This window comes from Cannabis sativa, chromosome 6, assembly GCF_029168945.1.
Source record: "Cannabis sativa cultivar Pink pepper isolate KNU-18-1 chromosome 6, ASM2916894v1, whole genome shotgun sequence".
In the NCBI taxonomy this organism is placed as follows: Eukaryota; Viridiplantae; Streptophyta; class Magnoliopsida; order Rosales; family Cannabaceae; genus Cannabis; species Cannabis sativa.
The window spans coordinates 44151113-44295291 of NC_083606.1; the positions used below are offsets into that span (position 1 = coordinate 44151113).

Consider the following 144179-nt stretch of genomic DNA (forward strand, 5'->3'; position numbering starts at 1 on the left):
AAGAGATGTCCGCTCATCCTGAAGGTTGTTCACTTCAGTAGACAAAGTCTCGATGATCTCCTCAAGCTGGTCAGAAACCTCGATGTCCTTAGTCAGCTCATCTATTTTATTCTGGCTGGTAGAAAGCTTCTTGTTGGCTTCACCCAGCTCTGTTCGAACAGCTCCAAGTTTCGCCCTGGCGTCTTTCGCGTCCTTCTTGGCGAAGTCCACCTCCGCCTGTTGGGTTTTATGCCCTAAATAAAACTCATTTCAATATAATCAGATTTACTTATTAATATAGATCAGAAATAACATTTAATGTTGCATGGTTCACATGATTTATTTCATGATTATATGTACATAATGTATAGATTCATCTGAAACCCTTTTCACATACTTGATCCTGTTTATTGTGTCGTCAACACATTGGAAAGTAAACATGACTATGTGAATAAAGTTTCCTAGATTTATCAGACATAGGGTTTTACTGATATGATAATCTACAAGAGAGTTTACTTGCATTTGGAGAAGTACTATGTTCTTTCCAGAGCATTGGTTAAAGTAAAGCTCAGGTTGGATGCATGGAGTATGCATCGGAAGGGACCGATATTGAACTTTGACTTAGATTTATTAAACTTACCGTAATATCTATTCAAGTCAATATCGCCTAATTGATCCTAGATCAAATGTTCTTAATCCTGTTATGATTAGGCTCAATCTCGAGAGGCTATTCGTGTTCTTTGATTTGTTAGTTAAGCCTACTTTTAGGTCAGGGTGATACGTACATTTTGGGAACACGGTAGTGCAATTGAGTGGGAGCGCTATCATAAACATGGAATCTATAGCTTCTATCTGGCGAATAGTAAGCAAAGGATGATCTCCTTCGAGCTTGACCAAACGAACATAAATGGTGGAGTACTCATTTCACATAAGCTGAAATATCATTTATACGGGGTCAAGTGTTTTAAGGAATAAATACATTGTAGGGTGTAACGGTAATCTAATCCCTTTACAGTGTAGATCATTCATATAGAGGATCATTGATCAAATTAGGATTATAACAATGGATAACTAATGATGTGTCTATATGGTGGAACATATAGAGCATTCTATATACTGAGAGTGCAATTCTAAGTTCTATGCGTGGATTCAACGAAGAATTAATAAGTTAGTGAATTTTAGTGCTAAATTCTTGATCTACTTATTGGAAGCTCGATTATATAGACCCATGGTCCCCCCACTAGTTGAGATAATATTGCTTGTAAGACTCATGTAATTGGTTTTGATTAATCAATTATAATTCACGAATTAGACTATGTCTATTCGTGAATTTTTCACTAAGTAAGGGCGAAATTGTAAAGAAAGAGTTTATAGGGGCATATTTGTTAATTATGATACTTTGTATGGTTCAATTAATAAATATGATAAACGACAATATTATTTAATAATTATTTATAATTATTAAATAGTTAGAATTGGCATTTAAATGGTTGAATTAGGAAATTGGCATTTTTGAGAAAATCAGATACAAAAGGTGTTAAAATTGCAAAATTGCAAAACCCAAGGCACAATCCACTAATGCTTGGCCGGCCACCTATTGTAGTATTTTAAATTGATTTTTTCATTATTTTAATGCTATATAATTCAAATCTAACCCTAGTGGAATGCTATAAATAGATAGTGAAGGCTTCAGGAAAATTACACTTTTCTTCAGACTTTCTGAATCAGAAAAATTGAGCCTTCTCTCTCCCTATCTTTAGCTGACCACTCTCTTTCTTCTTCTTCAATATTTCGAAATCCTTAGTGATTAGAGTAGTGCCCACACACATCAAGCAATACCTCAATCATAGTGAGGAAGATCGTGAAGAAAGTTCATCAGCAAAGGAGATTCAGCATCAAGGATTCAGAGAAAGAGATCCAGGTTCAGATATTGATAATGCTCTACTACAGAAAGGAATCAAGGGCTAGATATCTGAACGGAAGGAGTCATATTATTCCGCTGCACCCAATGTAAGGTTTCTTTAACTTTATATGTGTTTATTTCATCGTTTTAGAAAGTTCATATTTAGGATGTTAATAAACATACTTGTGAGTAGATCTAAGATCTTGGTAAAATAAATTCCAACACCACCCTCATGGTGTTGGACAGAGCCGTGTTCTTGGAAGCAACGGATTTAGCCCGAGAGTATGTATAAGCCAACTTCAGACCGGCCTGCACAGAAAAAAAACATTAATATTTGAGCCAAGTAAAGAAGCTTAAAGAAAAATGTCAAGGGAGACTTACCCTTGTGAATTCCTTCAAGACTCCGCCCACCAGCAGCTCCAGAGAAGAGTCATTGTCAGCTCCAACCAGTTGCTCACTAACCTCAAGAACCAGTCGGTTCATATAGTTGGTGAGCATCTCCTTGCCCTTTTTGGCCTCTCGAAGCACCGGCAGAGGTGGAGTAGGATCCTGCACCTGTTCAGATCCGCTCCTGACCAGCTCAGACCCACCCTTCGGTGGTTCGACCTGTCTGAGCTTCCTCCCCGAAGCTCCTTGGACTTATCAACTTTTGGGGTAGAGGGGTTAGCATTTATCAGCTCCACGGAAAGATTAATGACCTCTCTAGTAGGCATCTTTTCCTTAGAAGAGGACCCCTCGCCGCCTTTAGACTTCTTAGCTGGAGGAGAGCGCTAGAGCTTCCGCCCATTCTCTTCTTCAGAGCGTCAATCATCTTCTGAGACATGTCTGCACAGAACAAAAACAACATGATTAGAGAAAACAGACATCAGAAGCATAAAGCATTACAGTCAAGAAGCTCGAAAAACAAGATGAAGTAGTATGCAAGGTGACTGCTCGGACGCGTCTCGAAAGTCCATCATCACATGACATCGCTCTTATTTTAGACATAACGACTTTCCCTTTTCTGAACACTGGAGGGGACGGCCGAGCAAGTGAGGTGGGCTCCCTAATTCAGATCGCATGTTCAATAGGCCTGGGTCGGGCTGGAGTTTTCTTCCTCTTAAGCGGAGTCACTTGCTCTTCCTCAGCCTCATCTTCAGGATTCAAGGGCTCCTGAGCATATTGCTTGGCCCTTGCACCTCCCTTCAACTTAGCCTCACGCTTCAGTTGAATCAGCTCATTCTCCTTATGAGCTCGTTCGGTCCGTCCAGCGCTAGATTTCCTCTTCTTCCCCGTCACAAACTTAGGAGTGAAGTCCTTAGAATGAAACTCGTACTTCACAAAGTTATCCTCGGAGGTCAACTGGATAATATTCCGGTCTTCTCCCGGTAGCCGAGCAAGCTTTTGAGCTCTATCCCTAAGAGCAAGAGTGAGGGGAGGGCGGTGATATATGGGAATCTGTAGGAACCTAGTACGAATATGTTGGGTTTTATGCCCTAAATAAAACTCATTTCAATATAATCAGATTTACTTATTAATATAGATCAGAAATAACATTTAATGTTGCATGGTTCACATGATTTATTTCATGATTATATGTACATAATGTATAAATTCATCTGAAACCCTTTTCACATACTTGATCCTGTTTATTGTGCTGTCAACACATTGGAAAGTAAACATGACTATGTGAATAAAGTTTCCTAGATTTATCAGACATAGGGTTTTACTGATATGATAATCTACAACAGAGTTTACTTGCATTTGGAGAAATGTTATGTTCTTTCCAGAGCATTGGTTAAAGTAAAGCTCAGGTTGGATGCATGGAGTATGCATCGAAAGGGACCGATATTGAACTTTGACTTAGATTTATTAAATTTACCGTAATATCTATTCAAGTCAATATCGCCTAGTTGATCCTAGATCAAATGTTCTTAATCCTGTTATGATTAGGCTCAATCTTGAAAGGCTATTCATGTTCTTTGATTTGTTAGTTAAGCCTACTTTTAGGTCAGGGTGATACGTACATTTTGGGAACACGGTAGTGCAATTGAGTGGGAGCGCTAGCGTAAACATGGAATCTATAGCTTCTATCTGGCGAATAGTAAGCAAAGGATGATCTCCTTCGAGCTTGACCAAACGAACATAAATGGTGGAGTACGCATTTCACATAAGCTGAAATATCATTTATACGGGGTAAAGTGTTTTAAGGAATAAATACATTCTAGGGTGTAACGGTAATTTAATACCTTTACAATGTAGATCATTCATATAGAGGATAATTGATCAAATTAGGATTATAACAATGGATAACTAATGATGTGTCTATATGGTGGAACATATAGAGCATTCTATATAACTGAGAGTGCAATTCTAAGTTCTATGCGTGGATTCAACGAAGAATTAATAAGTTAGTGAATTTTAGTGCTAAATTCTTGATCTACTTATTGGAAGCTCAGTTATATAGACCCATGATCCCCGCACTAGTTGAGATAATATTTCTTGTAAGACTCATGTAATTGGTTCTGATTAATCAATTATAATTCTCAAATTAGACTATGTCTATTTGTGAATTTTTCACTAAGTATGGGCGAAATTGTAAAGAAAGACTTTTTAGGGGCATATTTGTTAGTTATGATACTTTGTATTGTTCAATTAATAAATATGATAAATGACAATATTATTTAATAATTATTTATAGTTATTAAATAGTTAGAATTGGCATTTAAATGGTTGAATTTGAAAATTGGCATTTTTGAGAAAATCAGATGCAGAAAAGATAAAACTGCAAAATTGCAAAAAGTAAGGCCCAAATCCACTTGTATAGGGCTGGCCACTTTTGTAGGAAATTTAACTTGATATTTTCATTATTTTAATGCCAAATAATTCAAACCTTACCCTAGTGGAATGCTATAAATAGATAGTGAAGGCTTCAGGAAAATTACACTTAAATTTTCTACTTTTTCATTCAGAAAAAAACTGAGCTTTCTCTCTCCCTATCTTTGGCCGAACCCACTCTCTCTCTCTTCCTCATTGAGATTTTGAAATTCTTAGTGTAAGAGTAGTGCCCACACACAACAAGTGATACCTCAATCATAGTGAGGAAGATCGTGAAGAAAGACATTCAGTAGAAGGAGTTTCAGCATCAAAGATTCAGAGAAAGAGATCGAGGTTCAGATATTGATAATGCTCTGCTACAGAAAGGAATCAAGGGCTAGATATCTGAACGGAAGGAGTCATTATATTCCGCTGCACCCAATGTAAGGTTTCTTAAACTTTATATGTGTTTATTTCATCGTTTTAGAAAGTTCATATTTAGGGTGTTAATAAACATACTTGTGAGTAGATCTAAGATCCTGGTAAAATAATTTCTAACAACTGGCCTCAGAGCCAGGTTAATTGATTTACTTGCAAGAAATTTGGACTTTAAAACGATTGTTTGTTTGTTTTTGGATGGTATCATGTTGTATTGAGTGTTATTTGATGATTGATTGACGTTTGTAAATTTTCGTGAAAAATAATTGCGATTCTGTTTTTGGAATTATTTTTATTGGATAGTATGGAAAAAATTATGCAAGTTACTTTTTTACAGAACTCAATTTCGATTTAATTTGAATTAGTTATGATTTTTTGAAGATTCGAAAAAATCGGAGCTGTGCTGAAATTTTCCTGCGATCGCGAAAACTGTCCGTAAAGCTCACAATTTTTTTCGTTTTTCTTCGTTTTTTCATGCTTTTTCATGGAATTAACTTCCGTTTTTTTGTGTAGTTCTGTATTTATACTATTACTATTCCTAATTCAATTCTAATTATCATTTTGAATTAATTTAATATTTTTTAAATTTAATTCAAGATATTAGTGTAATTTGAATTTGAAAATAGTTAGTATCTATCTTTTTGCTTAAAAATCTATCTTATTTTAAAATTTAATTATATCTTATCTTATTTTTAAATTTAAGGTCAGATTTAAAATATTTTAAATTAATTTTTTTTAAATAAATTGACCTTATTTAAATTTAAAATAAGATAACTATAACCATGTAATTTTAAACAGATATAAGATATTTTCCTAACTTTTAAATTTTTTTATTTTATTTATTTAAATTACATTTAAAATGTGAAAAAGATATTCATTTATCATTTTTTATTTTTTATTTAATTTTTATTTATAAAATAACATTTAATTTTTAAAAGTAGTTAGCAAATTTTCAAATGATATTTAGGTCTGTTGAAACCTAATTTTTCAAAATTGTAGGTTTAATTTTAAATTTAAATTTTAATTTGATTTCGAAATTTTTTTTTATTTCAAATTTTTTTAAAATTTTCGATTTTTTTTAAAATTAATTATTTAATTTCGAAATTAATTATTTAATTTAAAATTAAATAAATCATACATCCAACTATCCAGCTAACCTTGTTGCAGGAGTATGTGTTTTAGCTTGTTTGTAAGTTTTCAAAACCTATTATTACTTGATTGCAAATAGCCATGGTTACTTTTTGCCAGATCTAATGATCTGATGGCTCCCTTGGTCAAGTAAATAATTTGTAATAGGTATATTTACAATCTTCTTTCATCTGTGTATGACCTAGCAACATGATAGGACCCATCCAAAGTGTGCCTGTGTGAGCCTATGTGTTTAATTTCATTATAGATGCATATAGGTTCATGTTGCTAAATAAAATGTCATAGTTCTTGATAGATTTTATTTAGGCCCATTAAGTTTTTTGGGCTTATTCCATTAATAACAGTTGTTCATTTTAAGGTTAAATTCCTCTCTTTTGGGCCTTGTGTGAGAGTTGGGAGCCATAGTAGTGGGTACGACATACTTAACCCAGCACCCCCTCACATGAACCACCCCAATTGTGAAGGCCCATTTGCCTGATTTCAATAACTGTACTAGGTTAATTAAACTAGTTTAACCTAATAAAATTGATTAGCAACATAATTAATTTCATTTATTTTGAAATTAATTTAAGAAAATTATAGTTTAAAGAATTTTTTATTCTAAGCTAAACTATATGTATTTTCTTGTATTTAATTAAATATAGAATTATAACCATCTAGATTCTTTCTGAAGCTTAATTTAAATTTTTCATTAAATATTCCTATTTAAGTTGATATTTAGTTATCTACAACTAACCAACTTAAATCTGAATATCTTTTGGATTTAAAATTTCAAAATTAAGTTGAGGAACTTTAGGGATTGGTTATTAAGATTCTTTAGATATTTTTTTTAAGTTAATATCTTTTCGAATATTAACTTAAAATAGAATATTTTAGATATTTTTTAAGTGAATATCTTTTCGAATATTAACTTAAAATGGAATATTTTAAATTAAGTGGTTACAACTTAATTTTTGATATTTAATTAAATTTAAATTTGAAAATATTTAAGTTCTAGATTTTTTCTAATACAACTTAAATTAGATATTTTTTCAAATTTTGTGGAAAAGATACTTAGTCAAATGAGTTATTTTCTAGATAATTATTTCTAGACTACTTATTATTTCTAATATTAAATAGGAAAATGTTATACATTGTGAAATTAATTATTTAAATAATTAATTTTGGTACAATTTATTTTAAGAATATTTTTCCTAGTATTAAACTAGAGATTAATAATTAAGCCTTCTCTACACTTAATTATTTATTTCTTGAATTTAATACATTTAATTAATTTGAAAATTAAATATCTAAGTTGATTTTCATCATGATACTTAAATATTTCTTTTTCATGACACTTAATTAAATAGAAAATTATTTTATTTGAAATTTATTTTTTCAACTAAATTTAAACAATTTTCAAAAAAAATTTCTTTATTTTATTAATCAAATTTCAAAATTGCATTTCTTAAATGCTGGAATTTCGAATTTTATTTGAAAAATAGATTAAAGTTGTAAATTATTTATTTTAATTTTGGACCAACTTAAATCAATGATTTTTTCATTTAATGATTAATTAAAATAAATGAAGTAAAATATATTTTTCTTTATTTTATTAATCAATTTTCGAAATTACATTTCTTAAATGCTGGAATTTCGAATTTTATCTTGAAAAATAGATTAAGTTGTAAATTAATTATTTATTTTAATTAATTCTTGGATCAACTTAAATCAATGATTTTTTCATTTATTGATTAATTTAAAATAAATTGAATTTAAGTATATTATTAGAAATTGAATTAATTAGTCAAAGGAAAATCTAGATAGATGATATTTTTGCTTGAAGTATTTTTCTAGTGTATTTAATTAAATAGAAAATTAAAATTTAAGTTGATTTTCATCATCATACTAAAATATTTGAAATTTTTCTTATATCTTTAATTAAATAGGAAAATTATATTTTTTGTTGTAAATTAATTTTATTAATTAATTTTGGGCCAACATTAAATTAGAATAATTTTTCCAGGATTAATTTTTTATTTTAACATGCATTTTCGAAAATTGTATCCTTGAATACTTTAATTTTTCAAAATGCAATATATATTTATAGAAAATTAAATTTGAGTTGTAAATTAATTTAAATTAATTTTGTAACAACTTAAATTGAATATTTTTCTAAATATTTATTGGAAATTATTACTAAGATGGAAATAATTCATGTTATTTTCATATCCATCTAAGTAAAATTTATAAATATTAAATTAAAATTTATATTTAGAATTTTTCATTCTAAATTGGAAATTTTAAATAAATATATATTTAAAATAAATAAATTAATTAAAGAGAATCAAAGAAAATACAACTCTCTTTAAATAATGAGCTTTATTATTAAGATATTCGATCTCCATTGTGGGTTTTACACCGCGTTTGTTTTATTGAGTAATCCTCCCTAATGGAGGAACGTTCATTAGCAATTTCGCATCGTTTAACCTCGCATGATAAGTAGTTTGTAAGTGTTTTGTATGGTATGGATCACCCTAATGGTGGCGACCATACTTGACTTGCAAATTATGAAACAATGGTGGAAGCTCATAAGATAGAATTGCCTTGACTCTCGCCTAAACGGGACAACGCTGAATTCCAATCTTGATCGAATAAAAGGTTGCTAAAATGTTTAACATTTTAGACGAGCTGACAACTCTATTCAATGAATGGTAGCTTTGACTCTCGCCTAAACGGGACACTGATATCAGTTTGTTGAAAACCTTGGAAATTATTTAGGATTGTAAATTTTAGTATTTTCACTTGTCATTCCTACTTGCTATATGTTTATAATTTCTGAATTGTGTATGAATTTATATTGAACCATGTTATTTTCTGTTATTAAGTTGTAGTTTAATTTTGAATCTTCATTGTTGGTCTAACTTGGCTTGTTTATCTAATGAGATAAATCCCTAGTGGATTTTCACCATTAGACATACATAATAGTGTTAGATCTCGAAAGATAAATATTGTATATGCGACATCTAGCTGTTCATCAATTGATGACACCTTAGACTAGTATTTTTACGATATGAAACAAGAAGATTGTATAAATAAGATTACTTTGACATTCGCTAATCGAAGCATCGTTTGATTCTTATTTATAAACGAAATTATCCTAATTCCTCTTAGCTTATTCATTTTGAATTAGCTTCAAAACATATCATTGGATGAATGGTCTATAAATCATTTCATGTCATTCTATATTTTCTCTTAAGAAATTAAATGACGCTTATGATTATAATCCCGAAATTCTATTCCCAATTGATATAAATCCTCAATCTTAGAAATCTCTTACTTGTATGGGCAAATCTGACTTAGAGTTTGTATTAGTAGTGGTGGTGCAAGATAGAATTACTTATTATATTTGGTATAAATTTAAGTCTTTGACTTTAATTTTAGATTCCAAATAGAAATTTTCTTATATTTCTAATTCCAGAATACAATACAGTTACACTTTCTCAAGTGTTTAATATCCATCTTCTATTAATGGATTAAAACTGTATGGAATATGAGTTAGGTATTCTGTGACCAGGATCCACTTGCAGTATTCTAAGAACTCTTTGATGTAACTAAACCTAAGTCATCAAAAGACACTACCACATTTTTTTTAATCTATGGCATTTGTATCTTGTTCATAATGGATTTGACAAGATCAATCTCTGCAAAGAGTTAATATGCCTATATCTACTGAAAGTAGTTCATCTCATTCACAGATGGATGTACATTCAGGGGTGGATATGAGTTTTTCGTTGTATTCCTAAAACGTAACTCTAGATTATACCTTATGCAAAGAAATTTGAAATGTTTGAAAAATTTTATAAATTTCTAGCAATGGTTAAAACCATTAAGGTAAGTGATTAAAGATCTTGCGAACTGATAGGGGTGGAGAAATAGTTAGTAGATATGCAGTTCAAAGATCATTAAATTGATTTTTGAATTATATCCAAACTTACCTCCCCAGAAATTTCGAGTTGCATATTGATGATTAGTTACTAGTCGTTGCGTAATTCCTTCTATGGTAATACAATTTCAGAATGATGTAATGGTTGTATACTTAATGTAAATCATTACTAGATTCATGGATGACCTAGTCGAATTCTTAAGAAAAGCTAGAACTGTTAACCATGGTTTGTTAGCTATTCTAAGTGATTAGGGGTGGACCATCCCATTGTCAATAGATAAGAAAGTGTTTGTTCAAACAAATACTACTTTTCTAAGAAAATGACTAAGTCTGAAAAACAAGTAGCAAATAAAGGAGATATTTAATTCTTGATTCCAAAAGTGTTCTATCATCTTATTTGATATATGATGATCCCACTGCCTCTGTTGTCTTGTCACAACCGAAGAGATCAATACCATTTAGTTTTCTTAGACATAATTCATGGTACCTCATCGTAGTGGTAGAGTTTCTAGGAACTCACCTTCTCATGACTTGGGAGACACTAGTGATTAAAATCCATTGTGAGTTTAAACAAGTAATGGATTGTCAAGATAAGAAACTAAGAAGAAAAGCCAATAGAACTATGGTTTAATCCATTCACATGGAATAACCTAAAGTTTTCTATTACAAGGACATAAAAGGAAATTTTAGTTAATAAGTCTATTCTATGGACTTAACAAACTTCCCGTTCCTAGTATTATAGGTTTGAGTTTATCTAAACCTATGGCTTGTGGTATACCTGTTAATTACTTACTCTAATGCAAGCAACTTACTTTAGTAAGATGCTGAAGCATTTTCTTTCTAATGGCAATCTATAGAGGCTTCACAACTTCTTAGGTATAGATTTTATTTATCTAAGGAAAAGTTTCAACTATTCCAGAAAAGATAAAGCCATGAAAGAATTTCTTATATCAACAGTGAGAGGTCTTAGATATGCTTTTGTATGCCTTAGACCAGACATCTCTTGTTGAGTGGGAGTAATGAGTAGGTATCAGATTAATCCAGGAGAAGAACATTGGAAGACAATCAAGTAAATCTTAAGATTAAGAAGAGGAACTATATGTTAGTCTATAAGAGTGTGTTTAAAACTCTTAGACTACACCACATCAGATTTTGAAATTTTCCTTTGTGCTAGTAAATCTTTCTGATAAGATGGTGGTTACTCTGGGGGTGGAATAGTGATTTTGGAGAAGTGTAAAAACCTATCTGAAGTCTCTAGGTCTACCAGAGAGGGACTGAATGTTAAGGTTGCAGGAAAGGTACTTATTCAGTCTAAGGAAAGTTCTATACATCTTTGGCACCATTCCAAATTGCCTTCAACTACTAGTGTTAATTTCCTGATTAACCAAAAGTAGTTGCCAAAGGTATAGAATCCAGTATCCCAAGAGAGTAAACATATAGAGAGGAATTTCACATTATCAATGATTTTGTGATTAAAGGAAGAGTAATGGTGGAGAAAAGGTTGTGTTTAATTCAACCTTTCAGATCCTATTACGAGGAGTTTACTACTACTACACTTGATTTATATATCAAGGTGTTGAGATTATTTGAAACGCACTTTTTGTTTTATATTAGTGCAAGTGGGAGTTTGTTGGGTTTTATGCCCTAAATAAAACTCATTTCAATATAATCAGATTTACTTATTAATATAGATCAGAAATAACATTTAATGTTGCATGGTTCACATGATTTATTTCATGATTATATGTATATAATGTATAAATTCATCTGAAACCCTTTTCACATACTTGATCCTGTTTATTGTGCTGTCAACACATTGGAAAGTAAACATGACTATGTGAATAAAGTTTCCTAGATTTATCAGACATAGGGTTTTACTGATATGATAATCTACAACAGAGTTTACTTGCATTTGGAGAAATGCTATGTTCTTTCCAGAGCATTGGTAAAGTAAAGCTCAGGTTGGATGCATGGAGTATGCATCGGAAGGGACCGATATTGAGCTTTGACTTAGATTTATTAAACTTACCGTAATATCTATTCAAGTCAATATCGCCTAGATGATCCTAGATTAAATGTTCTTAATCCTGTTATGATTAGGCTCAATCTTGAAAGGCTATTCGTGTTCTTTGATTTGTTAGTTAAGCCTACTTTTAGGTCAGGGTGATACGTACATTTTGGGAACACGGTAGTGCAATTGAGTGGGAGCGCTAGCATAGACATGGAATCTATAGCTTCTATCTAGCGAATAGTAAGCAAAGGATGATCTCCTTCGAGCTTGACCAAACGAACATATGAGCTGAAATATCATTTATACGAGGTCAAGTGTTTTAAGGAATAAATACATTGTAGGGTGTAACAGTAGTTTAATGCCTTTAAAGTGTAGATCATTCATATAGAGGATAATTGATCAAATTAGGATTATAACAATGGATAACTAATGATGTGTCTATATGGTGGAACATATAGAGCATTCTATATAACTGAGAGTGTAATTCTAAGTTCTATGCGTGGATTCAATGAAGAATTAATAAGTTAGTGAATTTTAGTGCTAAATTCTTGATCTACTTATTGGAAGCTCGGTTATATAGACCCATGGTCCCCGCACTAGTTGAGATAATATTGCTTGTAAGACTCATGTAATTGGTTTTGATTAATCAATTATAATTCTCAAATTAGACTATGTCTATTTGTGAATTTTTCACTAAGTAAGGGCGAAATTGTAAAGAAAGAGTTTTCAGAGGCATATTTGTTAATTATGATACTTTGTATGGTTCAATTAATAAATATGATAAATGACAATATTATTTAATAATTATTTATAGTTATTAAATAGTTAGAATTGGCATATAAATGGTTAAATTTGAAAATTGGCGTTTTTGAGAAAATTAGATGCAGAAAAGATAAAACTGCAAAATTACAAAAAGTAAGGCCCAAATCCACTTTGTATAGGGCTGGCCACTTTTGTAGGAAATTTAAACTGATATTTTTATTATTTTAATGCCAAATAATTCAAACCTTACCCTAGTGGAATGCTATAAATAGATAGTGAAGGCTTCAGGAAAATTACACTTAAATTTTCTACTTTTTCATTCAGAAAAAAACTAAGCTTTCTCTCTCCCTATCTTTGGCCGAACCCACTCTCTCTCTCTTCCTCATTGAGATTTTGAAATTCTTAGTGTAAGAGTAGTGCCCACACACAACAAGTGATACCTCAATCATAGTGAGGAAGATCGTGAAGAAAGACATTCAGCAGAAGGAGTTTCAGCATCAAAGATTCAGAGAAAGAGATCGAGGTTCAGATATTGATAATGCTCTGCTACAGAAAGGAATCAAGGGCTAGATATCTGAACGGAAGGAGTCATTATATTCCGCTGCACCCAATGTAAGGTTTCTTAAACTTTATATGTGTTTATTTCATCGTTTTAGAAAGTTCATATTTAGGGTGTTAATAAACATACTTGTGAGTAGATCTAAGATCCTGGTAAAATAATTTCCAACAGAATAATGCCTGCACCGTCCACCATGAAGTACTCATCAGCAAAACGCCCAATTTTGTTGATGACCGAGTCGTCCGTGCCCATCAACCACTTGTAGCCTAGTTGAGAGAAATAGAAGTACCGCGACCTGCCTTGCTTAAGGGTGGACTTCAAATCAAAGAACCAGCCAACCTTATGGGGAGAAGGCATATCCCACATCTGGGAGGCGTAAAGGACGAAGAGGGCGGACAGGTACTTAATGCCCTTAGGGGTGAACTGGGCCGGGCGGAGGCCGAAGAAGTTCGCCACATGCTTGAAGTATTGATGCAAAGGCATCAATGCCCCTTGCTGGGCATGGGCACCCGACCAAGCACACATCCCCCTTTCAGGGTTTGTGGCTCAATTGTTGTGGGCGGGAATATAGCAGTCCAATTCGCCCAGGTAGCCACCCTGGTCGAGAGTCCGCAGGCGCGCCTCAGTAACCTTGGACGGAGGGCTTACCCACCTGGCGCCCAAGGCACCTTTCCTTCTATGAGGAACCGCCGCAGCAAGTTCCTTAGTGACGTAGTCCACGCCCTCAACCAAGACGTCTCTATCATCGTCAACTGGCTCCCCAGCCTCATTGTACTCCTCGTAGTTTGGGGGTTAAACCTCTGCCTCTTCCTCTGCCTCAGAGGAACTGCTAGGATGTATGTCGTCCTGCTCCTCAATCTCCTGGACCTCAGCGTCCCCTTCATGATCCCCCACCTCCTGGGCAGCTGGATCCTATTCGGCGCTGGGTAAAGTGGCGTGCTGAGCCACTTAGGGATCAGATGCGTCAACTAAACGCGTTGTTTTCTTTGTATGAGCCATTATTCTATGGCTGGGTGCAAGAATTGAGAAAGAATGCCCTTCACTAGAAGAAGGTGGGCTAGAACGAAGACGAGGATGGTCCTCGTGCAAAAGTTGAAGCAAGTCCTTGTCGATTCTGTTGGGTTTTATGCCTAAATAAAACTCATTTCAATATAATCCGATTTACTTATTAATATAGATCAGAAATAACATTTAATGTTGCATGGTTCACATGATTTATTTCATGATTATATGTACATAATGTATAAATTCATCTGAAACCCTTTTCACATACTTAATCCTCTTTATTGTGCCGTCAACACATTGGAAAGTAAACATGACTATGTGAATAAAGTTTCCTAGATTTATCAGACATAGGGTTTTACTGATATGATAATCTACAACAGAGTTTACTTGTATTTGGAGAAGTGTTATGTTCTTTCCAGAGCATTGGTTAAAGTAAAGCTCAGGTTGGATGCATGGAGTATGCATCGGAAGGGACCGATATTGAACTTTGACTTAGATTTATTAAACTTACCGTAATATCTATTCAAGTCAATATCGCCTAGTTGATCCTAGATCAAATGTTCTTAATCCTGTTATGCTTAGGCTCAATCTTGAAAGGCTATTCGTGTTCTTTGATTTGTTAGTTAAGCCTACTTTTAGGTCAGGGTGATACGTACATTTTGGGAACACGGTAGTGCAATTGAGTGGGAGCGCTAGCATAAACATGGAATCTATAGCTTCTATCTGGCGAATAGTAAGTAAAGGATGATCTCCTTCGAGCTTGACCAAACGAACATAAATGGTGGAGTACTCATTTCACATAAGCTGAAATATCATTTATACGGGGTCAAGTATTTTAAGGATAAAATACATTGTAGGGTGTAACGGTAATCTAATCCATTTACAGTGTAGATCATTCATATAGAGGATCATTGATCACATTAGGATTATAACAATGGATAACTAATGATGTGTCTATATGGTGGAAAATATAGAGCATTCTATATACTGAGAGTGCAATTCTAAGTTCTATGCGTGGATTCAACGAAGAATTAATAAGTTAGTGAATTTTAGTGCTAAATTCTTGATCTACTTATTGGAAGCTCGGTTATATAGACCCATGGTCCCCCCACTAGTTGAGATAATATTGCTTGTAAGACTCATATAATTGGTTTTTATTAATCAATTATAATTCTCAAATTAGACTATGTCTATTTGTGAATTTTTCACTAAGTAAGGGCGAAATTGTAAAGAAAGAGTTTTAGGGGCATATTTGTTAATTATGATACTTTGTATGGTTCAATTAATAAATATGATAAATGACAATATTATTTAATAATTATTTATAGTTATTAAATAGTTAGAATTGGCATTTAAATGGTTGAATTAGAAAATTGGCGTTTTTGAGAAAATCGGTATGCGTAAAAGATAAAACTGCAAAATTGCAAAAAGTGAGGCCCAAATCCACTATGTAGGGCCGGCCACTTTTGTAGGGTTTTTCCCTCTGATATTTTCATTATTTTAATGCCAAATAATTCAAACCTAACCCTAGTGGAATGCTATAAATAGATAGTGAAGGCTTCAGGAAATTTACACTAAATTTCTACACTTTTCTTCTGACACTTCTGAATTAGAAAAACCTGAGCCTTCTCTCTCCCTATCTTTGGCCGAACCCACTCTCTCATTCTTCTTCCTTAAATTTCGAAACCTTAGTGTATGAGTAGTGCCCACACACAGCAAGTGATACCTCAATCATAGTGAGGAAGATCGTGAAGAAAGACTTTCACCAAGAAGGAGTTTCAGCATCAAAGATTCAGAGAAAGAGATCCAGGTTCAGATATTGATAATGCTCTACTACAAAAAGGAATCAAGGGCTAGATATCTGAATGGAAGGAGTCATTATATTCCGCTGCACCCAATGTAAGGTTTCCAAAACTTTATATGTGTTTATTTCATCGTTTTAGAAAGTTCATATTTAGGGTGTTAATAAACATACTTGTGAGTAGATCTAAGATCCTGGTAAAATAAATTCCAACAACTGGCCTCAGAGCCATAGTAATTGATTTACTTGCAAGAAATTTGGACTTTAAAATGATTGTTTGTTTGTTTTTGGATGGTATCATGTTGTATTGAGTGTTATTTGATGATTGATTGGTGTTTGCGAATTTTTCGTTAAAAATAATTGAATATCTGTTTCTGGAATTATTTTTATTGGATAGTATGGAAACAATTAAGCAAGTTATTTTTTTACAGAACTCAATTTCGATTTAATTTGAATTAGTTATGATTTTTTGAAGATTCGAAAAAAATCGGAGTTGTGCTGAAATTTTCCTGCAATCGCGAAAACTGTCCGTACAGCTCGCAATTTTTTCGTTTTTCTTCGATTTTTCATGCTTCTTCATGGAATTAACTTCCGATTTTTTTGTGTAGTTCTATATTTATACTATTACTATTCCTAATTCAATTCTAATTATCATTTTGAATTAATTTAATATTTATTAAATTTAATTCAAGATATTAGTGTAATTTGAATTTGAAAATAGTTAGTATCTATCTTTTTTGCTTAATAATCTATCTTATTTTTAAATTTGATTATATCTTATCTTATTTTTAAATTTAAGGTCAGATTTTAATATTTTAAATTAATTTTTTTTAAATAATTTGACCTTATTTAAATTTAAAATAAGATAACAATGTCATGTAATTTTAAATAGATGTAAGATATTTTGCTAACTTTTAAATTTTGTTATTTTATTTATTTAAATTACATTTAAAATCTGAAAAAGATATTCATTTATCTTTTTTAATTTTTTATTTAATTTTTATTTATAAAATAACATTTAAATTTTAAAAGTAGTTAGCAAATTTTGAAATGATATTTAGGTTGGTTGAAACCTAATTTTTCAAAATTGTAGGTTTAATTTTAATTTTTTTTTAAAATTTTTTTTACGAAAATAAATTTTTATTTATTAAATAAATTATTTTTCGAAATTATTTAATTTAAAATTAAATAAATCCTACATCCAACTATCCAGCTAACCTTGTTGCAGGAGTATGTGTTTTAGCTTGTGTGTAAGTTTTCAAAACCTATTATTACTTGATTGCAAATAGCCATGGTTACCTTTTGCCAGATCTATTGATCTGATGGCTCCCTTGGTCAAGATAATAATTTGTAACAGGTATATTTACAATTTTCTTTCATCTGTGTATGACCTAGCAACATGATAGGACCCATCCAAAGTGTGCCTGTGTGAGCCTATGTGTTTAATTTCATTATAGATGCATATAGGTTAATGTTGCTAAAAGAAATTATCATAGTTCTTGATAGAATTTATTTAGGCCCATTTAGTTGTTGGGCCTATTCAATTAATAACAGTTGTTCTTATTAAGGTTAAATTCCTCTCTTTTGGGCCTTGTGTGAGAGTTGGGAGCCATAGTAATGGGTACGACATACTGAACTCAGCACCCCCTCACATGAACTACCCCAATTGTGAAAGCCCATTTGCCTGATTTGAATAGCTGTACTAGGTTAATTAAACTAGTTTAACCTAATAAAATTGATTAGCAACATAATTAATTTCATTTATTTTGAAATTAATTTAAGAAAATTATAGTTTAAAGAATTTTTTCTAAGCTAAACTATATGTATTTTCTTGTATTTAATTAAATATAGAATTATAATCATCTAGATTCTTTCTGGAGCTTAATTTAAATTTTTCATTAAATATTCCTATTTAAGTTGATATTTAGTTATCTTCAACTAATCAACTTAAATCTGAATATCTTTTGAATTTCAAATTTCAAAATTAAGTTGAGGAATTTTAGGCATTGGTTATTAAGATTCTTTAGATATTTTTTTTAAGTTAATATCTTTTCGAATATTAACTTAAAATGGAATATTTTAAATATTTTTAAGTTAATATCTTTTCGAATATTAACTTAAAATGGAATATTTTCAAATTAAGTGGTTACAACTTAATTTTTGATATTTAATTAAATTTAAATTTGAAAAATATTTAGGTTCTAGATTTTATCTAATACAACCTAAATTAGATATTTTTTTCAAATTTTGTGGAAAAGATACTTAGTCAAATAAGATATTTTCTAGATAGTTATTTTAGACTAGTTATTATTTCTAATATTAAATAGGAAAATATTATAATTGTGAAATTAATTATTTAAATAGTTAATTTTGGTACAATTTATTTTAAGTATATTTTTTCCTAGTATTAAACTAGAGATTAATAATTAAGCCTTCTCTACACTTAATTATTTATTTCTTGAATTTAATACATTTAATTAATTTGAAAATTAAATATCTAAGTTGATTTTTATCATCATACTTAAATATTTCTTTTTCATGATATTTAATTAAATAGAAAATTATTTTTAGTTGAAATTTATTTTTTCAACTAAATTTAAATAATTTTCAAAATATATTTTTTCTTTATTTTATTAATCAAATTTTGAAATTGCATTTCTTAAATGCTGGAATTTCAAATTTTATTTGAAAAATAGATTAAAGTTGTAAATTATTTATTTTAATTTTGGACCAACTTAAATCAATGATTTTTTCATTTATTGATTAATTTAAAATAAATTTAATTAAAGTATATTATTAGAAATTGAATTAATTAGTCAAAGGAAAATCTAGATAGATGATATTTTTGCTTGAAGTATTTTTCTAGTGTATTTAATTAAATAGAAAATTAATATTTAAGTTGATTTTCATCATCATACTTAAATATTAGAAATTTTTCTTATATATTTAATTAAATAGGAAAATTATATTTTTTGTTGTAAATTAATTTTATTAATTAATTTTGGGCCAACATTAAATTAGAATAATTTTTCCAGGATTTATTTTTTATTTTAATATGCATTTTTCGAAAAATTGTATTCTTAAATACTTTAATTTTTTGAAATGCAATATATATTTATAGAAAATTAAATTTGAGTTGTAAATTAATTTAAATTAATTTTGTAACAGCTTAAATTGAATATTTTTCTAAATATTTATTGGAAATTATTACTAAGATGGAAATAATTCATATTATTTTCATATCCATCTAAGTAAAATTTATAAATATTAAATTAAAATTTATATTTAGAATTTTTCATTCTAAATTGGAAATTTTAATTAAATAAATATATATTTAAAATAAATAGATTAAATAAAGAGAATCAAAGAAAATACAACTCTTTTTAAATAATGAGCTTTATTATTAAGACATTTGATCTCCATTGTGGGTTTTACACCGCGTTTGTTTTAGTGAGTAATCCTCCCTAATGGAGGAATGTTCATTAGCAATTGCGCACCGTTTAATCTCGAATGATAAGTAGTTTGTAAGTGTTTTGTATGGTATGGATCACCCTAATGGTGGCGACCATACTTGACTTGCAAATTGCGAACAATGGTGGAAGCTCATAAGATAGAATTGCCTTGACTCTCGCCTAAATGGGACAACGCTGAATTCCAATCTTGATCGAATAAAAGGTTGCTAGAATGTTTAACATGTTAGACGAGCTGACAACTCTATTCAATGAATGGTAGCTTTGACTCTCGCCTAAACGGGACACTGATATCTGTTTGTTGAAAACCTTGGAAATTATTTAGGATTATAAGTTTTAGTATTTTCACTAGTCATTCGTACTTGCTATATGCTTATAATTTCTGAATTGTGTATGAATTTATATTGAACCATGTTATTTTCTGTTATTAAGTTGTAGTTTAATTTCGAATCTTCATTGTTGGTCTAACATGTTTGTTTTTCTAATGAGATAAATCCCTAATGGATTTTCACCATTAGACATACATAATAGTGTAAGATCTCGAAAGATAAATATTGTACATGAAACATCTAGCTGTTCATCAATTGATGACACCTAAGACTATTATTTTTACAATATGAAACAAGAAGATTACATAAATAAGATTACTTTGTCTTTCGCTAATCGAAGCATTGTTGGATTCTTATTTATAAACGAAATTATCCTAATTCCTCTTAGCTTATTCATTTCGAATTAGCTTCAAAACATATCATTGGATGAATGGTCTATAAATCACTTCATGTCATTCTATATTTTCTCTTAAGAAATTAAATGGCGCATATGATTATAATCCCGAAATTCTATTCTCAATTGATATAAATCCTCAATCTTAGAAATCTCCTGCTTGTATGGGCAAATCAGACTTAGAATTAAATTAGTAGTGGTGGTCCAAGAAAGAATTACTCATTATATTTGGTTGAATTTAAGTCTTTGACTTTAATTTTAGAACACAAACAGAAATTTTCTTATATTTCTATTTCCAGGAAGCAATACAGTTACACTTTCCAAGTGTTTAATATCCATCTTCTATTAATGGATTCAAACTGTATGGAATATGAGTTAGGTATTATGTGACCAGGATCCACAAGCACTATTCTAAGAATTCTTTGATGTAACTAAACCTATGTCATCAAAAGACACTACCACATTTTTTTTAATCTATGGCATTTGTATCTTGTTCATAGTGGATTTGACAAGATCAATCTCTGCAAAGAGTTAATATGCCTATATCCACTGAAAGTAGTTCATCTCATTCGCAGATGGATGTACATTCAGGGGTGGATATGAGTTTTTCATTGTATTCTTCAAACGATAATTCTAGATTATACCTTTTAGTAAGAAATTTGAAATGTTTGAAAAATTTCATTAATTTCTAGCAATGGTTAAAACCATTAAGGTAAGTGGTTAAAGATCTTGCAAACTGATAGGGGTGGAGAAATAGTTAGTAGATATGCAGTTCAAAGATCATTAAATTGTTTTTTGAATTATATCCAAACTTACCTCCCCAGAAATTTCGAGTTGCATGTTGATGATTAGTTACTAGTCGATGCCTAATTCCTTCTATGGTAATACAATTTCAGAATGATGTAATGGTTGTATACTTAATGTAAATCATTACTAGATTCATGGATGACCTAATTAAAATCTTAAGAAAAGCTAGAACTGTTAATCATGGTTTGTTAGCTATTCTAAGTGATTAGGGGTGGACTATCCCATTGTCAATAGATAAGAAAGTGTTTGTTCAAACAAATACTACTTTTCTAAGATAATGACTAAGTTTGAAAACAAGTAGAAAATAAAGGAGATATTTAATTCTTGATTCGAAAAGTGTTCTATCATCTTATTTGATATATGATGATCCCACTGCCTCTGTTGTCTTGTCACAACCGAAGAGATCAATACCATTTAGTTTTCTTAGACATAATTCACGATACCTCGTCGTAGTGGGAGAGTTTCTAGGAACTCACCTTCTTATGACTTGGGAGACACTAGTGATTAATATCCATTGTGAGTTTAAACAAATAATGGATTGTCAAGATAAGAAACTAAGAAGAAAAGCCAATAGAACTATGGTCTAATCCATTCACATGCAATAACCTAAAGTTTTCTATTACAAGGACATAAAAGGAAATTTTAGTTAATAAGTCTATTCAATGGACTTAACAAACTTCCTGTTCCTAATATTATAGGTTTGAGTTTATCTAAACCTATGGCTTGTGGTATACCTGGTAATTACTTACTCTAATGCAAGCAACTTACTTTAGTAAGATGCTGAAGTATTTTCTTTCTACTGGCAATCTATAGAAGCTTCACAACTTCTTAGACATAGATTTTATTTATCTAAGGAAAAGTCTCAACTATTCCAGAAAAGATAAAGCCATTTCTTATATCAACAGTGAGAGGTTTTACATATGCTTTTGTTGTTGGGTTTTATGCCCTAAATAAAACTCATTTCAATATAATCAGATTTACTTATTAATATATATCAGAAATAACATTTAATGTTGCATGGTTCACATGATTTATTTCATGATTATATGTACATAATGTATAGATTCATCTGAAACCCTTTTCACATACTTGATCCTGTTTATTGTGCCGTCAACCCATTGGAAAGTAAACATGACTATGTGAATAAAGTTTCCTAGATTTATCAGACACAGGGTTTTACTGATATGATAATCTACAACAAGAGTTTACTTGTATTTGGAGAAATACTATGTTCTTTCCAGAACATTGGTTAAAGTAAAGCTCAGGTTGGATGCATGGAGTATGCATCTAAAGGAACCGATATTAAACTTTGACTTAGATTTAATTAAACTTACCGTAAAATCTATTCAAGTCAATATCGCCTAGTTGATCCTAGATCAAATGATCTTAATCCTGTTATGATTAGGCTCAATCTTGAAAGGCTATTCGTGTTCTTTGAATTGTTAGTTAAGCCTACTTTTAGGTCAGGGTGATACGTACTTTTTGGGAACACGGTAGTGCAATTGAGTGTGAGCGCTAGCATAAACATGGAATCTATAGCTTCTATCTGGCAAATAGTAAGCAAAGGATGATCACCTTCGAGCTTGACCAAACGAAAATAAATGGTGGAGATCTCATTTCACATAAGCTGAAATATCATTTATACAGGGTCAAGTGTTTTAAGGATAAAATACATAGTAGGGTGTTACGGTAATTTAATCCCTTTACTGTGTAGATCATTCATATAGAGGATCATTGATCACATTAGGATTATAACAATGGATAACTAATGATGTGTCTATATGGTGGAACATATAGAGTATTCTATATACTGAGAGTGCAATTCTAAGTTCTATGCGTGGATTCAACGAAGAATTAATAAGTTAGTGAATTTTAGTGCTAAATTCTTGATATACTTATTGGAAGCTCGGTTATATAGACCCATGGTCCCCCCACTAGTTGAGATAATATTGCTTGTAAGACTCATGTAATTGGTTTTGATTAATCAATTATAATTCTCAAATTAGACTAGGTCTATTTGTGAATTTTTCACTAAGTAAGGGCGAAATTGTAAAGAAAGAGTTTATAGGGGCATATTTGTTAATTATGATACTTTGTATGGTTCAATTAATAAATATGATAAATGACAATATTATTTAATAATTATTTATAGTTATTAAATAGTTAGAATTGGCATTTAAATGGTTGAATTAGAAAATTGGCGTTTTTGAGAAAATCAGATGCAGAAAAGATAAAACTGCAAAATTGCAAAAGTGAGGCCCAAATCCACTAGTGTAGGGCCAGCCACTTTTGTAGGAAATTTAAACTGATATTTTCATTATTTTAATGCCAAATAATTCAAACCTAACCCTAGTGGAATGCTATAAATAGATAGTGAAGGCTTCAGGAAAATTACACTTAAAATTTTCTATTTTTCCTTCAGAGAAAAACCTGAGCCTCTCTGTCTCCCTATCTTTAGCTGCCACTTCTTCTCTCTCTTCTTCAATATTTCGAAAATCTTAGTGTGAGAGTAGTGCCCACACACATCAAGTGATACCTCAATCATAGTGAGGAAGATCGTGAAGAAAGACTTTCAGCAAGAAGGAGTTTCAGCATCAAAGATTCAGAGAAAGAGATCCAGGTTCAGATATTGATAATGCTCTGCTACAGAAAGGAATCAAGGGCTAGATATCTGAACGGGAGGAGTCATTATATTCCGCTGCACCAATGTAAGGTTTCCTAAACTTTATATGTGTTTATTTCATCGTTTTAGAGAGTTCATATTTAGGGTGTTAATAAACATACTTGTGAGTAGATCTAAGATCCTGGTAAAATAATTTCCAACAACTGGCCTCAGAGCCATGGTAATTGATTTACTTGCAAGAAATTTGGACTTTAAAACGATTGTTTGTATGTTCTTTGGATGGTATCATGTTGTATTGAGTGTTATTTGATGATTGATTGATGTTTGTGAAATTTTCGTGAAAAATAATTGCGATTTTATCTCTGGAATTATTTTTATTGGATAGTATGGAAAAAATTAAGCAAGTTAGCCTTTTACAGAACTTAATTTGGATTTTATTTGAATTCGTTATGATTTTTTGAAGATTTAAAAAAATCGGGGCTGTGCTGATATTTTCCTGCGATCGCAAATCTGTCCGTACAGTTTCGAATTTTTTTGTTTTTCTTCGATTTTTCATGCTTTTTCATGGAATTAACTTCCGATTTTTGGTATAGTTTTGTATTTATACTATCACTATTCCTAATTCAATTCTAATTATCATTTTGAATTAATTTAATATTTTTTAAATTTAATTCAAGATATTAGTGTAATTTGAATTTGAATAGAATTAGTATCTATCTTCTTGCTTAAAATATCTATCTTATTTTAAAATTTGATTATATCTTATCTTATTTTAAATTTAAAAATAAGATATTTATAATCATGTAATTTTTAAATGATATAAGATATTTTGCTAATTTTTTTTAAATTTTGTTATTTTATTTATTTAAATTACATTTAAAATTTGAAAAAGATATTTATTTATCTTTTCTAATTTTTTATTTAATTTTTATTTATAAAATAACATTTAAAATTTAAAAGTAGTTAGCAAATTTTTGAAATGATATTTAGGTTGGTTGAAACCTAATTTTTCAAAAATTGTAGGTTTAATTTTTAAATTTAAATTTTTTTTAAATTTTTCGAATTTTTTTTTATTATTTAATTAATTATTTTCGAAATTAAATATTTAATTTATATTAAATAAATCCTACATCCAACTATCCAGCTAACCTTGTTGCAGGAGTATGTGTTTTAGCTTGTTTGTAAGTTTTCAAAACCTATTATTACTTGATTGCAAATAGCCATGGTTACTTTTTGCCAGATCTAATGATCTGATGGCTCCCTTGGTCAAGTTAATAATTTGTAACAGGTATATGTACAATCTTCTTTCATCTGTGTATGACCTAGCAACATGATAGGACCCATCCAAAGTGTGCCTGTGTGAGCCTATGTGTTTAATTTGATTATAGATACATATAGGTTGTTGTTGCTAAAATAAATTATCATAGTTCTTGATAGAATTTATTTAGGCCCATTTAATTATTGGGCTTATTCAATTAATAACAGTTGTTCTTATTAAGGTTAAATTCCTCTCTTTTGGGCCTTGTGTGAGAGTTGGGAGCCATAGACGTGGGTACGACATACTGAACCCAGCACCCCCTCACATTAACCACCCCAATTGTGAAGGCCCATTTGCCTGATTTGAAAAACTGTACTAGGTTAATTACACTAGTTTAACCTAATAAAATTGATTAGCAACATAATTAATTTCATTTATTTTGAAATTAATTTAAGAAAATTATAGTTTAAAGAATTCTTTATTCTAAGCTAAACTATATGTATTTTCTTGTATTTAATTAAATATAGAATTATAACCATCTAGATTCTTTCTGGAACTTAATTTAAATTATTCATTAAATATTCTTATTTAAGTTGATATTTAGTTATCTACAACTAACCAACTTAAATCTGAATATCTTTTGAATTTCAAATTTCAAAATTAAGTTGAGGAATTTTAGGCATTGGTTATTAAGATTCTTTAGATATTTTTTAAGTTAATATCTTTTCGAATATTAACTTAAAATGGAATATTTTAGATATGTTTTTAAGTTAATATCTTTTCGAATATTAACTTAAAATGGAATATTTTCAAATTAAGTGGTTACAACTTAATTTTTGATATTTAATTAAATTTAAATTTGAAAAATATTTAGGTTCTAGATTTTTTCTAATACAACCTAAATCAAATATTTTTTCAAATTTTGTGGGAAATATACTTAGTCAAATAAGATATTTTCTAGATCGTTATTTCCTAGACTACTTATTATTTCTAATATTAAATAGGAAAATATTATAAATTGTGAAATTAATTATTTAATTAATTAATTTTGGTACAATTTATTTTAAGTATATTTTTCCTAGTATTAAACTAGAGATTAATAATTAAGCCTTCTCTACACTTAATTATTTATTTCTTGAATTTAATACATTTAATTAATTTGAAAATTAAATATGTAAGTTGATTTTTATCATCATACTTAAATATTTCTTTTTCATGACATTTAATTAAATAGAAAATTATTTTTAGTTGAAATTTATTTTTTCAACTAAATTTAAATAATTTTCAAAATATATTTTTTCTTTATTTTATGAATCAATTTTCGAAATTGCATTTCTTACATGCTAGAATTTCGAATTTTATCTTGAAAAATAGATTAAGTTGTAAATTAATTATTTATTTTAATTAATTCTTGGATCAACTTAAATCAATGATTTTTTCATTTATTGATTAATTTAAAATAAATTGAATTAAAGTATATTATTAGAAATTGAATTAATTAGTCAAAGGAAAATCTAGATAGATGATATTTTTGCTTGAAGTATTTTTCTAGTGTATGTAATTAAATAGAAAATTAATATTTAAGTTGATTTTCATCATCATACTTAAATATTTGAAATTTTTCTTATATATTTAATTAAATAGGAAAATTATTTTTTTTGTTGTAAATTAATTTTATTAATTAATTTTGGGCCAACATTAAATTAGAATAATTTTTCCAGGATTTATTTTTTATTTAAATATGCATTTTTCGACAATTGTATTCTTATATACTTTAATTTTTCGAAATGCAATATATATTTATAGAAAATTAAATTTGAGTTGTAAATTAATTTAAATTAATTTTGTAGCAACTTAAATTGAATATTTTTCTAAATATTTATTGGAAATTATTACTAAGATGGAAATAATTCATGTTATTTTCATATCCATCTAAGTAAAATTTATAAATATTAAATTAAAATTTATATTTGGAATTTTTCATTCTAAATTGGAAATTTTAATTAAATAAATATATATTTAAAATAAATAGAATAAATAAAGAGAATCAAAGAAAATACAACTCACTTTAAATAATGAGCTTGATTATTATTAAGATATTCGATCTCCATTGTGGGTTTTACACCGCGTTTGTTTTAGTGAGTAATCCTCCCTAATGGAGGAACGTTCATTAGCAATTTCACACCGTTTGACCTCGCATGATAAGTAGTTTGTAAGTGTTTTGTATGGTATAGATCACCCTAATGGTGGCGACCATACTTGACTTGCAAATTATGAAACAATGGTGGAAGCTCATAAGATAGAATTGCCTTGACACTCGCCTAAACGGGACAACGCTGAATTCCAATCTTGATCGAATAAAAGGTTGCTAGAATGGTTATCATTTTAGATGAGCTGACAACTCTATTCAATGGATGATGCTATGACTCTCGCCTAAACGGGACACTGTATCAGTTTGTTGAAAAACCTTGGAAATTATTTAGGATTGTATGTTTTAGTATTTTCACTTGTCATTCCTACTTGCTATATGCTTATAATTTCTGAATTGTGTATGAATTTATATTGAACCATGTTATTTTCTGTTATTAAGTTGTAGTTTAATTTCGAATCTTCATTGTTGGTCTAACATGTTTGTTTTTCTAATGAGATAAATCCCTAATGGATTTTCACCATTAGACATACATAATAGTGTTAGATCTCGAAAGATAAATATTGTATATGCAACATCTAGCTGTTCATCAATTGATGACACCTTAGACTAGTATTTTTACAATATGAAACAAGAAGATTACATAAATAAGATTACTTTGTCTTTCGCTAATCGAAGCATCGTTGAATTCTTATTTATAAACGAAATTATCCTAATTCCTCTTAGCTTATTCATTTCGAATTAGCTTCAAAACATATCATTGGATGAATGGTCTATAAATCATTTCATGTCATTCTATATTTTCTCTTAAGAAATTAAATGACGCATATGATTATAATCCCGAAATTCTATTCCCAATTGATATAAATCCTCAATCTTAGAAATCTCCTACTTGTATGGGCAAATCTGACTTAGAGTTTGTATTAGTAGTGGTGGTCCAAGAAAGAATTACTCGTTATATTTGGTTGAATTTAAGTCTTTGACTTTAATTTTAGAATCCAAACAGAAATTTTCTTATATTTCTAATTCCAGAATACAATACAGTTACACTTTCTCAAGTGTTTAATATCCATCTTCTATTAATGGATTAAAAAACTGTATGGAATATGAGTTAGGTATTCTGTGACCAGGATCCACTTGCAGTATTCTAAGAACTCTTTGATGTAACTAAACCTATGTCATCAATAAACACTACCATTCTTTTAATCTATGGCATTTGTATCTTGTTCATAGTGGATTTGACAAGATCAATCTCTGCAAAGAGTTAATATGCCTATATCCACTGAAAGTAGTTCATCTCATTCGCAGATGGATGTACATTCAGGGGTGGATATGAGTTTTTCGTTGTATTCTTAAAACGATAACTCTAGATTATACCTTTTAACAAGAAATTTGAAATGTTTAAATATTTCATTAATTTCTAGCAATGGTTAATACCATTAAGGTAAGTGGTTATAGATCTTGCGAACTGATAGGGGTGGAGAAATAGTTAGTAGATATGCAGTTCAAAGATCATTATATTGATTTTTGAATTATATCCAAACTTACCTCCCCAGAAATTTCGAGTTGCATGTTAATGATTAGTTACTAGTCGTTACCTAATTCCTTCTATGGTGATACGATTTCAGAATGATGTAATGGTTGTATACTTAATGTAAATCATTACTAGATTCATAGATGACCTAATCAAAATCTTAAGAAAGGCTAGAACCATTAACCATGGTTTGTTAGCTATTCTAAGTGATTAGGGGTGGACCATCCCATTGTCAATAGATAAGAAAGTGTTTGTTCAAACAAATACTACTTTTCTAAGAAAATGACTAAGTCTGAAAAACAAGTAGCAAATAAAGGAGATATTTAATTCTTGATTCCAAAAGTGTTCTATCATCTTACATAGGATGATCCCACTACCTCTGTTGTCTTGTCACAACTAAAGAGGTTAATACCATTTAGTTTTCTTCGACATAATTCACGGTACCTTGTCGTAGTGGGAGAGTTTCTAGGAACTCACCTTCTTATGACTTGGGAGACACTAGTGATTAAAATCCATTGTGAGTTTAAACAAGTAATGGATTGTCAAGATAAGAAACTGAGAAGAAAGCCAATAGAACTATGGTTTAATCCATTCACATGGAGTAACCTAAAGTTTTCTATTACAAGGACATAAAAGGAAATTTTCGTTTATAAGTCCATTCAATTGACTTAACAAAACTTCCTGTTCCTAGTATTATAGGTTTGAGTTTATCTAAACCTATGGCTTGTGGTACCTGGTAATTACTTACTCTAATGCAAGCAACTTACTTTAGTAAGATGCTGAAGCATTTTCTTTCTAATGGAAATCTATAGAAGCTTCACAACTTCTTAGGCATAAATTTTATTTATCTAAGGAAAAGTCTTAACTATTCCAGAAAAGATAAAGCCATGAAAGAATTTCTTATATCAACAGTGAGAGGTCTTAGATATGCTTTTGTATGCCTTAGACCAGACACCTGCTGTTGAGTGGGAGTAATGAGTAGGTATCAGATTAATCCAGGAGAAGAACATTGGAAGACAATCAAGTAAATCCAAAGATTAAGAAGAGGAACTATATGTTAGTCTATAAGGGTGTGTTTAGAACTCTTAGACTACACCATATCAGATTTCGAAATTTGCCTTTGTGCTAGAAAATCTTTTTGATAAGATGGTGATTACTCTTGGGGTGGAATAGTGATTTTGGAGAAGTGTAAAAACCTATCTGAAGTCTCTAGGTCTACCAGAGAAGACTGAATGTTAAAGCTGCAGGAAAGGTACTTATTCAGTCTAAGGAAAGTTCTATACATTTTTGGCATCATTCCAAATTGCCTTAAACTACTAGTGTTAATTTCCTGATTAACCAAAAGTAGTTGCCAAAGATATAAAATCCAGTATCCCAAGAGAGTAGACATATAGAGAGGAATTTCACATTATCAATGATTTTGTGATTAAGGAAGAGTAATAGTGGAGAAAAGGTTGTGGTTAATTCAACCTTTCAGATCCTATTACGAGGAGTTTACTACTACTACACTTGATTTGTATATCGAGGTGTTGAGATTATTTGAAATGCACTTTTTGTTTTATATTAGTGCAAGTGGGAGTTTGTTGGGTTTTATGCCCTAAATAAAACTCATTTCAATATAATCAGATTTACTTATTAATATAGATCAGAAATAACATTTAATGTTGCATGGTTCACATGATTTATTTCATGATTATATGTACATAATGTATAGATTCATCTGAAACCCTTTTCACATACTTGATCCTGTTTATTGTGCCGTCAACACATTGGAAAGTAAACATGACTATGTGAATAAAGTTTCCTAGATTTATCAGACACAGGGTTTTACTGATATGATAATCTACAACAAGAGTTTACTTGTATTTGGAGAAATACTATGTTCTTTCCAGAACATTGGTTAAAGTAAAGCTCAGGTTGGATGCATGGAGTATGCATCGGAAGGCACCGATATTAAACTTTGACTTAGATTTAATTAAACTTACCGCAAAATCTATTCAAGTCAATATCGCCTAGTTGATCCTAGATCAAATGATCTTAATCCTGTTATGATTAGGCTCAATCTTGAAAGGCTATTCGTGTTCTTTGAATTGTTAGTTAAGCCTAGTTTTAGGTCAGGGTGATACGTACATTTTGGGAACACGGTAGTGCAATTGAGTGGGAGCGCTAGCATAAACATGGAATCTATAGCTTCTATCTGGCAAATAGTAAGCAAAGGATGATCACCTTCGAGCTTGACCAAACGAAAATAAATGGTGGAGATCTCATTTCACATAAGATGAAATATCATTTATACTGGGTCAAGTGTTTTAAGGATAAAATACATAGTAGGGTGTTACGGTAATTTAATCCCTTTACTGTGTAGATCATTCATATAGAGGATCATTGATCACATTAGGATTATAACAATGGATAACTAATGATGTGTCTATATGGTGGAACATATAGAGCATTCTATATACTGAGAGTGCAATTCTAAGTTCTATGTGTGGATTCAATGAAGAATTAATAAGTTAGTGAATTTTAGTGCTAAATTCTTGATCTACTTATTAGAAGCTCGGTTATATAGACCCATGGTCCCCCCACTAGTTGAGATAATATTGCTTGTAAGACTCATGTAATTGGTTTTGATTAATCAATTATAATTCTCAAATTAGACTATGTCTATTTGTGAATTTTTCACTAAGTAAGGGCGAAATTGTAAAGAAAGAGTTTATAGGGGCATATTTGTTAATTATGATACTTTGTATGGTTCAATTAATAAATATGATAAATGACAATATTATTTAATAATTATTTATAGTTATTAAATAGTTAGAATTGGCATTTAAATGGTTGAATTAGAAAATTGGCGTTTTTGAGAAAATCAGATGCAGAAAAGATAAAACTGCAAAATTGCAAAAGTGAGGCCCAAATCCACTAGTATAGGGCCAGCCACTTTTGTAGGAAATTTAAACTGATATTTTCATTATTTTAATGCCAAATAATTCAAACCTAACCCTACTGGAATGCTATAAATAGATAGTGAAGGCTTCAGGAAAATTACACTTAAAATTTTCTATTTTTCCTTCAGAGAAAAACCTGAGCCTCTCTCTCTCTCCCTATCTTTAGCTGCCACTTCTTCTCTCTCTTCTTCAATATTTCAAAAATCTTAGTGTGAGAGTAGTGCCCACACACATCAAGTGATACCTCAATCATAGTGAGGAAGATCGTGAAGAAAGACTTTCAGCAAGAAGGAGTTTCAGCATCAAAGATTCAGAGAAAGAGATCCAGGTTCAGATATTGATAATGCTCTGCTACAGAAAGGAATCAAGGGCTACATATCTGAACGGAAGGAGTCATTATATTCCGCTGCACCCAATGTAAGGTTTCCTAAACTTTATATGTGTTTATTTCATCGTTTTAGAAAGTTCATATTTAGGGTGTTAATAAACATACTTGTGAGTAGATCTAAGATCCTGGTAAAATAATTTCCAACATTTGTATGCCTTAGACCAGACACCTGTTGTTGAGTGGGAGTAATGAGTAGGTATCAGATTAATCCAGGAGAAGAACATTGGAAGACAATCAAGTAAATCTTAAGATAAAGAAGAGGAACTATATGTTAGTCTATAAGGGTGTGTTTAAAACTCTTAGACTACACCATATAAGATTTCGAAATTTGCCTTTGTGCTAGTAAATCTTTCTGATAAGATGGTGGTTACTCTGGGGGTGGAATAGTGATTTTGGAGAAGTGTAAAAACCTATCTGAAGTCTCTAGGTCTACGAGAAAGGGACTGAATGTTAAAGTTGCAGGAAAGGTACTTATTCAGTCTAAGGAAAGTTCTATACATTTTTGGCATCATTCCAAATTGCCTTAAACTACTAGTGTTAATTTCCTGATTAACCAAAAGTAGTTGCCAAAGGTATAAAAATCCAGTATCCCAAGAGAGTAGACATATAGAGAGGAATTTCACATTATTAATGATTTTGTGATTAAGGAAGAGTAATGGTGGAGAAAAGGTTGTGGTTAATTCAACCTTTCAAATCCTATTACGAGGAGTTTACTACTACTACACTTGATTTGTATATCGAGGTGTTGAGATTATTTGAAATGCACTTTTTGTTTTATATTAGTGCAAGTGGGAGTTTGTTGGGTTTTATGCCCTAAATAAAACTCATTTCAATATAATCAGATTTACTTATTAATATAGATCAGAAATAACATTTAATGTTGCATGGTTCACATGATTTATTTCATGATTATATGTACATAATGTATAAATTCATCTGAAACCCTTTTCACATACTTGATCCTGTTTATTGTGCCGTCAACACATTGGAAAGTAAACATGACTATGTGAATAAAGTTTCGTAGATTTATCAGACATAGGGTTTTACTGATATGATAATCTACAACAGAGTTTACTTGCATTTGGAGAAGTCCTATGTTCTTTCCAGAGCATTGATTAAAGTAAAGCTCAGGTTGGATGCATGGAGTATGCATCGGAAGGGACCGATATTGAACTTTGACTTAGATTTATTAAACTTACCGTAATATCTATTCAAGTCAATATCGCCTAGTTGATCCTAGATCAAATGTTCTTAATCCTGTTATGATTAGGCTCAATCTTGAAAGGCTATTAGTGTTCTTTGATTTGTTAGTTAAGCCTACTTTTAGGTCAGGGTGATACGTACATTTTGGGAACACGGTAGTGCAATTGAGTGGGAGCGCTAGCATAAACATGGAATCTATAGCTTCTATCTGGCGAATAGCAAGCAAAGGATGATCTCCTTCGAGCTTGACCAAACGAACATAAATGGTGGAGTACTCATTTCACATAAGCTGAAATATCATTTATACAGGGTCAAGTGTTTTAAGTATAAAATACATTGTAGGGTGTAACGGTAATCTAATCCCTTTACAGTGTAGATCATTCATATAGAGGATCATTGATCACATTAGGATTATAACAATGGATAACTTATGATGTGTCTATATGGTGGAACATATAGAGCATTCTATATACTGAGAGTGCAATTCTAAGTTCTATGCGTGGATTCAACGAAGAATTAATAAGTTAGTCAATTTTAGTGCTAAATTCTTGATCTACTTATTGGAAGCTCGGTTATATAGACCCATGGTCCCCCCACTAGTTGAGATAATATTGCTTGTAAGACTCATATAATTGGTTTTGATTAATCAATTATAATTCTCAAATTAGACTATGTCTATTTGTGAATTTTTCACTAAGTAAGGGCGAAATTGTAAAGAAAGAGTTCTAGGGGCATATTTGTTAATTATGATACTTTGTATGGTTCAATTAATAAATATGATAAATGACAATATTATTTAATAATTATTTATAGTTATTAAATAGTTAGAATTGGCATTTAAATGGTTGAATTAGAAAATTGGCGTTTTGAGAAAATCAGATGCAGAAAAGATAAAACTGCAAAATTGCAAAAAAGTGAGGCCCAAATCCACTATGTAGGGCCGGCCACTTTCGTAGGGTTTTTCCCTCTGATATTTTCATTATTTTAATGCCAAATAATTCAAACCTAACCCTAGTGGAATGCTATAAATAGATAGTGAAGGCTTCAGGAAATTTACACTAAATTTCTACACTTTTCTTCTGACACTTCTGAATCAGAAAAACCTGAGCCTTCTCTCTCCCTATCTTTGGCCGAACCCACTCTCTCTTTCTTCTTCCTTAAATTTCGAAATCCTTAGTGTATGAGTAGTGCTCACACACATCAAGTGATACCTCAATCATAGTGAGGAAGATCGTGAAGAAAGACTTTCAGCAAGAAGGAGTTTCAGCATCAAAGATTCAGAGAAAGAGATCCAGGTTCAGATATTGATAATGCTCTGCTACAGAAAGGAATCAAGGGCTAGATATCTGAACGGAAGGAGTCATTATATTCCGCTGCACCCAATGTAAGGTTTCCTAAACTTTATATGTGTTTATTTCATCATTTTAGAAAGTTCATATTTAGGGTGTTAATAAACATACTTGTGAGTAGATCTAAGATCCTGGTAAAATAAATTCCAACAGATTCGACGTTCGCTCTCCCAAAACTCCCCTGGGTTCATCTACAAAAGACAACACACAAGATGAGTGTTTGGTTAGAATATCCAACGATAAACAAGCAAATATGTCGACCAGGAGTACTCAACGGATTAAAAGAACAAGAATGCTCAAAGAAAAGTCAAGACTCAAGAAGTTTGAAATTTTCTTGAGGTAGGGCAAAAAAAAATTCATGAAGCTTAGAATAAGCATGATGAAGAATCGGCATTATGTAGTTCGGAAAACAGGCATTATGGACTGTAAAATTGCATGAAACCATGACAAAGAAGAATCACAGAGTTTCTGAACCTAGGGTTTCCTATGCATTCTCTGCAGAAAACTCGAAGGTACATGCGAAAAGTAAACATGCAAAAATGAGCATAAAGGAAATCGAGAACTTACTCAAGAGTCAGATATCCGGATTCAGACAACGTCAATCCAACAAGCAGTTTGGATGAAGGCACTTCAGAAAACTTGAAGCTAAAAACTTCTCTTTTTGCTCTGGAATCTCTTAGCAAAGGAAGATGGTGAAGATGAGCTTGTGTGCCAATGCTGGTTGATATTTATAGGCAAGTCACGGAAAAAAGGGGTAATCATTTCAAAATAAACTCAGACGCTTCGGTTCCCTCTTAAAAGCGAATATGGGAAATCAAAAATAATCAAGTGCAACCGTTAACTGTGGAGAGAGAAAAACAGATTTCTAAATATTAATTGTTAGAGCATTTATTAGCCGAAAACTGAAGGGATGCCCTGTTAGCCTAACATCGAGACTCAGACAGACGCGCTTGACATGTGTCCCCATCCAAAGGCAGAACAGCTCGAATGAAGTCTACACGCAACTTTGGAAGTCCCGTACAGACTTGGGGCAAATGTTATCCCAATTTTTGCACTATGACGTGGCATCATACGATGGTGACACGTGGAGGCAACTGTGAGTATCTGTTCGGAGACACACAATCCGAACAGGATGCCTCGTGAGCAATCTGCACAAAATAATCAGCGATCCACGCAGAACGATCAACACTTAGCGAATTCAGCTTTCGCGCTGTGAGTCATCAACGGGTCCCTATAACTTAGGGGTCAGATTACAGAGATATGACATATCCATGATCTCACGATCAGTGTACTCCGCATTTATCCCACGATCCCACGATCGGTGTATTCAGCAATTATCACACGATCGTTCTGCTTATACACATTGTAACGAGAAGGGAAACACTTTTTCTACACGTTTACAGCCCTATAAATAGTGATGCATGTTCACTGGGCAAGAGATCGAGAACATTTTGGTCGCAGACAGTTTAGTCGAGACTTTACCCTAGAGTTATCTAAGAATTCATATTCAGAGATACTATTGTAAGAGCTATAAGAAAAGGAACCTTTCTCCTTGTTCTTAAGTCAATACAAACAATGAGGATTAGGCTATTACCGTACAGATCGGGGCTGAACCTCTATAAAATTCTTGTGTCTTTATTCTGCTTTACTATATATCGATTACTATAAATCACTTATCGCTTACTAAATAAGACTCATTGTCGTTGGCTAAAAGCGAGGTCAACAATACCTAACCTTGGAACTGATCTAACATCGGACCACCATCAGACCTCTATCGAACACCATCAAGCTAGACGAAAAAAAATAGAAACCAAAAAAATGTAAAAAACTTGACCAACAACTATTTCCACACAAATAAATAGCATAAAACAGCAACAACTAACAGATCGACCATCTAAACAACATTATAAACTAAATATAAGAACCAAGAACAAGATTAACTAAAGAAAAATCATTACCCATTGAATTCGTATATAATGCTCTGTCTGAAAAAATAACTACTACCAAAGTATCGAGCTTGTAGTATAGTTTGTATCAAAATTTGTGTTATTTGGTAATAAAATGAGTGAAGAGAATGAGGTTTGTGAGTGGGCAAGATTGAGGGTGAGAGAAGAGCTGTGTGAAGAGAAGGGAAGAGAGAGATGGAAATGTTGTGTTTTTGGGCTACAGAAGTATTATGGAGATTAAAATTAAAATTGATCCAATCTCTACATAAAAAAAAAAAAAAAAAAAAAAAGTTGATCCAATCTCTTAATATTACACAATATGAATTTAAGAGAATAATTTTCAATTAATATATGCATAGAAATTTAAATTTTTGGAAAGAAAGATCGATACTATAATATATATAAATGTGACATGCGAATAAATATATATATATATATAAAAAAAATATAAATAGGAAAGACAAATATGAAAACATTAGCTATTCTTTAAAGGTGGATTTTTGGTGTTAAAAATAAAAAAAAAAAAAATATAAAACTTAATTTTTCATATAAACTTTGTTAAGTCAATATTTTTTTTTCATAAAATTATTTTCATGCCAAACATATAAGAAATTGATTTCTTTTTTGCCATAATTTTTTTTTTTCTACATTTTCCTTTACTCTTTCTTTCCCTACCAAAATGCAACTTCCAAAATATAATCTAAAAAAAAAAGAAAAATTATTTAGAATAAAGAGAGAGAGAGAGAGAGAGAAAGAGAGAGAGAGAGAGAGAGAGAGAGAGAGAGAGAGAGAGAGTTAAGCATGCAAGTTTGTGAAGCTAGAAACATAGTTGGGGCCATAAAGATTGCGTAGTACTATCTCACACCACAAAATACATTCCCTCGCATAGATACAATACATCATGTATATGTGTGGCACTTGGGATTACCATACCATACGCATTGAATTTCATAAAGTGACATGGACCATGATTGATTAAAAAAACTTTATACTCATCTTTATTAATTTTTTTTTTTTAAAAAAAAAAAACAAGTAAGTAGTGGTACTCATGCAATGCAAAGAAAAAAAACAGTAGGTAATCTTAAGTTCCATACATCATCACAGCATTGTGATGACGTGATATATACATATTATTAAATTAGTATAATTTATAAAGATGGTATAGTCAAATCCCCCGATCTCAAGCAAAGTCCATGTGGGTCTTATGGGTCGCCAACACCTTAAACACTTTGACTTTCAAAATTTCTTACAGCACATTCTCTCCCCATCTCTAATAAACGTGTATAAATCGGTTCAAATATGTAACTTTGTTATCTCATCTTTATTTTCCTTTTATTTTTTTAAAAAAACTAATATAGTTTTCCTGTTTTGTCCAAACGCTGATATTGAAAGTGCAAAACTGTTGATACATATTTATACAAAGAAAGAAAAGGATGCCTAGTGAGATTGAGAATTGTGAGACTGTTGTTAGAGACCCTCGTCCGGTGGTTAGGAAATTTTTGGCTAGGCAACAACACGAAGGGTTAGGTGCCATTGTTAGAAGGAGTATTGGCAGGTGACACTTTGCATACAAAAGCCAACATGGTTTTATTTTTTCATTAAATTTACTTAATCTTTTGAGTTTTTTTTTTCTTCTCTTGTTAATGGGTTCAGAATGCTTTCAGATTTGAGCTCAAATACTTTGATCCTTTTCTTGCTTTGGATGAATTTTCAGGTGGGTGTTCTCTGCTTTTTCATCTATTCTTCTTTATTTATATTTACAATTTGGTTTCATGAGATTTCATTTCATTTTTCTATGTGTATTTCAGTTACTGCTCCAGCTGGGTTTCCTGATCATCCACATAGAGGTTTTGATCACTTGATTTAAGTCTCTTTTGTCATTGATATGACATGTTGCTTAAGTTCTAACTCTTTCTTCTTCTTCTTTTAAAATCTCAGGGTTTGAGACAGTGACCTACATGTTACAGGTATAGTCCTATAATATAAATTATCTTAATCTTGAATCAACTTATATTGGCTATATTAATTTTCAATCAATCACAACATGGCATCAAATGGCCAGTGCAGCAGGCAATATGGTAGACTGGTTTTACTTTTTATTAGCCAATATCAGGGCGAAAATGATCTGGGCCTTTTTTTAAGGGCAAAAAAGTTGTATTTTATAACATAAAAAAGGAAAAAGGAAAAAACAATTTATTTATTTGGAGTTACTTTGTTGTAAAATATGAATAATTAGGGAGCTGTGACACATGAGGCTGGCGATCTGCAATGGATGACTGCAGGAAGAGGAATTGTTCACTCTGAAATGCCTGCAGCCCAGAGAACCCAAAAGGGTCTACAATTATGGATCAACCTCTCCTCCAAAAATAAAATGTAAAAACAAAATAGCATCCTTTTTTTTTTCAAAAAATACTAATTTAAATTCGCTAATGCAATTTAAGAAAAATATGACACATAATTCTCCAAATGAAATAGTTTACTTTTTCCCAAAGCTGCTTTGAATTATTGATTTTTGGTGTGAATGTGAGAAATCTATGTACCATTTTACCCCTATATCATGGTTTTGAAGTAACTTTTCAAAATTTTGGCAGCCTGGGACTAATCTCCTAGAATAAATGAACTACAAATCTATAACATTATTCCTTTCCAAATTTAATTTTTATATATATATGTAATGAATTCAGGATTGAACCAAGGTATCAAGAAATGTTGAGCAAGGACATAGCAGAAGTAGAAAAAGATGGAATAAAGGTAAGAGTGATAGCAGGGCATGCCTTAGGAACCAAATCACCCATCTACACAAGAACACCAACCATGTACTTAGACTTCACTCTTAAGTCAGGAGCACACCTTCAACAACCAATACCAGTATCATGGAATTTATTTGTGTATGTCTTAGAAGGTGAAGGAATCTTTTGTGGAAGCGATGGTGGTTCGAAGCTGATCTCGCCGGTGACAGCTCACCACCTTCTTCTCCTAGGATCTGGGGATGGATTGGAGGCTTGGAACAAGTCTTCAAAATAACTTAGATTCATCTTAGTTGGAGGAGAACCATTAGGTGAGCCACTTGCTCAATTGGGCCCATTTGTGATGAACACACAAGAAGAAATTAAACAAACAATTGATGACTTCGATAACTACACTAATGGATTTGAGAAGGCAAAACATTGGAGATCTGAAGCTGCTACTGCACTTGGATTTTAGCTCTTTAATTTCTTACCATTTCGGAAGAAAAAGAAATATTTGTTTTTATTTTTTTGGTTTTGTGAACCAAAAGATTTAGAGAAATGCTAACTAGAGTTTCATGAATATCCATGTTATTAGTGTAAATTAATATTAAGTACCACATATTTTTCTTGTTTAAGAAAGATTTCATTTCATTAATTGATAATGTCACTCTTATCGGAGAACTTGAATTAATTTATATTAATTATTTTAAATAGAACTTATGAGAAAAAATATAAAAGTTAATATAGGAAATAATGTCACTAATCACACCCCACCTTGTCTTTTTTTTATTAACACCATACTACCTTTTTTTTTAAGCCACATAATGATTTCTTCAATTTATAAATTTATATCTCTCTTCTATCTTTTAAAATATATTATTTTATAGCACATTTTTACATTATTTCGTATATTAACTAATATATTTGTTTTGTATTTCTTCTTTATATTATATATATAATATATTTTAATATATATAATAAATATTAATAAATTTAAATTAAATATAATTTAAATATGATTAGTTAAGATCCGTACTTCTTTACATATAAAGGAGAAGAGTTTGAAGAAAATAAAAATCTTTACGTATAGAATTATTTATCTGATGGAAGGTATTTTTTTTTTTGGTTCTTTATTTTTTTTTTAGGTATAGATTCTTCACCCCACTCAATAATTAAAAATAAATTTTGTTAAATTGGAGTTTTAATTAATAATATTAGTGTTGGACGATGTTAACCAATAATGTGTATTCTGTTATTTGTTAGTTGAGATTAGTTCACTTTCAGTTGTAACTGTCAAAGTTAGTTAGTTTCAATTCTTGCTTTCTTTGTAATGTTGAACTATCTCTATAAATAATAGAAACTCTCATTAAGAGAGTCAATGATTCCATTGCATTTCCTCTGTTTCTTACAATAGTTTTCTCTGGTTTTTACCTCTTTCTATTGGTTTTCATTTCTACATGGTATCAGAGATCAAGCTGATTGGGGAGGAGAATACCGGCCCTTTGCAAAGTTTTTAAGAGATCAAGGGATTCATTTTTCACATCCATGTCCCCATGATCATGAGCAAAATGGTCGTGCTGAAAGAAAACATCGACATGTGACAGAAACGGGTCTCACCATGCTTGCTCAGGCTGGCCTTGACTTGTCTTATTGGTGGTTAGCTTTTCAAAGTGTTGTCTTCATTATAAACAGGTTACCTACTGCTGTGTTGGATTTTCTCACACCATATGAATGTCTATTTCAAAGAGAACCTGACTACAATATTTTAAAGACCTTTGGGTGTGCTTGTTATCCCCATCTAAGGCCATATCGATCTCATAAAATGGATTACAAATCTGAAATGTGCACCTTTGCTGGCTATTCCTCTCATCATAAGGGATATCTTTGTGAGAACTCTCAAGGACGAATTTACATAGCACGGAATGTTGTCTTTGATGAAACTTGTTTCCGTGCTACCACAACTTCAGCAACAAACTCCAATTCACAGGTACACTTGTTTTCTTCCAATGCTTTACCTACTGCATTTTCTTATTTTCCTACTAGTGTGACATCTTCTAATGCTACTGTTTTTCATCCTCCACACCATCATGTACCTGTTCCTATATCACCCTCACCCGATCTTCAACATGTCTCCCAAACACACGTTAAACCTAATCCTATTATATCCACACAACCCGACCCACAACCTACATCAAGTAGCCAACCTTCCTCAGATAATAATTCTACACCTGCTATATCACCTCAGATACAGCCCCCTTTACCACGTCAGACACAACCCCCTTTACCATCTCAAACACAGCCCCCTTTACCACTTCAGACACAACCCTCTATACCACAGGTATCACCCGTTCCAATCAACCCATCTGCTCCAAATAATTCAGTTGCTGCAGGTGTACAAAGAACTCATCCAATGACAACTCGTGCTCATAATGGCATCAAGAAACCTAAGTCGTTTTTAGCTTCTAAACATCCTTTACCCGAAGCTCTCTTCCCCAAAGAGCCAAGAACACTTAAAGAAGCTTTAAACAATTCCAAATGGCTGGCAGCAATGAATCATGAGGTTGATGCTTTAAAGAAAGCCCGCACCTAGACATTGATTCCTTATCAACCTCACATGCATATCATTGACAACAAATGGGTTCATCGGATCAAACTCAATGCTGATGGAACATTGGATAAGTTCAAGTCTCGCCTTGTTGCTAAGGGATATTTCCAAACCCCAAGAATTGACTATGCTGAACTGTTTAGTGCTGTCGTGAAGCCAGCCACTGTTCACATTGTTCTATCGCTTGCTGTCACCTCCAATTGGGAAGTAAAACAGCTGGATGTTAGTAATGCCTGTTGGGAATTATTTTACCAGGATCTTAGATCTACTCACAAGTATGTTTATTAACATCCTAAATATGAACTTTCTAAAACGATAAATTAAACACATATAAAGTTAAGAAAACCTTACATTGATGCAGCGGAATAAATGTCTCCTTCCACTCAGATCTCTAACCCTTGATTCCTTTCTGTAGCAGAGTATAATCAAGATCTGAGCCCGAATGTCCTCCTTCTTCAAGCTTTGATCCTTCACAGTCTTCCAATCTATGATTGAGTAACTGCTTGCTGTGTGTGGGCACTTACTCTTTCACTAGGGTCACGAAAAAGATGAAGGGAAAAGAGAGAGAGGTATTTCGGCCAAGGTAGAAAGTGGGGAAGGCTCAGTTTTCTGAAGAGAGAAATTTCTGTCAGAAAGTTGATCTGAAAACTTGTGTTTTGACTGAGCCATCACTTTCTATTTATAGGCAACTACTAGGTCTAGGTTTAGAATTATTTGGCATTAAAATAATGAAAATAATAATTTGAAAAAACCTTTTAAGTGGCCGGCCATATGGTGTTATTGGACCTCACTTAATTTTGCAATTTTATCAAATTTTATCTCTATTTTCTCAAAAATGCCAATTTTCTAATTCTAACCTTTTAAATGCCAAAACTAATTATTTAATAACTAAAATACATCATTAAATAATATTGTCATTTAATTTAATTATTAATTAGACATATAAAGTCTATTAATAAATAAATAAACCTAGAAAACTCTTTTCCTTACAATTTCACCCCTGCTTAGTGAAAATTCATAAAATTAGACATAGTCTAACTTTAGAATTATAATTGACCAATCACGAATCAATTAATGAGTCTTACGAGCAGAATGTTCTCAACTAGAATGGGGACCATGGATCTATATGCTGAGCTTCCAATAAGTGAACCAAATTTACCAAGTAAATTCATACTTATTAATTCTTCGTTGAATCCACTCTTAGAACTTAGAATTGCACTCTCGGACTTATATAGAGCATATTGTATGTTTCACGATACCAATATACTATCTCATTTAACCATTGTTATAATCTTATTGTGATTTAAAGATCCTCTATATAGATGATTTATGTAACACCCTAACTACCTTAGGCGTATTACGTGATTTTTAAACATACTGTGCAGCTCGTTGCTAATCAACAAGGTTTATGGAAAAACGTGATTAATTAAAATTTTACTTTTTAATTAAACTTATAAACCATATTACAAAAGACTCGGGATCCCGATTATAAAAAATATTTACAAAAAGTTTAACTGTTTAACTGTTACATAAAAATAGGGGTCGTCTAACGACCAGTTACAAAAATACAGCCTTGTTGTCCCGAGGATCGTACGCTCCAGGCCTAACCGCCCCGACATGTACAATCTCATAAGCTCGCTCACGGTCCATCAGCTAAAGCCTTGCCTTTACCTACACATGAACATAAACTGTGAGTCGACAGACTCAGTAAGAAAAGCATAATAATACCATACATAATTCTAACTGCCGTGTCCAACACGATACTGAGTCCCGCTACTGCCATGTCCAACATGGTACTGAGCCACTACTGCCATGTCCAACATGGTGCGAGTTACGAACGTTCATAGGGACGGTACTATTGACACGTAACAACTTCGATCGGTCGAACTCATACTCCGCCGCTGGTCATACTCCACTGTACCGACGTGTTACTATATCCTCCCGATCGGTCGAGCCGGTCATACTCCGCCTTGGTCATACTCCGGCTGTACCGACGGGATACGTCAATAGCACGGAACCACCAACCAAGTGTCGGCTGATCGGTCAAACCGGTCATACTCCGCCGTCGGTCATACTCCAGCCTGTACCGACGTGACAGGGTTGGATGGTTCGAAGCCAACATACAACTAATGTAATCTAATAGGCTTCCTACATGCTCACTAAACATGTAATCTACATATGCATACTGTTATACTAATCTTACCTGGATTCCGATTTCAGGTGTCGTCAACCCGACCGGCCCGAAGCCGAGTGGCGGACATCGGCTCCTAAACCATAAAAATCACAACGCTATAAGTGACACGCTAAATCACTTCCCGGGGACTAAAACTAGGAACTAAAAGTTTCCCTATCGATAAAAAGCATGGCAATACCCCTAAAAACATAAAAACGAGGAAAACTAGGGTTTACGAAAATTCCCCCAACGTGAGCCAGGTTGCCCAACCGGAATTCCGGTTCTGGGAATTACTGGATACGCATCCGGAATTCCAGTTGCACAACCGGAATTCCGGTTCCTCGCAGGAATTTTTCAAAAATTCCTAACTCGACCAAATCAAACCCAATTGGTTCCAAACCTTCCAGACCTGCTCTAAATACCCCAAAGAACAAATCTAAGGCAACAAACTAACCCAGGAACCACAGAAACAAAATTCACCATTAAAGCTCAAGCTTTGAGTTCTAAACTCAAACTTGAGCAAATCTCACAAACATGCATTCAAACCTAGTTAATTCTACTCAAATATGCATGAAATAGCTTCTGAAATCAAACAAAAACCTCAACAATAACCCAGCAACAGATTCAATCAATACTCTTTGAAAACCATATTTTGAGCTAAAACTTCCAATTTTGAGCAAAGCAATTTAACACTCATTACTAACAACCTAATTAATCACAAATCAACATACTTACATCTCAGAAACAACAACAATATTCCAGCAGCAACAACATCAAAGATTCAAGCATGCAACAACCATTTTCATCATAAATTTCAAGAAAAACAAAGTAAGAAACTAAAGCCAAGAAATACCTCAATGAAAATTCACTTTGATCTTGCTAAACCACTTGAATTAACCAAGCAAAACCCAGCCCTTGCACAGCCAAGCCTTGGCCGAAAAGAGAGAGAGAGAGAGAGAGAGAGAGAGAGAGAGAGAGAGAGAGCTTTGAGTGTTTTGAAAATTTCTTTTAATTTTGACTAAGTGTTGAATTTTGTGAAAAAGGAATATAAGCCACAAATCATATTTTATTTCAGCCAACAAATTAAAATAAAATAACCATTTAATACATTTAATAAATCACATAAGACAAAACACTAATGGGGCAAAAAGACCATTTTGCCCCTCCACCATAAAACCACATAAATCATACTAAAGGGGTATTTTTGGGACATTCTAAATTCCCGGCCATTCCCGACATTCCCAATGTCTAAAACCCGTCCCCAAACTACTAACATACTAAGTTGTGATTTCTACTGAGCCAAACGACGAGTTCCAAAATATCGGGCACCGGAAATGCAAAATATGCAACTACTGAATAACATAACCATGCATTTCTGAATTCCATAATTAACAGTAATAAATTATTTAAATAGCTATAAATAATTTCTTAATTAATCATAACCAACTGATAATTTCCAAATTAACTAAGCGGGCTTTACAACTATCCCCCCCTTAAAAGGATTTCGTCCCCGAAATCTAACCTGAATAACTCTGGATATTGAGCTCTCATATCTGACTCTAGCTCCCAGGTGGCTTCTTCCACCTTACTGTTTCTCCAGAGAACCTTGACCAATGCTATGGTCTTATTCCGAAGGACTTTATCCTTTCTATCCAGGATCCGCACCGGGCTGTTCCTCATAAGTCATATCTGGCTGAAGCTGAAGACTCTCATAACTGAGTATATGAGAGGGGTCTGAAACGTATTTTCTCAACATCGAGACATGGAATACGTTGTGAACTGCTGACAAGGCTGGAGGCAATGCTAACCGATATGCCACTTGACCTATCTTCTCGAGAATCTCGAAAGGTCCTGTAAATCTAGGGCATAACTTGCCTCTTTTCCCGAAACGTTTAATCCCCTTCATCGGAGATACCCGTAAAAACACATGTTCCCCTACTTGGCACTCAACATCTCTGCATTTCGGATCTGCGTAACTCTTCTGTCTGCTCTGTGAGGCAAGCATTCTAGCTTTTATCTTCTCTATCGCCTCATTGGTCCGCTGAACTGACTCTGGACCTAGGTATTTCCTTTCCCCTGTCTCATCCCAGTGGATAGGGGATCTACATTTCCTACCGTACAACAGTTCATAGGGAGCCATCCCCATCGTACTCTGATAACTGTTGTTGTACGAAAATTCTATCAACGGTAGATATTTACTCCATGAGCCTTCAAAGTCCATAACACAGGCTCTCAACATGTCCTCCAATATCTGAATTGTCCTTTCGGACTGACCATCTGTTTGAGGATGGAATGCTGTACTGAATTTTAGCTTTGTACCCATTGCCCGTTGCAAACTTTGCCAAAATTTGGAGGTGAATTTCGGATCCCTGTCCGAAACTATAGACTTCGGTACCCCGTGAAGTCTCACTATCTCTCTGACGTACAGTTCTGCCAACTGATCCACTGTGAACGTTGTTCTAACCGGCAGAAAATGAGCAGATTTCGTAAATCGGTCCACCACTACCCAGATGGAATCAAACAAACCCGTGGTCCTAGGTAACCCGACCACAAAATCCATCGTGATATCTTCCCATTTCCATTCTGGTAGGGTTAGAGGCTGCAACAACCCCGTTTGGTCTCTGATGTTCAGCCTTAATCTGCTGACACGTGAGGCATCTCGATACGAATTCTACCAAATTCTTCTTCATACCGCTCCACCAGAAGTACGGTTTCAAATCTTGGTACATCTTGGTGGTGCCGGGATGCAGAGAATACGGGGTAGAATGAGCCTCCTCAAAGATCTCATTTCTCAGTTCAACACTGTTCGGAACACAAACCCTGGCTTTATATAAAAGCATCCCACTATCTGACACTGAAAAGTCCTTGGCTTGACCAGCCAACACCTCCTCCCGGATTTTCACTAACTCCGGATCTGTCATCTGAGCGACTTTTATTCTTTCCAACAGATCAGATTGCAGCGTCAAGTTGTGAAGCTGACCTACCACAAACTCAATGCTGGATCTAACCATATCCTCTGCTAGCTGAGGTGAGATCTGAATCATACTAGCTACTTGCCCGGGACCCTTTCTGCTCAGGGCATCGGCCACTACATTGGCTTTTCCGGGATGATAGAGGATCTCACAATCGTAATCCTTCACTAATTCCAACCAACGCCTTTGTCTCATGTTCAAATCTTTCTGAGTAAAGAAATACTTGAGACTTTTATGGTCGGTGTAGATCTCACATTTCTCACCGTAAAGGTAATGCCGCCAAATCTTTAGTGCAAAAACCACTGCGGCCAGTTCTAAATCATGAGTCGGGTATCGCTGTTCATAATCCTTTAACTGACGGGAGGCATAAGCGATGACCCGATCGGCTTGCATCAATACACACCCCAAACCCTGTTTGGATGCGTCACAATAGACTACGAACTTTTCCTTGTCCGAAGGCAAAGCTAGCACTGGAGCAGTAATCAATCTCTGCTTTAGCTCCTGAAAACTAGCTTCACATTTATCTGACCAGATAAACCGCTGATTCTTCTTTGTAAGCTCGGTTAGGGGCATTGAAATTTTGGAGAACCCCTCCACGAACCTACGGTAGTACCCAGCTAATCCCAAGAAGCTTCTGATCTCTGTCACTGTCTTCGGTCTCGGCCAATCCCTGACGGATTCAATCTTCCCGGGATCCACCTTGATCCCATCTTTACTCACAATGTGCCCTAGGAAGGACACCTGAGATAGCCAGAACTCACATTTCTTGAACTTGGCGTAAAGCTTATGTTCTCGAAGTCGTTGCAGTACCATCTGAAGATGTAACTCATGCTCCTCTTCTGATTGAGAGTACACGAGGATGTCGTCGATAAACACAATCACACAGATATCGAGGAAATCCTTGAATACTCTATTCATCAGGTCCATGAATCTTTGCGGGAGCATTGGTTAGTCCGAATGACATAACCAGAAACTCGTAATGTCCATACCTAGTGCGGAAAGCCGTCTTCGGAATGTCCTCCTCTCGGATTCTCAACTGATGATAACCCGAACGGAGATCAATCTTAGAAAAGACCGTCTTCCCCTGAAGCTGATCGAACAAGTCATCGATCCTAGGTAATGGATATTTATTCTTCACCGTCAGCTTGTTCAACTCCCTGTAGTCGATGCACATCTTCATAGATCCATCCTTCTTCTTGACGAACAAAACCGGGGCTCCCCAGGGTGACACACTGGGCTGAATGAACCCTATATCAAGCAACCCTTGGAGCTGAATCTTTAATTCCTTAGTTCAGCTGGAGCCATCCTATACGGGGCTTTGGAAACCGGTTCCACCCCTGGTGCCAAGTCAATCACGAAATCAATCTCCCGCTGAGGTGGTAACCCTGGAAGTTCTTCGGGAAAAACGTCCAAAAATTCCCGAACCACTCTGATGTCCTCTGGCCGAATGGTGTCTGGCCGAGTGGTGTCCACCACCACGGCCAGAAACCCTAAGCACCCGCCGTGCAACAATTCTCTCGCTGACATAGCCGAGATCACCGGGATCCGAGATCCCTGAACTGAACCCACAAATACAAACGGTTCTTCACTTTCCGGTTGGAAGACCACCATCTTCCTTTTACAGTCAATGCTCGCTGAATATTTAGATAGGAAATCCATTCCTAAAATAATATCAAATTCGACTAAGCTCATCTCTATCAGATCAGCGCTTAACTCTCTACCATCTATCCTGATCGGCATAGACCTAATCCACCTCTTGGAGATAACCAATTCTCCGCCAGGTAACAGGGTTCCAAACCCTGATTCATATCTATCAAAGGGTCTACCCAATTTACTAAAGACTCTGGCCGCCACATAAGAACGTGTAGCCCTAGAATCAAACAGCACTGAATATAGCGAGTTGTTAATAGAAAGCTGACCTGTGACTACTGATGGGCTGGCATCTGCATCAGCCTGCGTGATGGCGAATACCCTGGCTGGAGTGGGTATCGCTGGAGCTCTCGGTGCCTCTGGTCGGAGCTGGGGACATTCCCTCTTGAAGTGTCCGGGCATGCCACAATGAAAGCATCCCTGACCTTTGCACTCACCCCGATGGTGCCTCTTGCAGCTAGGGCACTCGGGAAAGGAGAATCGGGTCTCAGTACCACCAGGACGACTCCCTCTGTTCTGGTTCCCCCAGAACCTCTTGTTCTGACTCGAGCCACCGGAAGCAGTGGGTGCCCTCTTGCTCTGATCAATGGCCGAACCACTACTCCCCCTGCTATAGCCTGATGCAGGAGGGGTAGGAGCTCCGCCACTCACCGGAGTACTGGCTGATTCTGACATACACCCCACTGCGCCCTCAGCTCGCAGTGCCTTCTCCACCATCTGAGCATAGGTGGTGCTGTCGTCTGTGGTAATCATCAGATCATGCCTGATCTTGGGATTCAACCCGTCTAGATACTTCTCCTTCTTGCTGAAGTCGGTCGGCACAATTCCCGAGGCTAACCTCGCCAACTGATCAAACTGAGTAGTATACTCAGTGACGCTCATGTTCTCCCGCTGGGTCAGGTGAACGAACTCTTTCCTCTTGGCGCTTCTGACCGCCTCATTGTAGTATTTTGCGTTGAAGAGTTCCTGGAACCTTTCCCAGGTCATGGTGGTGACATCATGGATCTGAGACACCATGTCCCACCATACCAACGCGTCCTCCTGGAACTGAAATGTGGCGCACACCACTTTGTCGTTACCGGTGACACCCATGAAATTCAGTATCTTGGTGATCACCGTCAGCCATTGCTCGGCTTTCATTACATCCGGACCTCCCAGGAATACCGGAGGTGCTTGCTTCCGGAACCGCTCATACAATGGTTCCAATCTATGGGCCGCCACCACTATCTCGGCACAGGCGGCGAGGCGGGTGCCACCGGAACTATGGGCACGAGGCTGAACCGCAGAGCACCCCGCCGTCTCAACCTCTCGAATCTCGAGGTCTTGTTCTTCGATCCGGCTTGCATTTACGCAAACCGCAACTCCCACCGGGGCTCCACGATCGGCCGGGGAGCCTGGGCAGCCTGTGGCGGGTTCTCATCACCCCGGCCACGAGCCCTGCCTCGGGGACCTCTACCTCGGCCCCTGGCAGGTGGGGGAAACTGAGCTCCCTGTCCTTGATTCGACCCTACGGAGTTGCCCTGACTCCTGGTAGTCCGCCTGGCGTCCATCTAGTTAGAACCGCCTGCGAAACCAAGAGTTGGCATATCAGGTCATATTCAAGGCGAGCTTACTAATGCCGCTTAATTTGGAAATTAGAAACGAAACATGCGCCTATTCTACTATCAGGCTACTAACATGCTTCCTAACAGGCTTTTCTTTTTCATAACTGAATAAAATAAACTACTAAAGCAATAAAGGCTTACTGAACCGTGAACCGAGCTAACTGCTGATGATGATTGTACATGTCGTGACGATCTTCGGAAGACAACCTGGCGGCTCTGATACCAAAAATTAACACCCTAACTACCTTAGGCGTATTATGTGATTTTTAAACATACTGTGCAGCTCGTTGCTAATCAACGAGGTTTATGGAAAAACGTGATTAATTAAAATTTTGCTTTTTAATTAAACTTATAAACCATATTACAAAAGACTCGGGATCCCGATTATAAAAAATATTTACAAAAAGTTTAACTGTTTAACTGTTACATAAAAATAGGGGTCGTCTAACGACCAGTTACAAAAATACAGCCTTGCTGTCCCGAGGATCGTACGCTCCAGGCCTAACCGCCCCGACATGTACAATCTCATAAGCTCGCTCACGGTCCATCAGCTAAAGCCTTGCCTTTACCTACACATGAACATAAACTGTGAGTCGACAGACTCAGTAAGAAAAGCATCATAATACCATACATAATTCTAACTGCCGTGTCCAACACGATACTGAGTCCCGCTACTGCCATGTCCAACATGGTACTGAGCCACTACTGCCATGTCCAACATGGTACTGAGTTCTGAACGTTCATAGGGACGGTACTATTGACACGTAACAACCTGATCGGTCGAACCGGTCATACTCCGCCGCCGGTCATACTCCACTGTACCGACGTGTTACTATATCCTCCCGATCGGTCGAACCGGTCATACTCCGCCGTTGGTCATACTCCGGCTGTCACCGACGGGATACGTCAATAGCACGGAACCACCAACCAAGTGTCAGCCTGATCGGTCAAACCGGTCATACTCCGGCTGCTGGTCATACTCCAGCCTGTACCGATGTGACAGGGTTGGATGGTTCGAAGCCAACATACAACTAATGTAATCTAATAGGCTTCCTACATGCTCGCTAAACATGTAATCTACATATGCATACTGTTATACTAATCTTACCTGGATTCCGATTTCAGGTGTGCCGCCAACTCCGACCGGAACCGAAGCCGAGTGGCGGACATCGGCTCCTAAACCATAAAAATCACAACGCTATAAGTGACACGCTAAATCACTTCCCGGGGACTAAAACTAGGAACTAAAAGTTTCCCTATCGATAAAAAGCATGGCAATACCCCTAAAAACATAAAAACGAGGAAAACTAGGGTTTCTGAAAATTCCCCAACTAGGCAGGTTGCCCAACCGAATTCCGGTTACGGGAATTACCGGATACGCATCCGGAATTCCAGTTGCACAACCGAATTAGGTTCCTCGCAGAATTTTTCAAAAATTCCTAACTCGACCAAATCAAACCCAATTGGTTCCAAACCTTCCGGACACCTCTAAATACCCCAAAGAACAAATCTAAGGCAACAAACTAACCCAGGAACCACAGAAACAAAATTCACCATTAAAGCTCAAGCTTTGAGTTCTAAACTCAAACTTGAGCAAATCTCACAAACATGCATTCAAACCTAGTTAATTCTACTCAAATATGCATGAAATAGCTTCTGAAATCAAACAAAAACCTCAACAATAACCCAGCAACAGATTCAATCAATACTCTTTGAAAACCATATTTTGAGCTAAAACTTCCAATTTTGAGCAAAGCAATTTAACACTCATTACTAACAACCTAATTAATCACAAATCAACATACTTACATCTCAGAAACAACAACAATATTCCAGCAGCAACAACATCAAAGATTCAAGCATGCAACAACCATTTTCATCATAAATTTCAAGAAAAACAAAGTAAGAAACTAAAGCCAAGAAATACCTCAATGAAAATTCACTTTGATCTTGCTAAACCACTTGAATTAACCAAGCAAAACCCAGCCCTTGCACAGCCAAGCCTTGGCCGAAAAGAGAGAGAGAGAGAGAGAGAGAGAGAGAGAGAGAGAGAGAGAGCTTTGAGTGTTTTGAAAATTTCTTTTAATTTTGACTAAGTGTTGAATTTTGTGAAAAAGGAATATAAGCCACAAATCATATTTTATTTCAGCCAACAAATTAAAATAAAATAACCATTTAATCCATTTAATAAATCACATAAGACAAAACACTAATGGGGCAAAAAGACCATTTTGCCCCTCCACCATAAAACCACATAAATCATACTAAAGGGGTATTTTTGGGACATTCTAAATTCCCGGCCATTCCTGACATTCCCAATGTCTAAAACCCGTCCCCAAACTACTAACATACTAAGTTGTGATTTCTACTGAGCCAAACGCCGAGTTCCAAAATACAGGGCACCGGAAATGCAAAATATGCAACTACTGAATAACATAACCATGCATTTCTGAATTCCATAATTAACAGTAATAAATTATTTAAATAGCTATAAATAATTTCTTAATTAATCATAACCAACTGATAATTTCCAAATTAACTAAGCGGGCTTTACAATTTACATCGAGATGGGATTTCTTTACCGTTCTCACCCCTCAATGTATTTTGCCCCTTAAAACACTTAGCTACCTGTAAATGGTGTTTAGTGATCTAATAATTTGTCAGTTAAACAAGAGCTCATCCATTTACTTCTATTTGCTAAGCTCGAAGGGAATCATCACTTAACTTCTATACACCAGTAGAAGCTATAGATTCCATATTTATGTTCAGCACTCCCACTCAATCATACTATCATGTTCCCAAAATATACGTATCACCCTGACCCAAAAGTGGGCTTAACTAATAAATCAAAGAACATGAATAGCACTCCTGAGTTGAGCCCAAGCATATCAGGATTTAGATTCTTTTACTCTTAAGATCAACTACTGATATTGACTTGGAAAGATATGTATAACGGTAAGTTTGTAATATCTTAACTTAGTTGCAATATCGGTCCAGTCCAATGTATACTCCATACATTCGAAACTAGTATACTTTACTAATGTCCTGGAAAGAACATAACACTTACTCCAAGTGTAAGTACACATCATCGCTGATTATCACATTAGTGTAAATCCAATAACACTGATGAAACAGGGACCAAAATTTTTGATTCATATGATCACAATCACATTCCACTGTGTTGACGATACTGTAGTTGTGAATAAACATATGATCTGGATTTAACTGATTTTGTGTGTATGAATGTAATAAACATATTAAACCATTAGCATGTAAAATTCATGCAAACATCAATCACTTCAAATTTATTATATTGATAACTAATCAGATTGTAAAGAGTTTTATTTAGGGCATAAAACCCAACAATGCCTTCTTAAAGGGAGACTTACATGAGACTGTCTTCATGAAATAACCTAGAGGATTTGAAGATCCCTCTAAACCAACTCATGTTTGCCATCTTCATAAAGTGTTGCATAGGTTAAAACAGGCTCCAAGGGCATGGAATGAAAAGTTGAAACACACACTGCTACAATGGGGATTCAAAGCCTCTCAGTCAGACACTTCCCTCTTTACCTATGGTTCAAGAGACATGTTGGTTATTCTTTTAGTATATGTTGATGATATACTTATTACTGGACTAAATAATCAACTCATCACCAAGCTTATCATGGATCTCAACACATGCTTCTCTTTGAAAGATCTGGGGCCGGTTCATTTCTTTCTTGGTATTGAGATCTACGGAAATGAAGCTGGAATGCACTTGTCTTAGAGTAAGTATATAGTTGAACTCTTAGTAAAGTTACAACTTGATGGTGCTAAAAGTTGTCCCAATCAAGCAAGTTCCACCTCCTAATTGTCTCTAACTGCTGGTGAACCATTTCCCGTTGTAACTTTGTACCGTAGTAGACTTGGTGTTCTACAATATCTGACTCTTACTCGTCCCGATGTTGCATACATCATAAACAAACTCAGTCAGTTTATACATGCTCCGACTGTTGTTCATTGGGAGGCTTGCAAGCGTCTTTTAAGGTATCTCAAAGGCACAATTTTAGATGGATTGCTTCTTCGACCAGTAGCTACTATGGACTTGATTGCTTACTCTGATGCCAATCGAACTAGTTGCGTCGATGACAGGCGGTCCACAGGCAGGTATGTGGTTTTTCTTGGGGGAAACTTGGTCTCTTGGTCCGTAAAGAAGGAACAGGTTGTTGCCCGATCCAACGTCGAAAGTGAGTTTCGAGCGTTGGCCAATATAATAGCTGAATTGAAGTGGTTAACTTTCCTTTTGTAAGAGCTCCAAGTCTCACTTTCAGAACCTCCTATTATTTGGGTTGACAACCAAAATGCAGCTGCCTTGGCTGCCAATCTTGTGTTCCATGCTCGCTCAAAGCATATTGAGATCGATCAACACTTTGTCTGTGATCAAATCATTGCAAACGAACTCTCTGTTCGATATGTCCCTGCTGTGGATCAGATTGCCGATGCTCTTACCAAGGCTCTTTCCACTGATCAATTTTTATATCTCAAGAGCAGACTTCAAATGGATGCTACCCCTTTTCGTTTGAGGGGGGATGTTAACCAATAATGTGTATTCTGTTATTTGTTAGTTGAGATTAGTTCACTTTCAGTTGTAACTGTCAAAGTTAGTTAGTTTCAATTCTTGTTTTCTTTGTAATGTTGAACTATCTCTATAAATAATAGAAACTCTCATTAAGAGAGTCAATGATTCCATTGCATTTCCTTTGTTTCTTACAATAGTTTTCTCTAGTTTTTACCTCTTTCTACTGGTTTCCATTTCTACAGACGAAGATGAAAGGGAGTAGGGGAATATGAGAAATTTTCGTGAATGGGAAAATAATTACATTTGAATTCTATTAAATGTGAAATATAGATCCTTACCCAAAAAAAAAGTAAAATATAAAAGTAAAGTTAAAAAATGTGTTGCTTGTTTAATAACTAATATATTATTTGACCCTTCCGTTCGTTTCACATCGGCCGCCACCGCCGATCAACGACGACCACCGTCTGAGATTGGTTTGTTTCCGTTCGTTTTCGTCATCTTGAACGTACGAGTCTCCTCTTATGTGTTGGAACATTTCTGTTTGTTTTCGTTAATTTTTTGTTTCACTTATTAATTCCCCTTTTATTAGTTTAATTCCATATTTAGTGTTTTATGGGGTTAGAATTATAAGGAGTACTTTCTTTATTTGATTTTATATGATATGATCGTGTTTATGTGTTGGAACTAATTAAGTTTTCCATTAGTCTTGTCTTTTGACATGGTTCTCTAATCTTTCCCTTTAGTTTTTCTGGTTCGATTCTTGTTGGTTCTTGTTAGTTTTTTTGTTTATGTGGGGCGCTGTGGGTTGTGTAGCTCGGAATCATCATAGTGCTATGGTAGAAGCATTCAAGAAGAGGGAGATTGGTTGTGTTCAACCCGAAATTACTGAGATAATAGGCATTAAAGAAGTTTTGAGTTAGATTGCAACTCATTCGTGGAATAGAGTCATGTTGGAAACATATAGCTTGGTGTGTGTCCAAGCGATTCAGAGAGGTATTTTATGCCTTCACAGTTTGGTCTTATTGTTCAAGATATTCGAAATTTGCTTTTGGCTTTATCTTTTGGTGATTTGTATTCTGTAAACCAATCTGCAAATAAGTTGCTCATTGCTTGGTGTCACGGGCTCACCTTTTCAGGCAGCGGAACACCCGTGCGGCACCTTGACTTCTCTAAGCCAAGGTCAGCCTTCCAACCATCCGAGTAACAATGGGCTCATTTTCGCGCGACCGTGTGCCTCGTGCACACTTCCGTCTCTCGAACAACTCCCGCCGAGTCATGCTCGCAAGCATCCATGAGTGCATTCATGTACCGAGACTCTCTAGCCAAGATACTCGCACTGTCCATAAGTTCCCACCATGGTCAGACAAATCCCAACACCGACGCTCACCTTGTCACTCGTGACCAAGGTAGCATGTGAGGCGAGATGCCAACACCAAGCCAACGTGCCAACGCCTCTATCATGCCCCATTCGATACTGTCCGAATAGTCTCCCTCGTCGCCCAAGGACTCCCATACGTCCATGGACCAATCCTCAAGGCGCCATGCCTCCACGCATGTTGGCAGGCCCTCAAGACAAGCCACCAAACCAGTTGCATACATTAGACCTTTGCCCCTTTCCAACATGGTGCATCCGTCCCATGCGCGTATGCAAACTAGCCCACGAATGACTACCCGTGTCATCTCGTGTTGAGACTCGTGGCCTAGGCGCACCACGACGTCTCTTGGAGGATCTAGGCCACGTCTCGTGCAAGCGGCATACCGGCAAGCCAAGGGAAACGTACCATTGAACCTCTGGCGGCATTCTTCGACGCACTACCGGGTCGGCCCGATAATGTCCATGAGTACTCCAACTCATGGAGACATATGAGTCCCCTCGTGGTCCTCATCTGCCCGCCCTACTAGTCCCCACTGGCTAGTAGTAGCTCACTTAGCACCAAGGTGCAAGGGGTGGTGGAGAGCTGACACCAGGGTACCCCCTTTAAAGAGCATTCTGAGCTTTTAGCCTTCTACCAGGAACATAGATGATTTTTGCTCTGTAGACATATGGGAAGCACCATATACCAAATCACCTAGTTTCGCCAAACCGATTGCACCATTCTATTTGTAGCCCCAAATAAATGGTGAATACCAAGTCCCGTCCCGATCCGGACAATATTGAAGATATTTACGAAAATGCCACTGCATACAAACTAAGCATCAGCACGCCACCTGCATGCACCACGACATGCCCCACCACTTGACCACCACTTGGCCAACTTGTGGGCATCACTTAGCTTGTAACGTGCCATCATAGACTGCACGTAACACTTGGCAAGAGACTCTTGTTTCTCTACAGGTTGTGTGCTTTAGTTAGAGGCATGTTCCTCTGAAGTACGTGAACAGATTCATTAATTAATAAATCTTATGATTTTTATTAAAAAAAAATACATTTTGTTAGAAAAAAATAATAATTAAAAATAAAGTTAAAAACAATTAATTATCCTTCTTAAAAATAAAATAAAAAATATGAAGAAGCTAAAAAGTGAGGCCAGTTTGTCATGCTTGGATTCGTTTCCTCTGATCTTGCAAAAGAGAAATTAATTAAAAAAAAAAAAAAAAAAACAGAACACAGAGTGTTCGTTACTTCGTCATCTTCTTCTTTCTTCTTTTTCCTAGAGAGAGAAACGGACTGACTGAGGAAAATACTTTAGAGAGAGATCACCATGGGCAAAAGGAGCATGAAGCTCCTTAAGATCCTTGTCCTTCTCTTTGCTTTGAACTCTCTCTCCCTATGCCTCTACTTCTTATCTCACTCAAAACCCTTCTTCTCCAGTCTCCACACCCATAATCCAAATCATCATTCTTTGACTCTTAACGGCCTACCCTTGACTGAAAATCAACAGCTTCTTCAAAACCATCCACGGTTCTCCAAGCCATGGCCTATTCTTCCGTCTTACCTCCCATGGTCGCAGACCCCAGACGTAGCAACTCGCTCCTGTGAGGCATATTTTGGAAATGGGTTCACTCGCCGCGTCGATCTGCTCCGGCAAGAGGCCACCGGTTCCGGATGGTTTAGGTGCTTGTTCAGTGAGACTCTCAGAAGCTCTGTTTGCGAAGGGGGGGCGCTTAGGATGGTGCCGGAGAAGGTGAAGATGGCTACAGGAGGAGAGACGTTGGAGGAGGTTATTGGACGGTCGGAGGAGGATGAATTGCCAGAATTTGAAATTGGGGCTTTTGAGCTCGATGGGGGTCGAAGATATTCCGGCGAGAAAAAGGAGCTTGCGAGTGTTGAGGTTTTGGAGAAGTACGTGCCAGAAGGAGAGGTCTTGAGGCACACCATGCGTAATTTGATTGAGTCTATCAGGATCGTTCCGGCTAAGGAGTTTGAATGCAATGAGGTTGGTTCAAGTTTTCTGATATTTTGTTTCTGGCAGTTGGATTTTTTCACGTATATATGTATGTTTATATACGTTTACTGGATCCTGGGTTGTAGTTAAATTTGATATTAAGGTGAGAAAACTCTCCAAATTCAAAGCTTTAACTGTGAAATCTTGAGTAGAATTGAGTGATCTGGCTTGAGAAGCCGGTAAATTGAGTGAAGACCTATTAATGCTGGATGGAAATAAGATAATTAAGTATTAATGTTTCTGATTAATGGGGATTACATTTTTTGGTAATAATGGAATCTTAGCATATTTTAAGATATAGGACTTTTATATCATATATTGAAGTCCTTGAAGAATAATAATGAGCATAAATGTATGCTCTTATTGATTTGATTCCTTAATTCTTGTTTATGGATTTAAGGTTCTGATATGGACGGTTCTACTTGCAGTGGATTGAGGAGCCAACACTTCTGCTTACACGCTTTGAGTATGCTAATCTTTTTCACACTGTCACCGATTGGTATAGTGCATATGTGTCCTCAAGGGTAACCGGCTTGCCAAATCGACCACATTTAGTGTTTGTTGATGGACACTGCACGGTATGTGTGCAACATTCTAAGTTTTCTCAGTGTTATGAATTGGAATATTGGTGTATGACTTTTTTTTGGTTTTGCATTAATCTTGATTTGATCCTGTTCTCGTTCACCAATCATTTTCTGCTGAGAAGCCAGCTAAATTCATAATTGTAAATTGACTGCAATGATGTGAAGACATGGTTAGCAAAAATTTAAAGGAGAAGTAGAGTCGATGCTTACGACAGCTGATATTTTGGTTGTTTCCATACAATTATCTCGCTTCACTATTATATATCTTTCATCAGTAGTAGTAATGCTTGGCTTCATGTAATTTTCAAATCGGAGTTTACTTTTATCCTTCAATCATGTTTGTGGACATATTTCAGGCACCCTTGGAAGAAACATGGACCGCATTGTTCTCTAGCCTCAGATATGCCAAAAACTTTACTGGCGCTGTTTGTTTCCGTCATGCTGTTCTTTCACCCTTGGGTTACGAAACTGCTCTATTCAGGGGACTGAATGAAGAAATAGATTGCCATGGTACATCAGCACAAGATCTGTGGCAAAACCCGGATAACAGTAAGACTGCTCGATTATCTGAGTTTGGAGAAATGATCAGAGCTGCTTTCCGGTTTCCAGTGAATAGACATCGTGCTGACGGATCAGCTTCAGGTTATAACATCCTCTTTGTTCGACGGGAAGATTATTTAGCTCATCCTCGCCATGGTGGTAAAGTTGAGTCGAGGCTCAGTAACGAAGAAGAAGTGTTTGCTTCTTTAAGGAGCTGGATTTCCACTCGTAGGGATTGCAGAATAAACCTTGTGAATGGGTTGTTTGCTCACATGTCCATGAAGGAGCAAGTCCGGGCTATTCAGGATGCTCATGTTATTATTGGTGCTCATGGTGCTGGGCTTACACACATAGTTTCTGCACTACCAAAAACAGTGGTTCTGGAGATTATTAGCAGCCAATTTAGACGGCCACATTTTCAGTTGATTGCACAATGGAAAGGGTTGAAATATCACGCCATTAACCTTGAGGGATCTTATGCTAATCCACAGGTTGTTATGGAGAAGCTTAGCGACATAATGAGAAACCTTGGATGCTGATAAGAGTTCGTTGTGCACCTATCATTGAGCATAGTTCTTAAACTCTTGAGATGTCTCTTACCACAAAATCGGTCATTTCCAAGACTTGGATTTTTGCTCTTGCTCGGATGTTTGCTCGATAGTGATGGAATTTGTTCTTGGAAACATTAGCAACTCAAATAGAGACCAAAGAGAGGCGGCCTAGTTTGTTGATTGTATGGGCATTTGGCAATTGGCAGAGAACTAGACCTAGAATGGTATGATTCATGAACTAGAGATGAATTGTTCAGAGATTTGTGTGTTCTATCTAATTGTCAAATGCCCACAAACGATTGTTCAGTTATAAAAGTATAGGTTGATGACAATGACATGATAGGAATGATATTCTTTGTTCTAAACACAATATTTTTGTGGACTAGTAGATAATGAAACACTGATTAATCATTAATGATTTTCTTATTTTGGATAGAGTGCTACCATTGTTATAAGTCTTTCCATGTTTTTGAAACACTTAACTTTTAATTGGGAAATTTGAATTAATATGTTTACATTAGGGCTGAACATTTATACCCGCAAATCCGAAAACCCGACCACCCGCCCCGACCCGCTACCGAAAAAAGCTGAAAATTTTGAAACCCGTGTGGTCGGGTCGGGTCTAACCCGAAAATACACAGTAAGGGTGTCGGGTTCGGGTTTTAAAACAATGCATTTATTTAGTCGGGTTGTAACCCGATACCCGACCAGTACGAAACAGGCATCTGTTATTCTTATTCATACATATGTTTTTGTTGTTCTGCAGGAGTTAAACATTCAAAGATCTCCAACTCCGACTCGTGGTCGTCCACAGCCTGATCATGACAGTTCTCTTGCTTATATATGATAATAATTCCTCTTGCTGCTGATTTTTGCATCTTTGTAAATTTCCTGTGATCTCCTCTTCTCCGGATGCTCATATTTATTCTTGATTCAACCTCAAGCAGAATGCCTGTATTGGTTCTCCTAATGTATTCAAGTAACATGCCGACTGTGATGCAAGACCATCGATTTCAATATACATAATTTATATTCAGATGTACATGAATATAAATTATAATTTATATTACATATAATGTAATTTTTTTATTTAAACTTATATGCTTTAATTCAATAAAGCTCAAAAAAATGTTAAAAGTAAAAAAAAATGGTATTTTTTAAAAAATTAAGTAGTTATATTTGGGCACAAAAATGAATCATTCGGATTAATCTAATAAAACCCGAACCCGACCACATTAAACCCGCCGAACCCGACCCGAAACCCGCCATACCCGACCACCCGAAACTCGGGTTCGGTTACAAAGTTCAAACACCCGAAATTCGAAAACCCGAACCCGACCACCAGAAAACCCGAAAATCCGACCCGTGTGCAGCCCTAGTTTACATTATCTTAAAATTTTTCTTCTAAACTTATACTTAACATAATTAGTTATATATGACACTTTTTTTGATTTCCCCATAATACCTTTCTTAATTACATCTACCCACTCCAACCCTCTCCTCTCATCAATTTCACACCCTTCCCCACCCGAATCCCTATCTTTCACCACCACCAATTTTTTTTTCTTCTCTTCACTCATTAATACACTAGAAGCTACAACCTTCCACACTACAAGCCACCACACTAATCCACAACATTAGAAGCTAGAACACTACAAGCTCCATCAATGGGTAAGTAATTAATTTTTTTATTTAAATCTGTTTTGCTGTTGTTATATTTAATTAAGAATGTTGTGTTTGTTGCTTGATCTGTGGATTGTTGCTGTTATTTTACTATTTTTTCTGTTAAAATGTTTGCTGTATGTGAAACCTGGAATTTTGCTAGTTTTTTGCATTTTTTTTTCGTCGGGCCCGATGGGGTCCGATGCTGGCCCGATGGGGGCCCGATGTTGGGAAAAATTTTGGTAGCAGGGGTGATGGTCCGATGGTCCGATGGTCGGACGCCCATCGGACCCGATGGCTATTTTTTATTTATTTTTTTAATTTTTGGAACCTGGGTCCGATGATCCCCAATATGGGTCTGATGGTCGGACCAATCGGACCCCATCGGACCCGATGGCTCTTTGGATTTTTTTTTATTATTTTTTTTAATTTTTTAATAGAGGGTCTGATGCTCGTCCATGGGGTCCGATGGTTGGACCAATCGGACCCGACATCTTCTTTTAATTTTTTTTTATTTTTTTAATTAATTATTATTATTTATTATTTATTATATGATTAATGTATTTTCTATTGATTTATTGATATTTGTGTTATTAATTATTCTTTTATTAATAATTATTAGTTATTAATTATTATTTTAGTTAATGTTTTAAGAATTATTTTATTTATTATTGAGTTATGAAGTATTGTTTAATTAATTGTTAATTTTTTTTATTTTTTTTAACAATAAATGTTTTATTAATTATTAATTATTATTGTTTTATTATTAATTATTAATTATTGTTTTATTTTTTTATTAATAATTATTTTATTATTAATTATTAATTATTATTATTAATTATTGTTTTATTATTAATTATTGTTTTATTATGAATTATTAATTATTGTTTTATTTTTTTTATTAATAATTGTTTTATTATTAATTATTAATTATGAATTATTATTAATTATTATTTTATTTTTTATGGTTTTAGTAATAATTATTAATTATTTTTTCTTTTGAATGAAATCAGCACTTTATTAATAAATATCCTCCAAAACTAAGAAAGAAACAAAAGCAAGGAGAGTATTCAAACAAAAGTACTATCTACCTCAAAATGAGAAGATTGCGTTAACATGTGCGCTACCTTATTAGCAGACCGCTTGACAAAATTCAAGGAAAAAGAATTTAAACTATTAATAATAGCTTTACAATCAACTAGAACACAGCCATAAGGAGAGACCATGTTTTTATTGTTATTCAAATCCGCTACTGCAGTAAGGCAATCCGATTCAAGAATCACGTCCGCCCAATCATTGTCCTTAATCCAACTTAGCGCTTCTTTGATGCTCATTGCTTCGACTAAGAGTGGTTCAAAGACACCATCCCTGCTACCACGCTTAGCTTTCACCACCATTCCAAGTGAGTCCCGAGCTACACATCCATACCCAAAACGCCTACTATCCAAGAACACTGCTCCATCAACATTAACTTTGACTCGAGGGTACACCGGTTTTGTCCAACGCTCTATCTCAACCTGCCTAGGCAGGTTGGTAACTACAAAAAGTTTTTGAGCATTAATCCATTCCTCAAAGCTGAGTTTAGCAAACAGAGTAACATCACTAATAGTCGGCTGCTTCTCCTTCCAAACCAGTTGGTTTCTGTGATGCCAAATTGACCAACACAGCATAACCGCTTCAACAACTTCAGCCTCCTGCCATTGTTGTAAACCTGCATCGAACCAGCTGGAAAAAACCATAGCAGCAGTTCCAACTGTTGCTACCCGAGATACACTCCAGCAATTTTGTGCAAAAGGACAACGAACAAGAATGTGAAGGATGGTTTCAGGAGCTCCTTTACAAACAGGACACATAGGATTGATGTTAACATGTCCTCCTACCAATTGAAAACAAGTTGGAAGACTATTAGAACAAGCACTCCATAGAAAGTTTAGTACTTTTGGAGGAACTTTCAGATTCCATAACTTCCTCCAAAACCCCACATTGTCACTACCACTCCAATTTCCTTTCCATTTCTGCATCAAATTATATGCAGACTTAACAGAGAAGAGGCCGGTTCTCTCCTTAGTCCAATACCACTCTCCTTGATTATTCTCACTAATCAGAACATGCCAAAGCAACTCTCTATCTCGGTTAGAAAGCACATCCATCACCACCTCTTTATCCCAATCCCCTCCCTCGATCGTCATGAGTGAATTAACATTATTATTCACTAAAGCAGGGTGAGTGGACTCAATGTAAGGGTGATCCTCATCAGGTAGCCACGGGTCATTGAGGATGCTCACATTTGATCCATCACCAACACTCCTTCGAATCCCTTTCTTCACCAATGCTTGGGCTTCAAAAACACTTCTCCAAATGTAGCTCGGATTACTCCCCAAAGTTGCATTAAGGTAGGTACCGTTGGGGTAATATCTAGCCTTGAAAATTTTCCCAACCAAGCTTGATTCATTGTGTAACAGCCGCCAACCTTGCTTGGCCAAAAGAGATAAATTAAAATCTCTAATATCCCGAAATCCCAACCCCCCGTTCTCTTTCTTTTTAGTCATCTTTTCCCAACTCAACCAATGAACACCCCCTTTGTTAGAAGACTGCCACCAAAAATTGCTAATGATCCTCTCATGTCATGGCAAGTACCAATGGGTAATAGAAACACATTCATAGTATAAGTCGGTAGCGATTGAACTACACTTTTAATGAGCACCTCCTTACCCGCTTTTGACAAGAACTTATTATCCCAAGTCCGAATCCTCTTCTGAACTTTATCTTTTAGAAAGCCAAAAGATGCATTTTTATTCCTTCCAATTACACTAGGTAAACCTAAGTATTTGCTCCTTTCATCAGCTTCAACAAGACCCATTCGGCTACAAATAACTCCTCTTGTTTGTGGGGACGTGTTTGAGCTAAAGAAAACTGAGGATTTAGAGAAGTTAACTAGTTGACCCGAAGCCTTGGCAAATGTTTCGAGGAGAAGAAGAACATTTGAAACCTCCCTCTCAGTGGCTTTACAATATAAGTAGCTGTCGTCTACAAAAAGCATGTGAGAGATAACTGGAGCCCCATTGGCAACACGACACCCATGAAGCCATTTCCTCTCTTCAAACCTTCGAATCAACGCTGATAAACCCTCAGCACATAGCAAGAAGAGGTAAGGGGAGATCGGATCGCCTTGACAAATTCCCCTAGTTGGTGTAATCGGTCCCAGCACCCTGCCTCCTGTAACAATTTTATACTGAACAGAAGACAAACACCCATAAACAATGCGGACAAACTTATCATTAAAACCCATTCGACTCATCATTGCACACAAATAGGACCATTCAACCCTATCATAGGCTTTACTCAAATCCAGTTTCAATGCCATATAGCCATCTCGCCCCTTGCTTTCTTTTCAAATAATGGAGGACTTCAAAAGATACCATTATGTTATCAGTAATAAGACGGCCTGGAACAAAAGCACTCTGATGACTAGATATAACATCTCCCAGAAGGCATTTCAATCTATTTGCAACAACTTTAGATATTATTTTAGCAATCACATTGCATAAAGAAATTGGCCTCAACTCACTCATATTCTCAGGGCACTTCTTTTTAGGAATAAGGATTAGATTAGTGTCATTCATACCAGTCGACATAGAGTCCGTACGATAAAACTGTCTAACTAAATCCACCACATTCATTCCCACAATGTCCCAATACTTTTGAAAGAAGGCCGGGTTCATGCCGTCCGGACCTGGTGACTTATAGGGATGCATTTGGAACACTCGTCCTTGACTTCATCCACACCAATCGGTTGCAACAACATAGAATTCTGCTCCTCTCATATTTTTGGTGTAATACTAGCCATCACCTCACTATATTCCACTGAATGAGAATTAAAAATGTCTTTAAAATAATTCATCATGACATCCCCCAAACCATCTTCCCAAGTTACTTTAGTCCCATTCTCATTCTTCAAACAAGTGTTTGAATTATTACGACGTCTAGCACTAGCTTTGGAATGAAAAAACTTACTATTTTGATCGCCCGATTGAAGCCAAAGTTGTTTTGAACGTTGGCGCCAAAATATCTCCCTTTGATTCAACACCTCGAACAGAGCCTTTTTGGCTTCAAAAAATAACTGTTTCCCTTCAATGTCCCGCCGGTGCTTGTATTGCTTCACCAGAGATCTACACTTCTTTAAGTTCTGAGAAAAATTCTCCGGGTTTCTAGCCTCCCAAAGTAACAGATCTTCTCCACAGGACTCGATCTTGGACTGCATTGACTGCCCAACTGAATTGTGCCAGACCTCACGGATAATTTGCTCACATTCCATATTTCCCAGCCACATATTCTCAAACCAAAAGACTTTTTGATTTCTTGTAAAATCTGCAACGTTGGTTTCTAAGAGTAGTGGGCAATGGTCGGACGAAGAGATCTCCACATTTAACAGCTGAGCATTTTGAAACAAATCTAACCACGAAGCCGACACTAACGCACGGTCAAGTCGAGCTTCAATCCAATTTGGGGAATCCCTACTCTTCTCCCACGTATACGGGTAGCCAAAGAGCTCCAAATCACACAGCCCACAAGCCAAAACAGTTTCTTGAAAGCCATTAATCAACCATTGAGGGTACGGGTTACCCCCTCTCTTTTCCGATTGACTCAACACATTGTTGAAGTCGCCCATAAGGCACCAAGGTTCCCTACGCCTAGCATAAAGATTCTTTAGCATCCTCCAAATTTCTTTTCTCAAGCTTCGGTTTGGCTCCCCATAGATACCCGTGAAACGAAACTCACTCCCTCCATTAACAGTAGCAAAGCAATCAATGTGATTTTTAGAAAAAGACTCAATTCTAATATCACTTTCATATCTCCATAATAGGCCCAGCCCACCACTTCTCCCTTGGGCCTCCACCACATAACAACATTCAAAACCTATACTTCTCTTCAAATCCTCAACTTTATTTTTTGCGCACAAAGTTTCACAAAGAAAAATCACCGTGGGTCTTTTTTGAACAATTAAGTCCTTAAGGAACTGAATAGTCCGAGGGGACCCAAGCCCACGGCAGTTCCAAGCTAAAATACTCACAATGATTGGCGAACCCCCCCACCGAGGCCCGCCACAATATCGTTTTTTGGACTCACTTCACCAATATGACCCACCATACTTATTTCATCAATGATTTGGGCCGTACTATCAAGCCCAATACTAGAAGAAGTATCAGTTTTCCTTTTTTTATTGTCTCCAATCAACTCTTTCCTTTCTTGCCCAACTAATGACTTTTTCCCCATTATCTTCAATTCATTATTTGTCATTATTGCATTCGTATCACCCACATTCCCACCATGCAATTGATGCATATTGACCCTTTGATTACGTGATTGCCAATCTCCCATATTCTGATTAGTATCTCCATAATTACTGTTCACCGGATTTCCATTTTTCTCTTCCTCCTCCATACGCCGGGAACTACTACCGCTGCCATCTCTCCGTGGTGGAACCCAACCTTTCGTACGTAACCATTTCGCCCCGATGTTGTGATTATGCTTTTGGAACTTAGCACGCATGAACTCTCCATATGGCTTCCCAATTTGATCAGCAGGCATCTCCAATAGCTTATAGCAAAAGCGTTCTGAATGACCAATAACACCACAAATGAAACAGAAAGTGGGTGCCCTTTCATACTTAAAATTCACCCAAAACCAGTTGCCATCATCCTTCTGAAGTCTCATCCTCCTCCGTAAAGGTTTGTCAATATTCAGAGTCACTCTCATCCGAAGATACTCCCTCCAAACACCCTGGAAGTTTTTCGGATCAGATTCCAGAATCTGTCCCATAGTATTGCCAACATTTCTCAGCACACTTTCACCCATACAACGAGGATCCATATCATGGATTTGCACCCAAATATCCAGGGTATTAAGCGATAAACTCACCGGATCTTCCCATTCCTTTAGCCGTTCTATGATAAGAGGCATACGATCAAACATCCACGGGCTACCATCTATCACCCTTTTGATATCAACTTCATGATAAAATTGAAAGATAAATAAATTGGGTTGAAGTTTTTTAACAAACATACCCATACCCGGTTGCCATAACGATGAAAGTGTGTTTTGCATTGCATCATAATCAAACGATCTTGAAGATAAGAACTTCCCAACTAAGCACCATCGCGAATCAATCCCTTCATCATCACCAATACTGTTGATCGCCAAATCCTCTTCCTCCTCTTCAGCAATCTGAATATTCAACACCTCTCTGTCTATATCCCCCATATTCCATGTATTAGAAGCCATGACAAACAGCCACTCACTGAATAATCAAACTAACAAGTCGACAGAACACTCTTCTCACCACTATCAACAGAACACCATGTCATACGACATGACTTCGCAATTTGATGATCACTTTAATTTGTAACTTATTAATTATTATTTTATTATCAATTAATAATTATTTTTTTATTATTAATTATTGTTTTATTATGAATTATGAATTATGAATTATTGTTTTATTTTTATTTTTTATTAATAATTGTTTTATTATTAATTATTAACTATGAATTATTATTAATTATAGTTTTATTAATTGTTTTTTTATTTTTTTATTGTTTTAGTAATAATTATTAATTATTATTTTATTATCAATTAATAATTATTGTTTTATTATTAATTATTAATTAAGATTTTTTTTGGTGAGATTTTTGTTGTAAATTATAACTGTGTTTTTTTAAATGTATGTGACAGGTTCAACTGTTAATGCGTGTGTTATGTATAATGGTGTTTGGGAGCTTGATGGTAGAGATTGGGTTTATAAACGGGGCGAAAATTTGACATTTGACATTGATCCGAACCTAAGCTACTCAGGTTTGGTTGATGTTTTGTATGAAGAACTGGATGTTGACAAAGTGGAGTATGACTTGAAATTGGAAGTAAATTACAAGTATAGGAAAGGCTATGAGTATTGCCCTGAAGTTATTGGAAATGATAAGCGTGCAAGGTACTTTTTATCTACACTTGCGAAGAAGCCAGATGAATTTACTCCTTTGTTTGTGACTTTGTTAAAGAAGAATGTTTGCGTCGATCCTAGTCCCACACCAAGTTCTGTTAAGGATAATCGTAGCGAGGTTGGGAGTTTTGTTCCAGAAACAAATCCAGAGGTTTTGGTTGCGGATGTATTACCTGAATTAAAAACTATGATGCCGAGTGCTGATATTATAGCACAAATGCCGTTCATTGATGGTTTTTTTGATGGTCAAGACCCTGAATGTTATGTTGAGGGCAATGATGGCGTAAGAGACAACCAAGGTACAGAGGCCCCTGCTGCTGTACCTTTGAACTTGACTCCACTATCGTATCAAATACCACCGATGCCACCGACACGGAAAAGAATGCCCCATAGAGAAAATTGCCAAACACCTGGTACTAGTAGTAGTCGTCCAGGCGAAACCAGTCATGCTAGAGGAACTACTGACAGTACAGGTCCTAATAATGGTAGAGAGACCAATGATATTAGTGGTCCTACTGATGCTCGAGGGACCAATGTGACTGGATGGAGCGATCCATTTTCTTCTTCGACTAGTTACGGTAAATTCAAGGAGAAAATGTATAAAAGATAAGACATCGAGGATCATAGTCATTATATATCTACGGGTGGCGCACCAGGCGGGGAGTTACATGTGGGAAAGTTTTTTAGAGACAAAGAGCATTTAAAGATGGTTGTTGGCCTGTATGCAATGAAGAAAGGGTTTGACTACTACGTTAGGAAGTCCGGTACTGATATTTGGTACGTCACATGTAAGGATACAGATTGTGGGTGGAGATTAAGAGCGAAGAAGAACATACTTTCTAACATGTTTGAGGTGAGTACATTTCATAATGTACATACATGTTCCCTTGATCTTCGAGGAAAAGATAACCGTCAAGCATCACCTTTGATAGTTGCCCATCTAATTAAGGATAAGTTCGCAACTGACGGCTCGGATCACTTGGCCTCTGATATAAGAAAAAGTATCCACAAGGATTATGGGATCCAAATGAGTTATGAAAAGGCATGGAGGTGCAGAGAGAAGGCACTACACCTAGCTCGGGGTACACCTGAAGATTCGTACTCGAAATTACCTAGTTACTTGCACATGCTACAGTTGAGAAATCCTGGTACCATCACGAATTTTGTGGTAGAAGATGGTCGCTTCAAGTATTGTTTCTTCTCTCTGGGTCCTTCTATTCGGGGGTTTAGATTTTGTCGACCTGTTGTATGCGTTGATGGGTCTTTCTTGAAGACTAGGTATGGTGGGCAAATGTTGTGTGCAGTGGCTTTGGATGTAGGGAGTCATATCTTTCCGATAGCTTTTGCTATAGTTGACAATGAAAACCACAATTCCTGGACCTATTTTATGAGAAAATTGAAAGAAACGATTGGTGATGTTGAGAACTTAGCCTTTGTTTCGAATAGGCATCAAAGCATTGTTCGTGCTTTGGATATCGTGTTCCCTGATGCACACCACGGTGCATGCTACCACCAATTTATTATGAACGTCAGCCACAAGTTCAAGACTGACATCTTCACGAATCACATTTACACGTGTGCCTACACGTATTCAAGATCAGAGTATCACAGAGAATTTGAGAACATTCAGGCAATGAATGCTACGGTTGCACAATATCTTGAGGAAATTGGATTTGAAAAATGGGTCCGGTCGTACTTTCCAGGGGTACGTTACAATGTAATGACGAGCAACTGGGCTGAGAGCTTCAACAACACAACTAAGGATGCAAGAGGCTTCCCGATCACTACTGCTGTAGCATTCCTGAGGTCCAGAGTCCAAAAGTGGTTTGCTTCACGAAAAGAAAAAGCTGACAAGTGGACGAAACCCCTAGCACTAGAAATGGAGGAGGACTTGACATTGCATTTTGAAAAAGGTCGGTATTTGAACGTTGACTCATGCGAACCTTACACGTTGCAGGTTCACTCTGGAGGAACAGTTCTGACCGGTGGCGTAGTGGACTTGCAGGAGCATACTTGCACTTGCGGCTTGTTCCAGTGCATGAAGTTTCCTTGTCCTCATGCATGTGCTGCATCTCAGGAGCGAAGTATTAGCGCGTACACACTATGCTCGCCATATTACACGACTGAATATTGGAGGAGGACATCTGAAGGAACAATTATGCCAGTTGGTGACGAGGATGATTGGGAATTGCTTGATGACATAAAGAACTGTTGGAAATTATTTTACCAGGATCTTAGATCTACTCACAAGTATGTTTATTAACATACTAAATAAGAACTTTCTAAAACGATAAATTAAACACATATAAAGTTTAAGAAACCTTACATTGGGTGCAGCGGAATATAATGACTCCTTCCGTTCAGATATCTAGCCCTTGATTCCTTTCTGTAGCAGAGCATTATCAATATCTGAACCTGGATCTCTTTCTCTGAATCTTTGATGCTGAAACTCCTTTGCTGATGATCTTTCTTCACGATCTTCCTCACTATGATTGAGGTATTGCTTGATGTGTGTGGGCACTACTCTCACACTAAGATTTTCGAAATTGAAGAGGGAAGGAGAAAGAGAAGGGTCAGCCAAAGATAGGGAGAGAGAAGGCTCAGGTTTTTTGAATCAGAAGTGTGAGGAAAAAGTGTTATTTTTCTGAAGCCTTCACTATCTATTTATAGCATTCCACTAGGGTTAGATTAGAATTATATGGCATTAAAATAATGAAAAAATCAACTTAAAATACTACAATAGGTGGCCGGCCATACACTAATGGATTGGGCATTGCTTTTTGCAATTTTGCAATTTTAACACCTTTTGTATCTGATTTTCTCAAAAATGCCAATTTCCTAATTCAATCATTTAAATGCCAATTCTAACTATTTAATAACTATAAATAATAATTAAATAATATTGTCATTTATCATATTTATTAATTGAACCATACAAAGTATCATTATTAACAAATATGCCCCTATAAACTCTTTCTTTACAATTTCGCCTTTACTTAGTGAAAATTTCACAAATAGACATAGTCTAATTTGAGAATTATAATTGATTAATAAAAACAAATTACATGAGTCTTACAAGCAATATTATCTCAACTAGTGGGGGGACCATGGGTCTATATAACCGAGCTTCCAATAAGTAGATCAAGAATTTATTACTAAAATTCACTAACTTATTAATTCTTCGTTGAATCCACACATAGAACTTAGAATTGCACTCTCAGTATATAGAATGCTCTATATGTTCCACCATATAGAAACATCATTAGTTATCCATTGTTATAATCCTAATGTGATCAATTATCCTCTATATGAATGATCTACACAGTAAATGGATTAAATTACCGTAACACCCTACTATGTATTTTATCCTTAAAACACTTGACCCCGTATAAATGATATTTCAGCTTATGTGAAATGAGATCTCCACCATTTATTTTCGTTTGGTCAAGCTCGAAGGAGATCATCCTTTGCTTACTATTCGCCAGATAGAAGCTATAGATTCCATGTTTATGCTAGCGCTCCCACTCAATTGCACTACCGTGTTCCCAAAATGTACGTATCACCCTGACCTAAAAGTAGGCTTAACTAACAAATCAAAGAACACGAATAGCCTTTCAAGATTGAGCCTAATCATAACAGGATTAAGATCATTTGATCTAGGATCAACTAGGCGATATTGTCTTGAATAGATTTTACGGTAAGTTTAATTAAATCTAAGTCAAAGTTCAATATCGGTCCCTTCCGATGCATACTCCATGCATCCAACCTGAGCTTTACTTTAACCAATGCTCTGGAAACAACATAGTATTTCTCCAAATACAAGTAAACTCTTGTTGTAGATTATCATATCAGTAAAACCCTGTGTCTGATAAATCTAGGAAACTTTATTCACATAGTCATGTTTACTTTCCAATGTGTTGACGGCACAATAAACAGGATCAAGTATGTGAAAAGGGTTTCAGATGAATTTATACATTATGTACATATAATCATGAAATAAATCATGTGAACCATGCAACATTAAATGTTATTTCTGATCTATATTAATAAGTAAATCTGATTATATTGAAATGAGTTTTATTTAGGGCATAAAACCCAACAAACTCCCACTTGCACTAATATAAAACAAAAAGTGCGTTTCAAATAATCTCAACCCCTTGATATACAAATCAAGTGTAGTAGTAGTAAACTCCTCGTAATAGGATCTGAAAGGTTGAATTAACCACAACCTTTTCTCCACTATTACTCTTCCTTTAATCACAAAATCATTGATAATGTGAAATTCCTCTCTATATGTGTACTCTCTTGGGATACTGGATTCTATATCTTTGGCAACTACTTTTGGTTAATCAGGAAATTAACACTAGTAGTTTAAGGCAATTTGGAATGATGCCAAAAATGTATAGAACTTTCCTTAGACTGAATAAGTACCTTTCCCGACTTTAACATTCAGTCCCTCTCTGGTAGACCTAGAGACTTCAGATAGGTTTTTACACTTCTCCAAAATCACTATTCCACCCCCAGAGTAACCACCATCTTATCAGAAAGATTTACTAGCACAAAGGCAAATTTCGAAATCTGATATGGTGTAGTCTAAGAGTTTTAAACACACCCTTATAGACTAACATATAGTTCCTCTTCTTTATCTTAAGATTTACTTGATTGTCTTCCAATGTTCTTCTCCTGGATTAATCTGATACCTACTCATTACTCCCACTCAACAGCAGGTGTCTGGTCTAAGGCATACAAAAGCATATCTAAGACCTCTCACTGTTGATATAAGAAATTCTTTCATGGCTTTATCTTTTCTGGAATAGTTGAGACTTTTCCTTAGATAAAATCGATGCCTAAGAAGTTGTGAAGCTTCTATAGATTTCCATTAGAAAGAAAATGCTTCAGCATCTTACTAAAGTAAGTTGCTTGCATTAGAGTTAGTAATTACCAGGTATACCACAAGCCATAGGTTTAGATAAACTCAAACCTATAATACTAGGAACAGGAAGTTTTGTTAAGTCCATTGAATAGACTTGTAAACGAAAATTTCCTTTTATGTCCTTGTAATAGAAAACTTTAGGTTATTCCATGTGAATGGATTAAACCATATTTCTATTGGCTTTCTTCTTAGTTTCTTATCTTGACAATCCATTACTTGTTTAAACTCACAATGGATTTTAATCACTAGTGTCTCCCAAGTCATAAGAAGGTGAGTTCCTAGAAACTCTCCCACTACGACGAGGTACCGTGAATTATGTCGAAGAAAACTAAATGGTATTAACCTCTTTGGTTGTGACAAGACAATAGAGGCAGTGGGATCATCATATATCATATAAGATGATAGAACACTTTTGGAATCAAGAATTAAATATCTCCTTTATTTGCTACTTGTTTTTCAGACTTAGTCATTTTCTTAGAAAAGTAGTATTTGTTTAGACAAACACTTTCTTATCTATTGACAATGGGATGGTCCACCCCTAATCACTTAGAAAAGCTAAGAAACCATGGTTAACAGTTCTAGCTTTTCTTAAGATTTTGATTAGGTCATCCATGAATCTAGTAATGATTTACATTAAGTATACAACCATTACATCATTCTGAAATTGTATTACCATAGAAGGATTTAGGCAACGACTAGTAACTAATCATCAACATGCAACTCGAAATTTACGGGAGGTAAGTTTGGATATAATTCAAAAATCAATTTAATGATCTTTGAACTGCATATCTACTAACTATTTCTCCACCCCTATCAGTTCGCAAGATCTTTAACCACTTACCTTAATGGTTTTAACCATTGCTAGAAATTAATGAAATTTTTCAAACATTTCAAATTTCTTGCTAAAAGGTATAATCTAGAGTTATCGTTTGAAGAATACAACGAAAAACTCATATCCACCCCTGAATGTACATCCATCTGCGAATGAGATGAACTACAATCAGTGGATATAGGCATATTAACTCTTTGCAGAGATTGATCTTGTCAAATCCACTATGAACAAGATACAAATGCCATAGATTAAAAAAAATGTGGTAGTGTCTATGATGACATAGGTTTAGTTACATCAAAGAGTTCTTAGAATACTGCAAGTGGATCCTGGTCACAGAATACCTAACTCATATTCCATACAGTTTTAATCCATTAATAGAAGATGGATATTAAACACTTGAGAAAGTGTAACTGTATTGTATTATGGAATTAGAAATATAAGAAAATTTCTGTTTGGATTCTAAAATTAAAGTCAAAGACTTAAATTTAACCAAGTATAATGAGTAATTCTTTCTTGGACCACCACTACTAATACAAACTCTAAGTCAGATTTGCCCATACAAGTAGGAGATTTCTAAGATTGAGGATTTATATCAATTGGGAATAGAATTTCGGGATTATAATCATATGCGTCACTTAATTTCTTAAGAGAAAATATAATGACATGAAATGATTTATAGACCATTCATCCAATGATATGTTTTTAAAGCTAATTCGAAAAGAATAAGCTAAGAGGAATTAGGATAATTTCGTTTATAAATAAGAATCCAACGATGCTTCGATTAGCGAAAGACAAAGTAATCTTATTTATGTAATCTTCTTGTTTCATATTGTAAAAATACTAGTCTTAGGTGTCATCAATTGATGAACAGCTAGATGTCGCATATACAATATTTATCTTTCGAGATCTAACACTATTACGTATGTCTAATGGTGAAAATCCATTAGGGAATTATCTCATTAGAAAAACAAACATGTTAGACCAACAATGAAGATTCGAAATTAAACTACAACTTAATAACAGAAAATAACATGGTTCAATATAAATTCATACACAATTCAGAAATTATAAACATATAGCAAGTAGGAATGACTAGTGAAAATACTAAAACATACAATCCTAAATAATTTCCAAGGTTTTCAACAAACTGATACAAAGGTCCCTAAGAGGCGAGAGTCAAAGTATCATTTATTGAATAGAGTTGTCAGCTCATCTAAAATAGAAACCATTCTAGCAACCTTTTATTTGATCAAAATAAGAATCCAACATTGTCCCGGTAGGCGAGAGTCAAGGTTATTCTCATTTTATGAACTTCCACCATTATTTCATGTTTCATAAGTTTATCTCTAAGTAGTCACCGTAGGGGAGAGTCTAATAGAGACGAAAATTTACAAAACACTTATCAAATGAAATCTTACGGTGTTAAATGCGTTCAACGAATAACCATCCATAGGGGGACGAAGTCTAGCGTCTCGAGGTTATATTGAAAACATTTAACTTTTGTAAGACCAACAATGGAGATCGAATATCTTAATAATAATCAAGCTCATTATTTAAAGTGAGTTGTATTTTCTTTGATTCTCTTAATTTAATTTATTTATTTTAAATATATATTTATTTAAAATTTCCAATTTAGAATGAAAAATTCTAAATATAAATTTTAATTTAATATTTATAAATTTTACTTAGATGGATATGAAAATAACATGAATTATTTCCATCTTAGTAATAATTTCCAATAAATATTTAGAAAAATATTCAATTTAAGTTGTTACAAAATTAATTTAAATTAATTTACAACTCAAATTTAATTTTCTATAAATATATATTGTATTTCGAAAAATTAAAGTATTTAAGAATACAATTTTTGAAAATGCATGTTAAAATAAAAAATTAATCCTGGAAAAATTATTCTAATTTAATGTTGGCCCAAAATTAATTAATAAAATTAATTTACAACAAAAAATATAATTTTCCTATTTAATTAAATATATAAGAAAAATTTCAAATATTTAAGTATGATGATGAAAATCAACTTAAATATTAATTTTCTATTTAATTAAATACACTAGAAAAAATACTTCAAGCAAAAATATCATCTATCTAGATTTTCCTTTGACTAATTAATTCAATTTCTAATAATATACTTTAATTCAATTTATTTTAAATTAATCAATAAATGAAAAAATCATTGATTTAAGTTGATCCAAGAATTAATTAAAATAAATAATTAATTTACAACTTAATCTATTTTTCAAGATAAAATTCGAAATTCTAGCATTTAAGAAATGCAATTTCGAAAATTGATTAATAAAATAAAGAAAAAATATATTTTAAAAATTATTTAAATTTAGTTGAAAAAATAAATTTCAACTAAAAATAATTTTCTATTTAATTAAATGTCATGAAAAAGAAATATTTAAGTATGATGATAAAAATCAACTTAGATATATAATTTTAAAATTAATTAAATGTATTAAATTCAAGAAATAAATAATTAAGTGTAGAGAAGGCTTAATTATTAGTCTCTAGTTTAATACTAGGAAAAATATACTTAAAATAAATTGTACCAAAAATAATTATTTAAATAATTAATTTCACAATTTATAAAATTTTCCTATTTAATATTAGAAATAATAAGTAGTCTAGAAATAACTATCTAGACTATATCTTATTTGACTAAGTATCTTTTCCACAAAATTTGAAAAAATATCTAATTTAAGTTGTATTAGAAAAAATCTAGAACTTAAATATTTTCAAATTTAAATTTAATTAAATATCAAAAATTAAGTTGTAACCACTTAATTTGAAAATATTCAATTTTAAGTTAATATTCGAAAAGATATTAACTTAAAAAATATCTAAAGAATCTTAATAACCAATGCCTAAAATTCCTCAACTTAATTTTGAAATTTGAAATTCAAAAGATATTCAGATTTAAGTTGGTTAGTTGTAGATAACTAAATATCAACTTAAATAAGAATATTTAATGAAAAATTTAAATTAAGTTCCAGAAAGAATCTAGATGGTTATAATTCTATATTTAATTAAATACAAGAAAATACATATAGTTTAGCTTAGAATAAAAAATTCTTTAAACTATAATTTTCTTAAATTAATTTAAAAAATAAATGAAATTAATTATGTTGCTAATCAATTTTATTAGGTTAAACTAGTGTAATTAACCTAGTACAGTTGTTCAAATCAGGCAAATGGGCCTTCACAATTGGGTTAGTTTGTGTGAGGGGGTGCTGGGTTCAGTATGTCGTACCCACTTCTATGGCTCCCAACTCTCACACAAGGCCCAAAAGAGAGGAATTTAACCTTAATAAGAACAACTGTTATTAATTGAATAAGCCCAATAACTAAATGGGCCTAAATAAATTCTATCAAGAACTATGATAATTTATTTTAGCAACAACAACCTATATGCATCTATAATAAAATTAAACACTTAGGCTCACACAGGCACACTTTGGATGGGTCCTATCATGTTGCTAGGTCATACACAGATGAAAGAAGATTGTAAATATACCTGTTACAAATTATTAACTTGACCAAGGGAGCCATCAGATCATTAGATCCGGCAAAAAGTAACCATGGCTATTTGCAATCAAGTAATAATAGGTTTTGAAAACTTACACATAAGCTAAAACACATACTCCTGCAACAAGGTTAGCTGGATAGTTGGATGTAGGATTTATTTAATTTTAAATTGAATAATTAATTTCAAAATAATTAATAAAAAAAATTCGAAAAATTTAAAAAAAAAATTGAAAAAAATAAAAAAAATTCAAAATTTAATTAAATATTTAAATTTAAAATTAAACCTACAATTTTTGAAAAATTAGGTTTCAACCAACCTAAATATCATTTCAAAAATTTGCTAACTACTTTTAAATTTTAAATGTTATTTTATAAATGAAAATTAAATAAAAAATTAGAAAAGATAAATAAATATCTTTTTCAAATTTTAAATGTAATTTAAATAAATAAAATAACAAAATTTAAAAAATTAGCAAAATATCTTATATCATTTAAAAATTACATGATTATAAATATCTTATTTTTAAATTTAAAATAAGATAAGATATAATCAAATTTTAAAATAAGATAGATTTTTAAGAAAGAAGATAGATACTAATTCTATTCAAATTCAAATTACACTAATATCTTGAATTAAATTTAAAAAATATTAAATTAATTCAAAATGATAATTAGAATTGAATTAGGAATAGTAATAGTATAAATACAAAACTATACCAAAAATTTGAAGTTAATTCCATGAAAAAGCATGAAAAATCGAAGAAAAACAAAAAAATTGTGAACTGTACGGACAGTTTCGCGATCGCAGGAAAATTTCAGCACAGCCCCGATTTTTTCAAATCTTCAAAAATTCATAACTAATTCAAATAAAATCGAAATTGAGTTCTGAAAAAGGCTAACTTGCTTAATTTTTCCCATACTATCCAATAAAAATAATTCCAGAAAGAAAATCGCAATTATTTTTCACGAAAATTTACAAACATCAATCAATCATCAAATAACACTCAATACAACATGATACCATCCAAAGAACATACAAACAATCGTTTTAAAGTCCAAATTTCTTGCAAGTAAATCAATTACCATGGCTCTGAGGCCAGTTGTTGGAAATTATTTTACCAGGATCTTAGATCTACTCACAAGTATGTTTATTAACATCCTAAATAAGAACTTTCTAAAACGATAAATTAAACACATATAAAGTTTAAGAAACCTTACATTGGGTGCAGCGGAATATAATGACTCCTTCCGTTCATATATCTAGCCCTTGATTCCTTTCTGTAGCAGAGCATTATCAAATTATCTGAACCTGGATCCCTTTCTCTGAATCTTTGATGCTGAAACTCCTTTGCTGATCATCTTTCTTCACGATCTTCCTCACTATGATTGAGGTATTGCTTGATGTGTGTGGGCACTACTCTCACACTAAGATTTTCGAAATTGAAGAGGGAAGGAGAAAGAGAAGGGTCAGCCAAAGATAGGGAGAGAGAAGGCTCAGGTTTTCTGAATCAGAAGTGTCAGGAAAAAGTGTTATTTTTCTGAAGCCTTCACTATCTATTTATAGCATTCCACTAGGGTTAGATTTGAATTATATGGCATTAAAATAATGAAAAAATCAACTTAAAATACTACAATAGGTGGCCGGCCATACACTAATGGATTGGGCCTTGCTTTTTGCAATTTTGCAGTTTTAACACCTTTTGTATCTGATTTTCTCAAAAATGCCAATTTTCTAATTCAATCATTTAAATGCCAATTCTAACTATTTAATAACTATAAATAATTATTAAATAATATTGTCATTTATCATATTTATTAATTGAACCATACAAAGTATCATAATTAACAAATATGCCCCTATAATCAAAACCAATTACATGAGTCTTACAAGAAATATTATCTCAACTAGTGGGGGGACCATGGGTCTATATAACCGAGCTTCCAATAAGTAGATCAAGAATTTATTACTAAAATTCACTAACTTATTAATTCTTCGTTGAATCCACGCATAGAACTTAGAATTGCACTCTCAGTATATAGAATGCTCTATATGTTCCACCATATAGACACATCATTAGTTATCCATTGTTATAATCCTAATGTGATCAATTATCCTCTATATGAATGATCTACACAGTAAAGGGATTAAATTACCGTAACACCCTACTATGTATTTTATCCTTAAAACAATTGACCCCGTATAAATGATATTTCAGCTTATGTGAAATGAGATCTCCACCATTTATTTTCGTTTGGCCAAGCTCGAAGGAGATCATCCTTTGCTTACTATTTGCCAGATAGAAGCTATAGATTCCATGTTTATGCTAGCGCTCCCACTCAATTGCACTACCGTGTTCCCAAAATGTACGTATCACCCTGACCTAAAAGTAGGCTTAACTAACAAATCAAAGAACGCGAATAGCCTTTCAAGATTGAGCCTAATCATAACAGGATTAAGATCATTTGATCTAGGATCAACTAGGCGATATTGACTTGAATAGATTTTACAGTAAGTTTAATTAAATCTAAGTCAAAGTTCAATATCGGTCCCTTCCGATGCATACTCCATGCATCCAACCTGAGATTTACTTTAACCAATGCTCTGGAAACAACATAGTAGTTCTCCAAATACAAGTAAACTCTTGTTGTAGATTATCATATCAGTAAAACCCTGTGTCTGATAAATCTAGGAAACTTTATTCACATAGTCATGTTTACTTTCCAATGTGTTGACGGCACAATAAACAGGATCAAGTATGTGAAAAGGGTTTCAGATGAATTTATACATTATGTACATATAATCATGAAATAAATCATGTGAACCATGCAACATTAAATTTTATTTCTGATCTATATTAATAAGTAAATCTGATTATATTGAAATGAGTTTTATTTAGGGCATAAAACCCAACATTTAGATCTACTCACAAGTATGTTGATTAACACCCTAAATATGAACTTCTAAAACGATTATGAAATAAACACATATAAAGTATCAGAAACCTTACATTGGGTGCAGCGGAATATTATGTCTCCTTCCGTTTAGATCTCTAACCCTTTTATCCTTTCTGTCGCAGAGTATTATCAAGATCTAAACCGTGATCTCTTTCTCTCCTTCTTTAGTGCAGAAACTCCTTCTTGTTGAATGTCTTTCTTCACGATCTTCCTCAGTATGATTGAGGTACCACTTGCTGTGTGTGGGCACTACTCTAACACTAAGTGATTTCAAAATTTCAAGGAAGAAGAAGAGTATGAAGTGGCTGCTAGGGTTTACAGAGAGAAGGCTCAGGTTTTTCTCTGAATGAAAAGTAGAAAGTTAAGTGTAAATTACCTGAAGCCTTCACTATCTATTTATAGCATTCCACTAGGATTAGGTTTGAATTATTTGGCATTAAAATAATGAAAATATCAGATGAAAAAACCTATAAAAGTGGCCGGCCTAGGCAATGTGGATTTGGGCCTCACTTTTTGCAATTTTGTAGTTTTATCATTTCTGCATCTCATTTTCTCAAAAACGCCAATTTTCAAATTCAACCATTTAAATGCCAATTATAACTATTTAATAACTATAAATAATTATTAAATAATATTGTCATTTATCATATTTATTAATTGAACCATACAAAGTATCATAATTACTAAATATGCCCTAAAAACTCTTTCTTTACAATTTCGCCCTTACTTAGTGAAAAATTCACAAATAGACATAGTCTAATTTGAGAATTATAATTGATTAATCAAAACCAATTATATGAGTCTTACAAGCAATATTATCTCAACTAGTGGGGGGGACCATGGGTCTATATAACCGAGCTTCCAATAAGCAGATCAAGAATTTATAACCTAAATTCACTGACTTATTAATTCTTCGTTGAATCCACGCATAGAACTTAGAATTGCACTCTTAGTATATAGAATGCTCTATATGTTCCACCATATAGACACATCATTATTTATCCATTGTTATAATCCTAATTTGATCAATGATCCTCTATATGAATGATCTACACTGTAAAGGGATTAGATTACCGTTACACCCTACAATGTATTTTATCCTTAAAACACTTAACGCCGTATAAATGATATTTCAGCTTATGTGAAATGAATACTCCACCATTTATTTTCGTTTGGTCAAGCTCGAAGGAGATCATCCTTTACTTACTATTCGCCAGATAGAAGCTATAGATTCCATGTTTATGTTAGCGCTCCCACTCAATTATACTATTGTGTTCCCAAAATGTACGTATCACCCTGACCCAAAAGTAGGCTTAACTAACAAATCAAAGAACACGAATAACCTCTTGAGATTGAGCCTAATCATAACAGGATTAAGACCATTTGATCTAGGATCAACTAGGCGATATTGACTTGAATAGATTGTTGGAATTTATTTTACCAGGATCTTAGATCTACTCACAAGTATGTTATTTAACACCCTAAATATGAACTTTCTAAAACGATAAATAAACACATATAAAGTTAAGAAAACCTTACATTGATGGCAGCGGAATAATGTCTCCTTCCACTCAGATCTCTAACCCTTGTATCCTTTCTCTCGCAGAGTATTATCAAGATCTGAGCTCGAATGTCCTTCTCTTTGTGTGTGATCCTTCACAGTCTTCCAATCTATGATTGAGGTACCACTTGCTGTGTGTGGGCACTTACTCTATCACTAAGGTTCGGAATTTATGAAGAGGAAAAGAGAGAGGGTTGATTTCGGCTATAGAGAGAGAGGGAAGGCTCAGTTTTCTGAAAAAATTGTTTTCTGACAAAAAGCATTATCAAAACTTATTGAAAACTTGTTATTTGACTGAGCCACCACTTCTTTTTATAGGCAACTACTAGGTTTAGGTTAGTAATTATTTGGCATTAAAATAATGAAAATATCAATTTGAAAAACCTGCTTAAGTGGCTGGCCATGGTGTGTAATGGGCCTCACTTGGTTTTTACAGTTTTCACAAATTTTATTTCTATTTTCTCAAAAACGCCAATTTTCCAATTCTAACAATTTAAATGCCAAAACTAATTATTTAATAACTAAAATAGATTATTAAATAATATTGTCATTTAATTTAATTATTAATAAGACATATAAAGTCTATTAATTAATAAATAAACCTAGAATCTCTCTTCTTTACAATTTCACCCCTGCTTAGTGAAAATTCACAAATTAGACATAGTCTAACTTTAGAATTATAATTGATTAATCACAAATCAATTATTGAGTCTTACAAGCAGTATAGTCTCAACTAGAATGGGGACCATGGATCTATATTCTGAGCTTCCAATAAGTGAACCGAATTTACTAAGTAAATTCCTACTTATTAATTCTTCGTTGAATCCACTCTTAGAACATAGAATTGCACTCTTAGACTTATATAGAGCATATTATTTGTTCCACGATATAGATATGCTATCTCATTTAACCATTGTTGTAATCTTATTGTGATCAAAGATCCTTTATATAGATGATTTACATCGAGATGGGATAATTTTACCGTTCTCACCCCTCAATGTATTTTGCCCCTTAAAACACTTAGCTACCTGTAAATGATGTTTAGTGATCTAAGAATTAGTCACTTAAACAAGAGCTCATCCATTTACTTCTATTTAGCTAAGCTCGAAGGGAATCATCACTTAACTTCTATACACCAGTAGAAGCTATAGATTCCATATTTATGTTCAACACTCCCACTCAATCATACTATCATGTTTCCAAAATATACGTATCACCCTGACCCAAAAGTAGGCTTAACTAATAAAGCAAAGAACATGAATGACACTCCTGAGTTGAGCCTAAGCATATCAGGATTTAGATTCTTTTAATCTTAAGATCAACTACTGATATTGACTTGGAAAGATATGACGGTAAGTTTATAATATCTTAACTAAGTTGCATTATCGGTCCAGTCCAATGTATACTCCATACATTCGAAACTAGTATACTTTACTAATGTCCTGGAAAGAACATAACACTTACTCCAAGTGTAAGTACACATCATCGCTGATTATCACATTAGTGTAAATCCAAAACACTGATGAAACAGGGACTTAGTCTTTTGATTCATATGATCACAATCACATTCCACTGTGTTGACGATACTGTAATTGTGAATAAACATATGGTCTGGACTTAACAGATTTTGTGTGTAAATGTAATAAACATATTAAACCATTAGCATGTAAAATTCATGCAAACATAAATCACTTCAAATTTCTTATATTGATAACTAATCAGATTGTAAAGGGTTTTATTTAGGGCACAAAACCCAACATAGATATTACGGTAAGTTTAATAAATCTAAGTCAAAGTTCAATATTGGTCCCTTCCGATGCATACTCCATGCACCCAACCTGAGCTTTACTTTAACCAATGCTCCGGAAAGAACATAGCATTTCTCCAAATGCAAGTAAACTCTGTTGTAGATTATCATATCAGTAAAACCCTGTGTCTGATAAATCTAGGAAACTTTATTCACATAGTCATGTTTACTTTCCAATGTGTTGACAACACAATAAACAGGATTAAGTACGTGAAAAGGGTTTCAGATGAATTTATAAATCAAATAGACAAGCAATTGTAAGGTGAACCAAAACATACACAAATGAATGAAAAATACTTCTGTTTCTTTATTGATGTTGAATAAAATGGATTACATTGAAATGGAGTTTTATTTAGGGCATAAAACCCTACAAACTCCCACTTGCACTAATATAAAACTAATCAGTACATATCAATTAATCCTAAATTCTGACGGTGCTTTTCAAATGTACTCACGACCAAGACTTTGGTGAATGGATCAGCTAGGTTGTCTTCTGTGTCCACTTTCTCAACTAGTACATCCCCTCTTGCCACATATTCTCTGATGATGTGATACTTCCTTTCTATGTGTTTGCTTCTCTTGTAGCTTCGAGGTTCCTTACTGTTGGCTATTGCTCCATTATTATCAAAAAGTAGGACCAGAGGCTTTTCCATTCCAGGCACGACACCAATACTGGTGAAGAACTTTCTTAGCCAAACAAGCTCTTTAGCAGCTTCTGCTGCAGCTATGTATTTTGCTTCCATCGTCGAGTCCAATATCGCGGTTTGTTTTGCACTTCTCCAAACCACTGCTCCACCCCCAAGAGTAAACACCATCCCAGATGTAGATTTCCTGTCTTCAAGATATGCCTGGAAATCTGAATCAGTATAGCCTATGGGATTTAAAGCACCACCCTTGCAGACTAATACTAGATTTCTTGTACTCTTTAAGTATTTCAGAATATACTTAACTGCATTCCAATGTTCCTGTCCTGGATTAGACTGATACCTGCTCACGATTCCAACTGCATAGCAGATGTCAGGTCTAGTGCATAACATTGCATACATTAGACTTCCAACTGCAGAAGCATAAGGAATTTTCGCCATGTCCTCTATCTCTTGAGGATCAGTAGGAGACTGTTCCTTAGATAGACGGATACCATATCTAGAAGGCATGTTTGCCCCATTGGTGTTGTTCATGGAGAATCTCTCTAAAACTTTGTCAATGTAGGTTGTTTGAGAGAGAGCAAGAGATCTGTTCTTCCGGTTTCTGATAATCTGAATACCAAGAACATAGGCTGCTTCACCCAAATCTTTCATATCGAATTGAGTGTTAAGCCATTCCTTGATGTGAGTCATTTTCTTGATATTGTTTCCAATAATCAAAATGTCGTCAACATAAAGGACCAGGAATACTACTACTTGGTCTTCCTTGAGTTGGTAAACACAAGGTTCATCTTCATTCTGAAGAAAGCCGTAGGTCTTGATGATTTCATCAAACCTTTTATTCCATGAGCGAGAAGTTTGCTTAAGTCCATAGATAGGCCTATTTAATTTGCAAAATTTCTTTTCTTGCCCTGGAAGAACATAGCCTTCTGGTTGCTCCATATAGATGGTTTCTTCAAGTACTCCATTAAGGAAGGCAGTCTTGACATCCATTTTCCAGATTTCATAATCGAAAGCAGCAGCTATGGAGAGAAGAATTTGGATGGATTTGAGCATGGCAACAGGACTAAAAGTTTCCTCATAGTCCACGCCTTCTCTTTGGGTATAACCCTTGGCTACAAGTCTAGCTTTAAAAGTTTTGACTTCGCCTCCAGCGCCTCTTTTCTTCTTGTAAACCCACTTACATCCGATTGGACGATAGTCATCAGGTGCGTCTACATATTCCCAGACTTTGTTCTTTTTCATGGAATCCATTTCTGAATCCATGCCGGCTGACCATCATTTCTGTTGCGGACTAGCCATTGCCTGTTTATAGGTTAATGGGTCGTCTTCAATACCGTCACCAACGACCATATTTATTTCACCATCTAAGCAATAACGAGCTGGTTTTGTTGAAACCCTCCCACTACGACGAGGAGCGGTGATCTTCTGAACAAGAACTTTGGTAGTAGTTTTCTCAGTAGGTTCTACTGAGGGAGTGGGATTGTCCTCTTCTTGAGTGGAAGAGGACGGAACATTGGAAGGAGTTATATCTGAAAGCATTTCCTCTAAAACAACTTTACTTTTCGGTTTGTTGTCTTTAATATAGTTTTCTTCAAGAAAAGAAGCATTTGTAGAAACAAACACTTTGTTATCCTTGTGACTATAAAATAGTCCACCCCTAGTCTCTTTAGAATTTCCGACAAACATGCACACTTCAGTTCGTGATTCACGTTTGCCTTCTTTCTTTCTCAAGACATGAGCAGGGCACCCCCAAATTCTGTAGTAGCGTAAACTAGGTGTATGACCATTCCAAAGTTCGACGGGTGTCTTAGGGACTGCTTTAGATGGAACAACATTTAAAATGTCATTAGCCATCTGTATAGCATATCCCTAGAAGGACGTAGACAGAGTTGAATAACTCAGCATAGACCTAACCATTTCCAAAAGAGTGGGATTTCTTCTTTCCGCAACTCCATTTTGTTGTGGAGTGCCTGGGGCAGTGTATTGGGATTCAATTCCAAGTTCAATTAAATGATCTTTGAACTGCATATCCATATATTCTCCACCCCTATCAGTTCGCAAGATTTTTAATGTTTTACCTAATTGGTTTTGAGCCAAAGCATGAAATTCTTGAAACTTTTCAAACGTTTTAGATTTCTTTTGGATTAGGTAAAGAAAACTATATCTAGAGTAATCGTCAATGAAAGTGACAAAATACTCATAACCACCTCGGACTTTTACATTCAAAGGTCTGCAGACATCGGAATGCACTAACCCTAGGGGTTGTTTGGCATGCTCTCCCTTTGCAGAGAAAGAACGTTTAGTCATTTTTCCTTCCAGACAGGACTCGCATACTGGCAATTCACCTAAGACGACATTTTTCAATGGACCGTCTTTGGTAAGCCTATTGAGTCTATCAAAGCCTATATGACCTAAACATAAATGCCATAGATAAGTTTGATCATCATTATCAATCTCTTTTCTTTTGAGGTTTCTAGGTTTAGCTACATTGAGAAGTTCACTGTTTAGTGAGATTTGTGTATTTGGTCTTAAAACATAAAGCCCTTGTTCCATGGAAGCAACACATATTTGAAATCCATTACGAGAAATTGAACAATAAGAACTCGAAAAATTCAATATATAAGATTGTGTTTGCAAACATGAGACACTAATCAAGTTTCTACTACAGTTTGGAATAAATAAAACATTTTCTAAAATTAAAAATCTTTGTTGAAACTTGATGCGGGCTTTTCCTCTAGCTTTGACCGACACGAACTCGCCATTACCAACTTTAAGCTTAACTCTTCTGGAAGCAGATTTTCCCAAGTTTCAAGCAGCTGCAGTGAAGAACATACATGGTTAGTAGACCCAGAATCAACAATCCAAGCGGATTTGTCGTTCTTTAAAACACATGATTCAAAGACAAAAGCATTACCTTCGTTTGAATTATTTAGAAGCCGGGGACATCGTTCTTCTTGATGTCCCTTTTCATTACAATTCGAACATAGAAGATTATGTCTGATAATTGTACTTGAATAAGCAGCTTTGCTAGAGCCTTCATGCTTAATCCTTTTCCTCTGATTAAGATTTTCAAACCCAGGTGGTCCCATTGCAATCAGATTCTGTTCATCGTCTCGTAATTCTGTTTCTAGCTTGTCCATTTCGAAGGAGTTGAAATTGTTGATCATGTAAGAAACAACAAATTCATTATACTCCAGAGGAAGACTATTAAGAATGAATTGGACCCATTGTTCTCTTGATAAATCAATTCCTAGTAGATTTGCCTTTTGAAACTTCAAATTCATCATCAACAGGTGCGAGTTTATGCAACTACCACGATGCATTTTCACACTATAGAGTTCTTTTGCTAAGATATTAACTAGGAGGGAATCGGGGTAAGGGTTATTCATATTGGCACTAAAACACATCAATAAAACAGAAGTAAGGTTTTGGTTCATAAATTCATACACATGTTCAGAAAATAACAAATAATCACATATGTTATAAAAATACTAAATCTAACATAGTTTATTTTCCAAGGTTTTCAACAAACTGATACAGTGTCCCGTTTAGGCGAGAGTCAAAGCATCATCCATTGAATAGAGTTATCAACTCATCTAAAATGATAATCATTCTAGCAACCTTTTATTCGATCAAGATTGGAATTCAGCGTTGTCCCGTTTAGGCGAGAGTCAAGGCAATTTTATCTTATGAGCTTCCACCATTGTTTCATATTTTGTAAGTCAAATATGGTCGCCACCATTAGGGTGATCCATACCATATAAAACACTTACAAAGCTACTTATCTTTCGAGATTAAACGGTGCGAACTTGCTAATGAACGTTCCTCCATTAGGGAGGATTACTCACTAAAACAAACACTATGTAAAATCAACAATGGAGATCGAATGTCTCTTGATTAAAGCTCATTATTTTAAAATATGTATTTTATTTAATCATTTATTCCATATTATAATAATGAAAAATTACAAATTAAAGTTGGTTTAAATAAAAAATAAACTTTAATTAAATTTCAATTATTATTTAAATTCGAAAATAATGGAACAAATTTGAAAAAATCTTGTTTAAGTTGTTTAGAAGAATCTAAAAATTCAACTTAAATATCCTTCAAATTAGATTTAATTAAATATAAAATTAAGTTGTAACCACTTAATTTTGAAAATATTCCATTTTAAGTTAATATTTGAAAAAATATCAACTTAAAAATATCTAAAGAATCTTAATAACCAATTCCTAAAATTCCTCAACTTAATTTTGAAATTTTAAATTCAAAAGATATTCAGATTTAAGTTGATTAGTTAGAGATAACTAATTTTCAACTTAAATAGGAATATTTAATGAAAAATTTAAATTAAGCTTCAAAAAGAATCTAGTTGGTTATAATTCTATATTTAATTAAATACAAGAAAATACATATAGTTTAGCTTAGAATAATATTCTTTAAACTATGGTTTTCTTAAATTAATTTAAAAAATAATGAAATTAATTATGTTGCTAATCAATTTTATTAGATTAAACTAATTTAATTAACCTAGTACAGTTATTCAAATCAGGGAAATGGGCCTTCACAATTGGGGTAGTTCATGGGAGGGGGTGCTGGGTTCCATATGTCGTACCCACTTCTATGGCTCCCAACTCTCACACAAGGCCCAAAAGAGATGAATTTAACCTTAAAATGAACAATTATTATTAATTGAATAGGCCCAAAACTAAATGGGCCTAAATAAAATCTATCAAAAACTATGATATTTTATTTAGCAACAACAACCTATATGCATCTATAACAAAATTAAACATATAGGCTCACACAGGCATACATTTGGATGGATCCTATCATGTTGCTTGGTCATACACAGATGAAAGAAGATTGTAAAATTTACCTATTACAAATTATTTACTTGACCAATTGAACCATGTGTTAAAATCAGATCATTGGATCTGTCAACAATTTAACCATGGCTATTTGCAATCAAGCAATAATAGGTTTTATAAAACTTACATACAAGCTAAAACACATACTCCTGCAACAAGATGAATTGGATAGTTGGATGTAGGAATTATTTTATTTTAAATAATTATTTTCGAAAATATTTAAATAATAAAAAAATATTTCGGTTTTTTAAAAATAAAATAATAAAAAAATATTAAAATTAAACATACAATTTTTAAAAAATTAGGTTTCAACTAACCTAAATATCACTTCAAAAATAATTGCTAACTACCTTTTAAATTTTAAAATTATTTTATAAATTAAATATAAAATAAAAAAAATAAATAAATATTTTTGAGATTTTATAATTTAATTTAAATAAAATAACAAAAATTTAAAAAATTAGCAAAATATCTTACTTCTATTTAAAATTACATGATTATAGTAATCTTATTTTAAATTTAAATAAGGTCAAATAATTTAAAAAAAAAATTAATTTAAAAAACATTTAATATCAAACCTTTAAATTTAAAAGATAAGATAAAATAATCAAATTTAAAAGTAAGATATAAAATCAAGCAAAAAGATAGATATTTACTTGTTTTCAAATTCAAATTACACTAATATCTAAAATTAAATTTAAAAAAATTCAAATTAATTTATTTCTGATATTAGATTTGAAAATTGAAAAGTAAAAATCAAAATACAAAACTACACAAAAAATCGAAAGTTAAATCCATGAAATAGCATGAAAAATCGAAGAAAAACAAAAAAATTGCGAGCTGTACGGACAGTATGCATTGCATACTGTCCGCGCGCGCGCATCAGGGTGCATGATCGAGAATCCTCAGCGCTGGAGGCTGCATGCAGCCTCTCCGCGCACGCGAGGCTCGGTTTTCAAACAAAAACTTATCTGTGCGTGTGTTGTCCGAGAGACAAGCCCTCGTGCGCGCGCGTGGGTAGATGCACGACCCCTCATATTTTTCGAAACTTCAAAAAATCATAACTAATTCAAATTAAATCGAAATTGAGTTCTGTAAAAAAGTAAATTGTTTAATTTTTTCCATACTATCCAATAAAATAATTCCAGAAGCAGATATTCAATTATTTTTCAGGAAAATTCACAAACATACATCAATCATCAAACAACACTCAAAACAACATGATACCATCCAAAACATCAAACAAATCGTTTTAAGTCCAAATTTTTTGCAAGCAAATCAATTACCATGGCTCTCATACCAGTTGTTGGAAATTATTTTACCAGAATCTTAGATCTACTCACAAGTATGTTGATTAGCACCCTAAATATGAACTTCCAAAACGATTATGAAATAAACACATATAAAGTATCAGAAACCTTACATTGGGTGCAGCGGAATATTATGTCTCCTTCCGTTTAGATCTCTAACCCTTGAATCCTTTTTGTCACACAGTATTATCAAGATCTGAACCTCGATCTCTTTCTCTCCTTCTTTAGTGCAGAAACTCCTTCTTGTTGAATGTCTTTCTTCACGATCTTCCTCACTATGATTGAGGTATCACTTGCTGTGTGTGGGCACTACTCTAACACTAAGTGATTTCGAAATTTCAAGGAAGAAGAAGAGTATGAAGTGGCGGCTAGGGTTTAGAAAGAGAAGGCTCAGGTTTTTCTCTGAAGGAAAGTGTAAGTAAAAGTGTAAATTTCCTGAAGCCTTCACTATCTATTTATAGCATTCCACTAGGGTTAAGTTTGAATTATTTGGCATTAAAATAATGAAAATATCAGATGAAAAAACCTATAAAAGTGGCCGGCCTAGGCAATGTGGATTTGGGCCTCACATTTTTCCTTAAAACACTTAACCCCGTATAAATGATATTTCAGCTTATGTGAAATGAGTACTCCACCATTTATTTTCGTTTGGTCAAGCTCGAAGGAGATCATCCTTTACTTACTATTCGCCAGATAGAAGCTATAGATTCCATGTTTATGTTAGCGCTCCCACTCAATTGCACTACTGTGTTCCCAAAATGTACGTATCACCCTGACCCAAAAGTAGGCTTAACTAACAAATCAAAGAACACGAATAACCTCTTGAGATTGAGCCTAATCATAACAGTATTAAGATCATTTGATCTAGGATCAACTAGGCGATATTGACTTGAATAGATATTACGGTAAGTTTAATAAATATAAGTCAAAGTTCAATATTGGTCCCTTCTAATGCATACTCCATGCACCCAACCCGAGCTTTACTTTAACCAATGCTCTGGAAAGAACATAACATTTCTCCAAATGCAAGTAAACTCTGTTGTAGATTATCATATCAGTAAAACCCTGTGTCTGATAAATCTAGGAAACTTTATTCACATAGTCATGTTTACGTTCCAATGTGTTGACAACACAATAAACAGGATTAAGTATGTGAAAAGGGTTTCAGATGAATTTATAAATCAAATAGACAAGCAATTGATAAGGTTATCCAAAACATACACAAATGAATGAAAAATACTTCTGTTTCTTTATTGATGTTGAATAAAATGGATTACATTGAAATGGAGTTTTTTTTAGGGCATAAAACCTAACAAGAATATGACAGTTGGAGTGCCTGTTGAGAAGCAACCAGTAGGGCGACCCAAGAAGCAAAAGGTTGGAAGAATTAAGTGTTGGAAATATTTTACCAGGATCTAGATTTACTACCATGTACATCCTAATATGAATTCTAAAACAATGAAATAAACACATAAAGTTTAGGAAACCTTACATTGGGTGCAGCGAAATATAATGACTCCTTCCGTTCAGATCTCTAGCCCTTGATTCCTTTCTATAGCAGAGCATCACCAAGATCTGAACCTGGATCTCTTTCTCTCCTTCCTTTGATGTTGATTCTCCTTCTTATTGTTTGGATTCTCCTACAGTCTTACACACTATGATTGAGATACCATTTGATGTGTGTGGGCACTACTCTATCACTCAAGGATTTCGAAATTAAAGTAGAAAAGAAGAGAAGTGGTTTCGGCTATAGAGAAAAGTATAGGAGGCTCAAATTTCATCTAACAAAGTTAACAAAGTTAAGTGTGAATGAGAGCCATCACTATCTATTTATAGGTAACCACCTAGGTTTAAGTTAGAATCATTTGGCATTAAAATAATGAAAAAAAATAAATGATAAAACCCATTAAGTGTGGCCGGCCATGGGCTTTGGATAATGGGCCTCACTTATGCAATTTTGCTGTTTTATCATTTCTGCATCTCATTTTCTCAAAAACACCAATTTTTCAAATTCAACCATTTAAATGCCAATTCTAATTATTTAATAGCTAAAACTTAATTATTAAATAATATTGTCATTTAATATATTTATTAATTAGACATATAAAGTCTCTTAATTAATAAATAAACCTATAATCTCTTTTCTTTACAATTTCACCCTTGCTTAGTGAAAATTCACAAAGTAGACATAGTCTAACTTTAGAATTATAATTGATTAATCAAAATCAATTAACTGAGTCTTACAAGCAGTATGGTCTCAACTAGTATTCCGAGCTTCCAATAAGTCGAACCGAATTTACCAAGTAAATTCCCTAACTTATTAATTCCTTATTGAATCCACACTTAGAACTTGGAATTGCACTCTCAGTCATATAGAACGCTCTATATGTTCCACGATATAGATACGTCATTAGTTATCCATTGTTATAATCCTAATTTGATCAATGACCCTCTAATAGATGATCTAAATTGAATAGGCACTAAGTTACCGTTACACCTTCAATGTATTTTATCCTTAAAGCACTTAGCTCCGTATAAATGATATTTCAGCAAAGTGAAATGAGATCTCCACCATTTATCTCTGTTTAGCCAAGCTCGAAGGATATCATCGTTTCACTTCTAAATTCCTATACAAAGTATAGACTCCATATTTATGTTAGCGCTCCCACTCAATTATACTATCATGTTCCTAAAATGTACGTATCACCCTGACCCAAAAGTAGGCTTTGTTGGAAATATTTTACCAGGATCTAGATTTACTACCAGGTATGTTTTATTAACATCCTAATATGAATTCTAAAACAATGAAATTAAACACATATAAAGTTTAAGAAAACCTTACATTGGGTGCAGTGGAATATTATGACTCCTTCCATTGAGATCTCTAGCCCTTGATTCCTTTCTGTAGTAGAGCATAATCAAGATCTGAATCTGGATCTCCTTCTCTCCTTCTTTGATGCTGATTTTCCACAGTCTTACATGCTATGATTGAGGTGCCACTTGATGTGTGTGGGCACTACTCTATCACTCAAGGAATTTTCAAAATAGAGAAGAAAAGAGAGAGGAAAGCGGTGGCTCAGGAATTCACTCTGAAAAGAATGAGATGCAATTGTGTGTTGTTTCCTGAAGCCATTACTTTCTATTTATAGAATGCCCTCTAGGTTTAGGTTAGAATTGTATGGCATTAAAATAATGGAAAAATAAAATGGTAAAAGCCTATGCATAGTGGGCGGCCCATATAAGGAAATTGGGCCTCACTTTGCAACTTTCCCATTTTGTTATTTTCCATTCCCATTTTCTCAAAAATGCCAATATTCCAATTTAACCATTCAAATGCCAATTCTAATTATTTAATAACTTAAGAAAATTATTAAATAATATTATCATTTAATATATTTATTAATTTAGACATATAAAATATCTTAATTAATAAATAAACCTAGAATCTTTTTTCTTTACAATTTTACCCTTGCTTAGTGAAAATTCATAAAGTAGACATAGTCTAACTTTAGAATTATAATTGATTAATTAAAATCAATTAACTGAGTCTTACAAGCAGTATGGTCTCAACTAGTATGGGGACCATGGGTCTATATAACCGAGCTTCCAATAAGTCGAACCGAATTTACCAAGTAAATTCCCTAACTTATTAATTCCTTATTGAATCCACTCTTAGAACTTGGAATCGCACTCTCAGTCATATAGAACGCTCTATATGTTCCACGATATAGATACGTCATTAGTTATCCATTGTTATAATCCTAATTTGATCAATGATCCTCTATATAGATGATTTACACTGTAAATGGATTAAATTACCGTAACACCCTACAATGTATTTTATCCTTAAAACACTTAACCCTGTATAAATGATATTTCAGCTAAGTGAAATGAGTGCTCCACCATTTATTTTCGTTTGGTTAAGCTCGAAGGAAATCATCCTTTACTTTCTATTCGCCAGATAGAAGCTATAGCTTCCATATTTATGTTAGCGCTCCAACTCAATTGCACTACCGTGTTCCCAAAATGTACGTATCACCCTGACCCAAAAGTAGGCTTAACTAACGAATCAAAGAACAGGAATAACACTCTTGAGATTGAACCTAATCATATCAGGATTAAGATCATTTGATCTAGGATCAACAGGTGATATTGAATTGAATAGATATTACGGCAAATTTTAATGTATCTAATCAAAGTTCAATATCGGTCCCTTCCGATGTATACTCCATACATCCGATACTGGTAAACTTTGCCAATGTCCTGGAAAGGATATAACACTTTTCCAAGGTGTAAGAATACCTATCACTGATTATACCATGTCAGTCTAAATCCAGTGTTCTGACAAATCAGGGAATAAACTTTCGAACATATATTTAAGATTATATTCCACTGTGCTGACAACACTATAATCATTAACAAATTCATATGTTTTGGACTTAAATAGAATTCATACATTATATATGTAATCATGAAATAAATCATGTGAACCATGCAACATAAAATGTTATTTCTGATCTTTATTAATAAGTAAATCTGATTATATTGAAATGGGTTTTATTTAGGGCACAAAACCCAACAAACTCCCACTTGCACTAATATAAAACAAAATGTGCATTCCAAATAATCATTAACACCTTGATATACAAATCAAGTGTAGTAGTAGTAAACTCCTCGTAATAGGATCTTACAGGTTGAATTAAACACAACCTCTTCTCCACCATTACTCTTCCTTAATCACAAAATCCTTGATAATGTGAAATTCCTCTCTATATGTCTACTCTCTTGGGATACTGGATTCTATACTTTTGGCAACTACTTCTTGGTTATTCAGGAAGTAACACTAGTAGTTAAGGCAAGTTGGAACGGTGCCACAAATGTATAGAACTTTCCTTAGACTGAATAAGTTCCTTTCATGAAACTTTAACATTCAGTCTCTTTCTGGTAGACTAAGAGACTTCAGATAGGTTTTTACACTTCTCCAAAATCACTACTCCACCCCCAGAGTAATCACCATTTTATCAGCAGACTTTCTAGCACAAAGGCAAGTCTTGAAATCTGATGTGGTGTTGTCTAAGAGTTTTAAACACACCCTTATTGACTAACATATAGTTCCTCTTCTTAATCTTAAGATTTACTTGATTGTCTTCCAATGTTCCTCTCCTGGATTAATCTAATACCTGCTCATTACTCCCACTCAACAGCAGGTGTCTGGTCTAAGGCTTACTAAAGCATATCTGAGACTTCTCACTCTTGATTTAAGAAATTCTTTCATGGCTTTATGTTTTCTGGAATAGCTGAGACTTTTCCTTAAATAAATAAAATCTATGCTTAGAAGTTGTGAAGCTTCTATTGATTGCCATTGGAAAGAAAACGCTTCAGCATCTTACTAAAGTAAGTTGCTTGGATTAGAGTAAGTAATTAACCAGGTATACCATGAGCCATAGGTTTAGATAAACTCAAACCTATAATACTAGGAACAGGAAATTTTGTTAAGTCCATTGAATAGACTTATTAACGAAAATTTCCTTTTATGTACTTGTAATAGAAAACTTTAGGTTACTCCATGTGAATGGATCAAACTATAGTTCTCTTGGCTTTTCTTCTTAGTTTCTTATCTTGACAAGCCATTACTTGTTTAAACTCACAATGGATTTTAATCCCTAGTGTCTTCCAAGTCATAAGAAGGTGAGTTTCTAGAAACTCTCCCACTACAACAAGGTACCGTGAATTATGTCTAAGAAAACTAAATGGTATTGACCTGTTCGGTTGTGTCAAGACAACAGAGGCAGTGGGTTCATCATATGTCAAATAAGATGATAGAACACTTCTGGAATCAAGAAAAAAATTATCTCCTTTATTTGCTACTTTATTTTCAGACTTAGTCATTTTCTTAGAAAAGTAGTATTTGTTTAAACAAACACTTTCTTATCTAATGACTATGGTGTGGTCCACCCCTAATCACTTAGAATAGCTAACAAACATGCAAACCAAGGTTAGCAGTTCTAGCTTTTCTTAAGATTTTGATTAGGTCATCCATGAATCTAGTAATGATTTACATTAAGTATACAACCATTACATCATTCTGAAATTATATTACCATAAAAGGATTCAGGCAACGACTAGTAACTAATTATCAATATGCAAATCAAATTTCTGGGGAGGTAAGTTTGGATATAATTCAAAAATCAAATTAATGATCTTTGAACTGCATATCAACTAACTATTTCTCCACCCCTATCAGTTCGCAGGATCTTTAACCACTTACCTTGATAGTTTTTCACCATTGCTAGAAATTCATGAAATTTTTCAAACATTTCAAATTTCTTTTGCATAAGGTAAAATCTAGAGTGATCGTTTTAAGAATACAACGAAAACTCATATCCACCCCTGAATGTACATCCATCTGCGAATGAGATGAACTTACTTTCAGTGGATATAGGCATATTAACTCTTTGCAGAGATTGATCTTGTCAAAACCACTATGAACAAGATACAAAAGCCATATATTTATTTGGTTGTGTCTCTTGATGACTTGATTTAGTTACATCAAAGAGTTCTTAGAATAGTGCAAGTGGATTCTGGTCACAGAATACTCAACTCATACAGTTTGAATCCATTGATAGAAAATGGTTATGAAACACTTGTGAAAGTGTAACTGTATGATGAGTAATTCTTTCTTGGACCACTACTACTAATTTAACTCTAAGTTGATTTGTCCATACAAGTATGAGATTTCTAAGATTGAGGATTTATATCATTTCGGGAATATAATCGCATTCATCCAATGATATGTCATTGAGCTAATTCGAAATGAATAAGCTAAGAGGAATTAGGATAATTTTGTTTTAAATAAGAATCCAACGATGCTCCGATTAGCGAGAGTCAAAGTAATCTTATTTATACAATCTTCTTGTTTCATATTGTAAAATACTAGTCTAAGGTGTCATCAATTGATGAACAGCTAGATGTTGCATATACAATATTTATCTTTCGAGATCTAACACTATTATGTTTGTCTAATGGTGAAAATCCATTAGGGATTTATCTCATTAGAAAAACAAACCAAGTTAGACCAACAATGAAGATTCGAAATTAAACTACAATTTAATAACATGGTTCAATATAATTTCATACACAATTCAGAAATTATTAATCACATAGGTAGTAGGAATGACAAGTGAAAATACTAAAACATACAATCCTAAATAATTTCCAAGGTCTTCAACAAACTGATATCAGTGTCCCGTTTAGGCGAGAGTCAAAGCTACCATCCATTGAATAGAGTTGTCAGCTCATCTAAAATGATAAACATTCTAGCAACCTTTTATTCGATCAAAATTGGAATCCGCGTTGTCCCGTTTAGGCGAGAGTCAAGGCTATTCTATCTTATGAGCTTCCACCATTGTTTCATATTCTTGCAAGTCTTATACAGTCGCCACCATTAGGGTGATCAATACCATATAAAAAACTTACAAGATTACTTATCTTTCGAGATTAAACGGTGCTAACTTGCTAATGAACGTTCCTCCATTAGGGAGGATTACTCACTAAAACAATAGCTATGTAAAACCAACAATGGAGATCGAATATCCTAATAATAAAGCTAATTATTTAATGAAAGTTGTATTTTCTTCTGAAACTTATTTTAATTTATTTATTTTAAATATATATTTATTTAATTAAAATTTCCAATTTAGAATGAAAAATTCTAAATATAAATTTTAATTTAATATTTATAAATTATACTTAGATGAATATAAAAATAACGTGAATTATTTCCATCTTAGTAATAATTTCCATAAATATTTAGAAAAATATGCAATTTAAGTTGTTTCAAAATTAATTTAAATTAATTTACAACTCAAATTTAATTTTCTGTAAATATATATTGCATTTCGAAAAATTAAGTGTATAAGAATACTACTTTCGAAAATGCTTTAAAATAAAATAAAAATAAATCCTGGAAAAATTATCTTAATTTATGTTGGCCCAAATTAATAAAATTAATTTACAACAAAAATATAATTTTCCTATTTAATTAAATATTTAAGAAAAATTTCAAATATTTAAGTATCATGATTAAGAATCAACTTAAATATTAATTTTCTATTTAATTAAATACCCTAGAAAAATACTTCAAGCAAAACAGATAATATCCATCTAGAATTTCATTGACTAATTAATTCAATTTCTAATTATATTTCAGTTCATTTATTTTAATTAATCATTAAATGAAAAAATCATTGATTTAAGTTGGTCCAAAATTAAAATTAATAATTTTCAACTTTAATCTATTTTTCAAATAAAATTCGAAATTTCTACATTAAAGAAATGCAATTTCGAAATTGTGGGTAAAAGATTAATAAAATAAAATAAAATATATTTTGAAAATTATTCAGCTTTAAGTTATTCTGAAATATGATTCCAAACTTAAGGTAATTTTCAACTTTAATTAAATAACATGAAAATAACAATATTTAAGTATCATGATGAAAATCAACTTGGATATTGAAATTTTCAATTTAATTAAATGTATTAAATTCAAGAAAAAAATAATTAAGTATAGAAGAAACTTAGTTATTAATTCTACTTTAATACTAGGAGAATATACTAAACTTAGATTGTACCAAAATTAATTATGAAACAATTAATTTCACAATCAATGATATTTTCCTATTTAATATTATAAATAATAATTAGTACTAGAAATAACTATCTAGAATATATATCATTAACTAAGTGTTTTTCTAAAATTAACTTTAAAATATTAAAATGAAAAATAAATTTCATATATTTTAAAAGTTAATTATGTTCCTAATTCAATTTTAATTAGGTTAGACTAATATAATTAACCTAATACAATTATTTAAATAAGGAAAATGGGCCTTCACAATTGGGGTAGTTCATGTGAGGGGGAGTTGGGTTCAGTATGTCGTAAACACTTCTATTGGCCCCCAACTCTCAAACAAGGCCCAAAAGAGAGGAATTTAACCTTTAAATAAACAATTGTTATTCATTGAATAAGCCCAAATCTAATTGGGCCGAAATAAAATTACTTATGTCAAATTTTATTTTAGCAACCTAGTCCATTTACTTAGTAAAACTTAAATGGGCTTCCTATATGCATCTAAGCCCAATAGCAAACATATAGGCTCACACAGGTCAAATGATTTGGATGGGCCCTATCATGTTACTAGGTTTACACAGATGAAAGAAGTACAAAATTTACTTGTTACAAATTATTTATAAGATCTATTGACAATTAGACTATGATTAAAATCAGATCATTAGATCTGTCAACAAGTTAATCATAGCAATTTAGATCAAATAAATAATAGGTTTGTTAAAAAAAAAAATTTGAATAAACAATATAAATAAATAAACAAACATTGTCCATGTAACAACAGATGTGAAATAAGATATTAATATAATTAAATTATTATTCTTAAACTAACCAACTAAATTTTTGAAAATTTAGGGTTGTTAAAACAAACCTTAAAATCTCAAAAATAAAGGAAATTAATTTTAAAATATCTAGGTTTATTTGAATCAAATTAAATTAAATATCAAATAAGATCAATGATTTGAAAGGAAAAAATCTTCAAAATCATTTTCAAATCTTATAATTTAATAAAATAAACCAATTTTAAAATAGATTTGTTAGATAATTATTATTTTAGGAATAAAATAATAAATAAATAATAATTACTATAATTATATGTCAAAATATCTCAAATTAAGCAATATTCAAATTTCTACAAAATATCTAAGTTATTTAAATATTTAAGATATGATTTATAAATTTTCAATAAGGAAAAAAATGATATATATAGAAAAATATCATTTTTAAACTTATAATTTATTGATCAAGACTCAAATTTGTACATTTTAAATCTTTATTTATGCATATTAAATTAATATAAATTAAATATTTCATGTTATCAATGGTAAATTTATTTTAGTTGAAAATATTTAATTTATCTTAATTTTGTGTTATTTTTCAAATTTGAGTTAGTAAAATATTGGTATGTTTGGAGCTTGGAAACCCAACTCAATAGTTGGTACTTTTGCAAAAGAGAGGCAATGGTGCAAGGCCAAGTCATTCACTTTGCTTACCATCAATTATTATTCCAAACCTTGTGAATTATCCATGCCCATGTCATCTCTCAAATATTAATTTCTAACTGGGCCAAGAATGAAGACAAGCCCATAACTCAAGTTTGACAGCAACAACCAACATTATCTTCACAGCTTTGTTCGTGTAGTGGGTCATGCCTGCCTTCTCCAGTAGATGCGGACCCCATCAATTGCAACCAGAAAACACTACTCCACTTCAGTAGTTGTTTTAGCCATCTATCCCACTAAATGGTACACGAAAAATACCATTTTGGAGAGCCAATTTTCACTATAAATAACACCCTTTGTTATTGTAAAAAGCATCAGATTTTACCTAAAGTTATTATACCAAAATTATATCTTTTCTTTTCTTCTTCTTTATTTTGCTTTATTAATTTTGGTGTAAAGACAATGCCTTTTCTAGGCTAATTTCTTTGGCAAGACTCAAGTGTAAGTTTATGCAAGTTTTAATTCTTCTAATATATTGATTCTCTTTATTCTTCATTTTCACATTTGTTATATTAAATTTCTCTTCTTCTAAATTACACTTTAAATTTAATAGTACCTTTTATATAAGTCCAGTCATGCTTTTCTTATGTAAGTGAGGCTATTAATTATTAGGGTGTTTATTATGTTATATGATTTTTACTGCATTCTCCTGGTGGTATTTTGTCGATTTAAATTATATAATATGATAGTATTTTTAGAAGTAGTATTAATTTAATTAGAGAACATATTTATCTAGTGAGCTTAATTATACACATTTTCCAACTATAATTAATGGTGTAGAATTATAGTTGAAGTTAAAGAATCAATTTTATTAGGAAAATATAATTGTATGTACAAAGCTTGTGTCTTCCATAATCATTTTCTGATCACTTCTCATTTTAATTACTTGTTTAATTTTTAAAAATTATTTTCTTAATATTCTCACATCACATTCAAGGTTCTTATTTTATTCTCATAAAATTACTGACTGTCCTTTTGAGTGTATTTTTTCTCCCTGTGAATACGACATATAGCCCGTTTACTACCGCGACTACAGTGTAACTAATTAGGCGACATCAATTTATCAATAATAAAATATTTAACAAAATAACAAATTTTGAATTTGAAAATATTATGGTGTGTATATCTATAAAAATATCTATGTTAATTTCAAATTTATTAATTATTTAATTTGTCATATAAGATAATTTTAATATAATATTTTAAATAAAAAGACAAAGTTATCTTTTAATTTAAAATATATTAAATATCAAAATTTCTAATCTTATAATTAAATAATATATAAATATTAAAGAAGTTAACAAATTTTTAAATCTTACCATAATAGGAAATATTTAAAATTAGAAATATTTCGAATTAGAAATATTTAAAATTGGAAATATTCCAAATTGAAAAAATCTAAAATTGAAAATATCAGATTTTGGGAAATAATCCCATAAAAAATTGGATTTTTGGGAAAAAATTCGCAATTTGTAGGGGGCTGCCAGGATAGGCTGCATGCAGCAGCCATAATTTCCAATCTTCCAAAATTCATATCTTCTTCGTTTTTCATTGGAATTAAGTTCCGTAAAAACGAAAAATTGCTTAATTTTTCACAAGGAATCCAAATAAAATATTTTCAAAAATAGAAAAAATATTTTTCATGGAAAAAATTCGTGCAACATATACATTCATCATATAAGTACATAAACCAACATGAAACCATCCAAATCAACAAAAAACATATAAAACATTGTTTTAATTCATATTACATGAAAGTAAATGATTGCCATGGCTCTGATACCAGTTGTTGGAAATATTTTACCAAGATCTAGATTTACTACCAAGTATGTTTTATTAACATCCTAATATGAATTCTAAAACAATGAAATTAAACACATATAAAGTTTAAGAAAACCTTACATTGGGTGCAGTGGAATATTATGACTCCTTCCATTTAGATCTCTAGCCCTTGATTCCTTTCTGTAGTAGAGCATAATCAAGATCTGAATCTGGATCTCCTTCTCTCCTTTGATGCTGATTTTCCACAGTCTTACATGCTATGATTGAGGTACCACTTGATGTGTGTGGGCACTACTCTATCACTCAAGGAATTTTCGAAATAGAGAAGAAAAGAGAGAGGAAAGCGGTGGCTCAGGAATTCACTCTGAAAAGAATGAGATGCAATTGTGTGTTGTTTCCTGAAGCCATTACTTTCTATTTATAGAATGCCCTCTAGGTTTAGGTTAGAATTGTATGGCATTAAAATAATGGAAAAATAAAATGGTAAAAGCCTATGCATATTGGGCGGCCCATATAATGAAATTTGGCCTCACTTTGCAACTTTCCCATTTTGTTATTTTCCATTCCCATTTTCTCAAAAATGCCAATTTTCCAATTTAACCATTCAAATGCCAATTCTAATTATTTAATAACTTAAGAATAATTATTAAATAATATTTTCATTTAATATATTTATTAATTTAGACATATAAATTATCTTAATTAATAAATAAACCTAGAATCTCTTTTCTTTACAATTTTGCCCTTGCTTAGTGAAAATTCATAAAGTAGACATAGTCTAACTTTAGAATTATAATTGATTCATCAAAATCAATTAACTGAGTCTTACAAGAAGTATGGTCTCAACTAGTATGGGGACCATGGGTCTATATAACCGAGCTTCCAATTAGTCGAACCGAATTTACCAAGTAAATTCCCTAACTTATTAATTCCTTATTGAATCCACTCTTAGAACTTGGAATTGCACTCTCAGTCATATAGAACGTTCTATATGTTCCACGATATAGATACGTCATTAGTTATCCATTGTTATAATCCTAATTTGATCAATGATCCTCTATATAGATGATTTACACTGTAAAGTGATTAAATTACCGTACCACCTGACAATGTATTTATCCTTAAAACACTTAACCATGTATAAATGATATTTCAGCTAAGTGAAATGAGTACTCCACCATTTATTTTCGTTTGGTTAAGCTCGAAGGAAATCATCCTTTACTTTCTATTCGCCAGATAGAAGCTATAGATTCCATATTTATGCTAGCGCTCCCACTCTATTGCACTACCGTGTTCCCAAAATGTATGTATCACCCTGACCCAAAAGTAGGCTTAACTAACAAATCAAAGAACACGAATAACACTCTTGATATTGAACCTAATCATATCAGGATTAAGATCATTTGATCTAGGATCAACAGGTGATATTGAATTGAATAGATATTATGGTAAATTCTAATATATCTAATCGAAGTTCAATATCGGTCCCTTCCGATGTATACTCCATACATCCGACACTGGTAAACTTTGTCAATGTCCTGGAAAGGACATAACACTTTTCCAAGGTGTAAGAATACCTATCGTTGATTATACCATGTCAGTCTAAATCCAGTGTTCTGACAAATCGGGGAATAAACTTTTGAACATATATTTAAGATTATATTCCACTGTGCTGACAACACTATAATCATTAACAAATTCATATGTTCTGGATTTAAATAAAATTCATACATTATATATATAATCATGAAATAAATCATGTGAACCATGCAACATAAAATATTATTTCTGATCTTTATTAATAAGTAAATCTGATTATATTGAAATGCATTTTATTTAGGGCATAAAACCCAACAGGCTTAACTAACAAATCAAAGAACATGTATAATACTCTTGAGATCGAACCTAACCATATCAGGATTTAGATCATATGATCTATGATCAACGGGTGATATTGAATTGAATAAATATTACGGTAAATTTTAATATATCTAATCAAAGTTCAATATCAGTCCCTTCCGATGTATACTCCATACATCCGATACTGGTAAACTTTGCCAATGCCGTGGAAAGGACATAACACTTATCCAAGGTGTAAGAATACCTATCGCTGATTATACCATGTCAGTCTAAATCCAGTGTTCTGACAAATCAGGGAATAAACTTTCGAGGATATAATTAAGATTATATTCCACTGTGCTGACAACACTATAATCATTAACAAATTCATATGTTCTGGACTTAAATAGAATTCATACATTATATATATAATCATGAAATAAATCATGGGAACCATGCAACATAAAATGTTATTTCTGATCTTTATTAATAAGTTTATCTGATTATATTGAAATAAAATTTATTTAGGGCATAAAACCCAACATTAAGAACAACCGAATTGCTTGTAACAGTGAAAGGATTATCAAATCACGAAATTGTAGCAAGTGCGGTGCCAAGGGGCACAACAGAAGCACTTGTACCTACCAAGGTTAAAAATACTATTTTAGTTTATTCGTATCGTGATGTCTTGGACTATTATGTATTGTTATTGAATTAATGTTGGACTATTTTAAACATTAGAATTTGTGATATTTTATGTTGACATAATTATTATAATTTGTTGCATGAAAGAAAGGCATAAAGTTTGTATGAAGTCTTAAAAAGACATAAACATACCAATAAAGAAAACTAGTTACATTGTTATCTTAATAAATACCAAATAAAAAGAACACATTTGTTCATGCTAAATTCTGGTAAAACAAATCTACACACCACCGCTCTCTAAATTTCTTCATATTGTCACCGTGCACATTATCAAACGTAGTCACTAGCATACTATGCTCGATGTGCTCTATCACATACATCCCGCAGTCACTGTGTATGAGACAATAAAAAGTAAATAAATAAAAGTATGCAAATTAAATTCAAGTTAAATAACAAAAAAATCAATTGTAATTAAGTTACCTTGACTTTGTATGTCGAACAACGTCCCGGTCCATGACTTTTGAAGTGAAACTTCTAACCTGGCTCTCTGAGGCGGTAAGTTGTGGCACGAGGATCATGTCATGAGTCTCGAATAGGCCACCCTGCAGCATCAAAGTTGGTAGTAATTTTTCCCACATTTCCAAGTGACTCTTCAATTCATTCGGGGAAATCGATCCGAGGCTCGAGTCAAATATGTTTAACAACCAATGATCCAGATCTACCTCTAGTGTCACCCAATGCCTTGCACTATCGAAGTAGAGTGCCATATATATTCTCTCCTTATTCTTCCCACTGGCCAAGTATTGAACTTCATCCCCTTCGAATCAAATCTAATATGCCCTCATCCCACTGATATTTAGCTTGGTCATCACCTGCAGCTTCCCACCGAGCAATAACTCCTGCTGGGAAAATACACAGCATGATGACACATCTATTTGGGTAGACCTCCAGATAAAAGTGTTGTCGCCTCCTCATCAAATGAAATGCCGCATCCAAATGCTAAAACATGAAAATTAAATATGTCAGTGATTAAATAAAAAGAGTTAGATAAAGTCTCTAAAAGAAAAAGAAGTAAAAAATTCTTAAAAACCTACATCGTCCCCAAGCCATGTCCTCAGAGTATGTAGTTCGAGGAACCAAGTCGAATCGTGTCTACCGGTGAAGCACTCTCTCGGGTACTTGTTCCCAATCTGGCCGAGTACCAAACTGTGAAAAGTCCTGAGCAGCTTCCGATCAACCACTCTAAATGGGTCCGCATTGACGAGTGTCAAAGTAGCCCTAGACTTCTTTTTCATTTCAGTGTACTCATCGAACCACCTAGGCCGCTTTCTCTTCCTTCGGTTCTCCACGAGTTCTGGAGCTGTCTCTAACACTTGTACCTCAGAATCCTAAGTATCCCTGATGCTGGTGATATTCGTCTTCTCAGGTGTACAGAACATGTCATCATCATCCGGTTTGTAATCATTTGGGAGAATGAAGTCATTTTCCGGTGACTGAGCCTCTTCTTCTGGTTATGGCTGTGGCTATGGCTGTGGCTGTGACTGTGAATTTGCTGCCGGCCTTCCAGGATCCTGCAGGAGCCTCATTATGGTCTTCAACTGATCCATAATCGCTATTTGTCCTCTTAGCAGAACGGTCTGCCCTTCCCTCAAAGCAATCTGTCCCCTCTCCACAGTCTCTAACCTTGCCAAAATGGCAGGGTATACTGGATCGCGAACCTTTGAGGTGCTGGGAATAGAAGCTGACGGGGGAACGGGAGGATCCTTTGATGCTACAGATGGGTCAACACCACACTCATCTGGAACAGAAGCTGCAGATGGGTCAACACCAGACTCATCTGGAACTGAAGCTGCAGATGGGTCAACACCAGACCCAGCTGGAACTAGAGACGGTGCACGTGGTGGAGACAGTGGAGGTGGTGTAGAGTCTTTAAATATTCGGGCTGCACCCGCTCGTTCTTCCAATGTGGAGGCAAGCTTTTCGGCCTGGCTTCGCAAAGCATCCTGTGCTGGTTGCCCATCCTCACCCAACACAAGTTCCTCCAAGTCAACAAATAACGGCGACTGACCCCCAGTGATGTAACTGACAAACTCAATCTCATTCGGCTGAGGACATAACATGGAGTACACTGTCAACTGAAAAATAAAACAAATATATTAACATAATATATGGAAATTAACATGAATTAAACATAAAGTGTAACAAACTTACATTTTTAGCAAATAATCTAATCACTTCATCCTTCCCAAGTGTAGTGTTCAGCTTACTCTCCCAGTTCACCATTCTCGGAAAGCAATGCGACTTCCTCACTGTATACTTGTTGCCCAGCTGTAGATGGCCTCGTATGCCCAATACTGCAACGCTGCAGTATAGTCGTAGGATGAGTATTTTGCCTCCTTCTGAGTAACTCCCTTTTCAATCTTCTTCAACATCTTATTCTTCACATCCAAGTAGTCCTTATTACAAGTTTCCATTAGCTTGGTGTAAGAAATCTTTCCCCATGGGTACTCGTAGAAGAATGGAAGGTTATCAACCATTCTTATGACAAAAGGCGGAACGACAGTCTTCTCCTCCTTACCAGTGAGGATGCCCATAACAAACAAGGCCATCCCCAACTTGTAGACATCATCAACTTCTGTGCAGCTCTCAAAAACTCTGCGCAGTTGGCCGAAGCTAATCGAAGGATTACCGTTGAAATATTCCATAATCAACTGGTCAGAACTTCCTTTCTCTTTAATGTCTTCCTTAGTAGGGCCGGGCAACAAGTTTAACCCGGTCACGAAGCCGAACTCCACCCTGCCAAATCTAAATCTCTTCCTTCACACATAAAAATGCACCTCGTCCGGCTTGTCAGATTTGATTTTGTGAAGCATGAACTAATGAAAAAATGCTCCTGAAAATTGTATAGGCTCTCTCTCGAAAAATTGTTTGAAAGGGGATTCCCTCACCCTTTCCCATAGGTTGAATTCTTGAAATTTAGCCTTAATCTTCAGGTAGTAATAACTACCGCCGCGCCATGTGACACGGCCTGTGTAATGGTCCGACACTAGAATTATTAGATGTGGAGTTCCCTGAAAAAGAAAAAACCCAGAATTATCAACAATTAATAATAAAATAATAAAAAATTAAACAATAATTAATAAATCAATAAAAAATTAAACAATTATTAATAAAACGATAAAATATTAAAATAATAATTAATAAATTAATAAAACAATAAAATAATAAATAATAAAACAGTAATTAATAATTAATAATAGAACCATAACCAATAATTAATAAAACAATAAAAAATAAAACAATAATTCACAATTAATAATTAAACAATAATCAATAAAAGAATAAAAATTAAAAAAATAATTAATAATTAATACTAAAATAATAATTAATAAAAAAAAATTAAAAAAGAATTAATAATTAATACTAAAACAATAATTAATAATTTCTAAAAAAACATAACTAATAATTAATAAAACATTAAAAATTAAAAAATAATTAATAATTAATACTAAAAAAATAATTAATAATTACTAAAAAGACATAACTAATAATTTAACAATAAACATTAAAAAATAATTAATAATTAATACTAAAACAATAATTAATAATTTCTAAAAAAACATAACTAATAATTAATAAAACAATAAAGATTAAAAAAATAATTAATAGTTAATACTAAAACAATAATTAAGAATTACTAAAAAAACATAACTAATAATTAATAAAACAATAAAAATTAAAAAATAATTAATTATTAATACTAAAACTGTTGGGTTTTATGTCCTAAACAAAACTCATTTCAATATAATCAGATTTACTTATTAATATAGATCAGAAATAACATTTAATGTTGCATGGTTCACATGATTTATTTCATGATTATATGTACATATGAATTCTATTTAAGTCCAGAACATATCAATTTGTTAATGATTATAGTGTTGTCAACACAGTGGAATATAATCTTAATTATATGTTCGAAAGTTTATTCCCTGATTTGTCAGAACACTGGATTTAGACTGACATGGTATAATCAGCGATAGGTATTCTTACACCTTGGATAAGTGTTATGTCCTTTCCAGGACATTGGCAAAGTTTACCAGCATTGGATGTATGGAGTATACATCGAAAGGAAACGATATTGAACTTCGATTAGATATATTAGAATTTACCGTAATATCTATTCAATTCAATATCACCTGTTGATCCTAGATCAAATGATCTTAATCCTGATATGATTAGGTTCAATCTCAAGAGTGTTATTCGTGTTCTTTGATTTGTTAGTTAAGCCTACTTTTGGGTCAGGGTGATACGTACATTTTGGGAGCACGGTAGTGCAATTGAGTGGGAGCGCTAACATAAATATGGAATCTATAGCTTCTATTTGGGGAATAGAAAGTAAAGGATGATTTCCTTCGAGCTTAACCAAACAAAAATAAATGGTGGAGATCTCATTTCACTTAGTTGAAATATCATTTATACAGGGTTAAGTGTTTTAAGGATAAAATACATTGTAGTGTGTTCCGGTAATTTAATCCCTTTACAGTGTAAATCATCTCTATAGAGGATCATTGATCACATTAGGGTTATAACAATGGATAACTAATGACGTGTCTATATCGTCGAACATATAGAGCGTTCTATATACTGAGAGTGCAATTCTAAGTTCTATGCGTGGATTCAACGAAGAATTAATAAGTCAGTGAATTTCAGATATAAATTCTTGATCTACTTATTGGAAGCTCGGATATATAGACCCACGGTCCCCATACTAGTTGAGACCATACTGCTTGTAAGACTCAGCTCATTGATTTTGATGAATCAATTATAATTCTAAAGTTAGACTATGTCTACTTTGTGAATTTTCACTAAGCAAGGGCGAAATTGTAAAGAAAAGAGATTCTAGGTTTATTTATTAATTAAGAGACTTTATATGTTTAATTAATAATTAAATTAAATGACAATATTATTTAACAATTTATTTTAGTTATTAAATAATTAGAATTGGCATTTAAATTGTTGAATTTGAAAATTGGCGTTTTGAGAAAATCAAATGCAGGAATGATAAAACAGAAAAATTGCATAAGTGAGGCCCATTATCCAAGCCCATGGCGGGCCACACTCTATGGGTTTTATCATTTATTTTTTCATTATTTTAATGCCAAATAATTCTAACCTAAACCTAGGTGGTTACCTATAAATAGATAGTGATGGCTCTCATTCACACTTGAACTTCTGTGAGATGAAAACTGAGCCTCTATCTTTTCTCTATAGGCCGAACCTCTTCCCTTCTCTTTCCTTCTCTAAATTTTCGAAATCCTTGAGTGAATGAGTGAGTGCCCACACACATCAAGTGGTATCTCAATCATTTTGTGTAAGACTGTGGAAAACCATCCAACAAGAAGGAGAATCAGCATCAAAGGAAGGAGAGAAAGAGATCCAGGTTCAGATATTGATAATGCTCTGCTACAGAAAGGAATCAAGGGCTAGATATCCGAACGGAAGGAGTCATTATATTCCGCTGCACCCAATGTAAGGTTTCCTAAACTTTATATGTGTTTATTTCATTGTTTTAGAATTCATATTAGGATGTTAATGAAACATACTTGTTAGTAAATCTAGATCCTGGTAAAATATATCCAATAACTGGCCTCAGAGCCATAGTAATGATTTACTTTCATGAAATATGAATTAAAACGATGTTATATGTTGATTTGGATGGTTTCATGTGGTTTATGTGCTTATTTGATGATAGTTTAAAAATCACAATATATGTTACTGAAATATTTTTTATTTCGATCTGTAATTATTTTTTCTCGAAAGTAGACGAAAAATTAATAAATTTAGTCTTTTACAGAACCTAATTTGGATTTTTTATTAATTAGTTAGGATTTTTTGAAGTTGAACGAAAATATCAGAATTCGAATGCACACACGCGCGCGCACCCTCGGACAGCGCCCATTCAGAAAAGGCGTTGACCGAGGTTTTTCGGACAAAACCCTGTCTGAAGGGCTGCAGCGCCGAGCTCCCTCGGCCAAGTTTCCCCTTCCGCGCGCGCAGGGTTATGCAATGCATACCCCTGTGCACCAATTTTGTTTTCGTCATAACTTTTGATTCAAAAATCGTTTTTCATTGAAACAAAAGCCAAATTTTGGTAGAATTTTGTGTAGAATCTAAATTTTCAATTAAAAATCTAATTTTCAGAATAAAATTAATTTTTATTAATTTTTTAATTAATTAAAATTAGTTTCTGATATTAGTAGGCTTTGAATTTTGAAAATTTAATTTCTCACAAATAAGCCTTATGGTTAATTTAGAAACTTTAGATTATTTTATTTATTTTAATTATAAGATCAGATATTATTAAATTTTAAATGATCTTACTTTGATATTAAAATATTATCTTTTAAAAATAATCTTGTACTAATTTTAAAATTTCCTAACCATATCATATATTTTTCAAATTTGTTATTTTGAAAATATATTTTATTAATTAAAATTATAAGATTAGGAATATGTTAGGTTTAACATTTTATCTTATTAGACATTTTTTTGTTAAAATTATATTTTGGCAAAAATAACATGAAGATTTGAAAAATTGATTAGTTTAGTTTGAATAGATATTTTAAGGTTTCAAACCATAAATTTTTCAAACTTGTTGTTATTATTATTATTATTATTATTATTATTATTATTATTATTATTATTATTATTATTATTATTATTATTATTTTAAATATTCTAACCATATAAAATATCTTATTTTTCAGTTAGTTTATTTATGTAATATTTAAATTTATTAAATTATAAGACTCAGAAATATAATAAAATATCTAAATTTAAAATTCAAGATATTATATTATATTATCTTATTAGAAATTTTAAATAAATTTAAATTTTGAATAAACTTGATATTTGAAAAATTGGTTAGATATTTTTGATTTTTTGTTAGAATTTAAGAAATTTAGGAGTTTGTTGAATTTTGAATTTTTCAAATATTCTCTAACAACCTAAATTTGAATTCTAGTTAAGATATTTATTTTAAAATTTAATTTTATTTTAAATTTTAAAATTTAGATATATTAGCTAACTTTCCAGATATTCTAGATCAGTTATTATTGTTTGTATTGTTTGATTATATTATTATGTATTCAAAATTTTTTTTACAAACCTATTATTTATTTGATCTAAATTGCAATGATTAACTTGTTGACAGATCCAATGATCTGATTTTAATCATAGTCCAATTGTCAATAGATCTTATAAATAATTTGTAACAGGTAAATTTTGCAATTTCTTTCATGTGTGTAAACCTAGTAACATGATAGGGCCCATCCAAATTATTTGACCTGTGTGAGCCTATATGTTTGCTATTGGGCTTAGATGCATATAGGAAGCCCATTTAAGTTTTACTAAGTAAATGGACTAGGTTGCTAAAATAAATTTTCACATAAGTAAATTTATTTAGGCCCAATTAGATTTGGGCTTATTCAATGAATAACAATTGTTTATTTAAAGGTTAAATTCCTCTCTTTTGGGCCTTGTGTGAGAGTTGGGGGCCAATAGAAGTGGGTACGACATACTGAACCCAGCTCCCCCTCACATGAACTATCCCAATTGTGAAGGCCCATTTGCCTTATTTAAATAATTGTATAAGGTTAATTATATTAGTCTAACCTAATTAAAATTGAATTAGCAACATAATTAACTTTTAAAATATATGAAATTTAATTTTTCATTTAATATTTTAAAGTTAATTTTAGAAAAACACTTAGTAAATGAAATTATTCTAGATAGTTATTTCTAGAACTAGTTATTTTTTCTAATATTTAATTAGGAAAATATCATAGATTGTGAAATTAATTGTTTAATAATTAATTTTGGTACAATCTAAGTTAAGTATATTTTTCGCAGTATTAAATTAGAATTAATAATTTAGTCTTCTCTATACTTAATTATTTATTTCTTGAATTTAATACATTTAATTAAATTGAAAATTTAAATATTTAAGTTGATTTTCATCATGATACTTAAATATTATTATTTTCATGTTATTTAATTAAAATTGAAAATTATTTTAAGTTTGAAATTTTATTTCATATAACTTAAATTTGAATAATTTTCAAAATATATTTTATTTTATTTTATTAATCTTTCTCCACAATTTCGAAATTGCATTTCTTAAATGCAAAATTTTGAATTTTATTTAAAAAATAGATTAAAGTTGTAAATTATTTATTTCAATTTTGGACCAACTTAAATCAACGGTTTTTTCATTTAATGATTAATTAAAATAAATGAAGTAAAATATATTTAATTAGAAAATGAATTAATTAGTCAATGAAAGTCTAGATAGATATTATCTGTTTTGCTTGAAGTATTTTTCTAGTATATTTAATTAAATAGAAAATTAATATTTAAGTTGATTTTCATCATGATACTTAAATATTTTAAATTTTTCTTATATATTTAATTAAAAAGGAAAATTATATTTTTGTTGTAAATTAATTTTATTAATTAATTTTGGGCCAACATTAAATTAGAATAATTTTTCCAGAATTTATTTTTATTTTATTATAAAGTATTTTTTCGAAAATAGTATTATTAAATACTTCAATTTTTCGAAATACAATGTATATTTATAGAAAATTAAATTTGAGTTGTAAATTAATTTAAATTAATTTTGTAACAACTTAAATTGAATATTTTTCTAAATATTTATTGGAAATTATTACTAAGATGGAAATAATTCATGTTATTTTCATATCCATCTAAGTAAAATTTATAAATATTAAATTAAAATTTATATTTAGAATTTTTCATTCTAAATTGGAAATTTTAATTAAATAAATATATATATTTAAAATAAATAGATTAAAATAAATATTAGAAGAAAATACACTTTAAATAATGAGCTTTATTATTAGGACACTTGATCTCCATTGTTGGTTTTACATAGCTTTTGTTTTAGTGAGTAATCCTCCCTAATGGAGGAACGTTCATTAGCAAGTTAGCACCGTTTAATCTCGAAAGATAAGCAGCTTTGTAAGTGTTTTATATGGTATGGATCACCCTAATGGTGGCGACTGTATTTGACTTATAAAATATGAAACAATGGTGGAAGCTCATAAGATAGAATAACCTTGACTCTTGCCTAAACGGGACAACGCTGGATTCCAATCTTGTCGAATAAAAGGTTGCTAGAATGTCTAACATTTTAGATGAGCTGACAACTCTATTCAATGGATGGTAGCTTTGACTCTCGCCTAAACGGGACACGTATATCAGTTTGTTGAAAACCTTGGAAATTATTTAGGATTGTATGTTTTAGTATTTTCACTTGTCATTCCTACTTGCTATATGTTTAATAATTTCTGAATTGTGTATGAATTTATATTGAACCATGTTATTTTCTGTTATTAAATTATAGTTTACTTTTGAATCTTCATTGTTGGTCTAACTTGGTTTGTTTTTCTAATGAGATAAATCGCTAATGGATTTTCACCATTAGACATACATAATAGTGTTAGATCTCGAAAGATAAATATTGTATATGCAACATCTAGCTGTTCATCAATTGATGACACCTTAGACTAGTATTTTTACAATATGAAACAAGAAGATTGTATAAATAAGATTACTTTGACTCTCGCTAATCGAAGCATTGTTGGATTCTTATTTATAAACGAAATTATCCTAATTCCTCTTAGTTTATTTATTTCGAATTAGCTCAATAACATATCATTGGATGAATGGTCTATATATCATTTGATGTCATTCTATTTTTTCTCTTCAGAAATTAAATGACGCATATGATTATAATCCCGAAATTCTATTCCACAATGATTTAAGTCCTCAATCTTAGAAATCTCCTACTTGTTAGGCAAATCTGACTTAGAGTTTAAATTAGTACTGGTGGTCCAAGAAATAATTACTCATTATATTTGGTATAAATTTAAGTCTTTGACTTTAATTTTAGATTCCAAACAGAAATTTTCTTATATTTCTAATTCCAGGATACAATACAGTTACACTTTCACAAGTGTTTAACAACCATTTTCTATCAATGGTTTCAAACTGTATGGAATATGAGTTGAATATTCTGTGACCAGAATCCACTTGCAATATTCTAAGAACTCTTTGATGTAACTAAATCTATGTCATCAAAAAGACACAACCACATTTTTATAAATCTATGGCATTTGTATCTTGTTCATAGTGGTTTTGACAAGATCAATCTCTGCAAAGAGTTAATATGTCTATATCCACTGAAAGTTGTTCATCTCATTAGTAGATGGATGTACATCTAGGGGTGGATATGAGTTTTTTTCGTTGTACTCTTAAAACGATAACTCTAGATTATACCTTATGCAAAGAAATTTGAAATGTTTGAAAAATTTCTGATTTCTAGCAATGGTGGAACACCATTAAGGTAAGTGGTTAAAGATCTTGCGAACTGATAGGGGTGGAGAAATAGTTAGTAGATATGCAGTTCAAAGATCATTAAATTGATTTTTGAATTATATCTTACCTCCCCAGAAATTTCGATTTGCATATTGATGATTAGTTACTAGTCGTTGCCTAAGTCCTTCTATGGTAATACAATTTCAGAATGATGCAATGGTTGTATACTTAAAGTAAATCATTACTAGATTCATGGATGACCTAATCAAAATCTTAAGAAAAGCTAGAACTGTTAACCATAGTTTGCATGTTTGTTAGCTATTCTAAGTGATTAGGGGTGGACCATCCCATAGTCAATAGATAAGAAAGTGTTTGTTTAAACAAATACTACTTTTCTAAGATAATGACTAAGTCTGAAAATAAAGTAGAAAATAAAGGAGATATTTTTCTTGATTCTAAAAGTGTTCTATCATCTTATTTGACATATGATGATCCCACTGCCTCTGTTGTCTTGTCACAACCGAAGAGATCAATACCATTTAGTTTTCTTAGACATAATTCACGGTACCTTGTCATAGTGGGAGAGTTTCTAGGAACTCACCTTCTTATGACTTGGAACACACTAGTGAGTAAAATCCATTGTGAGTTTAAACAAGTAATGGATTTTCAAGATAAGAAACTAAGAAGAAAAGCCAATAGAACTATGGTTTAATCCATTCACATGGAGTAACCTAAATTTTTCTATAAAAGGAAATTTTGTTAATAAGTCTATTCAATGGACTTAACAAAACTTTCTGTTCCTAGTATTATATGTTTGAGTTTATCTAAACCTATGGCTTGTGGTATACCTGGTAATTACTTACTCTAATGCAAGTAACTTACTTTAGTAAGATGCTGAAGCATTTTCTTTCTAATGGCAATCTATAAAAGCTTCTCGACTTCTAGGCATAGATTTTATTTATCTAAGGAAAAGTCTCAACTATTCCAGAAAAGATAAAGCCATGAAAGAATTTCTTAAATCAACAGTGAGAGGTCTTAGATATGCTTTTGTATGCCTTAGACCAGACACCTGCTGCTGAGTGTGAGTAATGAGTAGGTATCAGATTAATCCAGGAGAAGAACATTGGAAGACAATCAAGTAAATCTTAAGATTAAGAAGAGGAACTATATGTTAGTCGATAAGGGTGTGTTTAAAACTCTTAGACTACACCACATCAGATTTCAAGACTTTCTTTTTTGTTAGAAAGTCTGCTGATAAGATGGTGATTACTTTGGGGGGTGGAATAGTGATTTTGGAGAAGTGTAAAAACCTATCTGAAGTCTTTAGGTCTACCAGAAAGGGATTGAATGTTAAAGTTGCAGGAAAGGTACTTATTAAGTCTAAGGAATGTTCTATACAACTGTGGCACTGTTCCAACCTACCTTAACTACTAGGGTTACTTCCTGAATAATCAAGAAGTAGTTGCCAAAGGTATAGAATCCAGTATCCCAGAAGAGTACACATATAGAGAGGAATTTCACATTATCAATGATTTTGTGATTAAGGAAGAGTAATGGTAGAGAAAAGGTTGTGTTTAGTTCAACCTGTCAGGTCCTATTACGAGGAGTTTACTACTACTACACTTGATTTGTATATCAAGGTGTTGAGATTATTTGAAATGCACATTTTGTTTTATATTAGTGCAAGTGGGACTTTGTTGGGTTTTATGCCCTAAATAAAACTCATTTCAATATAATCAGATGTACTTATTAATATAGATCAGACATAACATTTAATGTTGCATGGTTCACATGATTTATTTCATGATTATATGTACATAATGTATGAATTCTATTTAAGTCCAAAACATATCAATTTGTTAATGATTATAGTGTTGTCAACACAGTGGAATATAATCTTAATTATATGTTCGAAAGTTTATTACCTGATTTGTCAGAACACTGGATTTAGACTGACATGGTATAATCAGCGATAGGTATTCTTACACCTTGGATAAGTGTTATGTCCTTTCCAGGACATTGGCAAAGTTTACTAGCATCGGATGTATGGAGTATACATCGGAAGGGACCGATATTGAACTTTGATTAGATATATTAGAATTTACCGTAATATCTATTCAATTCAATATCACCTGTTGATCCTACATCAAATGATCTTAATCCTGATATGATTAGGTTCAATCTCAAGAGTGTTATTCGTGTTCTTTGATTTGTTCGTTAAGCCTACTTTTGGGTCAGGGTGATACGTACATTTTGGGAACACGGTAGTGCAATTGAGTGGGAGCGCTAACATAAATATGGAATCTATAGCTTCTATCTTGCGAATAGAAAGTAAAGGATGATTTCCTTCGAGCTTAACCAAACAAAAATAAATGGTGGAGATCTCATTTCACTTAGCTGAAATATCGTTTATACAGGGTTAAGTGTTTTAAGGATAAAATACATTGTAGGGTGTTACGGTAATTTAATCCCTTTACAGTGTAAATCATCTATAGAGAGGATCATTGATCACATTAGGGTTATCACAATGGATAACTAATGACGTGTATATATCGTGGAACATATAGAGTGTTCTATATACTGAGAGTGCAATTCTAAGTTCTATGAGTGCATTCAACGAAGAATTAATAAGTCGGTGAATTTTAGATATAAATTCTTGATCTACTTATTGGAAGCTCGGATATATAGACCCATGGTCCCCATACTAGTTGAGACCATACTGCTTGTAAGACTCAGTTAATTGATTTTGATTAATCAATTATAATTCTAAAGTTAGACTATGTCTACTTTGTGAATTTTCACTAAGCAATGGCAAAATTGTAAAGAAAAGAGATTCTAGGTTTATTTATTAATTAAAAGACTTTATATGTCTAATTAATAATTAAATTAAATGACAATATTATTTAATAATTTATTTTAGTTATTAAATAATTAGAATTGGCATTTACATGGTTGAATTTGAAAATTGGCGTTTTTGAGAAAATCAGATGCAGAAATGATAAAACAGCAAAATTGCATAAGTGAGGCCCATTATCCAAGCCCATGGCCGGCCACACTTTATGGGTTTTATCATTTATTTTTTTATTATTTTAATGCCAAATAATTCTAACCTAAACCTAGGTGGTTACCTATAAATAGGTAGTGATGGCTCTCATTCACACTTGAACTTTTGTCAGATGAAAACTGAGCCTCTATCTTTTCTCTATAGGCCGAACCTCTTCCCTTCTCTTTTCTTCTCTAAATTTTCGAAATCCTTGAGTGAATGAGTGAGTGCCCACACACATCAAGTGGTATCTCAATCATAGTGTGTAAGACTGTGGAAAACCATCCAACAAGAAGGAGAATCAGCATCAAAGGAAGGAGAGAAAGAGATCCAGGTTCAGATATTAATAATGCTCTGCTACATAAAGGAATCAAGGGCTAGATATCTGAACGGAAGGAGTCATTATATTCCGCTGCACCCAATGTAAGGTTTCCTAAACTTTATATGTGTTTATTTCATTGTTTTAGAATTCATATTAGGATGTTAATGAAACATACTTGTTAGTAAATCTAGATCCTGGTAAAATATATCCAACAAAAACAATAATTAATAATTACTAAAACAAACATAACTACTAATTAATAAAACAATAAAATTAAAAAAATAATTAATAATTAATACTAAAACAATAATTAATACTTAATACTTAAACAATAATTAATAATTACTAATAAATAAATAATTATTAATTGGTAATAAAACAATAATTAATTAAAAAATACTTAATAAATCATTGAAAATAAAATAATACCTAAAATAATAACTAAATAATTAATAATTAATAAAACCAAAAAAAAAAAAAACTAGGTCCGATGGCGACCCATCAGGCCTACAATCGGACCATCGGACCCATAGCCAAAATTTCCCCAAATCGGACCCTTTACAATATAGACCATCGGATCCATCGGGGGGGTCCCATCGGGCCATCGGACCCTTTACAGTAATGGCCATCGGACCCATCGGGGGAGGACTTCGGGCTATAGGATCGGACCCATCGGGGTCCATCGGACCATTGTCTTCCCAAAAACCGATTTCCCCAAATCGGAGATCTTAGCCTAAATCGAGCCCTAAATCTAACAAATCCGTTCAAATCAAATCCTAAAGTCAATACTCTAACTCATAATCACTCAAACAAATAATATCGAACTTACCTTCGCCATTTTGATTTTGATGGACCGGCGGTGATGAGGGGGTGACGGGCCAATCTTCGGTCGTACGCGGTGGAGAGGGGGGCTGGGGCTTCGAGCGTCGTTGGGGTTGGGGTTGGGATTCGTGGGTGCCGTGGCTTGAGCGGGGGTTAGGGTTTTCGTGGGTGCCGTGGGTTGAGCGTGGGTGAGGGTGGTCGAAGCTGTGGGTTAATTGTGGGTTGATCGTGGGTGAGGGTGGTCGAAGTCGTGGGTTGATCGTGGGGGGTCGGTGAGTTGAGAGAGAGTCGGCTGAGCTTTAGAAAATTAGGATTTGAAATGGGAGGGGTAGTTTTGGAAAATTGGTAAAATGGTCATACATTACAAATTTTAATAAGTATGCATTTAGGGAAAAAAATTATAAGGTATTGTAAGTATGGAAATTCAAATTTCCCTTTCCTCTTACAAAAAACCTATTGTTAACCCCAAAAATTAGCAAATTTAACTTTCAAGATAAGTCGTCGATAAACTCGGTATTAACTTCGAAAAGTGGCACTTACAATTTTGGGACTTATCCAAGCAAATCAGAAGACTGGTCTCGTGGTCGCTTGCAAATAAAGTGTTGAGCAAGTTGGGGAGTGAAAGAAGGAGGAAGAGGACGAGATGGGGAGTTGGGAGTGAGGTTGACGAGTTAGGAGTGGGAGAAGGAGGAAGAGGGCGAGATGGAAAGTTGGGGTGAGGTTGCTATTGGGTTTTGTGACCTAAATAAAACCCATTTCAATCTAATCAGATTTACTTATTAATAAAGATCAGAAATAACATTTTATGTTGCATGGTTCACATGATTTATTTCATGATTATATATATAATGTATAAATTTTATTTAAGTCTAGAACATATGAATTTGTTAATGATTAAAGTGTTGTCAGCACTGTGGAATATAATCTTGATTATATGTTCAAAACTTTATTCCCTGATTTGTTAGTTCACTGGATTTAGACTGGCATGATAATCAGCGATAGGTATTCTTACACCTTGGATAAGTGTTATGTCGTTTCCAGGGCATTGGCAAAGTTTACCAGTATCGGATGTATGGAGTATACATCGGAAGGGACCGATATTGAACTTTGATTAGATATATTTAAATTTACTGTAATATCTATCCAATTCAATATCACCTGTTGATCCTAGATCAAATAATCTTAATCCTGATATGGTTAGGTTCGATCTCAAGAGTATTACACATGTTCTTTGATTTGTTAGTTAAGCCTACTTTTGGGTCAGGGTGATACGTACATTTTGGGAACATGATAGTATAATTGAGTGGGAGCGCTAACATAAATATGGAGTCTATAACTTCTATAGGAATTTAGAAGTGAAACGATGATATCCTTCGAGCTTGGGTAAATATAGATAAATGGTTGAGATCTCATTTCATATCGCTAAAATATCATTTATACGGAGCTAAGAGTTTTAAGGATAAAATACATTGAAGGTGTAACGGTAATTTAGTTCCTATTCAATGTAGATCATCTATTAGAGGGTCCTTGATCAAATTAGCATTATAACAATGGATAATTAATAGCGTATCTATATCGTGGAACATATAGAGTGTTCTATATGACTGAGAGTGCAATTCCAAGTTCTAAGTGTGGATTAAATAAGGAATTAATAAGTTAGGGAATTTACTTGGTAAATTCGGTTCGGCTTATTGGAAGCTCGGTCATATAGGCCCATGGTCCCCATACTAGTTGAGACCATACTGCTTGTAAGACTCAGTTAATTGATTTTGATTAATCAATTATAATTCTAAAGTGAGACTATGTCTACTTTATGAATTTTCACTAAGCAAGGGCGAAATTGTGAAGAAAAGAGATTCTAGGTTTTATTTGTTAATTAAGAGACTTTATATGCCTAATTAATAAATATATCAAATGACAATATTATTTAGTAATTAATTTTTAGTTATTAAATAATTAGAATTGGCATTTAAATGGTTGAATTTGAAAATTGGCGTTTTTGAGAAAATAAGATGCAGAAATGATAAAACAGCAAAATTGCATAAGTTAGGCTCAATATCAAAAGCCCATGGCCTGACACACTTAATGGCTTTTATCATTTATTTTTTCATTATTTTAATGTCAAATAATTCTAACTTAAACCTAAGTGGTCACCTATAAATAGATAGTGATGGCTCACATTCACACTTAACTCTATCAGATGAAAGTTGAGCCTCCTATTCTTTTCTCTATAGGCCAAACCACTTCCCTTCTCTTTTCTTCTTCTAAATTTTCGAACCTTGAGTGAATGAGTGAGTGCCCACACACATCAAGTGGTATCTCAATCATAGTGTGGAAGATTGTGAAGAATCCAATCAACAAGAAGGAGAATCAACATCAAAGGAAGGAGAGAAAGAGATCCAGGTTCAGATCTTGGTGATGCTCTGCTACAAAAAGGAATCAAGGGCTAGAGATCTGAACGGAAGGAGTCATTATATTCCGCTGCACCCAATGTAAGGTTTCCTAAACTTTATATGTGTTTATTTCATTGTTTTAGAATTCATACTAGGATGTTAATGAAACATACATGGTAGTAAATCTAGATCCTGGTAAAATATTTCCAACAACTGGCCTCAGAGCCATGGTAATGATTTACTTTCATGAAATATGAATTAAAATGATGATATGTGTTGATTTGGATGGTTTCATGTTGATCTGTGTGTTATATGATTATTGATTGATGCTTGTGAAATTTTATGAAAAATAATTGAATTTTCGATTTTATTGGATAGTTTGAAAAAAATTAAGCAATTCACTTTTTTACAGAACTTAAATTCGATTTTATTTGAATTAGTTATGATTTTTTGAAGTTTTGAAAAAATCGGGGGTGGTGACACACACTTGTGTGCGCGGGTTGCTACTGACAGCACCGAAGCATCCCCTTGCACCCAAGGATGTGCACCTGGATGGTGTGCTTTGCATACCGTCCGTACAGCTCATAATTTTTTCTTTTTTCTTCGATTTTTCATGCTATTTCATGGAATTAACTTCCGATTTTTTGTGTAGTTGTATTTAGATATTTACTATTCCTATTTCAATTCTAATTATCAGTATTAAATTAATTGGATTTTTTTAAATTAATTTATGATATTAGTTTAATTTGAACTTGAAATTAGGTAATATCTATCTTTTTTGCTTAATTATCTATCTTATTTTTAAATTTTGGTTATTTTATCTTATTTTAAATTTTTAAGGTCAGATATTAAATTTTTTTAAATTATTCTATTTTTTTTAAATTATTTGACCTTATTTAATTTAAAATAAGATTACTATAATCATGATATTTTAAATAAAAATAAGATATTTTGCTAACTTTTAAATTTTGTTATTTTTTTTATTTAAATTAAATTATAAAATCAGAATTATATTTATTATCATTCTATTTTATTGAATTTTAATTTATAAAATAACATGAAAATTTAAAAGATGGTTAGAAAATTTTTGAAATGATATTTAGGTTAGTTGAAACCTAATTTTTCAAAATTGTAGGTTTAATTTTAAATTTTTTTATTATTTTTTTAAATTTATTTTTAAAAACCAAAAATATATTTTTTTTATTATTTAATTATTTTCAAAACTCTATTTAATAAATTAATTAATTTAAAATTAAATAAATCCTACATCCAACTATCCAAATTCAACTTGTTGCAGGAGTATGTGTTTTTAGATTGTTTGTAAGTTTTTTAAAACCTATTATTGCTTGATCTAAATTACCATGGTTAACTTGTTGTCAGATCCAATGATCTGATTTTAACCCATTGCTCAATGGTCAATAGGTCAAGTAAATAATTTGTAACAGGTAAATTTTACATTCTTCTTTCATTTGTGTATGACCTAGTAACATGATAGGATCCATTAAATTTGTGTGCCTGTGTGAGCCTATATGTTTACTTTATGTTTTGATGCATATAGGTTGTTGCTAAATAAAATGTCACACCATGATAGATTTTATTTAGGCGCATTTAGTTTTTGGGTCTATTCAATTGATAACAGTTGTTCATTTTAAGGTTAAATTCCTCTCTTTTGGGCCTTGTGTGAGATTTGGGGGCCAATAGAAGTTGGTACGCCATACTGAACCCAACTCCCCCTCACATGAACTACCCCAATTGTGAAGGCCCATTTGCCTGATTTGGATAACTGTGCTAGGTTAATTAAATTAGTTTAACCTAATAAAATTGATTAGCAACATAATTAACTTTTAAAATATATGAAATTTATTTTTCATTTTAATATGTTAAAGTTGATTGTTAGAAAAACACTCTTAGTTTAATGAAATTATTTCTAGATAAACTATTGTATTTTTCTTGTATTTAATTAAATATAGAATTATAACTAACTAGATTCTTTCTGATGCTTATTTTAATTATTTCGTTAAATATTCCTATTTAACTTGTAAATTAGTTATTTCTAACTAATTTTTTTTATCAACTTAAATTTGAATATCTTTTGAATTTCAAAATTAAGTTGAGGAATTCTAGAAATTGGTTATTGAAGATTCTTAAGATATTTTTTAAGTTGATATTTTTTAAAATATACATCAACTTAAAATGGAATATTTTTTAAATTAGGTGGTTACAACTTAATTTTGATATTTAATTAAATTTTATTTGAAAAAAATTTAAGTTGGATTTTTTAGATTTTTTCTAAAACACCTTAAATTAGATATTTTTTCAAATTTTAGAAAAATACTTAGTTATTGAAATATATTCTAGATAGTTATTTCTAGTACTAATTATATTTTCTAATATTAAATTAGGAAAATATCATAGATTGTGAAATTAATTATTTAATAATTAATTTTGGTACAATCTAAGTATATTTTTCCTAGTATTAAACTAGAATTAATAATTAAGTCTCCTCTATACTTAATTATTTATTTCTTGAGTTTAATACATTTAATTAAATTAAAAATTTAAATATCTAAGTTGATTTTCATCATGATACTTAAATATTGTTATTTTCATGATATTTAATTAAATAGAAAATTATTTTAAGTTGGAAATTTTCTTTAAAATTTTCATAACAGCTTAAATTTAAATAATTTTCAAACATATATTTTTTATTTTATTAATCAATTTTTCGAAATTGCAATTAATTATGCAAGATATTTTTGAATTTATCTTGAAAAATAGATTAAAGTTGTAAATTAATTATTTATTTTAATTTTGGACCAACTTATATCAATGATTTTTTTCATTTAATGATTAATTAAAATAAATGAACTAAAATATATTATAATTAGAAAATGAATTAATTAGTCAATGAAAGTCTAGATAGATATTATCTGTTTTGCTTGAAGTATTTTTCTAGTGATATTTAATTAAATAGAAAATTAATATTTAAGTTGATTTTCATCATGATACTTAAATATTTGAAATTTTTCTTTAATATTTAATTAAATAGGAAAATTTTGTTGTAAATTGATTTTATTAATTAATTTTGGGCCAACATAAAATTAGAATAATTTTTTGGAGGATTTATTTTTATTTAACAAGCATTTTCGAAAATTATATTCTTATATATACTTCAATATTTCAACATGCAATATATATTGATAGAAAATTAAATTTGAGTTGTAAATTAATTTAAATTAATTTTGAAGCAACTTAAATTAAATAATTTTTTAAATATTTATTAGAAATTATACTAAGATGGAAATAACTCATTTTATTTTCATATCCATCTAAGTATAATTTTATAAATATTAAATTAAAATTTATATTTAGAATTTTCATTCTAAATTTGAAATTTTAATTAAATAAATATATGCTAAAATAAATTGATTAAAATAAATATTCGAAGAAAATACACTTTAAATAATGAGCTTTATTATTATTAGGATATTCGATCTCCATTGTTGGTTTTACATAGCTATTGTTTTAGTGAGTAATCCTCCCTAATGGAGGAACGTTCATTAGCAAGTTAGCGCCATTTAATCTCGAAAGATAAGTATTTTTGTAAGTTTTTTCTATTAGTATTGATCACCCTAATGGTGGCGACTGTATAAGACATACAATAGTATGAAACAGTGGTAGAAGCTCATAAGATAGAATAGCCTTGACTCTCGCCTAAACGGGACAACGCTGGATTCTGATCTTGATCGAATAAAAGGTTGCTAGAATGTTTATCATTTTAGATGAGCTGACAACTCTATTCAATGGATGGTAGCCTAAACAGGACACTGATATCAGTTTGTTGAAGACCTTGTAAATTATTTAGGATTGTATGTTTTATTATTTTCACTTGTCATTCCTACTTGCTATAAGTTTAATAATTTCTTAATTGTGTATGAATTTATATTGAACCATGTTATTTTCTGTTATTAAATTGTAGTTTAATTTCGAATCTTCATTGTTGGTCTAACTTGGTTTGTTGTTCTAATGGGACAAATCCCTAATGGATTGTCAACCATTAGACAAACATAATAGTGTTAGATCTCGATACATAAATATTGTAAATGCAACATCTAGCTGTTCATCAATTGATGACACCTTAGACTAGTATTTACAATATGAAACAAGAAGATTGTATAAATAAGATTACTTTGACTCTCGCTACTCGGTGCATCATTGGATTCTTATTTAAATATGAAATTATCCTAATTTCTCTTAGCTTATTCATTTCGAATTAGCTCAATAACATATCATTGGATGAATGGTCTATAAATCATATAATGTCATTCTATATTTTCTCTTATGAAATTAAATGACGCATATATTCCTGAAATTCTATCCCAAAATGATATAGATCCTCAATCTTAAAAATCTCCTACTTGTATGGGCAAATCAGACTTAGAGTTAAATTAGTAGTGGTGGTCCAAGAAAGAATTACTCATTATATTTGGTATAAATTTAAGTCTTTGACTTTAAATTTTAGATTCCAAATAATTTTATTTAATACAATACAGTTTCACTTTCACAAGTGTTTAATAACCATTTTCTATCAATGGATTCAAACTGTATGGAATATGAGTTTAGTATTCTGTGACCAGGATCCACTTGCACTATTCTAAGAACTCTTTAATGTAACTAAACCTAAGTCATCAAAAGACTACGACCACATTTTTTAAATCTATGGCATTTGTATCTTGTTCATAGTGGATTTGACGAGATCATTCTCTGCAAAGAGACAATATGCCTATATCCACTAAAACTATTATCATCTCCTTCGCAGATGGATGTACATTCAGGGGTGGGTATGAGTTTTTGTTATATTCTTAAAAACGATCACTCTAGATTTTACCCTATGCAAAAGAAATTTGAAATGTTTGAAAAATTTCATGAATTTCTAACAATTGTGAAAAACCATTAAGGTAAATGGTTAAAGATCTTGCGAACTGATAGGGGTGGCGAAATAGTTAGTAGATATGCAGTTCAAAGATCATTAAATTGATTTTTGAATTATATCCAAACTTACCTCCCCAGAAATTCGATTTGCGTATTGATGATTAGTTACTAGTGAAAGGAAAATTTTAGAATGATGGAATGGTTGTGTACTTAGTGTAAACCATTATTTGATTCATGGATGACCTAATCGAAATCTTAAGAAAAGCTAGAACTGTTAACCATGGTTTGCATGTTTGTTAGCTATTCTAAGTGATTAGGGGTGGACCATCCCATAGTCATTAGATAAGAAAGTGTTTGTTTAAACAAATACTACTTTTCTAAGAAAATGACTAAGTCTGAAAATAAAGTAGCAAATAAAGGAAATATTTTTTCTTTATTCCAAAAGTGTTCTATCATTTTATTCTACATATGATGATCCCACTGCCTCTGTTGTCTTGACACAACCGAAGAGGTCAATACCTTTTAGTTTTCTTAGACATAATTCACGGTACTTTGTCGTAGTGGGAGGGTTTCAAGGAACTCGCCTTCTTATGACTTGGAAGACACTATTGATTAAAATCTATTGTGAGTTTAAACAAATAATGGATTGGCAAAATAAGAATTTAAGAAGAAAAGCAAAGAGAACTATGGTTTAATCCATTCACATGGAGTAACCTAAGTTTTCTATTACAAGGACATGAAAGGAAATTTTCGTTAGTAAGTCTATTGTTGGGTTTTATGCCCTAAATAAAACTCCATTTCAATGTAATCTATTTTATTCAACATCAATAAAGAAACAGAAATATTTTTCATTCATTTGTGTATGTTTTGGTTCACTTTATCAATTGCTTGTCTATTTGATTTATAAATTCATCTTAAACCCTTTTCACATACTTGATCCTGTTTATTGTGTTGTCAACACTTTGGAATGTAAACATGACTATGTGAATAAAGTTTCCTAGATTTATCAGACACAGGGTTTTACTGATATGATAATCTATAACAAGAGTTTACTTGCATTTGGACAAATGCTATGTTCTTTCCAGAACATTGGTTAAAGTAAAGCTCAGGTTGGATGCATGGAGTATGCATCAGAAAGGACCGATATTGAACTTTGACTTAGATTTATTAAACTTACCGTAAAATCTATTCAAGTCAATATCGCCTAGTTGATCCTAGATCAAATGATCTTAATCCTGTTATGATTAGGCTCAATCTCAGGAGGCTATTCGTGTTCTTTGATTTGCTAGCTAAGCCCACTTTTAGGTCAAGGTGATACGTACATTTTGGGAACACGGTAGTGCAACTGAGTGGGAGCGCTAACATAAACATGGAATCTATAGCTTCTATCTGGCGAATAGTAAGCAAAGGATGATCTCCTTCGAGCTTTACCAAAGAAAAATAAATGGTGGAGTACTCATTTCACATAAGCTGAAATATCATTTATACGGGGTCAATTGTTTTAAGGATAAAATACATAGTAGGGTGTAACGGTAATCTAATCCCTTTACAGTGTAGATCATTCATATAGAGGATCATTGATCAAATTAGGATTATAACAATGGATAACTAATGATGTGTCTATATGGTGGAACATATAGAGCATTCTATATACTGAGAGTGCAATTCTAAGTTCTATGCGTGGATTCAACGAAGAATTAATAAGTTAGTGAATTTTAGTAATAAATTCTTGATTTGCTTATTGAAAGCTCGGTTATATAGACCCACTGTCCCCCCACTAGTTGAGATAATATTGCTTGTTAGACTCATGTAATTGGTTTTGATTAATCAATTATAATTCTCAAATTAGACTATGTCTATTTGTGAATTTTTCACTAAGTAAGGGCGAAATTGTAAAGAAAGAGTTTTTAGGGGCATATTTGTTAATTATGATACTTTGTATGGTTCAATTAATAAATATGATAAATGAGAATATTATTTAATAATTATTTATAGTTATTAAATAGTTAAAATTGGCATTTAAATGGTTGAATTTGAAAATCGGCGTTTTTGAGAAAATTAGATGCAAAAGTGATAAAACTACAAAATTGCAAAAAGTGAGGCCCAAATCCACAATGCCATGGCCGGCCACTTTTATTGGGTTTTACCTTTGATATTTTCATTATTTTAATACCAAATAATTCAAACCTACCCTAGTGGAATGCTATAAATAGGTAGTGAAGGCTTCAGGAAAATTACACTTTTCATTCAGAAAAACATGAGCCTCTCTCTCTACCTTTGGCCGCCCACTCTCTCTCTCTCTTCTTCCTTAATATTTCAAAACCCTTAGTGTTTAGAGTAGTGCCCACACACAGCATGTGATACCTAAATCATAGTGAGGAAGATCGTGAAGAAAGATTTTCAGCAAGAAGCAGTTTCAGCATTAAAGATTCAGAGAAAGAGATCCATGTTTAGATCTTGATAATACTCTGCGACAGAAAGGATACAAGGGTTAGAGATCTGAACGGAAGGAGTTATTTAATTCCGCTGCACCCAATGTAAGGTTTTCTAAACTTTATATGTGTTTATTTCATCGTTTTAGAAAGTTCATATTTAGGGTGTTAATCAATATACTTGTGAGTAGATCTAAGATCCTGGTAAAATAATTTCCTACAACTGGCCTCAGAGCCATGGTAATTGATTTGCTTGCAAGAAATTTGGACTTTAAAACGATTGTTTGATGTTTTGGATGGTATCATGTTGTATTGAGTGTTATTTGATGATTGATTGATGTTTGTGAATTTTCGTGAAAAATAATTGAATATCTGTTGCTGGAATTATTTTTATTGGATAGTATGGAATAAATTAAGCAAGTTACTTTTTTACAGAACTCAATTTCAATTTAATTTGAATTAGTTATGATTTTTTGAAGTTTCGAAAAAATCAGGGTTGAGCAGCATGGCTTACGCTTGCGGATTTCATGCAAATCCCCATTCCGCTGAGGTTTCTCGGCCCAGCTCCCCACCTGCGCGCGCGGACGGGTATGCACTGCATCCCGTCCATACAGGTCGCAATTTTTTCGTTTTTCTTCGATTTTTCATGCTTTTTCATGGATTTAACTTCCGATTTTTTGTGTAGTTCTGTATTTATACATTTACTATTCCTAATTCAATTCTAATTATGATAATTAATTTAACTAATATTTTTTAAATTTAATTCATGATATTAGTGTAATTTGAATTTGAAAATAGTAAATATCTATCTTTTTTGCTTAATTATCTATCTTATTTTTAAAATTTGATTATATCTTATCTTATTTTTAAATTTAAGGTCAGATATTAAATATTTTAAATTAATTTTTTTTAAATAATTTGACCTTATTTAAATTTAAAAAAAGATAACTATAATCATGTAATTTTAAATAGATGTAAGATATTTCGCTAACTTTTAAATTTTATTATTTTATTTATTTAAATTACATTTAAAATCTGAAAAAGATATTCATTTATCTTTTTTAATTTTTTATTTAATTTTACTTATAAAATAACATTAAAAATTTAAAAGTAGTTAGCAAATTTTGAAATGATATTTAGGTTGGTTGAAACTTAATTTTTCAAAATTGTAGGTTTAATTTTAAATATTTTTTTTTTTAAAATTTCGAAATTTTTTAATTTTTTTTTTTAAATTTTCGAAAAATAATTTTTTTTTTATTTTATTTAATTAATCATTTTTCGAAATAAATGACCAAAATTTATTTTATTTTATTTTATTTTATTTTTAAAAACCGAAATTTATTTTTAATTTTTCGAAATAAAGTTTAATATTTTAAAGTTAAATAAATCCTACTTCCAACTATCCAAATCTAACTTGTTGCAGGAGTATGTGTTTTAGATTGTTTGTAAGTTTTCTAAAACCTATTATTGCTTGATCTAAATTGCCATGGTTAACTTGTTGACAGATCTAATGATGTGATTTTAACCCATGGTTCAGTTGTCAATAGGTCAAGTAAATAATTTGTAATAGGTAAAATTTTACATTCCTTTTTCATCTGTGTATGACCTAGTAACATGATAGGGTCCATCCAAATCTGTGTGCCTGTGTGAGCCTATATGTTTAATTTCTGTTATAGACATATATAGGTTGTTGTTGCTAAATAAAATGTCATAACTTGATAGATTTTATTTAGGCTGATTTAGTTAATGGGCCTATTCAATTAATAACAATTGTTAATTTTAAGGTTAAATTCCTCTCTTTTGGGCCTTGTGTGTTAGTTGGGAGCCTTAGAAGTGTGTAACACCCTAACTATCTTAGGCGTATTACGTGATTTTTAAACGTACTGTGCAGCTCGTTGCTAATCAACGAGGTTTATGGAAAAACGTGATTAATTAAAATTTTGCTTTTTAATTAAACTTATAAACCATATTATAAAAGTCTCGGGATCCCGATTTATAAAATCATTTACAAACGTTTTAAATGTTTAACTTTTACATCAAAATGAAAGTCGTCTAACGACAGTTACAAAAATCTCAGCCGTGCTGTCCCGAGGATCGTACGCTCCAGGCCTAACCGCCCCGACATGTACAATCTCACAAGCTCGCTCACGGTCCATCAGCTACAGCCTTGCCTTTACCTACACATGAACATAAACTGTGAGTCGACAGACTCAGTAAGAAAAGCATAATAATATCATACATAACTAACTGCCGTGTCCAACACGATACTGAGTCCCGCTACTGCCATGTCCAACATGGTACTGAGCCACTACTGCCATGTCCAACATGGTACTGAGTTTTGAACGTTCAGGGGACGGTACTATTGACAAGTATCCTCCTGATAGGTCGAACCGGTCATACTCCGGCTGCTGGTCATACTCCAGCCTGTACCGACGGGATAGGTCAATAGCACGGAACCACCAACCAAATGTCAGCCTGATCGGTCAAACCGGTCATACTCCGGCTGCTGGTCATACTCCGGCTCGTACCGACGTGACAGGGTTGGATGGTTCGAAGCCAACATACAACTAATGTAATCTAATAGGCTTCCTACATGCACGCTAAACATGTAATCTACATATGCATACTGTTATACTAATCTTACCTGGATTCCGATTTCAGATGTGCCGGTCAACCTGACTGGAACTGAAGCTGAGCGGCGGATTACTGGCTCCTAAACCATAAAAATCACAACGCTATAAGTGACACGCTAAATCACTTCCCGGGGACTAAAACTTGGAACTAAAAGTTTCCCTATAGATAAAAAGCATGGCAACACCCCTAAAAACCTAAAAACGAGGAAAACTAGGGTTCGGAAAAATTCCCCAACCGGTAGACCGGTTGCCCAACCGGAATTCCGGTTCTGGGAAAATTCAGAACACTCATCCGCAATTCCGGATGCACAACCGGAATTCCGGTTCCTCGTAGGCAGCAAACATAAAAATTCATAACTTGCACAATTCAACCCCAAATCACATGAAACCTTCCAGACCTGTTCTATACCTCCCCTAGAACATTTCTAAGGCAACAAAACCACCCAGATTGCACGAATTCAAAAATCACCATTAGAGCTCAAGCTTTGAGTTCTAAACTCAAACTTGAGCAAACCTAGCTAGCATGCAATCAAATCCATCTAAACTTACTTAAACAAGCTTAACTAAGCCTCTGAAAACAATCAAAAACATCAACAATATCTCAGCAACAGAACATAGACATTTCTCTTTGAAAACCATATTTTTGAGCTAAAAATCAAAACTTTGAACAACACAACTAGCATGCATCATAACCAGCTCTATTCTACTCAATTGAACAAGATTTAAACCTCAGAAATCATATCACAAACACAGCAGCAACAACACCTCAAGTAAGCATGCATTTACTCATATTTTCACCATTTTTAATCAAGAAAATAAAGGGAAAGAGTTAGAGATTACATACCACAACCTAGAGTTCACAATTAGGTTGAATTTAGCTTTGAAAATTGAAGAAAAACCCAGCTTTTGCACCCCAAATACCCAGCCGAAAGTGGAGAGGAAAAGAGAGAGTTTTTGGAAAATTCTATTTTCTTTTCTAAGTGTTTTTTGTAAAAATGAAAGAAATAATATAAACCCACTTAACATAACCATTTATTAAATCCATTTCAGCCAAAAACAATTAAATAAATAAACATTTAATTTCCAAATAAAAGTCACTAAAAGACAAAAAGTCATTGGGGCAAAAAGACCATTTTGCCCCTCCATCATAAAATCACATAAATCATACTAAAGGGGTATTTTTGGGAAATTCTAAATTCCCGGCCATTCCCGACATTCCCAATGTCTAAAACCCGTCCCCAAAATACTAACATACTAAGTTGTGATTTCTACTGAGCCAAACGCCGAGTTCCAAAATACCGGACACCGGAAATGCGAAATATAAAAACTACTGATGACATAATCATGCATTTCTGAATTCCGTAAATAACAGTAATAAATTATTTAAATAGCTATAAATAATTTCATAATTAAACATAAACAACTGCTAATTTCCAAATTAACTAAGCGGGCTTTACAACTATTCTCCCCTTAAAAGGATTTCGTCCCCGAAATCTAACCTGAATAACTCTGGATATTGAGCTCGCATATCTGACTCTAGCTCCCAGGTGGCTTTCTCCACCTTGCTGTTTCTCCAGAGAACCTTGACCAATGCTATGGTCTTATTCCGAAGGACTTTATCCTTTCTATCCAGGATCTGCACTGGCTGTTCCTCATATGACATGTCTGGCTGAAGCTGAAGACTCTCATAACCGAGTATATGAGAGGGGTCTGAAACGTATTTTCTCAACATTGAGACATGAAATACGTTGTGCACTGCTGATAAGGCTGGAGGCAATGCTAACCGATATGCCACTTGACCTATCTTCTCGAGAATCTCGAAAGGTCCTGTAAATCTAGGGCATAACTTGCCTCTTTTCCCGAAACGTTTAATCCCCTTCATCGGAGATACTCGTAAAAACACATGTTCCCCTACTTGGAACTCAACATCTCTGCGTTTCGGATCTGCGTAACTCTTCTGTCTGCTCTGTGAGGCAAGCATTCTAGCTTTTATCTTTTCTATTGCCTCATTGGTCCGCTGAACTGACTCTGGACCTAGGTATTTCCTCTCCCCTGTCTCATCCCAATGGATAGGGGATCTACATTTCCTACCGTACAACAGTTCATAGGGTGCCATCCCTATCGTACTCTGATAACTGTTGTTGTAAGAGAATTCTATCAACGGTAGATATTTACTCCATGAACCCTCAAAGTCCATAACACAGGCTCTCAACATATCCTCCAATATCTGAATTGTCCTTTCGGACTGACTATCTGTCTGAGGATGGAATGCTGTACTGAATTTTAGCTTTGTACCCATTGCCCGTTGCAAACTTTGCCAAAATTTGGAGGTGAATTTCGGATCCCTGTCCGAAACTATAGACTTCGGTACCCCGTGAAGTCTCACTATCTCCCTGACATATACTCTGCCAACTGATCCACTGTAAATGTTGTTCTAACCGGCAGAAAATGAGCAGATTTCGTAAATCGGTCCACCACTACCCAGATGGAATCATACATACCCGTGGTCCTAGGTAATCCGACCACAAAATCCATCGTAATATCCTCCCATTTCCATTCTGGTAGGGTTAGAGGCTGCAACAACCCCGCCGGGTCTCGATGTTCAGCCTTGATCTGCTGACAAGTGAGGCATCTCGATACGAATTCTACCAAATTCTTCTTCATACCGCTCCACCAGAAGTACGGTTTCAAATCTTGGTACATCTTGGTGGTGCCGGGATGCAGAGAATATGGAGTAGAATGAGCCTCCTCAAAGATCTCATTTCTAAGTTCCACACTGCGCGGGACACAAACCCTGGCTTTATACAAAAGCATCCCACTATCTGATACTGAAAAGTCTTTGGATTGACCAGCCAATACCTCATCTCGGATTTTCACTAACTCCGGATCTGTCATCTGAGCGACCTTTATTCTTTCCAACAGATCAGATTGCAGCGTCAAGTTGTGAAGCTGACCTACCACAAACTCAATGCTGGATCTAACCATATCCTCTGCTAGCTGAGGTGAGATCTGAACCATACTAGCCACTTGCCCGGGACCCTTTCTGCTCAGGGCATCGGCCACTACATTGGCTTTTCCGAGATGATAGAGGATCTCGCAATCGTAGTCCTTCACTAATTCCAACCAACGCCTTTGTCTCATGTTCAAATCTTTCTGAGTAAAGAAATATTTGAGACTCTTATGGTCGGTATAGATCTCACACTTCTCTCCATACAGGTAATGCCGCCAAATCTTCAGTGCAAAAACCACTGCGGCTAATTCTAAATCATGAGTCTGGTATCGCTGTTCATAATCCTTTAACTGACGGGAGGCATAAGCGATAACCCGATCAGCTTGCATCAATACGCACCCCAAACCCCGTTTGGATGCGTCACGATGAACTACGAACTTCTCCTTGTCCGAAGGCAAAGCTAGTACCGGAGCAGTAATCAACCTCTGTTTCAGCTCCTGAAAACTAGCTTCGCATTTATCTGACCAGATAAATCGCTGATTCTTCTTTGTAAGCTCGGTTAGGGGCATTGAAATTTTGGAGAACCCCTCCACAAACATACGGTAGTACCCAGCTAATCCCAAGAAGCTTCTGATCTCTGTCACTGTCTTCGGTCTCGGCCAATCCCTGACGGATTCAATCTTCCCGGGATCCACCTTGATCCCATCTTTACTCACAATGTGCCCTAGGAAGGACACCTGAGACAACCAGAACTCACATTTCTTGAACTTGGCGTAGAGCTTATGTTCTCGAAGTCGTTGCAGTACCATCTGAAGATGTAACTCATGCTCCTCTTCTGACTGAGAGTACACGAGGATGTCGTCGATAAACACAATCACACAGATATCGAGGAAATCCTTGAATACTCTATTCATCAGGTCCATGAATGCTGCAGGAGCATTGGTTAGTCCGAATGACATAACCAGAAACTCGTAATGTCCATACCTAGTGCGGAAAGCCGTCTTTGGAATGTCCTCCTCTCGGATTCTCAACTGATGATAACCCGAATGGAGATCAATCTTAGAAAAGACCGTCTTCCCCTGAAGCTGATCGAACAAGTCATCGATCCTAGGTAATGGATATTTATTCTTCACCGTCAACTTGTTCAACTCTCTGTAGTCGATGCACATCCTCATAGATCCATCCTTCTTCTTGACGAACAAAACTGGGGCTCCCCAGGGTGACACACTGGGCCGAATGAACCCTATGTCAAGCAACCCTTGGAGCTGAATCTTTAATTCCTTAAGTTCAGCTGGAGCCATCCTATACGGGGCTTTGGAAACCGGATCCACCCCTGGTGCCAAGTCAATCAAGAAGTCAATCTCCCGCTGAGGTGGTAACCCTGGAAGTTCTTTGGGAAAAACGTCCAAAAATTCCCGAACCACTCTGATGTCCTCTGGCCGAATGGTGTCTGGCCGAGTGGTGTCCACCACCACGGCCAGAAACCCTAAGCACCCACCGTGCAATAATTCTCTCGCTGACATAGCCGAGATCACTGGGATCCGAGATTCCTGAACCGAACCCACAAATACAAATGGTTCTTCACTTTCCGGTTGGAAGACCACCATCTTCCTCTTACAGTCAATGCTCGCCGAATATTTAGATAGGAAATCCATTCCTAAAATAATATCAAATTCGACTAAGCTCATCTCTATCAGATCAGCCCTTAACTCTCTACCATCTATCCTGATCGGCATAGACCTAATCCACCTATTGGAGATAACCAATTCTCCGCCAGGTAACAGGGTTCCAAACCCTGATTCATATCTATCAAAGGGTCTACCCAACTTACTAAAGACTCTGGCCGCCACATAAGAATGTGTAGCCCCAGAATCAAACAGCACTGAATAAAGTGAGTTGTTAATAAAAAGCTGACCTGTGACAACTGATGGGCTGGCATCTGCATCAGCCTGCGTGATAGCGAACACCCTGGCTGGAGTGGGTATCGCTGGAGCTCTCGGTGCCTCTGGCCGGAGCTGGGGACATTCCCTCTTGAAGTGTCCGGGCATGCCACAATGAAAGCATCCCTGCCCCTTGCACTCACCCCGATGATGCCTCTTGCAGCTAGGGCACTCGGGATAGGAGAATCAAGTCTCATTACCACCAGGACGACTCCCTCTGTTCTGGTTCCCCCGGAACCTCTTGTTCTGACTCGAGCCGCCGGAAGCAGTGGGTGCCCTCTTCCTCTGATCAATGGCCGAGCCACTACTCCCCCTGCTATAGCCTGATGCAGGAGAGGTAGGAGCTCCGCCACTAACCGGAGTACTGACTGATTCTGACATGCACCCCACTGCGCCCTCAGCTCGCAGTGCCTTCTCCACCATCTGAGCATAGGTGGTGCTGTCGTCGGTGGTAATCATCAGGTCATGCCTGATCTTGGGATTCAACCCGTCCAAGTACTTCTCCTTCTTGCTGAAGTCGGTCGACACAATTCCCGAGGCTAACCTCGCCAACCGATCAAACTGAGTAGTATACTCAGTGACGCTCATGTTCTCCCGCTGGGTCAGGTGAACGAACTCTTTCCTCTTGGCGCTTCTGACCGCCTCATTATAGTATTTCGCGTTGAAGAGTTCCTGAAACCTTTCCCGTGTCATGGTGGTGACATCGTGAATCCGAGACACCATGTCCCACCATACCGGGGCATCCTCCCGGAACCGAAACGTGGCGCACACCACTCCGTCGTTACCGGTAACACCCATGAAATCTCGGGATTCCGGTAATCACCGTCGGCCCACCGTTCGGCTTTCATCACGTCCGACCTCCCAGAATACCGGAGGTGCTTGCTTCCGAACCGCTCATACAAAGGTTCCAATCTATGGGCCGCCACCACTATCTCGGCACAGGCGGCGAGGCGGTGCCACCGGTACTATAGGCACCGGAACCGGCAGAGCACCCCGTCGTCTCAACCTCCGGATCTCGAGGTCTTGTTCTTCGATCCGGCTTGCATCTCCGCAACCGCAACTCCCAATTCGGGGCTCCCCGATCGGCCGGGGGAGCCCGGGCAGCCTCGTGGCGGGTTCTCATCACCCCGGCCACGAGCCCCGCCTCGGGGACCTCTACCTCGGCCCCTGGCGGTGGGGGAAACCGAGCTCCCCGTCCCCTCGATTCGACCCTACGGAGTTGCCCCGACTCACGGTAGTCCGCCTGGCGTCCATCTAGTTAGAACCGCCTGCGAAACCAAGAGTTGGCATATCAGGTCGTATTCAAGGCGAGCTTACTAATGCCGCTTAATTTGGAAATTAGAAATGAAACATGCGCCTATTCTACTATCAGGGTACTAACATGCTTCCTAACAGGCTTTTCTTTTTTTTTTTATAACTGAATAAAATAAACTACTAAAGCAATAAAGGCTTACTGAACCGTGAACCGAGCTAACTGCTGATGATGATTGTACATGTCGTGACGATCTTCGGAAGACAACCTGGCGGCTCTGATACCAAATTGTAACACCCTAACTATCTTAGGCGTATTACGTGATTTTTAAACGTATCGTGCAAAATTTCGTTGCTAATCAACGAGGTTTATGGAAAAACGTGATTAATTAAAATTTTGCTTTTTAATTAAACTTATAAACCATATTATAAAAGTCTCGGGATCCCGATTTATAAAATCATTTACAAACGTTTTAAATGTTTAACTTTTACATCAAAATGAAAGTCGTCTAACGACAGTTACAAAAATCTCGGCCGTCTTTGTCCCGAGGATCGTACGCTCCAGCCTAACCGCCCCGACATGTACAATCTCACAAGCTCGCTCACGGTCCATCGCCCACGGCCTTGCCTTTACCTACACATGAACATAAACCGTGAGTCGACGGACTCGATAAGAAAAGCATAATAATATCATACATAACTAACCGCCGTGTCCAACACGATACCGAGTCCCGCCATCGCCATGTCCAACATGGTACCGAGCCACTACCGCCATGTCCAACATGGTACCGAGTTTTGAACGTTCGGGGACGGTACTATTGACAAGTATCCTCCCGATAGGTCGAACCGGTCATACTCCGGCCGGTCATACTCCACCGTACCGACGGATAGGTCAATAGCACGGAACCACCAACCAAATGTCGACTGACGGTCAAACCGGTCATACTCCGCCGCCGGGTCATACTCCCGGCTGTACCGACGTGACGGGGTTGGATGGTTCGAAGCCAACATACAACTAATGTAATCTAATAGGCTTCCTACATGCACGCTAAACATGTAATCTACATATGCATACCGTTATACTAATCTTACCTCGGATTCCGATTTCGTATGTGCCGTCAACCCGACCGGAACCGAAGCCGAGCGCGGACATCGGCTCCTAAACCATAAAAATCACAACGCTATAAGTGACACGCTAAATCACTTCCCGGACTAAAACTTGGAACTAAAAGTTTCCCTATCGATAAAAAGCATGGCAACACCCCTAAAAACCTAAAAACGAGGAAAACTAGGGTTCGGAAAAATTCCCCAACCTAGGTAGGCAGGTTGCCCAACCGAATTCCGGTTGGAAAATTCGAACACTCATCCGAATTCCGGATGCACAACCGAATTCCGGTTCCTCGCAGCGACAAACATAAAAATTCATAACTTGCACAATTCAACCCCAAATCACATGAAACCTTCCGGACACTGTTCTATACCTCCCCTAGAACATTTCTAAGGCAACAAAACCACCCGCATTGCACGAATTCAAAAATCACCATTAGAGCTCAAGCTTTGAGTTCTAAACTCAAACTTGAGCAAACCTAGCTAGCATGCAATCAAATCCATCTAAACTTACTTAAACAAGCTTAACTAAGCCTCTGAAAACAATCAAAAACATCAACAATATCTCAAAGCAACGTAACATAGACATTTCTCTTTGAAAACCATATTTTTGAGCTAAAAATCAAAACTTTGAACAACACAACTAGCATGCATCATAACCAGCTCTATTCTACTCAATTGAACAAGATTTAAACCTCAGAAATCATATCACAAACACAGCAGCAACAACACCTCAAGTAAGCATGCATTTACTCATATTTTCACCATTTTTAATCAAGAAAATAAAGGGAAAGAGTTAGAGATTACATACCACAACCTAGAGTTCACAATTAGGTTGAATTTAGCTTTGAAAATTGAAGAAAAACCCAGCTTTTGCACCCCAAATACCCAGCCGAAAGTGGAGAGGAAAAGAGAGAGTTTTTGGAAAATTCTATTTTCTTTTCTAAGTGTTTTTTGTAAAAATGAAAGAAATAATATAAACCCACTTAACATAACCATTTATTAAATCCATTTCAGCCAAAAACAATTAAATAAATAAACATTTAATTTCCAAATAAAAGTCACTAAAAGACAAAAAGTCATTGGGGCAAAAAGACCATTTTGCCCCTCCATCATAAAATCACATAAATCATACTAAAGGGGTATTTTTGGGAAATTCTAAATTCCCGGCCATTCCCGACATTCCCAATGTCTAAAACCCGTCCCCAAAATACTAACATACTAAGTTGTGATTTCTACTGAGCCAAACGCCGAGTTCCAAAATACCGGACACCGGAAATGCGAAATATAAAAACTACTGATGACATAATCATGCATTTCTGAATTCCGTAAATAACAGTAATAAATTATTTAAATAGCTATAAATAATTTCATAATTAAACATAAACAACTGCTAATTTCCAAATTAACTAAGCGGGCTTTACAAAGTGGGTACGACATACTGAATCCAGCCCCCCATCACATGAACAACCCTAATTGTGAAGGCCCAATTGTCTGATTTGGATAACTGTGCTAGGTTAATTAAATTAGTTTGACCTAATAAAATTGAATAGCAACATAATTAATTTCTTTCTTTGAAATTAATTTAAGAAAAACATAGTTTGTAGAATATTATTTCTAGATAAACTATTTGTATTTTTCTTGTATTTAATTAAATAAAGAATTTTAACTAACTAGATTCTTTCAGAAACTTTTATTATTTCATTAAATATTCCTATTTAAGTTATAATTTATTTATTACTAATTTTTCTTTTTAACTTAAATTTGAATATCTTTTGAATTTAATATTAAGTTGAGAAATTCTAGGAATTGGTTATTGAAGATTCTTAAAAAGATATTTTTTAAGTTAGTTTTAAACTTAAAATGGAATATCTTTAAATTAGGTAGTTACCACCAAATTTTGATATTTAATTAAATTTTATTTGGAAAATTTTAAGTTGTAAATTATAGATTCTTTCTATAATAACTTAAATCAGATATTTTCCAAATCTTGAAAAGATACTTAGTTAAATTGAGATATGTTCTAGATAGTTATTTCTATACTAATTATTATTTCTAATATAAGAAAATATCATTGATTGTGAAATTAATTGTTTAATAATTAATTTTGGTCCAATTCAATTAAGGATATTTTTCCTTGTATTAAATTGGAAATTAATAATTAAGCCTTCTCTATACTTAATTATTTATTTCCTAAATTTAATACATTTAATTAAATTGAAAAGCTAAATATTTAAGTTGATTTTCATGATGATACTTAAATATTATTATTTTCATGATATTTAATTAAATAGAAAATTATTTTAAGTTGGGAATTTCTATAACAACTTAAATTTTAATAATTTTCAATATATATTTTATTTATTTTATTAATCATTTTTTTTTTTAAAATTGCATTTGATTATGCAAGATGATTCTTGAAAGATAGATTAAAGTTGTAAATTAATTATTTTAATTAATTTTGAATCAACTTAAATCAATTATTTTTTCATTTAATGATTAATTTAAAATAAATGAATTAAAATATATTATTAGAAATTGAATTAATTAGTCAAGAGAATCTAGATAGATAGTATTTTTGCTTGAAGTATTTTTTCTAAGAAAAGTTTGATTTATTTTAATGTATTTTGAAAATTGTATATTTTTGGAAATACAATATATATATATTTGTAGAAAATTTTAATTTCAGTTGCAAATTAATTTAAATTAATACAACTTAAATTAAGTAATTTTCTTAATATTTATTGGAAAATTAATACTAAGATGGAAATAATTCATTTTATTTTCTTAACCATATGAGTTTAATTTTATAAATATTAAATTAAATTTTATTTAGAGTTTTATTCTAAATTTAAAATTTAATAAATATATATAGATTTAAAATAAATAAATAATAGAAGAAAATACATTTTAGATAATGAGCTTTATTATTATTAAGATATTCGATCTCCATTGTTGGTTTTACATAGCTATTGTTTTAGTGAGTAATCCTCCCTAATGGAGGAACGTTCATTAGCAAGTTAGGGCCGTTTAATCTCGAAAGATAAGTATATTTGTAAGTTTTTTATATTAGTATTGATCACCCTAATGGTGGCGACTGTATAAACTTACAAACGTATGAAACAATGGTGGAAGCTCATGAAATAGGAATGACCTTGACTCTCGGCTAAACGGGACAACGTCGGATTCTCTTTCCGATCGAATAAAAGGTTGCTAGAATATTTGTCATTTTAGATGAGCTGACACCTCTATTCAATGGATGATAGCTTTGACTCTCGCCTAAACGGGACACTGATATCAGTTTGTTGAAAACCTTGGAAATTATTTAGGATTGTATTTTTTTTAGTATTTTCTCTAGTCATTCCTTCTTTCTATGTGCTAATAATTTCTTAATAAGATTTTGTGTTAAACCATAATTGATATCTATTTATTATCTTGTAGTATCCTGAATGGCAATGTCGAATCCTATGTTATCACTATTGACTGAAAATAAGCTAAATGGAGCTAACTTCCCAAAATGGAGAGAGAACATTAATATTGCTCTCATAGGTGAAAGTTCCCTATTTGTGTTGACTGAGCCGTCTCCTGAGCAGCCAGGTGACAATGTAACCAAAGCTGTTAAAGAGAACTTCGAGCATTGGCAAAATGCTAACAATAAAGCTCGTTACTTCATGCTTTCCAGCATGGTTGACACCTTGAAAACAAGGTTTATTAACACTGTCACGGCTCCAGAAATCATGGCACAGTTAACTGAGCTATTCGATATGGCATCTATCCAGTCTCGTTTTGACGCGACTAAAAAATTCATCAACGCACGGATGGAACCCCATCAGAATGTGCGTGATCACCTTCTCCAAATGGCAAGTTATTTTCAGGAAGCCCAGAATCATGGTGCTGAAATGGATCAGACTACTCAAGTGAGTCTCATCTTGAATAGTCTGACTCCAGACTTTCTGCCCTATACATCAAATTATGTCATGAATAAGAAGGAACAAGACTTTCATACTTTAGTCAATGACCTTCAGACATATGAAAATTTGATTGGAGATCCCAAGAAAGGAGAGAAAACCTCAGAATTCTGGAAATGGTAATAAGACGAGTAATCCTGAGGCACACGTTGCTTCTACTTCCAAATCCAATAATAAGAAGAAGTGAAAAAATGCCAAGAAGCGAGCTCAAGCAGCTAAGAACAAAAAGGCTGGAGCTTCTGGTGATACACCAAAAGGAAAATGTTTCTACTGCAATGAGAAAGGCCATTGGAAATCCCAATGTCCTAAGCTTCTTGCAAAGAAACAAGGTATTTCTTTGTAAACTGATGTGTTTTAGTGAATTATTATCCATTTGGATTATTAATTCTGGA

At 33.4% G+C, this 144179-nt stretch overlaps 5 protein-coding genes across 5 annotated transcripts; 3 read left to right on the plus strand and 2 right to left on the minus strand.

Moving 5' to 3' along the window:
- Nucleotides 1-38006: 38006 nt before the first annotated feature.
- Nucleotides 38007-39967, plus strand: LOC115717869 (pirin-like protein At1g50590). Its single transcript, XM_061117266.1, is given in 6 exon segments — nt 38007-38278; nt 38388-38437; nt 38532-38570; nt 38662-38690; nt 38960-39096; nt 39408-39967. Coding segments are annotated over 6 exon segments (897 nt in total). The 5' UTR covers nt 38007-38156; the 3' UTR covers nt 39928-39967.
- A 17578-nt stretch (nt 39968-57545) lies between these two features.
- On the plus strand, nt 57546-60507 carry LOC133038850 (beta-1,2-xylosyltransferase). The gene is made up of 3 exons (XM_061117267.1): nt 57546-58394; nt 58832-58981; nt 59344-60507. Exons 1-3 carry the CDS (start codon nt 57720-57722, stop codon nt 60064-60066), a joined length of 1548 nt encoding a protein of 515 aa, XP_060973250.1. The 5' UTR covers nt 57546-57719; the 3' UTR covers nt 60067-60507.
- Nucleotides 60508-64300: 3793 nt separating this feature from the next.
- On the minus strand, nt 64301-65038 carry LOC133039267 (uncharacterized). Its single transcript, XM_061118117.1, has one exon. It carries the CDS (start codon nt 65036-65038, stop codon nt 64301-64303), a length of 738 nt encoding a protein of 245 aa, XP_060974100.1.
- Nucleotides 65039-65560: 522 nt separating this feature from the next.
- On the minus strand, nt 65561-68022 carry LOC133039269 (uncharacterized). The gene is made up of 2 exons (XM_061118119.1): nt 66868-68022; nt 65561-66631 (listed from the first exon to the last, which is right to left on the minus strand). Exons 1-2 carry the CDS (start codon nt 68020-68022, stop codon nt 65561-65563), a joined length of 2226 nt encoding a protein of 741 aa, XP_060974102.1.
- A 1418-nt stretch (nt 68023-69440) lies between these two features.
- Nucleotides 69441-107051, plus strand: LOC133039270 (uncharacterized). The gene is made up of 2 exons (XM_061118120.1): nt 69441-70944; nt 107017-107051. The coding sequence occupies exons 1-2, from the start codon at nt 69441-69443 to the stop codon at nt 107049-107051; spliced, it is 1539 nt and encodes a 512-aa protein (XP_060974103.1).
- Nucleotides 107052-144179: the final 37128 nt, after the last annotated feature.

Coding starts and splice junctions, on each gene's coding strand:
- LOC133038850 (XM_061117267.1), top strand. CDS start 57,720: ATGGGCAAAAGGAGCATGAAGCTCCTTAAGATCCTTGTCCTTCTCTTT. Junction 58,395..58,831: donor AGGAGTTTGAATGCAATGAG/GTTGGTTCAAGT, acceptor TTCTACTTGCAG/TGGATTGAGGAGCCAACACT. Junction 58,982..59,343: donor TTGTTGATGGACACTGCACG/GTATGTGTGCAA, acceptor GACATATTTCAG/GCACCCTTGGAAGAAACATG.
- LOC133039267 (XM_061118117.1), bottom strand. CDS start 65,038: ATGAGTCGAATGGGTTTTAATGATAAGTTTGTCCGCATTGTTTATGGG.
- LOC133039269 (XM_061118119.1), bottom strand. CDS start 68,022: ATGGCTTCTAATACATGGAATATGGGGGATATAGACAGAGAGGTGTTG. Junction 66,632..66,867: donor TGGTGGGTCATATTGGTGAA/GTGAGTCCAAAA, acceptor TATGTGGTGGAG/GCCCAAGGGAGAAGTGGTGG.
- LOC133039270 (XM_061118120.1), top strand. CDS start 69,441: ATGGTTGTTGGCCTGTATGCAATGAAGAAAGGGTTTGACTACTACGTT. Junction 70,945..107,016: donor GCTTGATGACATAAAGAACT/GTTGGAAATTAT, acceptor TCGTCTTCTCAG/GTGTACAGAACATGTCATCA.